Source organism: Rutilus rutilus (assembly GCF_951802725.1).
Source record: "Rutilus rutilus genome assembly, chromosome: 22".
Taxonomy (NCBI): Eukaryota; Metazoa; Chordata; class Actinopteri; order Cypriniformes; family Leuciscidae; genus Rutilus; species Rutilus rutilus.
In genome coordinates, this window is record NC_140227.1 from 17,139,407 (window position 1) to 17,261,020 (window position 121,614).

A 121,614-nucleotide genomic window follows, 5' to 3' on the forward strand; every position below is an offset into this window, starting at 1 on the left:
TTGAGCAACTTACATTTTAGACACATTCCAGTTATTTTTGTGTATTTTTGCTTCGTCAGCGAATATAGTTCAATAAGTCAATGTGGGAAAAACGTTTGCTTCATCCAAAATCACATACTTCCCTACTATATAGTGGGCGAAAAACAGTATGTGATATAAGAAATATAAAAGAGTAGGTAAAAAGATTTGTAAGTGTGCATACGATGGACACACTTTACTATCCCATGAGGCCACGGGAGAGGATTTGTGAATGGCAATAAATGCTGGTAGGTCACATGATAATGACAACATGACGAAGATTACATTCATACTACACACATTCATACTATAGGCTATAGAACATACATTTTAGCGGTCATGATGTAATTACTTTTTCAAAATCGGTACCTACTCAAGGGAGTATGCGATTTCGGACGCAGATCGACTGCACTGTTTTATACGCAAGAAGAACCAATGAGGTTCTGAAGAACCTTGCTGCATTCAAAATCGCATATTGTATAGTACAATACCGCATCTGATTTGAAACTTAAAAAAATATGTTCTATTGTACGAATGTAACTTAAGTATATGAATGAAATTCGTACGTGCCCCATCCGCCATGTTGTCACAGTCACATGCTCTGTTGGCATGCTGTTTTTCACATGCTGGTAGGGAAGTATCTCGCCTGAAGTAGTATGTCATCCAGGAACCTTTCACATACTATTTGTGAATACTCTGAATTCGGACACTGTTTTCATGTTCTGTTTTTTTGCCTATATGGTAGGGAAGTAGGCGTATTCAGATGCAGAGAGCCACTTGTTTAGTTCGTGAATTAATCTGTGTTTTGAAAGAATCGTTTGAGATTCAATTAAGCACTTAAAGGGATAGTTGCCCCAAAAATGAAAGTTCTGTCGTTAATTACTCACCCTCAAAGCCTAAATTAAATCTGTCCGAGTCTCTTAAAAAAAAGTGCTCAATTCATATGGATTAGTTTTATGATATTTATATCAACTTTTTGAAGTGTCAAAGCGGTAGTTGCGTAGCTGTCAATGGAAGGACAGAAAGCTCTCAGATTTCATCAAAAAGATCTTCATTTGTGTTTCAAAGATGAACAAAGTAGCCTAATTAATGTAATTGATGACAGATTTTTTTATTTTTGGGTGAACTAACCCTTTCAAGTAAATGTCTTGTCACCACCTACTGGGGGTAACCTTCAGAAAGTGTCATTGAAAAACTGTTCCTGAGAAAATTGAATGGAGAAGCCCCTGACTTGACTGAAGGGTCGGGGTGGGGGGTCTCTGGGTCTGTAAAGATTGAAGGGTATTTATTCTTTTTATGGTGTCAATTGTTCAGTAACCTATTAAATGAGGGATAGGCAGTCGTTGTATGTACAGTACTGGTTTGATGGTCATAGACACTTGAAGAGAGGAAGTGGAGACATAAAGGCAGTTTGTCCTTTATGTTAAATGTCTCTGTGTCTGAACTTGGTTATGAGCTCATTTTTCATCAACCTGTACATGTACTTCGCCACAACCGACATGGTAACAAAAATGCAGTCCCTGATCTAATATAAATGACATTTCAAGCAATTAAATGATTCGAATTGATCAATTACTCTTTCATTAGTGGGTCAGGGGAACTCAAGGGAGTGTGGCAACTAGAACAGTCCCATTTCTATCTCACTTTCCTTCTTTAACATCCTTTTTCTCTTTCTTGCCATTTCGCCACCTTCACTGCCATTCTATTGTGATATTCCCTGGATCCTCTTTTTCAGTCTTCGTTCCTGTCCTTTGCTTTCTATCTTCTTTTATATCCTTTGTGTCCTGTCCTGGATGACCTAGTAAAGCTCAGTTCTAATGAAGTCTATTTAGTCCCGACAACAGAGACTATTAATGAAATGTTTGCTGATCTGACATCACTACTGTGCTTTTTCTCCTACAGCTTTATAGTCTATTTAAGTTTAGAAAACTGATCCCAGATCAGTGTCAAAATAACAGTGGGGCCTACAATAGCACAGTGCATCATTAATATTTCAAAGGATGAAAAGAAATAGGGCGAAATGTTTTGTGCTGCTTCTTTTTTCTGTCGTATCAATTATTTATGCATTCTGCTGCTTAATCAACCTCTCTTATTTGGCCGAAGTGCCACAGACCACTTTATTAAAGCTAATTATCTTAACCTAGTTATATCGCATTACTAGGCGGCAGTTTGATAATAGAGCTCACACTGAGGAAGATTATTGAGATAATGATGAATGGGTTACTCATTTGACTTGAATAAGCACCCTATGTCATCAGTTAAGTCGTTCATTGCTAGGTTTGATATTGTAATGAAATAATCCTAATTATTAATCATAGATCCTAATAACAGTAGGATAACGGGGAGAAACTAAAATGGTATCGAAATCTGACCACTTATTTATATTTAGTAACAAATATTTAACTATGGCATCACAGACAAAAAGCTTGACTGGTTGTTCGTTGTTTAAGTATATGTCGCCCCCTAGAGGCTGTATATGAATAGCTGGAAAGTATTTCAAATTAATACATAGTTATTATATAAAAATGAATCTTTTATACTCTTTATTTTCCTTTATGCAGTGTCTTTGTTTAATTTTTTTTTAAAAATGCATCTTTTTAAAGTCGTCTATAGGAATAGGGTCTATGCTGGGGAATACTGAGCCTATGGGCCTATGAATATGGAAATAAATGACTGAGTCGGGAGATTGAATAGGGGAGAGTGGGGTAAGATGAGCCAGCGGGTAAATTCACCCGCCCCCTTAATTTTGGCAACCATACACTTTTATTGTCATGTGACCATATATTTTGGAACCACCCATCATTTTGACCAGATTGTGAAAAAAACAGTGGAAGGCACACATTTACTATAAAAACCGTTTTTGGCTTATCAAAGTAAAATTTTAGCGTAATGGCTGTTACATCAAAGCAAATTTGTCCAGGTCTAAAAATATTTATGATCCATATGGGTGATTTAGCCATGCAAATCATTTAGCTAAATATTAGCCTGAATTGGTAAGCTAGCTAGTTTTGTCCAAAATGGCAGCTATGGGGTAAAGTGAGCCAAATGCTGTGGAGTAAATTGAGCCTGCATTTTAACTTACCCCACCATAAGGCAGTTAAGTTAAATCTCTGAAGTAGCCTATAAACTGGTATAATTTCAATGTAATATTACACATTACTTAAACTCTCTGTTTAGTCTGTTTTTGGGAAGGTTACAACTTTGGTGTTCAACATAGCCTATTGTTTCAGAAATGCAAACAATTAAAGATACTGAAATTACAACTTCATTTGGTTTTGTTAAGTTTGTTTTAAGAAAAGAAATATGTAGAAAGAAATAGGAAATTTGATTTAAACTTTGAAGTGTTTGAATCAATTAATATATAGTCAGTTTACACCCAGATGGAGCAACTTACCCACTGACTAGGATCAACTTACCCCAAACCTGCCCTTCGTCATAGATGTGTTCTGATCATTTAAAACGATTGTAAACATCCTGAAATTTCTTTCGATACTTTCATTGTACTTGTCTTGAGGAGCACATAAATAAAAAAATGTTACCCCACTCTCCCCCTACTGGAGGTGTTTTTTTTTTCTTTCTTTTTTCTCTGTTTTACAGAATGCAGCTTTTTTCAAATGTAACATTCAAAGACAAATAAAAACGAACATGATATAAAAACGAAAGTGTGTCGCTTGGCATTTTAGAAATATAGCCGAACAGAAAAATGCTCAGTTATGTAGGTTCTTTCCAGTGAGATGAATAGCCTATATAGGCTACAACAAAACTCACCTCAACACATTCAAAAATGCAAGTTCGAACATTTATATGATGTTCATGTTTTAAAAAACAGACATTTTTAAACATATCTTTGTGGAATAATGCGACTTTCGACGATGGCCCAATTCCAAAACTGCTTAAGGTCAATACTCTACATAAAGCTTATGACACTTTGTTATTTTTAATGAAACATTTAACCGACACAGATGTAGGCTACAACATTTCCATACTGATTTACATCGAGGTTTTACTGAACTATGCCAAAGAAAGCATGCGCTGTGGAAATGCATGCGCATATGAACCATACGCTGTTATTTATCACAAATGCATAGGCTATAGGATCATATTAAAACAATACGTTTACTGTGTATGACGCCAATGTTGGCTAAACTCAAGTTAGCACAGCTTCACAATAGTAACAACAACTGTAGTGGGATTCTAGTGAAAACAATGTTTGTAAGGGTACAGAGTCAGATGTAAAATAACTCCCAAACGTGAGGATAAAAATGAATCACAGCAGATGATAGCAATATCTTAATATAGCTGCAAATTAAATATATTACGGAATTGTAAAATGTACAGCTCGTTCCAGTTAGGCTATACAATTCTATGTCAAATCCATATATATATAATCACATGACATCATTTGTATATAAAACATGGACTTTTTAAATCTGAGGTGGTAGGATATGGCATGCTAAACATTCAGCTGTTTAATGAAATTAACAATATATTGTCTATAACAAGCCTGTATTGGCTTAATCATACTCATCCAAACTATAACAAATGCCTTGTCCTTAATTTATTTTGAATTTTACAATGTATAAAATGACAGCACTGAATTATATCTGCATATAGAAAGGTAGTTACAGTTTCTAAAAAAACAAACATTCTCCTTTATTCGACACACGTGAGAACAATCATTCACTGAACTGCACTGTTTACATTTGGCACTTTTTTGAATTAGTCTGTGAAGTAGGTGAGGCACAGGACAAACAAACACCGAGCATGACATGCCTTGTGTGACTGTCCTGAAATTCAGCAGCCAAAAAGAAGATAGAGATTTAAAAAACGAAGGTATCTGTGGTGTGATTCCGCTGGTTTCTCAGGCACAGGTGACTCTGATGTCATAGGTGTAAGCCCATAATGGGTTTAGCTGTCTGGGGAACCCTGCCCAAAGTCCTCTTGTCATCTGGGCAGATAGCTGGATACTATAACACTGTGGCCTCTTCCATGGCGTTTACCCACCTGCAAAATAACAGTTTCTTTAACATATTTCTGTTGATTTCATTTGTGACAATGCATCATCTCAGTCTGTTTTCTCTAAACGTGTGGATATTTGGAGTGTTTTCATGACTCTTGTGTGTCATACCTGCGTGCAGTATGCTGGTCATCTGCTCTGAAGGTGTAATACAGTGTTTTTTTATGGTAGAGCTGGAAAACATTGTCTGTGTCTTCCCCCTCTGATCGATCAGACAGCTTCACAGTAAAACCCTGCAGAGGAAGACTTTCGGATGCCACTTTATCCTGCAGACACAGAAGAGAAAGACAGTTCAAATATGGGCAAGGGGTTGTATGCTACATGGTGCTACATATTTTAGTACCTGACCCATGAAAAATGCTTTAATTTAGCACAGTTCAGTGAGTCAGATTTAAAAATTAATTTAATAACACTGAATAAATAAACATTGTTAATAATAAGAAATGTTTCTTGAGCACCAAATAAGCATATTTGAATGATTTCTGAAGGATCATGTGACACTGAAGACTGGAGTAATGATGCTGAAAATTCAGCTTTACCATCACAGGAATAAATTACATTTTACAAAATATTCACATAGAAAACAGCTATTTTAAATTGTAATAAAATTGTATGAATGTTTCCAAACTTTTGACAGGTACTGTATATTTTCTGCCTTATTCTGTAATAATATATATATACAGTACCAGTCAAAAGTTTGGAAACACTACTATTTTTAATGCTTTTGCAAGAAGTCTCTTATGCTCATCAAGCCTGCAGTTAAAAAAAAAAAATTTAAAATAATGGTTCTCTTTTTTAATATATTTTAAAATGTAATTTATTTTTGTGATGCAAAGCTGAATTTTCATCAGCAAGTACTCCAGTCTTTGGTGTCTTATGATCCTTCAGAAATCATTCTAATATGATAATTTGATACTCAGTTATTATCAATGATGGAAAACAGTTGTGCTGTTTAATATATTTTTTTGGAATACTTTTTTCAGGATTCATTGATGAGTAAAACGTTAACAGCATTTATTCATAAAAACAGCATTTATTCAAAATAAAAACATTTCTAACAATATAAATCGTTACCATCACCTTTTATCAATTTAACGCATTCTTGTTGAATTAAAGTACTAATTTCTTTTAAAAAAAAAGAGTTATTGTTCCCAAACTTTTGAACGGTAGTGTATATTGTTACAAAAGATTTCTATTCTAAATAAATACAGTTCTTTTTAACTTTTTATTCATCAAATAATCCTGAAAAAAGTATCTCAGGTTATAAAAAAAATATTAAGCAGCACAACTGTTTCCAACATTGATCATAAATCAGCATATTAGAATGATTTCTGAAGGATCATAAGACACCAAAGACTGGAGTACTTGCTGATGAAAATTCAGCTTTGCATCACAAAAATAAATTACATTTTAAAGTATATTAAAAAAGAGAACCATTATTTTAAATTGTAATAATATTTCATAATATTACTGGGTTTTTTTTGTTTGTGTTTTTACTGCAGGCTTGATGAGCATAAGAGACTTCTTTCAAAAACATTAAAAATAGTAACGTTTCCAAACTTTTGACTGGTACTGTATATATATATATATTTTTTATGTTGTATGAAATCCATGAAATCCAAAAACCAAAAAGTGTTTGTAGTTTGTGAAAAAATATTATAGATATTAGTGTTATTGTTCAGCAGTGTATTTGATATTTTTAACGAATTAAAAGCAAGAGATGCGATACAAAATAAAAAGGTAAGATAAAAACTGGCATTACACCTGACATCTCTGTCCCCCTCACTTCTGAAATGATGGCTATGCCCCTGACCTGACATCAGCAATGATGCTGAAAATTCAGTTGTGCCCTCCCAGAATAAATTGCACTTATAAATTGCACTTAAAATATATTAAAATAGAAAATGGTTATTTTAAATTGTAATAATATATCACAATATTACTGTTTTTACTGTATTTTTGAACTTTTATAGTCCAGGTGATATGTGAAAATGATGTTCACTTTTTCATAAAAGCATGAAACTTGGTACACATGTACAGTTTGCGGCCATTTTCAGAAATGGAACCATCGCAAAAACGCCTCGTGGCGGCCATTTTTTAATTATGTATTTTGTATTATATCTCCTGAACCAAACATGATAGCATGGAAAATGTGATGTCTACCCCTATGTTTTGATGGTCAAGGATTACAATGATACCATTTGCAACATCATAAAATGTTCAGGTGAATAGTTATTGGTGAATTCAGTGACATTGTGAGAAGGATTACAATGAAATTGCAGTATCTGAGAATATCATCTGAAGCTGGGGACACACTAAAAGATTTTTAAAATCTTATAATATTTTCAAAATGTGAGAAACCACAAACATGATGATAAAAAATCTTAGATTTATCTGTTTTGTTCCTCTGTAGTGTGGAGTGCCGCGAATGTGACCAGGAAAGCACACCACACACAAACAGATTCCATTCACAGACAACAGCCTTGTGAACACGGGAAATTCCCCAAAATGTCTTGCATCAAACGTGACTTGGCGGACAACTGGCATGAAGAAATGGTGCTTATAGTGTATGGATTGCTTTTTAAGCCAGAGACACACCAAGCCGGCAGTCGGCCGTCGGGCAGTTTTTGAGTGTCGGCCGACTTAGGTTTTCCAGTGTGTTCCAACACAGTTGGCTTTCATCAGCGTTCGTTCTTTGGCGTGGGTTGGGTGTGTCCCTACCCTTTCAGAAAATTCACGGGGGAAAAAAAGTTCGATGGAATCATGGAGATGGTGTGACCATGAAATTTACATGTTACAGCATGAGCTGGAGGTGAGTCTTCCGTCAGCTCGCTTTCTGATTGGGTATTGTTTCGTTTTACGTGATAATCTCCAGAGCATGCGCGCGTTTGTCCTCGGGGTTCCCCCAACACAACAGGATTTCTGATTCGATTCGAGATTGGGGCGGTTCCGCGTTCTTCCGAGCAGATTCGGTCACTCTTAACACACCTCACACCAGAGGAAAATCTGATAAGATAATTTGTAGAACCATCAAGATAATCGCGACTTTACCTGGCATTGTCAGAAGGGGAGAAATTGGTTCAACATCACCCCAAATATCTTGTAGTGTGTACCAAGTGATGAGTTTGAGAATGCCATGGAGTTCAGCAGTAAGGGTATCTCTGAAAACTGACATCGTGAAAAGGGCCAAAAGTGTCCAGCTGAAATTCAAGACATTTGAGTTGGCTGACGTGATTGAGGAAATGGGAAACCCCTTCGCAGAGGACAGCAACAACCTTCTGAAGCTGAACTGAGAATTAGCAGACCAAGCTGTTGTGGATGCTGTTCGAGTTGCAGGGGATGGACCAAGACAAAAGCAGTACAAACTCTTTGTTGCAGAGAGGATGCAGGGCACAAAACGCATCACTGTCCATTTGAAGAGGAACAAGCTCCCTCTTTTTAAAAACAGCTCTGATAAGAGGACCGTCCCAGACAAAACTCGCTGAAAAATGACTGTGCACTGTTTTCCAAACTCTACATTGCCTGTCAGACCCATGATGGGAACCATGAAAACTTCTTCAAAAATGGAAATCAGGCCTACCCTCCATCACTCTCACTTCATGGTGGACTATGCTTGGGAAACAAGGCTGATCTGCCTGGGAAACAGTATAAGCAGTGCCCCAGACAGTGAGGTCAAAATATTATATGGGTCAGCAGTCATCAACATGCTGAAACCAGGCATAGCTAAACCTTAAATGACTTTTCCAGCAAGATCTTCATACCTTATATTAAAGAGAAACTTGAAATGGTCAACAAAGTGGATGTTGTTTAGGACTGCTATGAAGTTACCAGCTTAAAGTCCCAGAACTGGGAAAAGGGGACAAAAACAAGAGTGGATGGAAAAAGACAAGTTAACAAACCAACAGCAAAGGCTTCATGAGAGTGGATAAAAACAAAACAGAGCTCTTTTACTTTCTGGCCGGGAACCTTGTGGAAAGGTCGACTACCAAACGAGTTGTTTACACATGCGGACCCAATCATCTCACCCACAAGAATCAGATCAGATTACACCTTGCACACAAGAAGAGGCACATACAAGGATGCTACTCCATGCGGTGGATGCTGCAAGAAAAGGATTAAAAAGATCACCCTGGGCACTGTGGACCAACTGTTGTGGTTCTAGCCATAGCACATGTGTCAGAGCTGGACATTGAGGAGTTGTGGGTGGCATTTAGGACTGGCAAGAACTTCAGATACATACCTGCCCATGAGATTGGCAAGTCACGAGGCGTTTTTGCGATGGCTCCATTTCTGAAAATGTTCAGGGTCCCAAACTGTACAAGAGTACCAAGTTTCATGCTTTTGAAAAAGTTAACATATCACCAGGACTATTAGTAATGATGCAACATACCAGAGGCTCTCTTATCAAAGCCAAAATTTTGGTATCGATCGAAAAGTTCACACTTACAAATAATCAGATAGAGTAAATAGTATGCGCATTTGGCGTGCTATCCGAGGAGAGGGCTCCAAACTCTGTATTTTGGCCCGAACCCAGAGTACTCCCCCCGGGTCTTTGGTTAGGATAGTAACCAGGCAAGTCTGAGGAGACGGGGTGGTGGAGGGATGCTGAGAACTGTCGAGGAACATAGGTGAATCGGCTGCATATATAGGCCTCCTCTCAAGCTGATTGGATAGATTATTTGAACGCGTTCCACCCAAATGTAGTTTGTTCACTAAAATACGGGTCACTAAAGACCAGGTGAAAATAAAATTGTTTAAAAAAAAAATGTATATGATAGTGATTGTGATGTGTGCATGTATGCATAATGAGTGTTTGTGTGCACGTAATCTAGTGTCTGTGCTGGTGTGGGAGACTCTGGGTCCCCTCACCTCTCGTGCTTTAAAGGTGTAGAGCACCTTGTCTTTGAGCAGGAACCACAGCCTCTTCCACTTCCTTTTGCTCTTTTTGCGCCTTTGCAGACTGCCACTGATAGTGGACCCCTCTGCACCCACAGATACCTGCACACATGGAGTCTTTTTAGACACATTCTGTAATCATGTTTTAGACAGAAAAATACCATAAAATGATTCAGATTCAGAAGTGAAGGAGCAGGGAAGAGTTTGTGTGTGTGTGTGTACCTGTGTGAGAGGTGAGCTGCTCTTTCTGTTCCTCCACAGGCTGGGCGGCTGTAGGCTCTGGAACACAGCAGAGAGAGGCCTGCTGGCCCTGTTTGTGCGGGGACTAGCGCTCGCACATGATCCAGGAATATTACCACCTCCTACAAAGACATCATACACTGACATTAACTAGACAGAAATCAAGATTATTTAAAATGTTTCAAATGGAAATAGCATATTTTGTTTAAACAATCAATTGCAGACGAATAATGATGAATATTGAGAATACATTTTATTTTGGATAATATATATAAAAAAAACTTCAATACTAGGGATAATAAAGGGATAGTTCACCCAAAAAATGTTGTAATCACTTACTCACCCTCATGTTGTTCTAAACCTGTATCCATTTCTTTCTTCTGCTGAACACAAAAGAATATATTTTAAAGAATGTTCTTAATCAAACAGTTGACGAGTCCCTCCACTTCCAAAGTAGGAAACAAAATACTATGGAAGTCAATGGGTGCTGTCAACTGTTTGATTACCAACATTCTTTAAAATATATTATTTTGTGTTCAACAAAAGAAAGAAACTCATATAGGCTTGGAACAACATGAGGGTGAGTAAATTTCATTTTCATTTTTGGGTGAACTATCCCTTTAAAAGGTTCAGATTAGCATCCAATCAAAGTGAACAGTTTACATGAACAATTTCTAATCCTAAATTGCATAACACACTGCATAATTTTGCAGTCTTACCCCTCTTCCTGAGCTCAGCATAGCAGTGATCACAGACTTTAGCCATCCTATCCTTCAGGTACTTTAGAGGATACCTGTTCCGCGAGCAGGAACGACACACAACCTAAAAATCATTTGAATAAAGAAGAGATGCTAATGTCAATAGCTAGAAAGTAGGGTGGGAATTTAATGCTGATATTTAGTATACACTAATGTTTAAAAGATTGGGTCAGTAAGATTTTTAAAAATAAATTAATACATTTATTCTGCGAGTATGCATTAAATTGATCAAATATGACAGTTAAGACATCTATATAATGTTACTCATCTTTTTTATTTCAAATAAATACTGTTATTTTGAACTTTCTATTCATTAAACATTTTAACAAATGTTTTTCAGTACCGCACTTTATTTTAAACTGAAATAATATTTCACAATATTAGTTATACTGTATTTTGATCAAATAGATACAGCCTTGATGAGCATAAAATACTTTTTTCAAATCTTACTGACCTCAAACTTAATCAGTGTTATGATGGGTTGTGATTTTTTTATTTTCAAATGATTTATTTCCTATAATTTAACTTTTTTATTATTTTATTAATTATTAGCCTTTCCCCTGCTGTTTCTTTCCAAACCCTAGTATGGGAAACCCTGATGTTATGTAATGTTTAATGCACTTCATGTTGTTGATAGCAAAAAAAGGGAATAGTTTCCCTTTCTCTCTGTATTTTTTATCCTTATGGTACAAGATTATACTATTCAAACCAATATTATAAAAAAAAGTTAGGTCAAAAGAAATCTAAAAGTAATCAAAAAGTAGTCAGATTATACTACCTAAAATGTGCAATGTAATAGATTATGTTAATAACTGTGCACTATAAAGTCAACATATTACTGTGAATCAATTAAATAGTAAACAAAACTCTTTCCTGACACAAGAGGGAGCTGACACTTCATCTTTTACCTTTCCACATGCGTTGCAGTGATGCCGTCGCAGTGTTAGGCTGAAGTCTGACGTGCAGTTCATGCACATCATCACATGTGACACAGGAACCAGAACAGGAGCAGCCTCTCCCAGAGACATCCATAACTTCTCTCTCGCCTGGAAACATGGACAGTGATAGCGAATGTGATTACACACATTTCATTATTTAGGTTCTTTACAGAGGACCTATTATGCTTTTTATACAGTTTAAACTTTCTTTAGTGTGTAATGTTGCTGTTTGAGCATGAATAAGGCTTTCAAAGTCACTGAAAAAGGAGTTATTCTCTATATTAGTAAGCAGTGATTCTGACAACGCCTCGATTGTAGTCTTGAGTTTTCTTCTGGGAACGAATATCACAATATATCCCTCATTTAAATAATTCCTGCCTAAGGCATACACAAAATAAGAGGTGAGGCCTGGTTGAGTTGCGTTAGTAGTGTGTTGTCGCCATGTCAAAGAGACGCTGCTTTTTCCGCCCTGGATCGAACATGGTTAAGGGCGTGACATTTCCAAAACATGTTTAAAGCATTTGACCAATCACAACACACTGGTCCAGCCAACCAATCAGAGCACATTGTGCTTTTTGGGCAGAGGGGCTTCATAGAGAAAGGAACTAAAACTGGGAAAGGTGCTGCAACAATGTAAAATATGTAAAATATGTTTTTTGAACAGTCAAGCATGAAAACCTATTCTAGTAGACCCCAAAAACAAAAGCAAGCCTTTGTAAAAGGGCATATTATGGCCTCTTTAATACTGAATACTAATGCAATAAACAAAAGCTTTGTGATGATGTTCCTCCTGTTGCTGGTTTTATAACTGGACCATACTGTAGATGTTTTTGTATGGCGGCAGTGTAAGATAATATCCTCACACCTCACTAGAGCAGCTGAAGGTATTGAGGCCTGCAGCGTGATCCGCTATAGCCCGGCTCAACGTGTGGAACCAGTCTTCTCTCTCTCCTAAAGAACTATCAGAGACAGAAAGAAGGCATGCTTGAAGTGACTGAATGACAGTGGATATCAGTACATACAGTACAGACACATGCAAACAATTATGGAAATGCTCATTACCTCGCTGAGAGGGTGATGGTAACCTCGCTGACTTCTATTCTGAGCGTGTTGAGCACATTGTCTATGACAGGTTTACTGACCTACAGACACATGAAAACACATACATTTTAAAATACTTAATACCATTTGAATCACACCTCATCTAATGGAGGCAACCATTTTGTTTCTTAGCTGGATAAACTGATCTTCTGAGAAGTGCTGCTTTCTTACCTTCATTCCACTTAAAGTCAGTGTGTTCTTCAGCCTGTATTTACCATCCTGCTGAGGGTAGGTGTACAGCATCACGTCATTCATCTGCAACACACACATTCACTTAGCTAAAATGGGACATTTCCAGAGATTTATACTGCTTTTATTTACTTTATTGTTAAACCATTCCCCTCCCTCTTGCATCGACATCTCTGATAGAGAAGCTATTTTACTCAGATATACATCTCAATAGGGAAGAAAAGACTGTCACAACTTGTTTTATGACGACTAAATAACATGAGTGCTATGTGGAGAGCTTTATTATTTAACTAACATGATAATAATTTAGATTATATATTTCAATTATTTCATTTTAATTAGAAATATAAGCATCATTATTACTACTATAGGCAATAACAATACTGTAACCCCTAATCTTATTATGAGCAAAAGTAATAGTGATGCTTTCCTTCTATTATTCTGTTGTGTTTATTTTCACCACAAGGAGGCAGTAAAAGCTTTTAAATCAGTGGTTCTCAACCTGTCCACAATACCTGAATCCCCCCACTACCCTTTATCAATTACAGAAATTAGGAGTGCCCATAGATTACAATAACGATAACACTTTATTTTATAAAGTCCTTGTTACACATGTACTTACTATAGTTATTACAGTAAACTATGCATAATTACAACCCACTAATCCTAACCCTAACCCTATAGCAAGTTCAGGTTGTTAATTAATATTACTCCGTACTGTATAGTTACACTGTAAAAGGGACACCTTAAAAATTAAGTCTAAAAAAAACTCAAATAATAAAAAATAAAACAAAATTAGAATGACCTTTTTGTTGTGTAGCTTATTTTAGAGCTTGTTTTGTCTTATTTTAAAACATTTTTAGTAATCTTGAGGCTTTGTTTGAAGTTTGCTGAGGCCCCCTAGTGGCCCCGGACCCTTGGTTGAGAATCACTGCTTAAAATAGCTTTCACACAATGTATTTAATTCCTGCCTTTGCAATAGACATTCTTCCACAAGTGTAGCACGTTCAGTTTAGTACTCAAGAAAGCAATTCACATGTTTAATTCAATAGGTTGTGCATGATAAAAACAGTTTATGGGATATTTTTCTGCGCTTCAGTCCTGACAATGATCAGCTCACGCCCACAAACAGACAAGCCCTACAACTTCAAACCATTGTGTTTGCTTGACATATATAGCTCCAAACAAAAGTGGTGACATCAGAAATGCAATGTGCGTGCCCCAAACATCCGCAGTTCACAGGCAGGGTCCAGGAATTCAGTCCGGACGCTCCTGAGAAAGGCTTTTTGGGTGGAGGCAGCAAGACAGGGACAACAAAAACATCAACACTAACAGCCACAACAGCCCTGAAACAGCTGAGATTTTAATGGACACAACAATACTGTCCTTAACAAAAATAACTAGTGTGTGTGTCCCTTGAGACTGGACCAACAAACCACAGGTCCTACGTAAAATCTCCATATTGATCTGTTATTACAGTAGCCAAGGTTCTGAAAAAACTGCACCACAATGTTACTTAAAGGAACACGCCGACTTTTTGGGACTTTAGCTTATTCACCTTATCCCCCAGAGTTAGATAAGTCCATATACATACCTTTTTCATCTCTGTGCGTGCCGTAACTCTGTCTGACGCACCCACCGCTAGCCTAGCTTAGCACAAAGACTGGAGGTAAACGGCTCCAGCTAGCATACTGCTCCCAATAAGTGACAAAATAACGCCAACATTTTCCTATTTACATGTTGTGATTTGTATAGTCACAGCGTGTACGAATAACAAGGTCACATGAGACACAGACATCTTCTAACCGTATACATACTGGGAACTATATTCTCAGAAGGCGAAGCACTGCTACTTCTGCGAAGTGATTTACTCCAACTCTGAGCGAACTCTCTGCTCCTCACCACGGGCCTTCTCAGGCGCTGCAAGCAAATCACTCCGCCCAAGTAGCAGTGCTTCGCCTTCTGAGAATGTGACCATGTTATTTGTACACGTTGTGACTATACAAATCACAACATGTAAATAGGAAAATGTTGGCGCTATTTTGTCACTTATTGGGAGCAGTCGGGTCAATTTAGAATTTTATTTAGAATTTTTTACAGATTGGGCTTTGGTCGGACTCGGGCTCATTTAGCTTTTCTCCTTTCATCGTGCCCATAATATACGTGCAGAGCGCAGGCTACTGTATGAAATATTGTTATATTGATAATATTATAAATATGCAACGCAATATGCGATCACACGAGTAACGTGACACGCGTGCAATGCATTAGGTGATAGTTGACCATGCAAAGCATCAGGGAGAAGTTGGAGCGTAAGGAATTACTAAAAGTTCCCAATACCTCAGGAAAAGCTGCATTTTGAAAGAGTTTTGATTTGATTACCGAGCCTGAAGCCTTCAACAGTGGATGCTATTCTTTTTCTTCACAACGATCGCGAATAAACAGTGAATGAACCTACTCAGTTCAACGGATTTTTTTTCTTTATTATATTTTTATTATTATTTAACGTTAGCCAGTTGGCAAAGAGTTCTTTGAAACGTTCTTCAGTAAAGTTACTTGACATCAAAAAAAGGTAGGCCGTAAATCTTTATTTACTGCTAGATCACGTTTGGCTATATAATATTCTCTACTGCATGCTTATGTTTCTCTGTAATGGACAGTCTGTATTAATATTTGTGGGCATAATTGTCGGTGGTGGTAGTTATGTTTGAGGCCTATAATAAAATGTTACCTAGTAGCGTGTGTGTATGTGTGTGCGTCTTGTGAGTGCGTCTAGCAGAGACAGCGCGCATCAGAGAGCGTGTCAGAGAGAGCTTAAAGTGATATTGATGTTGGTCTCGGGTCGGGTTCGGGTTGAAAAATTGCAGACGTTTTCGGGCTGGGGCCGGATTAGGGCTTGAACACCACGGGCCAGGTCTCGGTTAGGGCTGGATGTTTTGCCCCGTGCAGGGCTCTAGGCAGCATGCTAGCTGGAGCCGTTTACCTCCAGTCTTTGTGCTAAGCTAGGCTAGCGGTGGGTGCGTCAGACAGAGTTACAGCACGCACGGAGATGAAAATGGTATGTATGGACTTATCTAACTCTGGGGGATACGGTGAATAAGCTAAAGTCCAAAAAAGTCGGCGTGTTCCTTTACTAAACTAAAATTCTGTATGTCTCACACAATAAAGCTTGTCCCTGATGAATATTTCACAGTAGGGTTCCTATAACCTTTGACCTGTGAATTTTACTCTGACTTTTCCAGTTGTTTATGATTACTGGATAAGGATTTTTGATCATTTTATAGAGATTGCTGGGACAGATTTTCTTTATTTATGTCATGTCATGTTATGTTTGTTTTATCAAAACATGACATGTTTCATGTCAGACAATTCTTCGAAATTAGTAGCTTACACAAATTACAAATAATAGTAATTAAAACAAAATAATCGTTTTAAATCACTTTTCCAGGCCTGTAAAGCCAGAGTTATGTTAGTATTATTTATATACTATTATAGAATTGGTCATATTTTAAATGTGCTTTTATTTTTTTGTATCTTCTCATTTTTTACTTTAATTTGAGTAGTTTTAGTAATTTTATGTACAATTTTTATTTAGCTTTCATTTATTTTATTTTATTTTTGATTAATTTTAGTACTTTATTTTATTTCAGTAAGTTACCAAAGCAGCATTTGTAATATTCATTTAAGTTTTACTTTTTCATCTAATATTTACATTTTATTTTAGCTTTATTTCAATGACCAAAAATAATGTGTAACACTGTAAATCACAAAATTGAAATTCCCTGACATGTTTTCCATGATGGTGTATTTCTGAACCAGAGGTAGTTCTTCAAAGACACTGACAGCTTTGAGTCTTCCCTGTTGTAGGGAAGAAGTGGCAGATTAGTACAGGCAGTGATGGGTGGTTTTAACGGAGGAAATGGCCCTCGAGCAACAGTGTGAGAGTAATGGTTTGTTGGTGGGATTTTTGAGCCGATTCACTTATTACGCCATAAATTAAATCCAGAACTCAAAGAGTCATCGTTACCAGGGGACCCTCTGACATCATATTACACCCAGTCAGTGCTGGAGTCTATGACATCAGTCACGAGCTCTCATAAAAAAACATCAGTCAGAGCTTGATCGATTCAAGGAGGGCAAGAGAGCAGGAAGGAGAGAACAGCAGCAGGAGAGATGAAAGAAGACCATGAGGAAAGCCACCCAATATCTAGGGTCTTCAGAGCCAAGAGTGTCACGACTTCAGAAAAGCTTCCTTTACATATACGTATTTTTGTTGTTGTTGGCAAGTGCAGTTTTGCTAAGAGACTAGTCATCTCGTATATGACGTTGTGAATCACACGGTGCTCAGTTTGTCACAAATAGTAGAACACATGACTTTGGCATTTCTAGCACCATTATTTACTGTTTGAGCAACAGGAAGCTCCATGCAATATCTTGAAATATTATTACAATTTAAAATAACTCTTAATATAGTTTAAATTGTACTTTATTTATTGTAACGTGATTTATGTAATTTATTTCTGTGATGAATTTTCAGCATCATTATCCCAGTCTTCAGTGTCACATGATCCTTCAGAAACCATTTTAATATGCTGATTTACTGCTCAAGAAACATTTATTTAATGCATCTTTGCTGAAATAAAGATTTGTACTGATAACCCAAATTACAGTCCAAGCTGATTTAAAGCATCTTAGCAAAACTCAACAATAACTAGATGTCAAATCTGCACAGCACTCTTAAAATCTCATCAAGACATTCAGAAAACCAGGAAGTGGTACTTCAGTGACTGCTCAGTCTAATGGTTTTAGTGTTATTTTCAGCTGCGGTGGCTCAGTGTTGTTGATCTGTTGTTCTCTGGGCCTAGACTTCAGTGTGCTGTCAGTACAGTCCCAGCACAGGAAGCTGGCATCCACTGACCTACAACAGACATCCTGAGTGGAAGTACGACCCTCGAAAACAACAGCGGTACAGAGACGGGTGGGGGTAGCCTTGTGCTACAGCTAACATAGCCTCCAGTGTCCGGTGAACACTTATGGCACATATATATACCGGCTCACTTACTCTCTAAGAAACTGGCTGGCGTGTTTTGAATGACCAAATATCAGCGATACCTGTCTATAACTACTCAGTGCTCAAGGGGGCGATAAAGGTACCTTCAAATGTCTGTCACTGAACTGAATGTGTAATGCAGCTAGCTGTAAACATGTTGACAGTTTAACTAAACTTGCCAAGCAAGATTCCCTTCAGACTGCTGCTCTGCAATGACAGAATTTGACTAAATCCAACTCTATCTAATGATCAGAATGCAACACGTACTTGCCATCAGACACATTTCCGAAACGCAAGAAGCCGTACAAGTCTAACTGAAAGAGAAGCTGTTAATGGTCTCGCTCTGCCAATTCGTCTGATCAATATTGCTGAAAACATGTATTTACCAAACACACAAACAAAGTCATGTGAGCTCCAAATGACAGTGAAACCACCAGTTCTAAGGCATGTAAACAAACCCTTGTGAGAAAGACTTACACTTTAGCATACTTTAGCATTATGGAATAATATACCTTAAAACACTAAAGTGTGAACTGAATGTTGTTTTCAGATACTTAATTACATGTTAACTGCAATTACAGTAAACGAAAATGTATTATATTTAAATTTTAAATATATATTATTAGCTTTTTGACTGACTTGAGTAAGACTTAAGTACATTTTTATATGTACTTTCATAATTACTTCTATTGTTTTTGCAATGCGGTTAAAGTGTATGGCTGAAAGTACTGACAAGCAAACAAAATGTAATTTAAAGTAAAACATTTAATTTTACATTATTACAAAGTGGACTTTTTTAAAGTGTTACTTAAGTGTGTTATGAAACAGTCATGAAAGTGTACTCGCTTTAAATATACTTAAAGTCACAAGTGACCTTTTATTTTATTAATACTATATTATTTACAAGTACAGTTTTTTTATATATACTTTAGATTTGAAGTACACTACAAGTGCACATTCAGTACAATTGAGCACACTTCTTTTTCACAAGAGAAGTACAGAAGCATGATACGATACCAGGAAGAGGTGTCTGGGCTGCCTGCTTTTACGAGAGACCTTCATCAGGGTGCCCTCCTTGACAAAAACCTGCAAAACACACAGGTGCCAGAGGTCAGGTGAGTTATGGGTAAATGTGTTATTCACTTGAACCTTTGATGTCTAATAACTGTTACTGATCTTTCAGGTTTTACAGCCAGTAAAAACAGTAGTAAACTATAAACATGAAACCATAAATACAGTGTATGGAGCAGAATTTACCCTTCCTGGTTGGAGAAGGTCTCTTTTTCCTCTCACGCTGTAGTCAATATGAACCAAACGAAGCAGGTTCTCCTGCGATTTTGAGGGAGAAAGACATAAAAGAGTGAGAAACAGAAGTAGAACTAGAAAATGAAATGTGGATGAGAACAAGAAAGAGCTGTTAAGAAATGAATAATAGAGATAGAAGGATTCTGTGTCTGTCTGAGAATATGTGTGTGTGTGTGTGTGTGTGTGTGTGTGTTTGGGAATGCCTCTCTGTCCTGCTGATTTCACACTGCTCTCTTTGTTTTTGGACACCTGGAACACTTTGATGACATCATATCCCCTTGCTCCTTTTTCTTTATGTATTAACAATGCACTCTCTCACAAACAGAGACAACTCACCCCGTGTTTTAGATTGTCATTAACCTGGTCTGCGACTTCTGACACGATTACCAGCGCAGCTGTTGATAAAAAGTTGCAGTTACGAGCACGATTAGTGTTTTCACAGATCAAATATGGTCAGTGTTCATCACTGTGTGACAGAGAAGACAGAGACAACAATACCTTGTGTGTCTTCATACTCTTTCGAATCAGGGGAGAGATTGTTTAAGTAGTCTGAAAAGAATGAGATAGAAACCACATGAAGGATAAAAAAGACAAAATTATTATTGATTTAATGATCATACCCCTTTATACACACTCTTGTGTCTTGTTTTGTACAGGATCCCACATACACACCCTCAAGGTTGAAATGATAACAGCCTGCCTTATACTCATGCAAAACAATTTACACCCTCACAACAAAGTCGGTTTTCTTTTTAACACATTTATTCAATGTAACATTACAACTGTTTCATTCCATTCTGTGTGATTTCAAATAACTTATCAGACCAGCAAGTATCACACACACACACACACACACACACACACACACACACACACACACACACACACACACACACACACACACACACACACACACACACACAGACACACAGCTATTTGCTATTTACAAATAACTCAAACTCGAAACTTGTCATTTGCAGCTTTTGTATGGTGAAATTGAATCATCAAAGCTCATAAAGTGACTCGAGTGAAATTCCGGTAATCAAAATGCAAACACCAGGACTGCAAGTCAGCAGCAAAACACATAAGATTATGTCCATGAACTGTTGAGAAAGTAGTTTTATTATTTAATTACTGTATTTCCTGTGTTTTGATGCAGTTTGATAAATATAGACAAAAATGAACCTCTGTCCAGTATCTTTCTATATAGTAGATATGCATATATTTTGCATCATCCACATATACAGAACTCATCTGTGTTATTTTAGTGTAATTTCAATACTATTATAATTATAGTATGTTACTATGTTAAATAAGCTATTATTTTATATTTATATTTTTAGTTTAAAGGGATAGTTCACCCAAAAAATGTAAATGTTGTCATCATTTACATGTTGTTCCAAACCTTTTATTTCAGCTTTGTTTTAATAAAAAAAAAAAGTCCCTGAAAAGGGACTGAATGTGTTAACGTATTAACTGCGCAAAAAATATCATCAGGACTAAATATTTGAATCACAGGTGTTCACCTGTGAGGAGCATGCGGTACTGGAGCACACGCACAATGACCCGCATCAGCTGGTGTTTCAGAGGAACATGAACACCTTCTGCATTCTCCGTCTGGAAGACACAAAAGCACATGCAAATGAGAAATGGCACATGAAACATAATATACAATGTGTGTAAACATATTATAACTGAAAATCACAATCACAAACGCGCACAATCATACACAAACGAGAGGTATGTCACCTTTGCTCTCTTTTCGCCCACAAGATACAGTATTATAGATCACAATGGCCCCACTTAGAAAAGCCCATTTCAAGGTTATTCATTGACCTTCCCTTTCCCCTTACACAAAAACCTGAGTACGCCTCATTCCATCCAATTCCAACCCAATTATATCAATCACTGGGAGAAAAAGTGAACAAGTGAATCAGTCAAACACGCGGTGAGAAGAAATCAATCAAGGCCTAATTGACTTTGACACGTCATTGTTCATGCGAGCTCTGAGGAGCCTTAGGGGACATGAGAGGTCAGTAGAGGGCAGATTAGGGCAAATAACTTTAGACTTCTGGACATGGGACAATGCTTGAGATCTTCAACGAGAAAAGGGGAACAGAAATGCCGTAAACGACCTTGTGTGAGGAGTGTGAACGGAGGGAGTAGTGGCTTCAAGATAAAGGAACAGACAGAGACTGTCCAGTTTGCACATCTGCCACAACATCATTCCCACAACACCTCTGATAGACACCATTATCTCTTTCACACCAGCTCTCTCAGTTTCCCTGTGTCTCTACCTGTATTATAACCTTCATCATCATCATCATCATCATCATCATAATTCACATGTTCTATTCCATTACATTCCTCATTTCTCTTCACACTGCAGTTTTTCTATTACATGTAACACAGATCTGTTATTTGGATGATAATGTGAACATCAAAAATCACACAGAATGTGACTGTTAAATTCTAAAATACTAGATATACTGACTACACCAATCTAACTTGAAATTATGGCAACATTTTTATTCAGTTTAATATTTCATAAAATATTGAACTGAAATAAATGGAATAAAACATTAAAAATTAAAATATTCAGATATTAAATAAAACATATTTTATAAAATATTTAATGTATAAAATATTCCGTAAATTCCACTGTAAAGTGATTTGTTTAAAATACATACTGATGCAAGTTACATTGGTGTTGGAGTTAAAAAGTTAATGATAATGCACAAACTTCTAATTTCATATAATATATGAATTTGATATTATATGATATTATAATTTAATAAAGATATTAAATTGAACTGAAATGTTTTAAGTCAAATCACATTTATTTATATTGCGCTTTATACATTACAATAATGGTGACAAAATATTATTATTATTATAATAAAATGTAATATTATTTAAAATTAAATAAAATAATTAAATACAATTAAATAATTGGGGTGAATAAAAGCTAAATTATGGCAAATTCTATTCAATTGATTATTTTATAAACTATGACATTGAGTAAATGATCAAATAAAATATAAATAAAATATGTAATATTTAATATTAAAGTATTCAGTTATTAAATAAAATGTCTTATTTTATAAAATATTAATTTATTCAAAATATTCAGTAAATTGCACTATTATGAAGCAATAGATACTGATACACTAAATCTATATTAGCAGATATATTGATGTATTATATATATATACACACACACATATACACATATATATATACACACATATATATATACACACACACACACACACACACACACACACACACACACACATATATATATATATACAGTGAGGAAAATAAGTATTTGAACACCCTGCTATTTTGCAAGTTCTCCCACTTAGAAATCATGGAGGGGTCTGAAATTGTCATCGTAGGAGCATGTCCACTGCGAGAGACATAATCTAAAAAAAAAAATCCAGAAATCACAATGTATGATTTTTTAACTATTTATTTGTATGATACAGCTGCAAATAAGTATTTGAACACCTGAGAAAATCAATGTTAATATTTGGTACAGTAGCCTTTGTTTGCAATTACAGAGGTCAAACGTTTCCTGTAGTTTTTCACCAGGTTTGCACACACTGCAGGAGGGATTTTGGCCCACTCCTCCACACAGATCTTCTCTAGATCAGTCAGGTTTCTGGGCTGTCGCTGAGAAACACGGAGTTTGAGCTCCCTCCAAAGATTCTCTATTGGGTTTAGGTCTGGAGACTGGCTAGGCCACGCCAGAACCTTGATATGCTTCTTACAGAGCCACTCCTTGGTTATCCTGGCTGTGTGCTTCGGGTCATTGTCATGTTGGAAGACCCAGCCTCGACCCATCTTCAATGCTCTAACTGAGGGAAGGAGGTTGTTCCCCAAAATCTCGCAATACATGGCCCCGGTCATCCTCTCCTTAATACAGTGCAGTCGCCCTGTCCCATGTGCAGAAAAACACCCCCAAAGCATGATGCTACCACCCCCATGCTTCTCAGTAGGGATGGTGTTCTTGGGATGATACTCATCATTCTTCTTCCTCCAAACATGTTTATTGGAATTATGACCAAAAAGTTCTATTTTGGTCTCATCTGACCACATGACTTTCTCCCATGACTCCTCTGGATCATCCAAATGGTCATTGGCAAACTTAAGACGGGCCTTGACATGTGCTGGTTTAAGCAGGGGAACCTTCCGTGCCATGCATGATTTCAAACCATGACGTCTTAGTGTATTACCAACAGTAACCTTGGAAACGGTGGTCCCAGCTCTTTTCAGGTCATTGACCAGCTCCTCCCGTGTAGTTCTGGGCTGATTTCTCACCTTTCTTATGATCATTGAGACCCCACGAGGTGAGATCTTGCATGGAGCCCCAGTCCGAGGGAGATTGATAGTCATGTTTAGCTTCTTCCATTTTCTAATGATTGCTCCAACAGTGGATCTTTTTTCACCAAGCTGCTTGGCAATTTCCCCGTAGCCCTTTCCAGCCTTGTGGAGGTGTACAATTTTTTCTCTAGTGTCTTTGGACAGCTTTTTGGTCTTGGCCATGTTAGTAGTTGGATTCTTACTGATTGTATGGGGTGGACAGGTGTCTTTATGCAGCTAACGACCTCAAACAAGTGCATCTAATTTAGGATAATACATGGAGTGGAGGTGGACATTTTAAAGGCAGACTAACAGGTCTTTGAGGGGCAGAATTCTAGCTGATAGACAGGTGTTCAAATACTTATTTGCAGCTGTATCATACAAATAAATAGTTAAAAGATCATATATTGTGATTTCTGGATTTTTTTTTTTTGATTATGTCTCTCACAGTGGACATGCACCTACGATGACAATTTCAGACCCCTCCATGATTTCCAAGTGGGAGAACGTGCAATATAGCAGGGTGTTCAAATACTTATTTTCCTCACTGTATATATACACATATATATAGTAATAGTTAAAAATGTCATGCTAATGCACAGACTTATAATATGATAATATGCCATCATATTAAAAGATTATGAAACTTGTTGATGATGTTATGTTGAGGAGTGATTTTTTTAACCACATTTAAAAGGATTTGAGCAGAAAGTCTACATTAGGCACTTTAAGGTTTTTGTGTGAATGTAGCCTCTCACTCTTCAACTCTAAATATCATTGCACCTGTCTTCCATTATCTAATTACTTCCTCTATGTATCGTTTCTTCACTGCAGTGAGCCTCATCCTGACCATAAAGCCTGTCAGATTCCAGTGTTTAAGCACAACATGGCTCCATTGTTGAAGGCAGTAGACCTAATGAACAGCCTCACACTGAATACTTGCACCAAACTGCAATCCAATTGACATTTGTGCTGAAGAAGTGGCCAGTCTTTGTGTATGTGTGCAAGGGTAGATATTTAGCGTTAGCTCTCCAGTCGAGTTGGGATACAGCCAAGAGAGGGAACAGTGGCTTGTGCCAGAGAACAGACAGGCTACACAAATCAGGCACTGGTCCGGCTGAAGCAGCGCCTGTGTGGACAGCTGATTTAATTGAGGGTTGTTTAAGAAGACTGCTTGGCTAATTAGCTTTTTTCCCCCTCATTGCCCAAATGCCAGATGAGTGTGCATGTGTGTCAGTGTCTTGTTCTGTCTTTATCTTGTCCTTTCCACCTGTACAATTTAGGAGCAACACTGTGTAATAGTGATACATGCACACAGAAATACCATGCTTGCTCATAGTCGTTATATGTTATCATATGGAGTTTGAGCCAAGTGGATTTTGATTGCATCTTCCAAAAATACTATATAAATATATAGTACCAGTCAAAAGTTTGGAACGATTTAATGTTGTTGAAAGTATAATGAACAAAATGTATCATGGTTTCGAACGAAAATATTAAGTTCTGTGGGAGGCGCGCCGTCCTTCACCCGGGGATGTGCACAGATAGCCATATTAATCATAAAATCGTATTACTTGATTATCATTGTTATCTTTTGGAGGATTGGGAGGAGAGGAGAGTGGAGTGAGGAGAGAAAGGAGAAAAGATGTTAAATTACTGAATACCTTAAAACACTCAACACCCCCAAAGGATAAATATTTCAAATTATAAGGTCTTTCTTTTCTTTTCTTTCTTTACCTTTTTGTGCCTTTCTTTTTTTCTCCTCGTCTATTCTTATATTGTTGTTTATCTGTGTTTAGTTTTTTTTGGTCGATATGTGTATTTTGTAAAATTTCTCTATGTATATTAAGTGGAAAAAACTGTTTTCAACATTATTCCATTATTAATAATTGAGTATTGATAAATAATTGATAATAACTAAGCACAGATCAATATATTTCAATAATTTCTGAAAGATTATGTGACACTGAAGACTGTAAAAAAGGCTGCTGAAAACGTACCTTTACTATCACAAGAATAAAGTGTACATCTTAAAATATATTGAAATAGAAAACCTTTATTTTAAATTGTAATAATACTTCACAATATGTATTTCTTTTTTTCAAGAAAATGCAGTCTTGATGAGCATGAGACTTCTAAAAATCCTAATTATTCCAAACTTTTGACTGGTAGTATATTAGTATAGTATAGTATAGTATAGTATAGTATAGTATAGTATAGTATAGTATAGTAGTGAAGATGACAGATAGATAGATGACGATGGATGTATGGATGGATGGATGGAGGATGATGTATGGATGGATTGGTGGATGGAGGATGATGGATGGATGGATTGGTGGATGGATAGATGAATAGATAGATCTGAATCTATCTGAGTTTACACTGCCACAATTAAGTCACACCTTCTGCAAATTATTTATTATAAACTGAAGGGCTAAAAGGACATGGTATGAAAATGCTGTAGAATGTTGAATATAAACATGAAGCTTGCAAACAATCTCCTCTCTCTCTCTCTCTCTCTCTCTCTCTCTCTCTCTCTTGATTTCTTTCAGAGCACCCCACCTTCGTCTCCTTCCTTCTTACACATTCTGCACACACACCCGCAGATACTTATAAACACACACACACACGTTTGTGGTGAAAACCCCTCGTAAACAGTGTAGCTGAACAGGGTTTAATCCTATCAGACCACAGCGGTGATCAGATCAGCTACTGTTGATACTTCATCTCTGTCATCAACCCAGCACGCACACACACGCACAAAATAAGATTACACAAGCTCGGATCCAGAGAAGAGAATTCCTAATACATCCCCTATCCTCAATGCATCCACTATCCTTTATCAAAAAGCTAAAATGCTGCTAATACAAAATGCCACACAAGTGAAACCAATGTGGTAAATTCTACAGTACAAGAATCTCACAAAAGCATGTCCAGGTCACACGGCAAGAAAAGAAAATTATTTTTTTCTTTTTTAAACTATTTTAAAGGGGTCATGACGTGAATATTTTTATTATTTTAATATATTCCTTGAGGTTCACTTATAATGTTAAAGCAACACTAAGGGCCCTATCTTGCACCCAGCGCAATTGACTTTGTACACCGACGCATGTTTCATTCCTATTTTGCACCCGCGCAAAGCGCGCTTTTCCCTCCACAGAAGCACGTCGCTAAACTAGGGAATGAACTTGCGCTCTCTGGGCGGTTCAGCGCAAAAAAGGAGGCGTGTTTTGGCGCAAACGTTCCCTGGTGCTATTTTACTGTTCCATAAAACAATTGCGCCACTGGCCAGAAAAAACCTAGTCTAAAGTCAGTGGCGCGTTGCGCGTTGTTCATTATGCTATTTTAAGGGCGCATGCTTGACCATAATGTATAGAGTGCACAAACGCTCATACACTGTGATTCTCTAATCTACACAGAAGCAGCAGTTTTCATTTTTGCAAATCATATTATTACAAACGATAGATAGATAGATAGATAGATAGATAGATAGATAATTTATTATAAATATAATAATTTATTATAAAAGCATACATCTAGCTTACACATTTACCCACATTATTATATGCCTGTTTAGCCGAAGCTAATTTGGGTGTGTTTCTCCCATCCCCAATGTCACTTCTCTCTCTTTTACGGCCGTGACGAGAGCGTTGGTCTCCTCGGCTGTGAACCGCTCCTGGCGCGCGCCTGGCAAATCCGCCGTTATAATAGCAATACGCCAAGGAAAAAGTGCGTCTGCTCTTAAAGGGAATGTGAGATGATGCTCTGATTGGTTTATTTCACGTTACGCCCAAACCACACCTATGAATAATGAAGCTACTTCAGACCAACCCCTTTTAGATTTGCGCCCGGCGCAAGAGTCATTTATCCCGCCGGGAAAATAGCAACAGCGCCGAGACCCGCCCACAAAGTTACTTGCGCTTTGCGCTTTGACACTTGCGTTTCAGATCGTTAAAATAGGGCCCTAAGAAACTTTTCCTCTTCGGTAGCCCTACAGGTTGGAAGCGGAACTGTCCATTACCGCTGTCGTAAATAATTTCGCCGCCCGCAGCCTACTGTCGCACGCACGCTTGCTGTTTATCTAGCACCGGCTTTGGAATGAACGATGTCCACAGACAAGGTTGAGTATGTTGCATGATTTCATGAAAGTATGATGTATTGCGACATCAGAAACGAAGAAAAACTAAATAATGACTATTGCAACACTTGACGTAAAGCAAGTCTCATTCGAACTACAGAAACGCGACCCGGTTTGGGAAACTTGAATAGTGTGGTTATAGCAGATATAGGGCTGCAAAGCGAATCCAGAGGTGCCTTTCACCCTGTTACGACTTGATGAACCACTGATACGATTTTGGAAACATTATTTTAAGGTAAAAAAAATTCCTTAGTGTTGCTTTAAATATTACTATATATATATATATATATATGCATAAAAACTATTATTTTTAATCTTTATTCTGACCCTCTGTCTGAAATGATCAGTTTTTAAGGGGCGGCTCCTTTAAGGCTTGCCAGTAAAAGGCCACTGTTATGATTGGCTAACGTCATTGCATAGGAAACAGTATCAACAAGTGCTTTGAAAACATTATACATATAAAACTGTAATTTACAGACAAAGCATGGTTTGTGATGCAGCTGCTGTAAGATCAGTTCGCTGCTTCATCTTTCTACAAAATATGATAATTGAAAATCTGAAAATATAAACTATCCATTACACTAGGCATTACAATAAACCATCCACTTGTTTTCGACGCTGAGATCCTTCTTAAATCTGTACAAGACGCAAACGAGCCGTTTAGACTGGACGTGTCAAAGCGAATGTTCTTTCACTCTTACATTTGTCCTGTTGTCGACAGACTCCCCTAACACAAAATGTAGACACTGAATGCGCATCTGTATACTGTATCCATCCAGTGTAGACAGCTTCAGTTGCTTTTGATGTGACGCTCAGTGTCAAAAGATCAAGGCAAATTTCAGCATCTTTAAGTTATCTTTATAGTTATCATCCTTGGTGTGATCATTTTTTTAAAGAATAATTTAATTTCTAACTTCTTTCTTTTTGGGTGAAATATGATGCAGACATATTCTTAACTAAATATTCTAAATATTCTAAAGAGCTGATATGCAGTGCTGACAATGGAGGTACATAGGCTACTGATAAAGTCAAGCAGGCGATTAAACTCCTGACTTGTACACCTTCAGGTCCCAATCAATAAAACAACTGCATCTCCTCCCATTAAATGAGCCGAGAGAAGCATCACGGCACAGATTGGTGAATAAAACAAGTCAGCAGTGGCTAGAATAATGGTTGGCAGGTTAAGAGAAATGTAAGGAAAAGCCTACCTTGTTGTTCACTTGTGTGTTTGCACAGTGGTTCAACACTGAGAGTCAGCTCTATTGGTTTCATTAGTGCAGAGTGACCAGAGGCAACCAGTGATGCTCAGTACATACATCACCCAGTCAAAGCCTATAAGCGTTACTGCAGCATTACTGACCAGGACTCACAGGGGACTGAGTGAGCACATTTTACACCCAGAAATGAATTACATTGTGTTGAAAAGAATAATATGTGCGGTTCTACGCAAAAATTACATCTTAATCTCGTTTCATTACTCTGGGGTTATTTGGATCATAAGCCTCTGCTATTGATTGTGAAGCCACTCGAGAAACCCATGGCAAGCTGTCACACATTATTAAAGATGCAATCCTTGATCTAATAAATATAAAACAGACCTCAACTCGAGTGTGTGAACAGGCTCAATTAATGAGTATAAGAAAAAAATCTACCCAGATTTTTACTTTTCATTGAGAACAGCTGATGACAACCCACACATTTAAAGGACCTTTGGCTAAATCAGCCTTTCTTTATCCCTTTCCTGATCTCTCCCTGCTATACATTGAGGGTCCAATTTTGAGTCTACCACCCAAGGAGGCTTCTCTGAATACAGATGCTCATGCATATTAATGAGCGAGGGCAGCTGGCTTCCTGTCGTTGGTGATCCCGATCACCACTGAAATGTGTGGTCAGTGACTCCACCAATTAAATGAATCAGCGGAGCCTCTGTCATGAATATTGCTGGCACAGTGAACTGATTGTGTCCTTAATACACTCCAGGTACCAAAACTGCAGCAGTCGATGCTACTAGATTTCGTGATTCTCAACTATTTCCATCAAAAAGTAATTTGCTGTTGAACGCATTATTTAATAAAAATATTATTAAGGGATAATAACGCATATATGTTTATATTTATATTGTTAATACATTTGTTTGTGTATAAATACAATAGATAAATTCAAATAGATAAATGAAAGAAAATACGCATGCAAGTGCTCAAATCAATCAGACAGTGAATCTGAAACACATCTAGTACCACCAATGCTGAAAAAGTAAAGCATTTTATTTTAGTAAAGCATCTCTAGCAGGTTGTTATTACCACGATCGACATCACGATCGTAATGGAATACAGTTTTTTATAAATGAACACCATTTCTGGATCACGTCAGAGGATTATATGTTTGTTTCGGAGCATTTTGTCTTGGAAACGAGGAACAGTGTAATGGATAGTTGTAACGGAATGCAAAGAACATTTTGTAAGATGAAGCAGCGAGCTGATCTTACAGCAGCTGCATCACAAACCATGCTTTGTCTTTAACCCATTTAATCCCACCGGTCACAATAGTGACCGTAAAAAAATGTTTCATTTCTAAGGCTATAAAAATGTTACTGAATGATCTATCAATGCATTTCCAGCAGATATTGAAATAATAAAGGGTCTCAATGAAATATGTGCAGTGTCGCATGTTTACTGTAAATTGTCACATGACCAGAGCTGTTTACTTCCTGTTTGCGCCAAGAGAAGAGGATGGCAGCAAGAAAGCTCCCAAAGAAAAGGTTATTAAAGTATGTTAACATAAAGATAGGACATAGATTTTTGGTACACATCATGTTTAAGGTGTCTAGTATTGATATATGCATTTGCAATTACTCAACTTTATTTAATGTGGTCATAGAACTCACAAACATGTCAACGGCAACAATAGTGACCGGTGGGATAACCCATTGTATCAACATGCTAATACACATAGGCTAACTGTTCTACCTTACTTTCTGCTGCTACCTAACTTTCTACCTAATTTTACACACAGACACTATCCCGTGACCTCGAGACACTATCCCGCTATCCCGTGGCCTCGAGACACTATCCCGTGGCCTCGAGACACTATCCCGTGGCCTCGAAACACTATCCCGTGGCCTCCAGACACTATCCCGAGGCCTCCAGACACTATCCCGTGGCCTCCAGACACTATCCCGTGGCCTCCAGACACTATCCCGTGGCCTCCAGACACTATCCCGTGGCCTGCAGACACTATCCCGTGGCCTCCAGACACTATCCCGTGGCCTCCAGACACTATCCCGTGGCTTCCAGACACTATCCCGAGGCCTCCAGACACTATCCCGTGGCCTCCAGACACTATACCGTGGCCTCCAGACACTATCCCGTGGCCTCAAGATACTATCCCGTGGCCTCGATACACTATCCCGTGGCCTCCAGACACTATCCCGTGGCCTCCAGTGGCCTCCAGACACTATCCCGTGGCCTCGAGACACTATCCCGTGGCCTCGAGACACTATCCCGTGGCCTCGAGACACTATCCCGAGGCCTCCAGACACTATCCCGTGGCCTCGATACACTATCCCGTGGCCTCCAGACACTATCCCGTGGCCTCCAGACACTATCCCGTGGCCTCAAGACACTATCCCGTGGCCTCCAGACACTATCCCGTGGCCTCCAGACACTATCCCGTGGCCTCCAGACACTATCCCGAGGCCTCCAGACACTATCCCGTGGCCTCCAGACACTATCCCGTGGCCTCCAGACACTATCCCGTGGCCTCCAGACACTATCTCGTGGCCTCGAGACACTATCCCGTGGCCTCCAGACACTATCCCGTGGCCTCGAGACACTATCCCGTGGCCTCGAGATAGTATCCCGTGGCCTCGAGATAGTATCCCGTGGCCTCGAGATACCATCTCGTGACCTCAGGATACCATCCCGTGGCCTCCTGACACTATCCCGTGGCCTCAAGATACTATCCCGTGGCCTCAATACACTATCCCGTGGCCTCCAGACACTATCCCGTGGCCTCCAGACACTATCCCGTGGCCTCCAGACACTATCCCGAGGCCTCCAGACACTATCCCGTGGCCTCGATACACTATCCCGTGGCCTCCAGACACTATCCCGTGGCCTCGAGACACTATCCCGTGGCCTCGAGACACTATCCCGTGGCCTCGAGACACTATCCCGTGGCCTCCAGACACTATCCCGTGGCCTCCAGACACTATCCCGAGGCCTCCAGACACTATCCCGAGGCCTCCAGACACTATCCCGTGGGCTCCAGACACTATACCGTGGCCTCCAGACACTATCCCGAGGCCTCCAGACACTATCCCGTGGCCTCGAGACACTATCCCGTGGCCTCCAGACACTATCCCGAGGCCTCCAGACACTATCCCGTGGCCTCCAGACACTATCCCGTGGCCTCCAGACACTATCCCGTGGCCTGCAGACACTATCCCGTGGCCTCCAGACACTATCCCGAGGCCTCCAGACACTATCCCGTGGCCTCCAGACACTATCCCGTGGCCTCCAGACACTATCCCGTGGCCTCAAGATAGTTTCTCGTTGCCTCAAGATAGTATCTCGTGGCCTCAAGGATTTTATAAGGATTTTATACACTCTTATGCACACGCACACACACACTCACACACACAAAAACACAAAAACACACACAAAAACACACACACACACACACACACACACACAAACACACACACACACACACACAAACACACACACAAACAAACACACAAACACACGCACAGGTCAAATAGACCTATATTCAGTCTGTCCAATGGTTGATACAACACAGTATCCCACCGGTCACAATTGTGACCGATCATAAAACACACTTTTTCACATACTTTTCCATGAAAATTTAAAAAAATTATGATTGATTGTTTCAAAGGGATACTAATGACACATGATTTGGATATTTTTGTGTCTGAGAAAAATTTGGGATTAAATGGGTTAAATGACGGTTTTATATGGATAATGTTTTCAAAGCACTTGTTGATACTGTTTCCTATGCAATGACATTAGTCGATCATAACAGTGGCCTTTTACTGACAAGCCTTAAAGCAGGGGTTCCCAAAGTTTTCCATTCCAGGACCCACCTAGACAAGAATAATCTATCTCAAGACCCATCAAAATAATTTTAAAGCATGAATGTGGGGTGGGGTGGGGTGGGAGGTGTTAGTTCTCTTTACAGCATTTTTTTTTCCTTTTCAAAGTATGAATGACGTATAAGTTTAATTGCAATACAAACTTATGGTACACTATCAAAAATGTTTATAATTAAAATAGCAGATGTGTAGAATACTGAGTAGTTTACACAGACATGGCAGAACAAATTTAAAGAAATGAAAAAGATTAATCTTAACCAAAGATTTGATATGACAAAAAATATGATTATAAAAAAACTAATAGACTAATAATTTTATTTGACAGTAGGCCCAGGGCCTAGAATTTCAATACTAATATTTATGCTGCGAGTGTTGTTAAACTCATTGCGTTTTTCAGCGTAGAAAACGCTTTTGTGCTTGTGTGTGTGCATGTGAAATACTTTTACATAAATATTGTCCTTATGTGTTGGTAGGTAGCAAATTGTGATTAATTCCCCAACAAACTCACAAAATTCCAACATTTTCATCTCAGAACTCACCTCAAACTGTTTTACCACATCCTCAAAAGCTTTACTCTGTTTACAGCTCTCCTCCAGCAGTGACATGCTGCGGTCATAGTCTGAGATGTAGGTCGCAAATGCAGAAAACTCAGCCCGGCGCGTTAATATGACATCAACCACTGACGGGCTGTCCTCCCTGAAGATGAATGGGAAACAACGAGAACTTTTCAGAGGGCATCCAAGGACATTCATGATGGCATTATAATGGATTGTGCTACTGCAACATCACATGTACTGCTATGAAAGAAATAAGAGATCTGTGTGTGTAAGCAAGCAAGAACACATCAGCTTGTCTAGTGGCGTGCAGTGGTGTTCTGAAATGAGTCCTCAGTTTTTTTTAACAAATCAAATGTAAATTTAGGACCAGTTCACACACTTCTTACACTTCATGTATCATATTTTCCTGGTAAAATAAACCAGGAACTTTAAATAACATAAAAAAAAAGGTATTTTGTATTTTTACATTAACAATGTAATGAATGTTCTATTTATTAAAACCAAGTATAAATCTTATTTTAAAATTAAAATTGTATTTAATATTTTTATATTTATTCCAAAATAGCATATAAAGGCAGTGACAATTTAAACACGTTTTGAGGAGGCACTGCCTCTGAGGAAACGCCGCTGAGCTCGTCTTTATTAGCATGTGGCTCAGGTGGGAGATGCATACAGGAGATGTGGAGTGCATGCATTAGCACCTTGTAAATGACGCACGTTATATATAACATAAGTATGGACTTTTTATGGAATGCCATGCTATAAAATATGTGCATAAGCATGTGTACATTTCGTGTATGTTGATGTGCATTAGTATAGTGTGCATCAGTGTAAAGTGCTTGAGCGTTCTCACCACTGTTTAATGCGGGTATCCAGCTCATTGAGGATCTCATTGTGCAGATGGTAGGCCTGAGGAAGAGTGCTCATGATCTCGTCCAGCTTCACATTTTCTAACAGAGGTTCCTCGTCATCTCCTACTGCTGACTCCACTGCTCCCCTGAAGTCCTGTAGAAAAAGTGGGTTGGTGTGAGTAATCAAATATCAAATATAAATTTTTTTTTTTTTTTTAATTAAATGTTTTGGCTGCCAATAAAAGTGTACTAGTGATATAATCGGTCATGTTTAAATGCATTCCACAGGATTCTGTATTCCAATTTCCCAGAAAAAAACACTGTACGTCTGTATGGATAACAGTGGCAAAAGAAAAAGTTGAAACAAAATGCATAGAACTTCTGTCTGGATTAGCCTCAGACACAAGAATGATGACAGATATTGAAGGACAAATGGGATGTTTATTGTAAGAATCAGCAGGAACAAAATCCAATGCAGGTAAGAACTGAAGAGATGGTTAATTAGCAACAATGGAGACTGATGATACCTGGTTTTGTCTTAGGGTGCTTTCACACTGGGCTCATTTACTGTGGTCTGAGCGCGATTGTTCCCGGCGCCCCCCGCAGCGTTGGTCTGTTTCACACTCAACTTGATTCTATCGAAACCCCGATGCGTTTGCGTGCATCTTACGTCATCGCAAACGTGCACGTCGCATGATAGAAAACACAACACGGGTCAACATATTGTGTTTTTAGCGCAATTTTCCACCGGACAAAATTGCGATTGTTAACTCATGATTTCTGTTCTGTCTGTGCGCACCAATCTTGCACTTCTATCTACTCCTCAACCAGACCACCTAGAGACTTCGGGTTTTCGGCATTATGTTAAGGAAGGTCTAATCTCGGGAACGCACAAAAAAAATCCAGGAAAAGATTTTGGATTTCCTGGAAATTCCAGAAAAAATTCATTTTTTTGCAAATTTCTCGGCAACCATAATAGCTATCGAGTTGAAACAAATTGCAATCGATAGCTTCGATAGCAAAAAAAGAATTGATCAAAAATCTTTCCTTTATGCTTCAAAAATGAATTAAAACTTTATATGAAGGGAAATAAGAAAAATATTGCCTTTTCACCTATAAAACTATTGTTCCACGGAAATACGTAAGGAAGGTATTCACAAGAGTCATGAGCACAATTAATTCCACTGAATTACGGGAAGAAATCAATGAAGGTATCGATCAAGATTTGGAGAAGGAGCAAGAATATATGAGAAAACGACAAGAGGTTGTTGCAAAATAAATGGAAGAACGTTCAGCAAAGCGACAAAAGATGGCGACATCCACACCAACGGCTTCCTCATCAGGCGTATCTGATTTCTACGATGACTCGTGGCTTTCAGAGGATGTTTTGGCAAATATCTCGAAAGCAGAAGAAGAGTTTACAAAGTCACAAGCCAATAGTCAAGCAGAAAAGAAGGAAGAATCTGAAGAGGACAAAGCAGAAAAGGATGCTGATACAGAGAAAATCGAGGATATTGAGTGAACACAAGATGTAAAAAATAATGAGCTAATAAAAAAAATGATGTTCAACTAGTCAAGTGATTGTGCCTTTTTTATTATCCATTGCTGATTTGATTTCAGAAAGTTCATTTGAATTTCAAGAGAAAGTTATATTCTCGAGCAACTTTTTTTCTCTTTCATTTACTATCTCTTAGTGTTGTGATCCCATGACGTGAGAAAATTGCGCTAAAACACTCACTGAGTTTTTATTACTTGTTTATTAATTCGGTGCTATTATGTGCAGCTGAGTGAACAACACAGGTCCGTGTTGCTTTCACGTTCACGAGAACCGCGGCAAGGTTCGAGTGCAACCGAACTCAGACCACCTCCTCCAGGTAGTCTTGGGTTCGGTACCCCAGTGCGCACCCGGCTCCGCATGACAGCGTTCACATTAGAGATTTTTCATGGGAACCGTGCCCCATTCCAAACTAAACTGCCAGTGTGAAAGCATCCTTAAAGAGTTGCCGGTCACACACACACACACACACACGTAATAGCATTGCAGAAGATCACAAAAGCTTAAGGTAGTATTTCCAGGTAAGTTTCCAGGACAACAATTGATGGTGTGTGTACGTGTGCTTTAGTACTGGTCATGAGGGCTGATGAGTGGCAGGTGTGCGTGGTTAGTACTCCGTTGACTGTGAAGGCTGAGTGAGTGAGGTAGAGCCTGGCGTGCTCATGACAACTATACCATCTCCCTTAGGCTTCCGTGCAAATACATCAAATAATCTGTACTTGTCCTCTCCTGCCTCTGAATTGAACTCTGACCACATTCATCCCTCAGGATTAGCTTCCAAAACTGGATTGAGCTCCAAGCAGCCTCCGCACTCCAGCTTTGGCACAATATTTGCCCACATACCACCCGTCAGGGGAACATGTTATTAGTTTCTGCTGAATATATTTGTTTTGGCCATAACAGACAGTTGAATTGAGCGGTCATAAGCTGGCCTGTTCGGGTCCACTAGCCTGATGGCTCAGGATCCATAGAGGATTTATGTACTTGTCCCATTATACATACACATGTCATGTACCTTATGAATTGCAAGGAAGGGGTAAAATCTGCTCTGAAATGTCTTCACAAGCAAAGCCATGAGGGAATGTGTGTCCGTTATGAGGAAAGTGATGGCATAAAACAAAATCCATCATGAATGCGCACACAGACGTGTAAGTGGTCATGCTGGGTGGTGATACACTAAAATTCCTTTCTGAGCTTCACAAATGAATCAATGTGTATCGATCGCAGCCGTGTCGGCATTTGTCAATGCTCTCATAAATAACTCAGTGCTGTTATACAGTACTCCTAGGTGCTATGAAACTTGTTTCCTCCGATAGCATCTCAATAGCTGAAACTCCCTGACAACTTTCCAAATGTTCATTGTAATGAAATTGCTCTGTTTTACAGTTGCCTTCTTAAGACTCATTACACTTTTATTGCTTTCTCACAGTTCAGCTAGTGTCTGATGCTTAATGACACAGGAATGAATTGGCCGGTGGGAGATACTTGTCTTATTGTACTTGTTTATGCTTCTGCATGCTTTTCATTTCAGAAAAAATTAAGCAAGCTGCAATTTCTCAATCTCTTGCCTATTCTCATGCCTAGAAACCTGCACTACAATTAAGAGCATAACTTCCCATTAGGGACAGGTTTTGGAAATTCTTTGTATTCTGGTGTTATTCAATATCAAACAATGGAACAATAGGCCACATGTTCTGTCCTGTAGCGTTCTGATAGAGGACGCTTTCGCTTTCAGAGTACACAAAACAAAGTGAGTGATAGAGAGAAAAAATATATATACATAAAAAGGGGGAAACAAATGACAGGCTAAGCAAACCAAGAAAATATTTTTACGTAGGTGTCGCTCTTTCAACTTTGTCTCAGATGTTTCTCCTAAAATTTGTAATGAGAAATAAAAAAATAAAAACATGACAACCACTGACAAAGTAGGCGTATGTAGCTCTAAGATGAATTTAGACAACATAGGACAGATAATTTGGTCTTGAAAAAATATGATGAGAAATGTTTGAATTCATGTTGAAATCTCCGCTTAAATTTTGCATTTTCTGTAGAATATTAATGAAAACAAATGTAAATGTATTTTGAAATTATTTTACAATTATTTAAAAATGAACTCAAATGAACCCTTCAACATCTATACACTACAGTTCATGGTTAGTAATATTTTGTTTTAGAAATAAATTAATACTTTTTTTCAGCAAGGATGCTGAATAAAGAAAATAAAAAATAAAATACACACACACATATATATATATATATATATATATATATATATATATATATTAAGCTATTGTTGTGTTCATGAGAAGAATTGTACATTGTTGAATACTACAAAAGTGTTGTGTAATGACGTAATGTGGGTGAAGTTTGCTACTCCTGTCTCGTGGGCTTCATTGTTTTATAAATCCTCCTGACAGATATCTCAGCTATTTTTCTCAGGAGAACAATTTAAGAAGGAGGAGACTTAAGGAAAATTCTCCATTTGATCTTACTGCTTTTAAATAGAAACAACTGACATATTATAGAGATCTCATATGTCAGCTTTCTTTCACAGATGGAATGCATTCGCTTTATTTGTGCTATTTTGCTTTGTTTCCTCAGCCTCTTCATCTATAGGACCAAAAAGTACTTTCCCGCAACTTTAAGAGATGTATGCTGAACCTAAACTGCACAAATCCCCATGCAACACAACAGTGGGGAAGGTAACACCCTCAAAGTCGCCGTCGACAGCAGCCAAACACTGATTTAATGATGTCATATAGTGGACAGAAAATCAAGGTGACTCAGATCCTCAAACTCATTAACATTCAGAACAGGGAGAGTGATTAATGACATCTTTATCTTTTCCACGTACCCACTAATTGTTAAATGCAGTATAAATATTTATAGCACATCAATATCAAACTAAACGTTCTCCCAAGTGAAGGCTAGGCATGAAATAATACTGCAGCACTTGCTCTGATGGGCCTATTCATCCGGCTCCATTCAAAATCCATCCCGCTTATGCTGCTCAATGCAAATCTACGGCATTATATACGAATAGGGGAACTATAATTACAGTTCTACTGTAATACAATACACCATATGCATACAAGACACACAGGCATGTATATGATTAGCATTCTTTAGTCGTTAATAGGACAGCGATTCTATTGACTATGGCTTATTTTATTCAAATGAGGCAATTAAAATGGTGAATATGAAGTATAGTAATTTACATGAGGTGCGGCGTGTGAAGAACTTTAGTTCCTGCTGGATTGTGTTAAATTGCTCCTTCAGCCCCGCCTCGACTTGATAATTAGGATACATATTGTATTAATCATGAAAACATAAGCGCTAAATCAGGTTATGAGGTAACAGTCTAGAGGACAATGTTTAAAACAATAGGGTTTTTTCTGGCTAATTCCATCACTCTCACTGACTCTGCAAGCCATGCACAAATCTGCAAGCCCTAGAGAACCAGGTTAGAAAGACACTTTGGCTGTCAGAAAGGGAGAGTTAATGAAAACAAATGATAACATGAATTGGAAACAGTACATCACAGAGCAATATTAAGTACAGTGTAAAGAGCCCATGCATATAGTCACTGAAGTCTTTTACACTGAGATATAGGAAGCTAATGTCTTAATGAAAAACGTATAAAAGAAAAACAAAAATTCTGTCTTTTTTTTATCCGTACAACACAAGTCAATAGGTTCCAATGTTGTTTTGGACTCCATTGACATTCATTGTATGAACAAAAACAGTTAAAACATTCATCAAAATATATTTTTTGTCTGGGTTCAGTGGAAATAAAAACTGTATGATTTACAGTCTGTATGAATTAAATCTGTATGATTTATGGAACGAAATGAGGGTAATGTTGACAGTGAAGACAGAATTTAAATATTTAGGTGAACTATCCCTTTATAACCACTTTGATACTTAACAATAATATGTCTTAAAATGAGAAACTCTCAAAAAGTGAGGGAAGTTCAGTAAATTCACTCACCTTGAAAAGTTATTTGGGGCTTATTACCAGAACTGATGTGTTTTTATGTTTTTATGTTTATAAGTGGCGAAGGCTCACGAGAAGATACCCAAAACAAAGGCCTGGTGCGTAGGTATTGCGTCACTCACAGGCTCACTTTTTCAAGACAAGGTTGTCAAGGGCAGGAAGTCTCAGTTACTGAAACAACACTGATAAAGGTTTGCTAACCCCCCACCCTGAGTGCGTATGTGTCTTTCAATGTATGTGATATGTGCATGTTGGTGCATTTGCAATCGGCTGCCAAGAAACAGGTAGTGACATCACCAGCACAGATCTAATTTAGGAGCCTTTCTAAGGGACCTTTGCATTTCATGTCTGTGAATGAGCAATGGCAATACTGGCGCTTTCCTTAAAAATCGACTAATACGGTTGCATTCGTGAAACTATTTTACTGGTTGAAGCACAAGCCAGTATGATCAAGAGCAAATCAGATGACCTGCACACTGACTGGTAGCAATATACTGGCTTAGGATTGTTTTTAACATCTCTGTGATGTGTATACATTGCCATAATTGAGAGACATGGCGTATGTATTTAGTGGCCACAGAGGTCTTGGATAATACAAGATAATTTTATGTGTATACATTGATAAACATAAACCTCTGTTATAAAGCCCTGTAAGTGATTTCTCACGGTGGAAGGATTTACCAGCCATATTTTTTTTTTAGGTTAGCACAAACGTGTAGCTGAATGTTTCATTTACACTACTGTTAAAAAATGTGCGGTCAGTAAGACTTTTATGCAAAAATCTCACCTACATATATATATAGTTAAAAAAAAAAACGATTTTCCTACCTCTTGAAGAATCTTCAGAGCCTTCACATGCCTGTAGATAATTGAAAAGAGGTGACATTATTTTTTTACTCTTAAAGACAGACCAAAACACCTGTCCAATTCTGCCAAGCAGATATATCCCTGATCATCCAAGTAAAACCAACATTTAAACAGCCAATTTATGAAGTCAGTTGAGATACATAACACATACATTTGAAGGGCTTAGGAAAAAAAGCAGGCTTGCTTATATCGGATCACATTTAATAAATCTACAAGCTTAATGACTCATTGAGGCGCTGCTGAAATGCAATAACTTAAGGCAGACAGTCCAGTAATAGGCTGTCAGTTTGAGTATCAGAGGAGCTGTTGAGTGAACAAGAATAGACAGTGATAAAGATGTGGACAGGGTCTGGATAAAGAAGATCCCTGAAGGACATCACATGAGACACAATTGGTCTGTATCTGAAATGTGTTCAAATCCAGACAGAGACAAACACTTACTCTCTTTCTGAGTCCACCAGGTCTTTGGCAACGTAGTAGGCTCTGGATCGACCATCAATCTGAGTGTGACAGAAAAGAAAGCCATGAGAGATAAATGAAGAGACCCAGTTTAAAGAGTCCATAGTGCAGCTTTTAGTTACAACACTGAGTAAATAGAAATAAATAGATGATATTAATACTGTATATAAATGTATTGATAGATACACATATGGAGACAGAGTGAGAAAGGGATGGACGTTCTGATCTAATTTCTCATTCAACCCTGTCAAAAGAAGACTGATCATTTCATTAAACCACAACGTAAATGAGAAAGCTTTCCTGGACGTGCCGCTTTAAGCACAGATGCATTATGGATGAGAGGCTGCGTTCATGGCAAGCACAAATCCACCATTGATTTGCAAGCTAATCACAGCTGTCTGAACACGAGTGTTACTACTGAATGGACATATTTAGGAGAACATGACTGGAACATAATTGCTAATACTCTACATATCTATGTTTAGATTTGAATAGTTTTGTCAAAATCTGGGCTAAGCTCATTTTTATGCATGCATAAAAATCCATAATGAAACAAATTGTTAAGTGCAGCTGGCTTTTTTCCAGTTTGTTGTTGTGCCGGGACAGGTTACTCCCAGATATTCTTTTCTTTTTAAAGACGAAGAAAACAAGGAAGCAGGCGTCACAAGGCCGGGGCCCCGGCTGATATTACAGTGGCAGAGGGAAGGGGTGGGGTCCGGCTCTCACTGCAGCGCTACACTGACTGCCAGGAGATGTATGAACCTGGATCTCAGACAATTGCACACGCAGGGAATTCCACTTCAACAGGGAGGGTCCTTGTTTTTACCTACTTTAAAGCTGTGATTATTCAGGTAATGGTGTAAGGGAAGGTTATACTGTAGTAAAAGTGTATACAAGATCGGAAAGTGTAAGATTAAACTGACAGACATTATTTTTGAGTTTATAAACGTTTTTGATATCAGGGACACAAAAATGATGATTTTAAGCCTTCTTAAAATGTATAAAAATATAAGCAGCTAAAAATGTTAAAGTATAAAGACACATTTATACTTTTTTTTTTTTTTTTAAGTATTATAAAAACAACATGTTTGCAATATTAACCCTCTGGGGTCTGAGGTGTTTTTGGGGTCCTTGAGATGTTCTGACATGCCCTGACATTTGTGCTTTTTTCAGTTGCTTATAAACATAGTAATGGCAAAAAAAAATTACACACTATTTAGCACAAACAGGGCTACCATAATATGTGAGCAACAAGAATGTACATGTCTGCATTTTTGAGAGAATAATGTTTATGCGTGGTTATTGAAAAAACTAAAAACTAAAGTTTCTGAAATAAGACCACAAAACACACACTAAATATGTGCCAATAAGACTTTTGTCTAATGGATGTCATTGCCTAGTGTTTTTTCTTCAAAATTATGTGAAAATCACCCTGCCTAATCCTTCACATAACACAATACATTGATTTGAATTTTGCAAAGCACTTTCTGTTTGGAAAGGCCATATGCGGAGTGGGCGTCACAGATCATGCATATGTAGTGGTTCACACCTGAGGACCGCATACTTAATGAGCCATTCATTCAGGTGAGTCACTGAGCCACAAGAATGCAAGAGCAACAGTTGGAAGCATCTCAATTCTTTTTTATTTTTCCACATATTGTGCTTGCAATTTGGCCTATAATAGCCAAGGAAAACATGTAATTGTGCCGTTAATTCTCATACTGTATTTTCAGTTTTGGAATATTTATCCTCTCCCCAAATTTGTCACTAATAAAACACAATAAAAATTATTTAAAGAAAAGGCTTATATTTACCTTTTAATAGTTTGTTTACATCTACCTTGTAAATATTTAAATAAACAACAATTCAAGTGTAATCTTTCTTTGTACAAACTAAAGTATACATTTTATCATACATATTTCAAAGTTAAGGATTTGATTGATTATTTGATTATTTTTGACAAAAAAATTGGCAAATAAAAGCTTATTTGAGGTGGCAGATATTTTACAGTAAAAATGTATAATCTATCCAAAACTAATCAACGAAATGTTGTCTTTCATATGTCTGTAACATAGGTCTTTCATTTTTATTATAAGGAATATAAATGCTAATTTGCAGTTTAATACGTTGCTTATACAAATATATATATGTGCATACACACACACACATATACATGTGTATATATTTATACACAAAAATAAATTTTATTTATATTTTTTAGATACATTTTTTTTCCCACAAATTGTGCTTGTAAATTGTATAATATCCAAGGTAAACATGTCTAGTAATTGTGCAGTAAATTCTCATACTGTATTTTCAGTTTTGGAATATTTATCCTCTCCCCAAATTTGTTACTAATAAAACACAATAAAAATTATTTAAAGAAAAAAAAATTATATTTACCTTTTAATAGTTTGTTTACATCTACCTTTTGAGGGACATTTTCCCTTATTATTATTATTCCTCACAGCGCTGCGAGACGGTGTAAACAAGTAATGATCTGAATAAACTTGTGTTTTCTTGAGCTGATATGGGGCTCGAGAAAACACAGCCCCTCACAGGTTTGCGCCGTGGATTCCCGCGAGTCAGACGCGGATACTGTGTTTGTTTTAGGCTCGCGCAGTCTTCACTCGGACGCGCGCTTCAATCCGTTGTGGAGACTCTCTTTTCGTTCCAGTGAAATTACAAAACAAAATACACACACACACATGTCTCTGCCTGATATACAACCACTGATAAACATAATCTGATTTGACAAAAAAAAAAAAAAAACTATGAGTGCAGATTTGAACTCAGAACCTCTGACACGCTAGGCAAATGTTCTACCACTAGACCACTTGATGATCTCCATTTCAAGCACCTTATGTTGTGATTGCTAGCCTATTTACTTTTTATGTATTAAATCCAGGAAATTTGTTAATGAAAATAATATTAAAATTAAGATACAATTAAAACAAAACGAAATTCGTTTTAAAGAATGGATTTGTGCTTTCTGTTTTGAAGTCTCTGTGAAAGTTTGAAAGTCTTTTAGTGCTGCTTCAGAGCGCTCGCGTCCATAATGGAGAACTGTCACGTAATATTGTTTTTTCCTCATAAATGCGAACATGTGTCAACTAAAGCAAGTAAATTAAGACTTACCCGAAATATTATCCACGGCTGGATCAAGTCGCTCAACGTTCGTCGCTCAAAATACAAACGTTCGTCGTCAGAGTCCTGCTCTTCTTCTGAGCAAAATTTGAACTCGTGTCATCTTCCAACAGCACAGGAAAGTGAATAAATGAAACTTGCTGGTTTTAAGGCATTTCAGGGGGCGTTTACCTTATTTTGCATAGATCACCTCAGCTCATTATCTTATGAATAGCGCGCTCTGCGAGTGGGTGTGAACTCATTACCGATAATTAGGTGAGACGGGAGAAACTGTACTTCTCTTTAGTTTCTTACAGATTACATTGCAGGAGAATATTTGTTTTGAATGTGAATTGTTTTATTTAAAAGTAGAAATTTAAAGCTTTCTTTAGACGCATGTTTCATGGTTGTGTGATAAGTATTAGCTGAGTTTCAGTTCATTTTCCAGACTTGTTTCAAAAAGATTTTTGCGGAGACAGAGTGAGCTGAAAGCGCACCCTGTTTATTTTATTTATTTAAAAATAAAAACAAGGTTTTGATGTTAATGTGAGTGTACACAAAAAAAAGAAGACCCTCTATAGTTTATAATCATGTATTTATTTTATTAATATGACCGTAAATGACGGACTTTTTTAAGTTTATGTTGCTGCTATGTGAAAAAAATCCAGCAAAACGCGGGGGCGCGTTTGCCGACCTCAGAGGGTTAAATAATGTCTGATATTTTCATTTCACTAAACATTGTATAATACTTATTAGGAGTGGAAATCTCCTGGCACCTCACAATTTGATTACGATTCAAAGGATTGCGATGCAATGATGAAACGATTACTTGTTACTTAAGATGATAAAACGACTACTTAGTACTTTCAAAGCAATGTATTTGTAATGATTCATAATAGATTTTCCCAAATATAGCAAATTGCATTTATTAAATTAAATATTGCATATTTACGTTGTATTAGGTTTTTTAGAATACTGTATTAAGAAACTGCCTACAAGTACAATCAATTCTTGAAAGGATACATATTGTAATATCTCGTTCTGAAATAAATCAGAAATATTTCTTTGTTTCTCTCTGGATTTTTCTGCAGACTCCCAAGCCCTGAATTTTAAATACACTACCGTTCAAAAGATTGGGGTCAGTAAGATTAATATTTCTGAAAAAAGTCTCTTATGCTCACCAGGGCTGCATTTATTTGGTCACAAATACAGTAAAAAAGGCAATCTTGTATTATAAAATATTTATTCTTTTGATGGCAAAGCTGAATTTTCAGCATCATTACTCAAGTCTTCAGTGTCACATGATCAGAAATCATTTTAATATGTTGATTTGGTGCTCAAGAATTTCTTGTTATTATAGATGTTGAAAAAAGTTGTGCTGCTTAATATTTTTGTTAAAACTGTGATACACGTGATACAAGATTCATACATGTGATACAAGATTCTTATAACAGTATTTGTTTGAAACAGAAATCTTTTGTAATGTTATAAATGTCTTTACTGACACCTTTACTGTCTTTTTTCTTTTTTTACTGTACTAAAGCATGAAAATATGTTTGCAGAGATTTAGGAAACATGCTAAATTCAAATACTTGTTTTTCCCGAAAAACAATGCATTCTGAGTCAGAATGTCTGTTTTTGTTTTGGTCAGTGTGATCTTGCCCACTGCCAATTAATCCAATAGTATTTCAACACCGCAGGTGGCAGAAAATATAGCCTATTGTATTCATGAAAGCCAGCACACAAACTGGATCAGAGAACGCATATTCTACAAGAACTAAAAAGCATTGGCACCCTTCTAAAGAGGTCTATGACCAGAGGCATATTAAAACTAGGGCTGTCAATCGATTAAAAATTTTAATCGATTAATCGCATGATTGTCATGAGTTAACTCGTGATTAATCGCACATTTTTTTATTTGTTCTAAATGTACCTTAAATTAATACTTTTCAAGTTTGTAATACTCTAATCAACGTGGGCATGGATGAATATGGATGCTTTATGCAAATGTATGTTTATTATTGAAACCATAGTCAACATAGAGCATGAAGACGAGACATGTTTCAAAGGTCATAGATGTTTTTCAAAGAACTTGTTCATGTCTATTAGACACATGTAGAAAGAACAAAGAAATACCAGGTTCCCATTACTTCTCTTTCTTTGCACTGAGCAATTAACACAAACATGTTTAGATTTTTGCATGACAGGGCAGCTCTTCTGAAAATGCTAAATGTACATTTATTATTTATTATTAGGCTACATTATAGTTTGTCTCTCTCTGTGCCCATTTTGATGAAGCTAAATTCTCAATAAAACTGTTTTCATTGGTATATTTTACTGTTTCTGTTGTCAAACAACAGAATGAATATGAAATGGTGACTGAAACGCGACCCATTAAGACATAACCAGCTCTCCCTTCCAAGATGTTAATCTGCACAATAATCCTGATAATCGAGCCGTCGTCTGATGAAATCAAATACACATAAGATAAACACAATATCTGTTTTGCGATTTCGGCTATACTTGCATGTAAAATTAGAGAAGCAACATCATATCTGTGTTTAACTGAATTAAAGCGCTGCTCCTCTCTCCAGCGCGAGACGCAGAGAGAGAGCGAGAGAGAGAGAGAGGCGCGCGCGCGTGCTGGGAGAGCAGTACCGGCGGTACCGGAAGATTCTCAGAAACTAAATAAGGTTTGGGCGCTTTGTTGAAGGGGAAAAATCGCTAACTGGGTCTGCAATGTCGCTAAGTTGGCAACACTGTGTATCTCCATTTCTCCAACTAGGTTTTGGGCCACGGGTCAAACAGAAAATACGCGCTGCGTTAATCGAGCGTTAAAAAAAATAGTGCCGTTAATATGATTTTGCGTTAACGCGTTATTAACGCGCTAACTTTGACAGCCCTAATTAAAACACATACTAAAATGTGGATAAATATAGAGTGTAAGCCTCATCACATTCCACTGTCAACTGCGCTCGTTGCTGTAGCGTGTCCTCAATCTAGCATCCCGTGTGAGCGTTGAGTCTGAGGAGGAGGGGGCGGGGCAAACAACTCTCTCCAATATTTTGCATTTAAACTGCAGTATCCATTTTTACCGCTAGCTGTCAATATTACATACTGCACCTTTAACAAAAAAAAACCTTATCGAATCCAAACTTTTGAACGGTAGTGTATGTACCACTACTAGTAAGCATTGACAAGCCTTTGCAAATTGATAAAATTGTTAGCTAACCTGTCGGTCATGGCAGTGGTCTCCACAACCGTCCTCTTCTTCAGATGTACGTCCATGATCTTCCTCATTGGACACAGTGGCAGACACAGGACAAACTGGAAAAGGCTCAGTGTAGGCACTGAGAATAGATAAAAACATTAGAGAGATTGTTAATTTGATGCACTATACTCATTATGGATTAGTTAGTACTGTACTTATTGGCTTTTCACACACATTTTAATTTAGTTTTGAAAAGGGATTAGCACCAATTTTTATCTTGACTTCTAAGTCCCTGCTCTAGAGTTAATGCACATAATACATGCACAGAAACTTTCCTGAGCTGAGTTTAGTTTTTAGCCTCCATCCTAAGCTAAAAATAATGTTTAAATTAACATTAAATCTCTAATGAAAGTCCACCACCATTACTGTGTCTAACAGAGCCCAGAGGAGAAACGTAACTGTTACGATCAGAACACTGCGTGTGGCAAACAGCAAACCATCCAATCTCTCCAAATCAAAAACAACGGAACAAACCGTCTCAAAACAATGTTTTGAATTAGAGGGCACTTTGGTATCCAGCAGAGCAGAAATTACCCTTTGCCAAGGAGAAACAAATTCCCCCTCTTCATTTAAACAAGACCTGGTGAGAATAATTTGTTTTTTCCTCCCCTGCTCGTCCTTACAGTAGTAACACGGATGGCTGGGGCCAGATTGCGAGGACGTTTACGGTTGAGCATGAAGGGCTGGCTTGGTGATCCTGTGGTGAGCACTTAAAGCCGAAAAGAAGATGCAGCCCTGAGGATATGCAAATATGCACAATGAAGCTGCTTATATACTGTGGAGGGCACATATGAGGGAAATTTTGAGTGCACTTGCGCCTACACTTATCTAGAGGCAACAGCAAGAAACTCTTAGACTTTTGCATTCTTGCTTTTAAAAGAATCAAATTTAAAAGCAATAAAAATCAGTGTGTGCGTATACTGTCAGTGTATAAACGCTTTAGAGGTGCTCAGCTGGGTGTCATACTACTCAAGGACACACACACACACACACACACACACACACACACACACACACACAATGTCTGGAGGTGGAAGTGGAAATTGCTCATTGCTCATAGCCAGCTGAACAGGGCGAGCTAAGGTGACAGTTCATTTTAAGGCCCCAGATGAAGCATATAGGAGCCTTCTGGCAGGACGTCACTACAATCTTCAGTGATCTCACCAGCTGAGGACTCCATTTTCAGTGAAAGCGAAAGTTAGCATAAGACAAAGCAAGCTGTTTTTTTTTTTTTTATCTGAAACACAGGTCTTTCAAATCAATTCTAACTGAAATTGCCCATATGCAGCTCTCCAGGATGAAACAAAACAGATATTTTTGTCAACACATCTGGTTTTCAGACTGGTATATGATTTATGTCTTTTGCATCATGCTGAGGGGATTGTCACGACACAACAATATGCATTTTCACTCTGGTGAAAAATAATAGAAAAAATAATGTATAACTATATAAACATTTACATATTTACAAAAAATACTAATTTAGCAAATAAAAAAGCCATTGGAAAATTCTGAAGTGTGTGTAAAACGTGCATTCATCTCTGCCACCCTACTGTACATAATCTCTCCATCAGCCACAAGTGACGATTTACACAATCCTCCTGACTCCTCAACATTACCATTTATGAGAAGCAATTATAGAGCAAAGTACTTCTCTAAGCTGTTTGCTTTAAGGTACCCATGAGCTAAATTTACTGCTGAAAATTACACAGAGAGTGCAATGATTTCCTATAGAACACCTATATGTCCTACTTCCTGATGCTTCCCTGAGGCTTGTTATATGTAATTCAATTGATTTAATCTCTTGATAATAAAATATACATTAGAAACCCTGGTGTTTCTCTGTCTGAATCTGTGTAATAGTGCTATTATAGAAGATAAGCATCGCTGAGATGACTTCATTACCAGACTTCATTTAACAAAACGTATTTTAATGCAGATGAGGAGAAAGTGAAGAACGGTTTGTGTTGGTTGAACCGAGAGATGTATATTCTTGCTTGGTTTTAGTTTGGTGGTGTTAAAGGGATAGCTCGCTCAAAAATGAAAATTCTGTCATCATCAGAGATATTTGTTTGTTTTGTCATCTTTTCAGAATCATTTAATTTATCTTTAATGTTAAATGCTTTTAAATTCATCACATTCAGTTGAGGATCTGCTTTCTTACAAATATCTGTTACATTTTTATGTTGGAAATATTATTCAAGTCAAACACTGGCCCCTGCCTTTACTGTAATATTAGAAAAGACACGAAGAAAGCTGGGAACGATGACAACAACAATATCTTTGTGGTAGCCTTGCTTTCCTGACTGCCACACCTCGCCTTGTTGTTTGGGTCGCAGGGGAGTCTGGGAGATCGGTATTGCCTGTCTCCACCCCATCCCACTGACCCTGTCCCCTCGCCCTTGTCCTGCATTTCCTGTAAACAGCAGTGTGGAGGCTCATTGGCTGGGTGCGTCCTCTCTTGGGATAACCTGGCAATGACCTGAGAGCCCTGGGTGGGCACCAGGCCCAACTCAGACCGGACCGGACCAGGACCAGGCCAGACACACACCCAAGTTTTGTGAGCATTAAAATGCAGAAAGCATTCAGAACACGAATGAAAAGACGTATACTTTTTCTCTCAATTCTCTGTATGTATGTTTCAAACTGTCTTTCTAAGTATCTCTTTTCCTTTTTTATGTTTTTTTGCAATGCTAGCAGTATGTTTGTTAATGTTCTTATTCTATAATGTGCATAATAATAATAATAAAGACATATCAAGAGAATGAAAGGTCAAAAACAATTCAAAATATAATATAATATAATCGCCAGTTTCTAAATGCATGAATATAGGAGGTTCAATAGTCAATATTATACACTATAGTTGCTATTTATAACTATCAAAAGGAGTTTCAAAATTGTTCCTCAATCATCTTCACACACTACCCACTGTCCTTTGGGACCAGCAAAGAGTACAAAACGTTTCTCTGATTGGCTTGGGCATGAAAAATATTCTTTCTTTATACATCTGCAATCAATCACTGTCCTGTCATTGTGTCTCCATCCACCAAAGTGGCAATGTCAATTTTTCTCTGCAGGCATTCAAAATGCGACAAACAAAAACAGACAGAACATCAGCAGTGACGGAGGATTCTCTTGGGACACAGAGTGGCTAATGGTGCAGACACATAGACCCATTTGCAAACATGCAATGCTGTTAAGATTGCACAGCAACACAATGAGTCAATAATGTCACCAGAAAAAAGGTCCCTGGCTCCCATATCATCTTCTGAATAATGGAGGATGCTCAAAAGTGTGCCACATAAACACTTTAGCCAGGGGTAATATCCAAAAGTAGTGAGTATTCACGCCATCCCTAGAAGTCAATAACGATTTACTGGTAAAAGCTGAAAACACAGACTGAAGTAAAAGACCTGCAAATACTTATTCATGGTATGGTTAGGTAAAGGATGTTAAGGCTATTCACACCAAGAATGAATTTTAACCAAATAATTTCCATGGGGGAAAAATCCTACTGTATTCTTATTGTGATATTTCTATATCAAGCTATCACTTCATTTAACTTCTAGTAATGGGTTTTATTACTCATAGGGCCCTATCGTGCTGGTCTGAAAACGAGGTGTGTTCAGGCGCATTGTTGGCACGTTACTATTTTGAGGCAACTGAAATAGACTGTGTCCCTGTGTGTAATAAGCAGATTGTACGCACGTTGTGACCCGCCTATAGGCGCATATTACTAATGCGCCCTTAAAATAACAAAAAAAATATTGCGGCATTTACTTTAGAACAGGTTTTTGTTGGTCAATGGCGCAATATTTTTTGGGTTATTTTAAGGGCGCATTAGTAATATGCGCCTATAGGCGGGTCACAACGTGCGTACAGTCTGCTTATTACACACAGGGATGCGCAGCAGCACACAAACTAGTAAAATATTAAAAATAAAACTATTACAATGTAAAAGATTAATACTGTGTACATAAAGATATGGTGGAATCCGGCTTGTCCCGTAGATGGTCTGCTTGCGCTTTAACCTCGCACATGAGCTGATCCGTTTGCGCTATGGAGACGCGTTCAGTCTTTCCGCTTGCAAATTCTGCCATGTAAATAGCAATCCGCCAAGGCGCGAGCGCAACTGGCTTTTAAAGGGAATGGGAGATGAGAATTTATTTCACGTTACGCCCAAAACACACCCATTACTCATTAAGAGAATAGGGACAACCCTTTTAGACCATGAACCAACCATTTTCTCCTTCGTTAGACTAGCAAAAATGGATTCGAAGTGCACTTGCGCCCTGCGCTTTAGACTATGCGCTTAGATCGTTAAAATAGGGCCCATAATCTTTAATCAAAATAACTTCCCCTCCCTCTTGCAACGATATATTTTCTATTCTCTGATAGAATCATGAAAAGTATATTTTGTCCAAAAACTGCATGTACTGCATGTGAAACTGAATGTGAGTGATAAACAATGGAGAGACTAACAACATTACAAGCAATTCTGAAAATTTCCCTTGTGTTTCTCTGAAAATCGGATTAAAAGCAACCCAGAGGCCACTTGAAACAGTCAGGGTCTTTGACTACACTGGAGGTAATCGAGCAGAGGTTTCTAATGATGACTCTGGGGTGGTAAAGTGAGAGCAGAGAGGGTCATACGGTCAAAAGAAGGTCAGAAAGTCATCTGTCTTTAAACCACTCCAAAACCTCAAATCTCCCAAAAGCCAAATAAAAGAAAAACACTTGGGGAATTTGGTTTAACACTACATGCTACTAAAATGCTCATGCAGAGAACAGAAAACTCTACACCGGTTTTCTCATCTATTCCCCTCCACTCAGCTGCATCAGGCTGTGAGAGCATTGCAATAAAGGAGAAAAATAGCCTTAACGTTTAATCCACTTTCTTCCCATACTATTTGTATCATTGAACCATTGCATTGTATTCTTTCTCACACAGATAGGGTACTCCAACAAATGTACCATCAAATCCTGCAAATGAAAAAATCAGATAAGCTACCCTGCAAGCATAGTCCATCTTTTCAACCAATGAAACTCAATACCACAGGCTGCTCCACTACTACATGCACAACACAGCACCCACAGCGTAAGTGTTTGGCAAGTCATTTTGTTTCATTATACACTAATTTATATAACAGTTAATGGCTTTCCAGCCAGTTGATCTTGCATTGCAAAATTAAAAACACAACTGGGCCATAATGTTTCTAAGTTGTTCACTTTTAACTTTAGCAAAAAAGCAATAACACATTAATAATCATGCTATTGTGCTGAATATCGGCAAGGATGCAAGCCAAATTTCACAATTGTGAGTGTGATATTGCTTAATTACTAATGAACATGGACAACTTTTTTGCAACTTCATCTGTCCAAAGAATCCACTGTATAGGGCTGGATACTGAAACAAATTTCATGATTCGATTTCAATTCACAAGCTTGCAATTTGATTAGATGATTCGATTCTATATTAATTATTTTGGATGTATATCAGGTACAGTACATGACAAATTTTCTCAAAGAAAAAAAATCTCTCAACTAAACTATACAGTGAATCAGTTGGAACTATATTACTGTAATATTGAAGGTTAAAATTAACTGATTTGTATACAAACACTTAAATTACACACAAGAAAGTTTTTACAATAATAAAGTTATAATACTAACTTTATAATTATGTTTTTTGAAATATATACATTTAAATGGTGGCTGTCATAAAAACCTAGATGGATGTAATATGGTGCATATACAGTATTTAGCAAAATGCTAATTTTTTTAGATAACTAACAAGTTTATGGTCCCTGGATGGCTTTTCTGAGGTAAATGTAACACTATGTGACATATTGTTCACAAGCTCATTTATTTACATCTTTCTGTGGTTGAAACACTGATTGAGCAATTCCATGAGACATGATACAGATTTCGGAAAGTTGTACTGAAGTTGTATCTTTTATCATACCTTCTGATGTTCATTTATGTTTAGTTCATGTTGTAACTAGTAAAGTAAAAGAGATGCCACTTCGATTGATCTGAGTCAGCAACAGCGATCACATTAAAAAGCACCAAAACGGTATTTATTGTTGAAATTTCATAATAAAATGGACAGATTTCGTAATCTGACACTTTGTTTCATATCAAAAGTAACAAAGCACAAAGCTTATTGTGATTTATTGGATGGGAGGCTGGCTCGCTATAATGTTCTGTTCATTCATCAACTGAAAACAGGATAAACTAAAGGATCGATTCTTGGGATTTAAGAATCGATAACGGTTTATAAAAATGAGAATCATTTAAAATCAAGAAATCTATATATTTTTTTCCCAGACATAATACTGTATGTACATCTATCTGTCCAATATTTCATGATGTAGTCTGAAAATCTGTAATAATTTTAAATCTTGTTTATTCAGTCAGGAAGATTACAGAAAGTGTTCTGAGACAGAGAGAGGTGCAAGCTGAGCTATCAGAGTGACCAAACACTTGCCTAATTTCCTGTTAACATTGTTTTGGCCAGCACTTCCTCCAGACTTGTGTGATGGTATTGCCATTGTGTTCAGAGGAAGGGGTTTCAGCATTCAAAATATAACTCTCTAGACAATCTTATGCTTCAGTCTGATGATTTAAACATAAATAAGTCTTCCTATTATAGTTAATTTCAGATCTCTTTATGTTTTATAATTAACATCATGTGGAAAATAAGCATTTTTAATTATGTAGTTCTATAAAAGACTGACTATACCTTTCAGTGTCTTGCTCTTGAGTGGTGGTCTTGTTTTCTATTCCTGCAAAGCTATTCATGTCCACATAGCCATCGTTCTCATTGGCATGTGCTGCTGTCCGATTGTGGTCATCGAAGAAATCTGTAATAGTGACTGCCCGAGTGGGCCGCCCATGTGGAATCTGGATATTCTCATAGTCTGAGCTCATTGCAGGAATGTTTTCATAGTCAGAAGTATCTGCACTTGGGAAGGAGATGGAGCGAGGCTTAGTGAGGGGTAGGGGCATGAAGGGGAGCCGAGAGCGGTCCTCAAAGGACTCCACTCTGGCTATTCCCCTGTTGCTGTAACTCTTGGGTGCACCTTGCCTTCTTTGTCTCTCTTTGTAAAGCAGAAAGGTGGTAGGTATTTCTGAGTTGTGTTGTGGCTTTCCCACATGGGACTGAAGCTGAGGGGAACCACTTGTACTTCTTCGATCAAGCTCCAGCACTCGAATGGGCCCATGGTGGCTAGATTCAGATGATGACCTTGAGGAGCGGACACTGCCATCTCCACGGGCTTTGCTTTCAGATTTTTTCTTAAATTTTAAAGCCAGGAAACGCTTAAATGATGTTGTCTTCTTTTTGGGGTTGTCAGGAGACTCATGATGGATTAGAAGTGATGGAGAGCTTTTGGTCACAGGCCTCTTAGTTATGTAAGCTAAATCAAAGGGCGGTGGGATATCGACTAAAGATGTAGGTGTCGACACACCACTGGAGGACTGGTGACTTCTTTGAGAAAAGCTTCCAGAGGAAGTAATGACACAAGGTAAAGAAAGTGTGTCATCTTTTCTTTGTAATCTGCACTCCTCTCTAGGAGATTTCTCACCCTCAAAGTGTCCTGAGAATGGCAAATCTCTGCCCTCAACAGAAAGCGATCGAGGAGAAAGAAGAAAGCGCCTTGGCTTTAATGAGGGAATAATTCGGTTGGCCTCTGTTTCATCTGAAAGCTTGGGATGTGGATCTCCATTTTGATCCAAGGCCACAGTGTAGTATTCATGAGATTGGTACTCAGTGCCCGTCTCCTCAGGCACAGTCTCAGGAACATATCCAGGTACTTTCCCCGAGAGTGAACGAGATCTCGTCACAATGCTCTTCCTGTCCATAGAGATAAAGTTCTCACCTTCTGAGTCAAAGCCAGCCTCCTCGTAAATGTGTTCGTCACTTTCTGTGTCCGATTCCTCAAAGAAAGGCACAATATGGCAGTCCAGCTCTTCAATGTCCTCTTCAAACGCTTCCGTGGTATGGGCAAAAACCAAACGATTTGTAAGTTCTGGAGTTCTGCCTAAATCTAAGTCAGCAGGAACGGTGATGTTGCAAAGTCTCAGACGTGGCTGGCAGCTGTTCCTCTGACTCAAGAGGGCTTGTCCCCGTCTAGCTGATCGTTCTCTTATACTTTTACACTTGGTTTTACTCTCCATGTTTACTGGCTCATCTTCGTCTCCTATCTCAACATAATCTTCAGATGAAACACACTCCACCTGCTGATCATCCCCATCATGGTCTTCAATATCAGCATAGTCATTCGCTCCTTCGTTTTTTGTCAATTCTTGACCCTCAGAAGCAGGTTGCGAGGCACCATTTTCTAAATTTGCTTGTTCTTCCTCCAACTCTGCCACATCCTCCGATGATACGTAGTAAGGTTCTTGGTTTGATGTTCCCTCTGTTGAGTCCATTGGTTTCTCATTGCTGGATTCTTCATCAGTGCATCTTGCTTCTGGATCAGAGGTGCATGTTAAATCACTTGGCACAACCTCTATGACAGAGTAGGGCTCAAATGCATCTTCTGTCTCCTCTGCAAACCTGAAGCGTCCAGATGGGTCTTTGGTTGCACGTTCAGCCTGCCAAGTGCTGTTATCATCCACTGTGCCAATAATGTCATAAGGGTATTCCTCACACAGTGAGGGTTGACTGCAGTTTGTAGCCTTTGAAAAAAGCCCAGTCTCATCTTCTTCTGCCTCATGATGAACACAGTTTGCGGCTGCTCTATTGTCCTGTTCATATTGATCATTGGCACGTTGAAAACTGTTTGATGGTTGTTCCTCAATCTCTTCATACGGACTTTGACATTCATCTGCAGGCTGATCTTTAGTAGGTGTCTCATTCTCAGAACATGCACAGGTGTCCTCAAGTACATTACAAGAATCTTCTCTAATTTCAGCTGGCTTGGTATCATCAGTGTTTTTGCTGTGGTCTTCATCTGTTGAATCAAGAATTTCATCAACCATTTCTGCCAAATTTGAAGAGGCTGCATGCGGCACTTCAGTGATATCATCTTTACCGTCATCCTCTCCCACTGTTTCATCCGCTGGCATTTGTAATTCTTCCTCTATTTTATTATAATAAGTTGTGTCATGGTTAGTGTCAGATAAGTCTTTTTCAGATAAGTCGCTCTCCATGTGATCATCAGTACAGTTTTCTCTGAATGCATCGGTTTCATCCTGTGTGACATCTGATTCATTTTCCTGCTTCAGCTCCAGTCTATCAGAGGATGTTATGTCCCCATTGCCCACAATGCTTTGACTCAATTCAGAGGCTCGCCTTGGTTTGGGTGCCACAGGAGGTTTAAAACCTCGGGTGGAAGGACAAGGCCTTGACATCAGGGTGGAGCACACAGTTATAGTCAAATGGCTTTGTCTTTGGTCGAGAAGTTTGGAATTGCTGCTAAAAATCTGCGAATAGAAAGAGAAAAGAAGATAACATTTCATTGTTGAAATTCTCTTTGCAATAGAAATAAATAAAAGAACCTATAAACATGTCATTATGAGTTCAGCTGCTCCTTTAAAGAAGCATATTGATTGATCTACATTGACCATTTGATTGATGAACTACAACTTCTGAACTTAAAACTTAATGAAGTGATTATATGCTCAATCCAGTCACACTGAACATCCTTTTCACAACCATAAAACAAAGTGAAAAAAATCTACATAAATAATGTATTTTAATGACATCACAACAATTAACTCTGAAGTGCATCTTCTCATAAAGGGTTAACCTGAGGGCCATTTTTGGTAAAACACACCCTTTCTCTTAACAAAACTCATACTCCCCTAGTCTTTTCCTGTTATTTGCTACCTGCCTTGACGCACGTCCTATTAAACTCACCGTGCACTTGGTGCTCACCCTGCTAAGATGTTGTTTCCTGACACGACTAATTAACTATTCCAGCAGATTCTCCTGGAAGGACTGCGGACAGGAAGTGCAAAGGGGAAGGACATTAACAGTGCACCCTGTCTCCTCCATGAACCCCTTCCCCATTTCTTTCTACAAGAGCACGTTTTGCACAACACAAATACACATCCTTCTCGTCAGTCTTCCCATGATTCACTGTCCAGTGATAAATCCCACCCCTGACAACCCCCAGACTGGATTTTTTTTTTTTTTTTTTTTTGCTGAAAAGGTCGTTTCAGTGCGTTGAAGAACAATAAAAAGAGAAACATCAACATCCCAACTAAGGTCCCCTTGGCAAAATAACAGGATATGAATTATGCAACAAGAATTCACTTAAAACAAATGGTTAAACACAATAGGAGGAATAAAGGGAGAAACAAACTTTACTGTGTAAAGCCATCAGTACATGATCTCAGATATGGGTCCTAAAGTGTCAACCATTTTTATTTGCTAATTTAGTCCTACCAGCTGAGTGAACAGGACTAACTGAATTAACATAATGTGACTAAATCATAAATTAAATTATGAGCATTTATAAATATGTATTACTAGAACTAATATATTTTAGTGTCTCATTATGTTCACTCAAAAAAAAAATATATATATATATATCACTCAATACAGCATCACTAGGCTATCTCGTTCACATTAACAATATGACTAGAATAAAAATGTCTATATATTTTTGCAACAAGGACTATGGCAGTTCTTAAAATCTACTGGTAGGCTAATTTAATTTAACACACCGTCAAAACAGTTAATTCCTATGTCATCATAAACTTTTTTCACTATTAAGCATGCATTCAAGAATACTCTTCAATATTGCTAACAGAACGGGATGTTGTCTATTTATTATGCTTGTTGAGTTCACACATTCGCAAAAGTAAAATAATTTAACAGTATTGAAAAGTTCACTCAGAACTATTTGGTTACATACCTGCGTACATTGTCGGATGTCATCCACCGTGGCATCTGAAATATTTCCACATTATTCCTTGATATTCCGCAGAAGCAACAGTATATATCCAGAGGTGCCGTGAACTTACTCCCGGGACATTTGTCATAAAGCTTGAGAAGTAAACAATAAACACTTCATCACTTATTCGACGCCTTGCCACCAAAAAGATCAGTTTTATTACCGACTGTTGCAGCAGGTCTCTTAAGATCCGCGCGCGCTTTCTGCCTTAAGGAATGAGAGAGATGCGCGAACTCTCCGATCTGCGCGTGGAGACTGAAGGTGTTTTCCGCGCGCTTCCTGAGGAGGTACAGCGAGTCTCCCTCACGGGAATACAAGGATCGATGACCGAAACCACAGAGAAAAACATCTAATGCCAATAACCATCAGTTGGCGTATGGCACTTTCAAGAACAGCTGCTCCAATAGGCTACGATGTGGTATGTTTCAGGATCCGATTTAGAGGATATCTGAGAGGATTTCTTGCTCTCACAAGAAAACGAACTCGAAATTTCTAATCAAACTGCGTTTGTACTACCACATCGTCATTCTATTTAGTTGAATACCCTAGAAAATGTGACTTAAATCGTCACCTAGGTATATATGTCCGAAGTTTTATCAATAAGGTCAATTGCCCTACTTAATTGTGTTTAAAAAACAGGCTTTTAAATTATTCAATAATTTTCTTGGTAGCCTTTCAAAGCCTATTTCATGTAATTTGGTTAAACAAATGTTCCTAAAACCGGTTCTAAAAACAGTTTTACTAAATGCTCTCAGCCAGGCTTCCTCTCTGCTCATCTGTTGCCTGATTGGAGGAAAGCTGCTCTTTAAAAACCTCTCTTCATAACAGGAAACTGCTATCCCTCTTTCCTGCACAACAGGCTACGCTTCCTTAGCAACAAATGAACCAGTGTGCTGCTGTTAACACACTTTTTTTTCCCTAATTTAACTTCATACTGATAGGAGAGCACAAATTCAATGAGTATTTTTAGATTAAAACGGTTCTTATAAATAAACAAAATAGGGGACGTCCAAGGGATGCACCATTTTTTTTTAAAACCCACAAGTGATAGTCCTGACTCACTTAAAGTGAAGGAATACATGACAATACATGACATCAAATACATTCTGTAGAATTAAAATGTTCAGTACTAAAAAGTCAACATTGCTTCTCCTTTACAACAAGACGTCCATTCAGACAAATCAATGCCATATTGGCTAGTATCCACCAAATCAGATATTCTCTGACAGACAAAGGCTCTAATGAACACCGAATTGTAAGACTAGATAACCCCCAACTGAGATGCTGCAGTTCTGTGGTCAAGGGCAGACAACAGTCCTGAAACTCAGGAGAGAAAACTGTCAGCCACCTGGGGCTCCATGTTGACAGCTTAAATCACAAGCCAAACCCTCAAACATTAGGTGGCAAACTCCATAGGACATATTATTTATACCTCCACAGGACTCATATTCATATCTCTCTCTCTCTCTATCTTTCTCTCTATCTGAAGGTCAGATGAACACCATGAACAATAGCATGTGCTTAGATGTTTGAGTGTAACACAAGGGAGCAGGCCATATGTTTCACAATTTAAAAACATGACTGCCTGCAATGACTATTAATTAATATAATTTTTTGGTGTTCTCTTTGGCTTCAGAAATGGACATCAAATGTCCATAAACAACTTGAATCATGAGCTGGACATTAGTAAACACCATAAAATAATTGTTTTGTGGCCTTGACCCCTCTCAAGACAAATATTTACAACAGCTACAGCATCACATGAGCTCTCACAGGAAGCATTGTTATTCCTGTAAACTGTCCGACAGCTTGAATAACAACATTTAACAGAAATCTCCTTTCTCAAAAAAACAGCGTTCTTTAAAACAACCTATTTCAGAATACATTTTCAATATAAATGACTCAAGCTTTATCACGTTACACTGATACTTTGAAATCTGCTATAGTGGTCCATTCCTAGCTAATGTGCCTCTTCTTTTGTTCTTTTAATGGCAAACCACAGCTAAAGATAGCATACAGCTGGCCTTTTGCTGTGCTAATTGTGTCCCTTACTGGAAAGTATACTATGGCACTAAATTTGACCTTTTTTGCGTTTTATCAGACAAATGTGTTTTCGTCTGTGGGGACGGGCACATAGCGGAGTGTGTTTTTAGGCATTGTAACCGAAGGGGTGATTGAAAGAATAGCCCTGGGATAAATAACCCTGCAGATGTGGTCTATATGCACAGGAGAAAAACATGTTTTTAGACTTCTGCGAACAAATATTTCTGACCGAACAGATCCGCAGAGCTCCGTTCCCCTCCACCTGGACGGCTGCATTATGGCACATGCCTGGGATAAGAGGAAAAACATGTCAGAAACCAACTTTTTACTCATAAACACACACATGTATTCACAGAACTGAACCTAAACAGGAAACTGATTGGGAAAGAGGGTCAATGACTTTTTTCCCAGAGCTCGTATGAGTCTCTCACCACCCTTCGCATAACACCTGCCTTTAAAAGAACACACTGAATGTTTCTATATTCTGACGAGCTGAAAAAAAGCAGGGTATTATTGTACCAAAAAGGTACATTCGGACAGTTAAAACCGCAACATGTTTTCACAGAAGGAAGTCTCACTGATTTGTGTCAAATTCTGTTACATAATTACATTTAATGCATTGGCTAGTTTTAAAAAACAAGAAAAATGTGGACCCTTTTCACAGATTGTGATGATGTGTTATCAACATTGCAAATCAAAGTTTTTCATTTATATATATATATATATATATATATATATATAATTTATGTTTTTTAAATGTAATACATATTTATAATGCTATATATTGTGTTATATCACCTTGTCAGTAAATTATGCTTCTAATACAACAGCTGAAGGAGTGACGGCAAATTTGACATCTTTGACAAACTTGACAACATAATCAATCTCTCTATATTTTTTCCCGTTTTGGAAAGGCGTGGAAACTTTTTTTCTTTTGATATTGGAAAATTATATTTGCTGTCGTCTCCTGTTCCCAACTATCGAAGTTTACCCAACTATGACGATTTCCTTTTCTGAGAACCCCGGAAATGTGAAATGGGTCCATTGATGGAATACATTTTTAAAATGATGATCACTTCACTGACCATCCATTTATCTTATAAGCTATTCTAATTAAGAAACTTAACCAATCATTTTAATCACTCATTAATATGAACGTACTCTGCAACAGAAAACAGATTGCTCCACTCCAATCTGGGATCTCCAGGTGTCAGACAGTCATATTCCCCTATAGGAAAGAACATGAAAGAAAAAATTGTATCAGCACTCTTAGGCAACTCAAAAGCACAGCTACAGAAACAACACTCTCACCTTCCCCCCAGTCCCTCGACCAATGACACACTGCCGGAGAAAAACAGGTGAAGCCAGGAGTCAGCACTTCATCAAAAATAGCAAACAAAGACTGCTCTCCCTGTGGAGACCAAGACCTCTCAAGCCAAATCAATACGACACCGCTGGCAATGCAGGGTTATAGAAGAGTGCATATGTGTAGTTAAAGATTATAGAGCAACTGTGACGATCTGTTATGCAGCAGTTTTTAACCTTGTGTTCATTTGCATTAATAGGGTCAATGTCTTTTTGTAAGGATCAATTGATTTTTTTTTTTTTTTTGAAGAAAATGTCAGGATGACACAACTGCACAGATATTATAATGAAGAATAAAGCTACAATATGGGAATAAATTCTTGAAAAGAGAAAAGTAATTTGACATAATCTTCTATTATTATTTCACAGAAAAAGAATATTCATATTATTCATGTTTATGGTTAATCGTAATATTTAATAATATTTAACAATATATTATTATTCAACATGCAGAAAAAATTAAATTGATATTTATAAAAAAAATAAAAATAAAAATTGTACCTTGAATATAATATAAAATAATAATTAAGATACATTTACTCGTATTCAATTTAGAAGATGTTACTACTGTATTTTTTTAATTAGTTAAACCATGACACTTTTTAATTTAATTTAGACATTTAATTTAAACTTTGCTTGAAAATGGCAGCTTTTCAAAACCATATGAAACCAGAATAAAAGAACTTTCAAAGAAATTTGAAAAGATTTGTCATTTTCTTTATTTTCAACAAGCACTCTTATTTATCATTAACCCAAAAGACTAAAATCCAGTGCTCTGAAACAGTCATATTACGTTAAATGTAAAACTTGGAGAGTTTTAGAGATGTGCGTGCCATAAACTGGAGGAGGGGAGAACAATTACCACTGTGAATGGTATTCTTTATAAGTTTTTTCTTGTTAACAGCTTTTTGTTGTTAAAGTAGTCCATAGTAGTACATATATGAATAACCATTTGAAGTAGGGCTGCACGATTTGGGGATAAGTCATATTGCGATAATTGAGGTCAATATTGCGATTGCGATATGTGATAAACAAATGGTTTCATGAGTCAACTTGCTTGGTTCTCAAGGAAAATAAATGCACACACAGATTAGTGATAATCTGCCTAAAGAAAAAAGTTCTTTAGTCAAGAGCAGTGAGTGTTTTTCTCTGTTCCCTTTGTTCTTTGATTAACTTTAGCGACAGATATAATTAGTGGCTACTGTGTACTGTCCCTTTAAGACCAGTCGCTGCTGTCAGAGACGCGGATCTCACACGCCTCATTCTCTCATGAGTCACAACTCTTCACGTTCATCATAAGACTACACTTATATGTTATGAAGATACTCGACAAAAAGACATTTTGGCATAATTGTGTGTGTTAATGTTCGTTCAAGCGCGAAAGAGAACTGTATTCTGGCATGCTGCTTTGTGCGCACGCACGATATTAGCGCGAGTCTTTCTGTGTGTCACAGTCGGAACATTCACAGGCAGTGCGTTCTTTTTTGTCTTATCGCGCATGAATGGTTTAAAAGCATTTGCATGAATAAGAGCGTGATCATGTAACACTAGCCAAAAGATGCCAAAAATGTACAGATGCTGCGTTAATTGCGTTAACAGCGCTAATTTGTTTATTTAATATAAAATCGCAGCATTTTGCGTCATATAATCGTGTAGGCTTGACATCGCGATTGCGATATGATTAATCGTGCAGCACTAATTTGAAGCATATTGTATGTTTTATACACAGCGAAAAAAGCATGTATTTGCTAGCTGGGGATTTATGATGTTTATATACAGTAGCTGTCAACGAATGGGACGCTTCATTTAATTTAAAATTTAGGCATAAATAAAGCTGGTGTCCTTCAACAACAAAGCACTTGAACGCGATGAGCTAGTAATCACGACTTCAGAAGTGGGAAGAAATTTCCGATAGTATGTGAAGGCTGCATTATTATCATGGAGATATATTGCTAATTTCAGATGTTGAGAGGGGAAAAAATGACTGAAGTAACTGCGTAGAGTGATTAGTGAGATTTCTAACAGGTGGGTTATGCTAAGCAGGAGGGCAGGTTTCTTGATAACAAGTCTCTTGTTTTGCCTCCATACCCCTCTCAGAAAATCTCAATCCTCAGATCTGCACTGTAATAACATCGATTTACCGTTCATAAATAAAAGTCTCAAGAAGCCTCATAAAAAGACTTGTGGCTTGGCCTTTAAAAGCGCAGCACAATGGGCCAGTCAAACACTAGCCTATAGCCTTTAGCACAATAGATTTATGGACCCCGGAGATTTTGATTTCTTTTGGTGCAGAGTGCCTGGCTGCCCTTTTCCGTCACATTCATTCTCACATTCTGTTTTGCTTAGTATTCTAATGCAAACACAAACACATGCGCCTTACAGCTGCACCCTCATTAGGCCACAATGATATTTCTTCACAAAACAGATCTCAGGTCTGTGCAAAAGAATCATTTCCAAGCTGATTAGCAAGACCAATTTGCTGATCTTTCGTTCTGCAGGTCCTAAGGGGAACAATACCACCGTGTAAAAAAGTCCCCTAGGCTGAATTTACTTTTTCCTGTGACTGTTTTAACATCTTTCAGCCAAATGAGACTGGACGGATGCAGATACTAAGTTTAAAAATATCTGTGTTTTCTAACCTCTTTTGGCCTTGGCTGTCAGACGAAGCGTATGGAAGCCATTTATCTAAACGTCTTAAGTAATGAAGGTGAAATTAGGCAGGCACAATCATATTTCTCAATAAATACTCGATGTGAATTTATTGACATGTACAAAACTGTATAGTTCAATGCAAACAAAGCATCTTGATATATTCTGCAAGGCTTATTTGACATGCTTTTTTTTTTTGGTACTTCATTAAAATGGGAATAAATGGGAATAAATGGGAATAAAATAAAGTTGCTGTTGCATATCCCTTGTAAAACGTTTAGCATTGACACTTTAACATGCTTTTAAAAAAAGAGTACCTATTATGGAAATAACTTTAAAAGAATATACTTATGTGTGAACTGAATGTAAATTTAGTTAAATTCTGACATAATTCATTGCAATTAAATACATGTATTATAGTGTGATTTTTTTTTAAATGCAGTTAACTGAACTTTAGATTGCTTTTTTTTACTTAAGTAGGACTTAAGTAGGCCTACATCATTATTTGTAATTTCTTTTTTTTTCTTTTTCTTTTTACTTCTATTGTCTTGGTTGAAATATGGTAAAGTGTACAGCCAAATATACTAACAATAATTTAAGGTAAACTAAAATATACTTTAATGTCATTTCTATTTAAACATATATGTAATGTATTTAAATATATTTATAATTACACATTTGTAATGATGAAAATGCAATTTAGTATATTTTAAATATATTAACTTTAATCAATTAGCCTATTTTACATGTGCTTTAGAATGTTAGTCAACACATCAAAAGTGTACTAATTTAATAACACATTATTACAAAGTGCACTAAAAATGGAAGTGTACTCTCTTTTAGTACACTCAAGTGACCTTGTATTTCATTAATATTCCATTATCTGCAAGTACAGTTGTTTAAAATATACTTTTAATATTTGCACATTCAGAACATTAAATTCACTTCTTTTTTACAAGGTTGTTTCCAAAGCTCTTACAGATAGGATAGATAAGAATATTTTGCCCAGCTCACATGAAAAAAACAACAAGCTTTGATAGACTGTAAAGCTGGTTTTCAGAGTGTTAAGCAACAGATGGGTGATTGTTATAGGCTCGGTTTATTGTTTTTTAAACCTTTTACTTTTTTTTTTCTTCTAAATAAATCCTTTGGAATCAAAATTATTTGGGGGTAAGACAAGAGCAGACAGCGTTAGCAAGTATTATCATCATTGTATTTTGGAAACAAGGTAGGACAGATTCAGATCAGTCACTTTCAAAAAGACCTGCAACAGATTTATTGATGAGCCAATAATCAATAATTTCACAACAATGGACTGCAATTAGTGCACAATACAAATAGTTTCACACCTAACCTGCCCACCTTTGCTAAATCAATGTGACAATCTGTCCAGTCCCTTTCTGCAAAACTCAATTCTGCTATAATCAGTCAGATATATTTAACACAGTTCTGATCTTTCTGAGGTGAGATGATTGGAACCTGATGAAGTGTAAGATACTGAAGATAAAGTAAGGTAACGCTCACCAGTGCTCTGTTGGTATTCCCTCAGGAGTCAGTGTCTCAGGTCCATTCAATGAGATGGGGACAACCTTTGCTGAGGTCATCTTTAAAAACCATGCCTGTATTATACACACTAAACACACACACATTATTTTCCAGCTTGAACATACAGTCAAGGATGAACAAGCAATGACAGATCATCCTTTATTCACACACTTGCACCACATCAGCAGAAATGTTTTGCTGAATTTCTATTCATGTTCTTGTCTTTTTCACAACCATTAATAATACAGACATGCTGGATTTGCACAACACAGACTATTTCAATTTTTCAATGTTTCTCTTTTACTTTTACACCTTCTTAAAGGGTTAGTTCACCCAAAAATGAAAATTCTGTCAGTAATTACTCACCCTCATGTTCCAACCCCGTAAGACCTTCGTTCATCTTCGGAACACAAATTAAGATATTTTTGATTAAATATGAGAGCTGGATCACTCGTCCATAGGCTTCTAAGGGACTAGAATACTTTTTGTGCGCAAAAACAAACAAAAATAACAACTTTATTCCACTATTCATTTCCTTCTCTCTGGGCCTCGAGTTAGTTCACGTAGTGTTTTTGCGCAGCGCGTCTGTGTTACACGTCACCACGTAGGCTCACTATTGGCCGACGCTGGTCATGTGTGTGATGCGTGGTGACGTACAACACAGACGCGCTGCGCAAAAACACTACGTGAACTAACTCGAGGCCCAGAGAGAAGGAAATGAACAGTGGAATAAAGTTGTTATTTTTGTTTGTTTTTGCGCACAAAAAGTATTCTCGTCGCTTGATATACTTAAGATTGAGCCACTGTAGTCACTTGGACTATATTAACGATATCTTTAATAACTTTTCTGGGCCAGCAAGTTTCAGTCCCTTAGAAGCCTATGGAGGAGTGATCCAGCTCTCAGATTTAATCAAAAATATCTTAATTTGTGTTCCGAAGATGAACGAAGGTCTTACGGGGTTGGAACAACATGAGGGTGAGTAATTACTGACAGAATTTTCATTTTTGGGTGAACTAACCCTTTAAAGTATTTCACATCCATTATTATAAGAGTATCACCTCTTCAGTTACAACTTTTTGATGTCATGGTCATCAAGTATTTCTAAAGGTGCACTCATATTTACCGCCGTTCAGTAAAATCCAGTCATTTTAAAAGGAATCCACATAATCATGTAATCAATAGACCTTTTTTTGCCTGTAAAATTTAGCAGAAATGACCGCATCTTAAAACGTTGCCTTTTGAGAGCAAGTAAATAATTTAAATTTGTGGGTATACTAACAACAACCAAAAAGACTTGCCATCCAAAATGCTGAAGTGTGATTACATCATCTTCCTGTTCCATTCTATGACAAGCTTTTTATAACCTACATCCCATTGGCAACGCAGGTTAAAAGTGAGTGTCTATCAACTACAGACAAGTCTCTACATGTCATCCAATTGTTCATTTGTTTACAAAGTTGACTCTCAGCAAATAGGACAAATCGGTCAATCAGCTACAAAGTCAAAAATAGAAACTGACGTAGAGAAATAAAGATGACATAAAAAGAAAGCTCTGCTTTATTATGTTGTTCGTCTTGTCAAAATATATCCCACACCTAGGACCCCATACAATAAAGGTAAGATTAAAAAACTAGTCCACCGTCTCCTAGGCCACCCATAAAAGTATATATGTGCTGTGAGCTTCAGTGGTAGCTGTGGGAGTTCATGTGAGTTTATGGAGTTTGTCTGCATATATATACACATGCTCAAAAGAGTTTTGTGGAACATAACGGTATTAATTTTGTATGTTTGTTTTTATGTGTGTGCCCAAGTACAAAAGCATTAGATATGTGCCAGCTGGGCTCACCACAGGAGTGGATGACTATGTCCCCCTTTCCCTTTAGTTTCCTCTCTCTCTCTCTTTCATTTATTACTTCATTTATAACCCCTCTACTGCTAATTCATTTAGACCCATGGGCGCTCTGAATATATTTGGACGTTTTCAAAAAAATGTGTGTAACCCTACAAGAGGCAGCTTCACAAATTTGATCATGTGTTGATGATTAGATGAGGATCATCTAAACAAATGGCCTGTGGGGCTCATGAAGTGCCGTCATAAAGCGTAATTGTGTCCATGACTGTCTCTGTGAGGGATGGTCTATGTGACATGTGAAGAGGCTTTTCACCTGCCATGAACTCCTGCTGCGTTTACCTGAACTGACCTTGAACTGACCTAGAGAAGACAAGACACAGATATTGTAAACATCAAAGCATATAATAGAGTACATCAACACTCTCATACACCGTCTTTAAAAAATATTTGTAACCATTTAGGGTGCAATTTTACATCCAAGCCACCATGGGTAATTGCTATTACTTTTTTAACATTAGGTGATGCAAGAAATGGATGGATGGATGGAAATACTAATGGGATATAATATAATCAGCATATTGATATTAAGTGGCTTCAGTACAATTAAATTAAATTCAGCTTTATTTTGTCATATATGCTTGATTAACAATAAACAATTCACTTACAAGACGATTTAAAGCTATTACAAGCCAAGCATCCAAAAGCCTTTTTTCATTTTTATGATACTCCCCCTACTTGTTAAGTGGATTAATTCCACTTGACTGCAATGCATTTCTTTAGTTTATTTCTTTAGTAAATAAACTCAAGACATTCACACCATAGCCAGTAAAAAAGATGCTCTGTGAACTTGATAATGAGCTGTAAATAACCCTCTGTAAAATTTGGATGATGCTAATTAGTGTACACAAAAATATCTTTGAATATGCTGTACCACAGTAATGGTTCTATTAATTATGGATCACTTAAATCTGTGTAATATGGAAGCTACTATAAATATATGCTGATGAGGGCAATCACAGGCTGTATATGAATAACCACCGTCTGATCACCACTAAGGTCTCTCAGAGCTGGAATCATATCATGTGTTAATAGTTTTTTATGCATGAAAGGCTATTATTTACCTGCTGTTTATTGCACAATGCACAGGGGAAGTGCTGAGCCAGCACTGGGGCTCATTTCACACATTATTCAGGGCTACTGAAATGGCCTGAACCCCATTTTTTCCCAACCAAAAACATGTCTGATTTGATTTATGTGGCAGCTTTTACACAGCTTACTCTGTAACCTCACACATGGAATAATCTTGTGTGTGTGTGTGTGTGTGGTCCTGGTAAACCCTATGTAATGGGGACCAAATGAAAAAAATAGTAATGCCATTCATTTTTTACCTTGTGTGTGTGTGTGTGTGTGTGTGTGTGTGTGTGTGTGTGTGTGTGTGTGTGTGTGTGTGTGTGTGTGTGTGTGTGTGTGTGTGTGTGTGTGTGTTTCTAGACAGATTATACAGTTTATCCAGATTTGGATTATGGAATAATTTTATTACACAATAATGTTATACCTACATCAGTATGCATATTTTGGCAAATCACATAGGCTCCATGCACACAATCAATGTTTGGACTGACAACTGTGTTTACTAACAAAAAATTTGTTGAAACACTAAAATTACTATCTGAGAATAAACAAAAATTAAAACGGAAATAAAATTAATTAAACCCAAATATTAAACAGAAAAAAAAAACTATAATAAAAATGACAAAAAAAAAACTAAAATTAAAATGAAAATTGAAAATAAACAAACTGAAAATACACTCACCTAAAGGATTATTAGGAACACCTGTTCAATTTCTCATTAATGCAATTATCTAATCAACCAATCACATGGCAGTTGCTTCAATGCATTTAGGGGTGTGGTCCTGGTCAAGACAATCTCCTGAACTCCAAACTGAATGTCAGAATGGGAAAGAAAGGTGATTTAAGCAATTTTGAGCGTGGCATGGTTGTTGGTGCCAGACGGGCCGGTCTGAGTATTTCACAATGTGCTCAGTTACTGGGATTTTCACGCACAACCATTTCTAGGGTTTACAAAGAATGGTGTGAAAAGTGAAAAACATCCAGTATGCGGCAGTCCTGTGGGCGAAAATGCCTTGTTGATGCTAGAGGTCAGAGGAGAATGGGCCGACTGATTCAAGCTGATAGAAGAGCAACTTTGACTGAAATAACCACTCGTTACAACCGAGGTATGCAGCAAAGCATTTGTGAAGCCACAACACGCACAACCTTGAGGTGGATGGGCTACAACAGCAGAAGACCCCACCGGGTACCACTCATCTCCACTACAAATAGGAAAAAGAGGCTACAATTTGCACGAGCTCACCAAAATTGGACAGTTGAAGACTGGAAAAATGTTGCCTGGTCTGATGAGTCTCGATTTCTGTTGAGACATTCAGATGGTAGAGTCAGAATTTGGCGTAAACATAATGAGAACATGGATCCATCATGCCTTGTTACCACTGTGCAGGCTGGTGGTGGTGGTGTAATGGTGTGGGGGATGTTTTCTTGGCACACTTTAGGCCCCTTAGTGCCAAATGGGCATCGTTTAAATGCCACGGCCTACCTGAGCATTGTTTCTGACCATGTCCATCCCTTTATGACCACCATGTACCCATCCTCTGATGGCTACTTCCAGCAGGATAATGCACCATGTCACAAAGCTCGAATCATTTCAAATTGGTTTCTTGAACATGACAATGAGTTCACTGTACTAAAATGGCCCCCACAGTCACCAGATCTCAACCCAATAGAGCATCTTTGGGATGTGGTGGAACGGGAGCTTCGTGCCCTGGATGTGCATCCCACAAATCTCCATCAACTGCAAGATGCTATCCTATCAATATGGGCCAACATTTCTAAAGAATGCTTTCAGCACCTTGTTGAATCAATGCAGCGTAGAATTAAGGCAGTTCTGAAGGCGAAAGGGGGTCAAACACCGTATTAATATGGTGTTCCTAATAATCCTTTAGGTGAGTGTAATAGCTAATTCAAAATATTAAAGGGGTCATATGATGGTTCTAAAAAGCACATTATTTTGTGTATGTCACCATGACGTCATATATTGTCTGCACCTGTGCTTGTTAGTCCCTAATTAGTTTACCTTCTACACCTGTGCCTGGTGTCGCGGCCCCTCCTCTGCCTTGCAGGGGCGGTTCCTCCTGCAGGCAGAAGAGGGTCGTTAGTGATTGGAGCCACCTGGGCTCAGGGTATTTAAACTGCTTCACTTACCACTCTCTCTTTCTCTGCTCCTCCAGGTATGATCCTGTTTTGTTTGTTCCCTTGTAATTAGGACTTAGTTTTTCACTCAGTCATGTACACACACAGATTCACACATCCATGCATTTTACATACACCTTACATTATGACATTCCCACACCTCATTTCTTTTTCTTTGTTTAAAGTTAATAGTTTTTGATTTACAATAAAGACAACCTTTTTGATTGGCCTATACTTGTTGTTTGTGTCCCCTCATTTTTGCCACAGGCCATGAGCCGGGCTCCTGTATACTCCTTATACTCCCTGTTCTGTTCAGTCCTTTGTCGGTTCTCGTTTGTGTTGAACGTGGTTGTGTCTGTCCTGCCTTAGTTGGTTTACTGTAACCACATACATGGATATAATAAAATGATGCACATTCACACATTTAGTTCGAGTGTTGCAATTTTATAATGCAAATTTAGCACTGCTGCAGTTCATTTTACAGTTTCCCCTGCATTATGTTGACTATAAGGGACATGAAATTTGATTATTTGTCAAATTTGAATGACGTTTTAGTAATTTATTTATAATTATAATTATTTAATCCACTGAACACTGCTGTGGTAATATAAAACACTCTCCCAACAGCATACTGTTTCTTTTGAGCCTAATTCCAAGTCAAACTAAAATGATATTGTTGTATATATCACTAGTGATGGTATTTTGTATAGATATGGCCAGACGTGCAGTTTACCAATAACATTAGAGCGACAGCACAGTACGAACGCCCTCAAGCGACTTCACGGTACAGAGATAGCGACATACAGCGACAAAGTCGGTAGCGGTGTGACCGGGGCTGAAAGCTCATTGTTCTGAAAAGCACGGTGTGCTCTGATTGGCCAGCCATACAGTGCATTGTGATTGGCCCGAATACCTTAAGCGTGTGGCGGAAATATCACGCCCCTTACCATATTTGGAACACTATGTAAACATAAAACCATGTCTGCATTTGTGATCGTAGAAACGACAAACAAACGACAAACTCTTTACTGCTCAAAACTCGCATTGTTGGCGCCGGCGGCAACAACAACACAGCGAGAAAAAAAGTTACGCCTTCTTTCTTTGCGTATACATTTGGGTGTTATTAATAGGCTTGTTTGACTTGAACCGGCGCTGCACAGACCGATCGGTGAATGACATCAAAGTACCGCGAGAGCAAATAGAAAGTAGATGGCTCCTTATATTATGCTTTTGAATTGCTCTCGCGGTGCTTTGACTGCACAGACCGATTGGTCTGTGCAGAGCCGGTTCAAGTCGAACAAGCCTAAACTCTGCCCCCATACACACTGACGTAGATTTGTGGGGGCGTGTTTGAATGAAGCGTTTTAGGTAGGCGTGCCTGAGCCTTAAGGGTCCCGTTTTTCGTGTGTTTTTGAAGCTTTGATTGTTTTTATAGTGTGCAATATAACGAGTTCATGTTTCGCGTGTAAAAAAACACAGTATTTTTCACACAATTTACTTATCTGTATACCGCTATTTTCACTGTCCTAAGAACGTGCTGATGACTTCCTTGTTCTATGAAGTCCCTCTTTCAGAAATACGTAACGAGTTCTGATTGTGCCAGCGGTTCCTGTGTTGTGATTCGACAGCAGCTTAGCGCACGTTGCCTGGAAAGGTCACGCCTCTTACCATAACGTGGAGATGCATGCGCTCAGTGTTATTGTAAACATGTCTTTAATATTACCCTATCAATTTGAGCCGGAATCAGACCCGGAGAAGTACAGCGTCCCTGGGAAGGCCAAACAAAGGTGATTGGACTCCGGGATGAAAATAACAGCGTCTCGACGACATGGCGACAAACACACTCTACAAACGCAACTCTTCCTCTTCTCCGTGGGAGCGCAACAAGACCACGCCCCCTTTTTTTGTGTATTCCTGCGGGCGGAGGTTAGTCAAAAAACTGTTCTAGTGACGTCATTAAAGAAGGAAGTAGAGGGATGTAGTCCAAACGGGCCGTTCGATGTAGGCGACTTCTGTTAAATAAAATATCTCGCTTGGCATTGAACTTTGAGCTTTATAATTTTACAGATATTATTTATACTCTAACAACAACAACATTACACACTAACTAAAGTTTGAAACATGGGATCACAAAGAACGGGACCTTTAATTACCGTTATCAACCCGTAATTACGGGACCGTTAATTTTTTATAAAGAAAATCTCTTTAGGTTTGACACTTTGAGTTGTAACTCTGCAGATCTTATACACGAACAAACAGCTGCATAACAAGAAATCACATCATATGACCCCTTTAATAAAAAAATATATATAAATAATACTAAAATCACACTGATCACAATGAATGGGAAATGAAAGCAGCATAGAAGTGATCCTGTGTGAAGAACAAACTGAAAATCTTGATATCAACCCAAACTAAGGTGAGCCCATTATGGCTTCACTTAAACTTCATTTGAACTGTATATGGAAATAAGCAATCAGTACGATTCTTCAAAATTTCTCCATGTGCCATGGAAAGAAAGTTATACAGGTTCAGAATGACATGGTGAATAAGTGATGCCATAATTTAAGTTTTGGGTGAACTTTAAAAGAGTCACCCCTGTTTTTTTATGTATTTTTATTTATGATATCTGGAGAAAAATGTAAATTAAATTCAGACAAAAGGGAGGCAATGATGAAAAAATATATAATTAGTCAGTACATGGAAGTAAAGCGCTAAAAAGTACAAATATACAATAAGTCAATCATATTCTAAGGGCTTTTACTTGACAAACTCATTTTGTTTTATTTCCAATTCTTAGAACAGCATGTGAGTCTGTCCAGGCTGGTTAAAACACTGTAGGGGCTCTCTCAGTATATAACAACAGCATGATTTTATGACACTCATAATGTTTTCCTTCTAATGCTTAAGGGGAGCAGAACCCATAAAAGCACACAAACCATTCTCATGGCATTCTGTCCATTGAACTGATATTGAACATCCATTCTCACTTCCAGCTTGTGTTTATGCAGCCACATAAAGCATTGCATTTCAAACTTTTCTTTTTAGGCAACATCGACGGGAAGGAGGACCACGGCAGTGCATATCTTTCATTATGCCGGTTCTTGATCTCAGGTTTAGGCTTGGGGTAAAAAAACGTAAATGAAGACAGATCTTCAGAACATGCAGTATACATATGGAAAGAGGCTTTTTTCCCCCTTTGAATGTATCAACAATGTCTCCTCATAACATCATGGAGTGCACAAAGGAGAAAATGAATGGCTTTCTAGCGGTGTCGCAGTATGTGAAGATGTCTCAGACAGATAGCATGGTTTTAATTACCTGCTGAATGAAGCGTCCTCAGTGAGCTGAAGCTGAGAATGTCTTTACTGTGTGGTTATGATAGCGTATATCTCAGCTTCCCTCTCTGCTCACATCAATCAACCATGTTATGATGCGGTGAGGTATAATGTGAAGCAGAAGAGACTTACAACCAGAGCAGTACAGTTTGGGAAGAATATATGACATCATTTAATATGTACACGTTTGAACATTATACTTGGTTCAATTTAAAGGATTTTTTTCATATATATTGTAATGTGTAAAAAAAAAACAAATTGAAATATTTTAGTGCATAATATAGCATAACAATTTTTTATATAATTTGATTTTGCAAGAGCAAAAAAAAAAAAGATCAAATTTGTCATTGCAAACAAGTATTGACGACTATGGCCAATAGCATTCATCATCATGAAAGCGAACAAGAAAACAAACATAAAGATGATGAGTGGAAATAATATATGGCTCCTACAGATCGATCTGCTGTAAACTAACTTCAACCTGATTCTAAGCACACTGTGAATCTTTACACACTCGGTTCTTTTACAACCAGACTATTTCTGCACAGACCCTATGGCCAGCATCAACTATCCGATCTTCAAGCAGAAGGAACTGGATGAAATATTCTGATTTCTGAATGATATCAGTCCACAGTCTGACTTGTGATGCAGCCTTGAATTAAACCACACTTTGGCCAGAGGATGACCGGTCCCCCGACTGAGCCTGGTTTCTTCCAAGTTTTTTTTTTCATTTCTGTCAACAATGGAGTTTGGTTCCTTGCCACTGTCGCCTTTTGGCTCGCTTAGTTGGGGACACTTAATTGAATGAGAACAGAACTGAGATGGATGATGACATCACTGTTTTCCCCAGAGCTGCTTTATAGATTAAATAAACTTCCGTAATTTATGAACTTTTATTTAACTGAATCAACACTGAACTGGTTGTCTTTTTAGAGCTGCTTTACAGCAGAATTTAATTCTTTTTGCATTGTTGAATCGTCATTTTCCTGTTTATCCCTTTGAAAATCTGTATTTTATAAAGCGCTATAAATAAAGGTGACTTGACTTGACAACCATAGACTGGATTGGAAGGCCTTGCTTAAAAGGATTATGTGACATAAGCTAATAGCATCGTGTTTAAATACATTTCCCCCACTATGACTGCCACAGACATGACAAGTAGACCCTCAAACTATTATTACAAGCAAGAAGTCAGTCAGTAATGAAAATGCATGACAGTGAACGTGTACTACTACAAAGACACTGATTTACACACATGTAGCATTATCACCACCAGAGCAATAAAGTTGTATGTTTAGCAGATCTGTGGATGTTGTTTGCACATTGTTGAAAAGCAGAGGAGAATTATAGGATATTGCAGGATTATGGTTGCATGACTGAAATAATATATTAGATATTGCACAGTGACACACATTTGAGGAAATGTAAAATATTTGTGTTTTTTGAAGGAAAGATTAGACAAAATTGGGATTTGCACAGACAGATTTGCTCTGATTCAACAGTGACCTGTATTTCACCTCGACATGAAAAAATAAAAGATTAAAATGGCATGACTGTGTTTTAAGCCATCACCACATGGGCGCTAAAAGTTCAACATTTTCTAAATGCTGTGGGTGGCTGGTGGGGATCATGATTTAACGATTAAAGTGATTAATTACCATATCTGTCCATCCAGCTTATGATTTTATCCACTGTAGGACAAGATGCTTTTGAATATTGCATTACCCTTAAAGCCACTGTATACATCGAAAACCATATAATATGAATTTTTTAGTAGTTTTCTCAAAAACGCTGCATTTTGAATGTTTATATGTGCATCTGCTCATAATGGCCAATTTTCTTTTGTTGATAAAAATAAATCCAGAATTTCTAACTCTGTTTCATCATTTATTCATATGTATTTGAAATGGAAATCTGCGTGTGGCTCGAGCAGTTTCATAAAGGCTAAATTTTTAGTATCACTTTTAGTGCAAAAACATCATGTTAATTTCAGATCAAACATAACCATAACAGAGAAACTGCTGGTTCTTTATTAAAAAGCAAGATGCCTGTTTCTGCTAGTGGAGATGCTCCTTCCTGCAGAGGTTAGTGAAATCTGATAAATCATAACCAGATAAGCAAAGCCTTTAAGTTATGCAGTGGCCTTAAAGCACACTAATCTCAAGCTAAGCTATATCCCATAATGCAATATGTTCAGGAACTCACATGCCCCGAAACTGCGAGATGTCAAGGAAAACATTAACAGATAAAACATTAATGCTTTATGCAGTCATAACCTTCGACAAACAGTGGAATGCACATGCAAAAATGTTTAGCATTTTTCAGCATTTCTCATCAAAGATTATAGGCTAGTATTTTGACCAATAGAGGATCAGAACATCACAGCTCGACCTCTTGTATCAATATAAACAAGACAAAGCACACAGCTGCATGGAATAACATTTTAAATTGTTATTTTAGTTTTTGTGTTTTATTAATTAGTTGTATTAATTATTAAAACATTTTTCTTTTTAATTTGATAATTGTATGTATTTAATTTTGATGTTTGTTTAATGTATATAGGTAGAAAGTTACAACAAAAATCTGAAATTAGTTTTAAACTTTGTGTTGACATTATTTTAGTTCTTATGCATTTTAATAATTGCATTAATTATTAAAAGCATTTTATTTTTAAATTGACAATTTTATGCATTTAATTTTGATGTTTATTTAATGTTTATTGGTGGAAAGTTACAAAAAAGAAAGAAAATCACAGAAATCAGAGTTTGTAAAGAATATATATATATATATATATATATACAGTGGGGAGAACAAGTATTTGATACACTGCCGATTTTGCAGGTTTTCCCACTTACAAAGCATGTAGAAGTCTGTAATTTTTATCATAGGTACACTTCAACTGTGAGAGACGGAATCTAAAACAAAAATCCAGACAATCCCATTGTATGATTTTTAAGTAATTAATTTGCATTTTATTCCATGACATAAGTATTTGATACATCAGAAAAGCAGAACTTAATATTTGGTACAGAAACCTTTGTTTGCAATTACAGAGATCATACATTTCCTGTAGTTCTTGACCAGGTTTGCACACACTGCAGCAGGGATTTTGGCCCACTCCTTCATACAGACCTTTTCCAGATCCTTCAGGTTTTGGGGCTGTCGCTGGGCAATACGGACTTTCAGCTCCCTCCAAAGATTTTCTATTGGGTTCAGGTCTGGAGACTGGCTAGGCCACTCCAGCACCTTGAGATGCTTCTTACGGAGCCACTCCTTAGTTGCCCTGGCTGTGTGTTTCGGGTCGTTGTCATGCTGGAAGACCCAGCCACGACCCATCTTCAATGCTCTTACTGAGGGAAGGATGTTGTTGGCCAAGATCTCGCGATACATCCATCCTCCCCTCAATACAGTGCAGTCGTCCTGTCCCCATTGCAGAAAAGCATCCCCAAAGAATGATGTTTCCACCTCCATGCTTCATGGTTGGGATGGTGTTCTTGGGGTTGTACTCATCCTTCTTCTTCCTCCAAACACGGCGAGTGGAGTTTAGACCAAAAAGCTCTATTTTTGTCTCATCAGACCACATGACCTTCTACCATTCCTCCTCTGGATCATCCAGATGGTCATTGGCAAACTTCAGACGGGCCTGGACATGCGCTGGCTTGAGCAGGGGGACCTTGCGTGCGGGGCAGCATTTTAATCCATAACAGCGTAGTGTGTTACTAATGGTTTTCTTTGAGACTGTGGTCCCAGCTCTCTTCAGGTCATTGACCAGGTCCTGCCGTGTAGTTCTGGGCTGATCCCTCACCTTCCTCATGATCATTGATGCCCCACGAGGTGAGATCTTGCATGGTGCCCCAGACCGAGGGAGATTGACCGTCATCTTGAACTTCTTCCATTTTCGAATAATTGCGCCAACAGTTGTTGCCTTCTCACCAAGCTGCTTGCCTATTGTCCTGTAGCCCATCCCAGCCTTGTGCAGGTCTACAATTTTATCCCTGATGTCCTTACACAGCTCTCTGGTCTTGGCCATTGTGGAGAGGTTGGAGTCTGTTTGATTGAGTGTGTGGACAGGTGTCTTTTATACAGGTAACGAGTTCAAAAAGGTGCAGTTAATACAGGTAATGAGTGGAGAATGGGAGGGTCTTAAATAAAAAATAACGGGTCTGTGAGAGCCGGAATTCTTACTGGTTGGTAGGTGATCAAATACTTATGTCATGCAATAAAATGCAAATTAATTATTTAAAAATCATACAATGTGATTTTCTGGATTTTTGTTTTAGATTCTGTCTCTCACAGTTGAAGTGTACCTATGATAAAAATTACAGACCTCTACATGCTTTGTAGTAGGAAAACCTCCAAAATCGGCAGTGTATCAAATACTTGTTCTCCCCACTGTATATATATATATATACACACATTTAGTTTGACCTCCAGAAATGGCTGAACAAGGTTTAGCACCTCCTTTCTCTGGTCATTTGCTAAAAGAAAAAAACCAGAAACATAATCTTGTAAGGGTACAAGGGTACAATCTAGCAAGCCGTTATGGATTTACACTAACTGTCGCCTCTGACAGTGATCTATGATTACAATCCAATGTGTAATACTTCTAAATATTACAGAGATCAACCCTACTTTACAGCATTCTTTTACAATAGCTTCTTACACTGACCATTGCTGTTTTTATAGTTTCATACAGTGATCATAAAATTGACGGCAGCCACTGTAGTATTCACAACTCTGCACTCAATACCCACACTAACCCCGACTCATATGATCCTCCACATCCACGGCTGTGATGATTTAGTGGGTCGTGGTGTTCACAGAGAAAGCCAAAGGCCTTTTGTCTCCATCGGTGTTGAACGTCATCAGTCATGACACCGAACAGATAGGAGAGACAGACGAAAGATAACTGTGGTGTCCTGTTATGATGCCTGCAAATGGAGTGTGAAGGCTCCTTTTTGGCTGCATCATTTCATGGCAGGAAACTGTTCTGCGATAAGACACTTGATGCTCTCCAAAGCATTTCTGTCAAATGCATCAAAACACTGTGAACATAAACCATGTTTCACACTGTTTTTTCCATGGCCTGTGTGTGTTTTCATTATGCCAGCCTTTTACTAACAATCAACCTAAAGAGATGTTTGTTCCTGGTATATATATATATATATATATATATACATATTCTATCTATATATATATATATATATATATATAGATAGATAGATAGATAGATAGATAGATAGATAGATAGATAGATAGATATACTGTATATATATTGTATTTGTGACTGACCCAAGAGGGTTAGAAAATATCCATTAAAGATAATCACCTATAATCATGAAACACTGTCAAGGATTTGCAAAAAAAAAAACCTTCACCCATAAGTCATTCACAATAAGATCAGGAACATGCATTAAGAAGGTAAATAGCGTACTTTTTTTTCATGTTGACTCTCATATCACAACCACTTCTGAAAACACCTATTAGTCAATTCCATGTTTCCATTTAAAATGCACATTACGCAGGCACAGATTCAGAATACAATAGCCGACACCACTGAGTGTTAAATAATGCACACACACACACACACACGTAAAAACTGACTCAATAATACACGTCTGCATAAATGCTTTCTCTTTTGCCTGAGGTAATATGAAATATCATCTTCCTCAACCCACCCACCCAGTAGCGACGAGCCCTTGGATTTACTCTCCTTATTACCTCTGTGGAGCATTTCATTTCCTGGGCATTTAGGGCTGTTATTGCTACAAGCATCGGCACGTCAGAGTTGGCAATCACTCTGGGCAATGCAGCGTGACAGTGACACACGGCGACATCATTCAGTCATGGGAACGCTCTCTCTCGCGCATGTCTATGTGTGCGTGTGCATTAACCCAGCTGCTTATTTTCCCTAAGTACACCAGCTACCATCCATCACTTCATTGATTGGTGTTGAGAAACACCTATGCTTGGGAAAATGGTCCAAATGAAGTGTGTGCCGTGAACAGGATTGATTTTAATCAAAGGTCCTCACAATTGTGCTATAATGAATATGTCATGAGCCACTGAGGAAATCCTGCACGCTGGCACTAGATTTGCTTTGAGTTCTCAAGGGGCCAGGCTGATGATCTCTCCTTAGCCTACTGTGCTAACCTTAGAATAGGTTTCCCACGTGTGTAAACGGGTGTTATCTGACGGGCTTGTCCTCGTCTCAGTAGAGAATGTACCACAGCATTCTTAAAGAATGCTCGATTCTGAGATGCATATTCATCTCTTAGAGAAGACCAGCACGGTTATAAACAACTCCAACACTTTTAAGTATATATTATAATTTGAAGAGGTTAAACTGCAGTCAGCCTGTTTTGAAAAAGTAGTAAGCTACATTACTAGCTACAAATAGAAACCAGGTAACTACACTCAAAGCTTCTTCTTAAGGGGCAATACAATGAATGAATGAATGAATGAATGAATAAATGCTACCATTCGAAAACTTGATAAAAAGTAATATTGTGAAATTGTATTACAATTGTAAAAAACAGTTTTTATTCATATAAAAGCAGAACTTTTAGCATCATTACTCCAGTCTTCAATGTCACATGATCTTTTAGAAATCATTATAATATGCTGATTTGATACTCAACAAACATTTCTTATTATTATAAAAAAAAATAAAGAAAAAATGTATTTAAATTAAAGGAATTTCCATATTCTTTGATGAATTCTTTGGGCATTAACCCTTACATAACAAACAATAATTTTGAAAGTTCTAAATTCAACAAAAACACCCTAATGTAGGCTACATAACCAAGTCAAAAACATGGTAGTATAAGAATAAGAATCGGTGAATCATTTTTTTTATTATCTAGGCCTATTCGTTTACCTAAACTCTCCCAATGAATCAATAAACTGAATGAATCAGACTTTCTCCCATTACATAGAGAAAGAATTATTCACCAGAATGACTTTCCAGCATATGAGAGATAGGACCATTGAGTGTGTTTTGTTGGAAAAAGTTGCTTGTTACTGGAAAAGTTACTGGAACTACTAAAAAAAGTTATGTTGGAATGCTGATTATTTTAGCTAGTTATTCCCCGTCCTCTTCACTGATCATTTTGTTCTCTGTTCCTGTTTCATTGTAATTAAGCACAATAAATACTTGAAGTGTTTAATATGAGACAATGACTTTATGTTAATGTCATGATAAACGCTCATAGCTGACTAGAACATATTTTTATAATCCATTACTTCTCTATTAACTTTAAGCGAGAACACATTAAATATTAAATAGAGTCACTGCTACTAATGAAAATAAAATGGGAAACACCTCTTTTCATTCTTGTGCTGTTATAATTTAATGTAATGAAATCTAAGCAACAATCATCCACAGACACATCATTAAGCCTCATTAAGGCATGTTTATGATACATTTGCATAATAAGCTGTGATTTAGTTTAGTACAATACATTAGTTTTATAGTATGAGGTTTGCCAGTGCATGGTACACTACAGCGCATCTTATAAACCTTTTAACAGAACCATAATGCTTGTGTCTATAAAATGCATGTGAAATAGAAAGAGCTAAATTGCCCCATTTCTATCCGTGGTTCAGAACCCAACAACCCCCCCACTTTAAAATGTCCTCAACTGGGAGGAAGGATATACCCTACTTCCCTGAGCTCCACACCCTAGCATGTGCATCGCGCACTGGGAAAGAAGAGGAGAGAATTACATTTTGGCTTAAAGACTCCCGGAGGAATGAACCTGTGGGTGGGATCCTTCACAACAGTGGAAGTCCACTGCATTCCTTTGTGATCTCTGTGTGTTAGAGCACAGCTCGTGGCATTGTGCTGTATGATTTGTCAAAACGCTTGAGCGTGATCAATGCGCTCATGTATGCCGTCATTTGGTTTATTTAAAACACTTTGATTTAGTCACTTTAAACAAAAAACATAATTCAGGATTGAAGCCAAAAAGAAATACTTTGGGTTATTGAATCTAATTCAGAACAACTGAAATCATTTAGAAGGCATGTTACTTCATTTTTTTCTTCTCTAATTCCTCAGCGGATCATCCCGAACATCTTCTGGCTTGCATAGGTGAGGCGGGAGAGGAAGTTGACCGAGGGAGACAGGAAACAGGAAGTAGAGGCAGGAATAAATGAGAGCTGAAATAGCGAAGGGGGAAATTTCCCTCGTTCAGTGCAAGGGCCTACAGAAGTCTAGAACTTTTATTGCACTGGGATCCTAGAGAGCTAATGTATTTCATGTTGCAGTCTGGCACAGAGTAATATTGTTTTTTAAAAAGATAATAAGATAAAGTTTAAAATAAGAAATAGTCACAATGTGAGATGTAAATTATGAGAAACAAAGTCGCAGTTGAAATAAACAAAGTTAAACCTTTAAGGGCATAAAACCGAAATTGTGATATAGAAGCTGCTGTTTTCCGCCAAAATAAAAGCTTGATGGTTTAATGTTTGAAAATTAATTAAGACTTATTAAGCCATTAATATTACAACTGTATTTGTTATTATATTATTTTTCTATAATACTTGTATTAATATTTTACAGTGAAATATTACAATAGACCTAATATTTATTATTTTGTTTAATATAATAATAAACAATATAACAATTAAAATATATTTATTATTATTCATATTTATTATTAATTATTTAATTTAATTTGTATTATTATTATTTTACAGTCATACTGATATAGAATCACAACATTTTTGGGCAAATTGTGCAGCCATACAAACAAACACAGCAAACCTAGAGCTTTTTTACCGCGATTTGTTTCTGAAAAAAAAAAAAAAAAATTTATAATAAATACATATAATTATTCCATATCAAAAACTCATGATATCACACATTATGTATGTCATGAGTAATTTAGCTTGTTTATCTAATTAGTGATTCTACTTTTAAATCTCATTTTGGCTACCAACATACCAACATACATGCAAGAAATTGACCATTTATGTCAATTTTCTGTTTAAATGAATAAAAAGTTTTGGTTTCACTTTATTTTGATGGTCCCTTTAACACATTCTGTTGAGTATAAGCAACGTTGTCCCAACATGTCTACTAACTCTCATTAGAGTGTTAGTAGAATATTAGTAGACTGGAAGGGTTAGAATAAGCTGACATATAGTTGCAAAGTTACTTATAGAGTGTCTGTTTGGGACCATCAAAATAAAGTGTTAGCAGATTTGAGAGTTAGTTGCCATGAATGTTGAATGTAGATGAATGTTCAAAAGGGACCATCAAAATAGTTACCATGTCTCCTGTTCCTCCATTACTTATTCCTCTCCCCCACCAGCCAGAGTTCTGCCATGTCCCCATCTTAGAGAGGCTCGATGGGACAACCCAGCGGGAAAACATGAGGCAAGGTCACAGTACACCCTCCACCCCTCCAAGCAGGAAGTGCCGAAGGGCCTGGCCCATCAGAGACAGGAAGCACAAAGTGCAAACCAGCATCCACAACCCACCCCTCCAATCGGGAAGTACACAAAAAAATCTCAACCTTGCCCGCATGCCAATTACAGACCTTTAGCGTAAACTTTTACACATCTTTTATCTATTAGGCCTACTTGGGTGATTTGGCTTAAAGTTAACAGCCCTAAAAATGATTACATACTGTATGCCTTCATTAATCTTTTACCTTTGCAATGACCTACTATGAATTATGTGAGCTTTTAAAAGGAATTTTACAATCAAGTTCAGAAGTTTTTCATGCCAAGAACCAGGGCCGGATCTAAGCACGGGCAAAGGTAGGCTGAGGCCACCCAAACATCTGTCTTGCACACCCAATAGCATTGTTCTTTTTTGATTTGTGCATCGATTAAAAGCAATTTGAAGTGGGCTGTGTGTTGGAACGTTTATTAAAGGGCTGAAGACGGACTCGACCAATCACAACACCAGAAAATTGCTGTATATTACAAGAAGCAGCTTCAGTCTGTTGTGGAAAAGCAGAGGCTTGCAATCACATGAGCGATAAAGGCAAGGGTAGGAATATTTGAGTGCTATCAAGGTGCGGATAATGGGGAGTTGTTGTTAACGCTGTATAGCTGAATGTGCGAAGCGAACTGTCTGTTTAACCCAGGGGTGCAAAAGCCACAGCCCGGCAGAGTTTAGTTGCAAACCCAGTTTTCAAAGTACACGAGTAAACAAGCCTTCGAATTGGGGCAGCCTTCGTGGCGCCAATGTGACGCATTCGGCCTTCGAATACAGACTTTGAAGGATGCAGCCTCTGAATTGGCTGGCAGCAGTTGTCAATAACTGATACACAAGATGGCACCAGCTGCGTTCGCATGTAACGAGAGAGAGAGATAGAGTATGCGGTGTGATACGAGAGACACGAAAAAAGCGCCGGCCTCAAATACCCGGATGAACGGTCATTATACAGCGGGGGTGTCCAAATCCTGGAGGGCCACTGTCCTGCAGAGTTTAACTCCAACTTGCCTCAACACACCTGCCTGGAAGCATAGTGGGCATGGTAAGGCCTTGATTACCTGGTTCAGGTGTGTTTAATTGGGGTTGGAGCTAAACTTTGCAGGACAGTGGCCCTCCAGCACCAGGATTGGACACTACTTATTGTACTGTACATGGTTGCAATTGATGGTGGTGTTTATCCTTGCTTGAACTTGTTCATTCGTCTAGGCTCAAAGCGGCTTTATAGGAACTGTTTTTCTTAGGAGGAAGCTTTGAGTTTAATGAGCTCATAAAATATTTAATATCAAGCCCTAAATAATAATAATAATACAAACTTTTTTATTCTTTTTTCCATGGACCCCCAGTTTTTAACAGTGTTATTCAAAACAATTTTGAAACACTGGGACTGCATTGATGCCCATGGTCCCATCCAGACTACATCTGTCTTCCCTGAAATGATGAAAGTCTGAGCTGAAGTAAAGGCCTATGCAAGTGGGCCAGATGCGCAACTGATGAGTGCTAAATGATTACAGTCTAGGCAACATCTGCTCAAAGTAAACACATCCATCAAGTATTAAATAACCTAATATGTGCAGTACGCGCAACAGGGGATGTTTCCCATTTTAAAATGAGGTGTCAGTAGAGGAGAGAATATTTATCGAGAGGACAGTCATTTATGCAAACACTCTTGGCAGGCCTTTGTGATATTTTTAGCAAGCGATTCAATATACCTTTAGATTACACACACTCACACACTGAGATACTGTACATGGTGTAATGATGTTGTGAGTGGTGCAGATAAATCATGGACGCTTTAATCAAACCACAAAGGTATAAGAGAATAATCAATCATTCAGTGCTCTGCCCTTCTTCCTCTCTCTCTCTCTCTTTCCCATCTCTCTGGCCAGAGCAGCATGCCTGCAGTGTCCATGGGTAATAAAGGTGTCAGATCATTTCAAACTTGCTATTATTATTATTTGTATTGCAGATACTGCAGTGTGCCTATTTTATGGGGGCTTGGAGAGCACAAAACATCAATTTAACCGTCAAAACACAAACAGTAGTGAATCAAAACATTTATGCATTCAATAAAATAATCAAGGTAAATTCATACAAATTCAATTCACTAGTTCACAATGATGCATGTGAGAAAATGAGCCCCGCAAATCCACAAGATTGCAAATATACATCAAGTGTGCTATTTTGAGTAAGACAAAGTAAGACAAAAGAATATCTAAATAAATGTCCATGGACACAGACACAGAGAATTCGTGACAGTAACCCTTTCACTTACACCTTAACCCACCCTTAAACCTAACCATACCACCACATGTCCCTAAGTTACCCGTATCTCACCTCAATAGTCGCAAAAGTGTTTTGCAACACAAGTACATTGTAACTAACCATTTTTATTTATGATGTACATACATAGTACTTAAAGACACCTAATGTAAAGTGTGACCGTGCTGAAAAAGGTTTTTACCTGGGAGATCAGTTAAAGGTGCAGTAAACGATTTCGGAGAAATGCTGTTGAAAGTGGATCAAACCGAGCACCGCAACACACTTGTAGCCAATCAGCAATAGGGGGTGTGTCCACTCATGATGGGGGAGGAGAGAGAGTGAGATTTGAAGAAAGCCTGTAGAAAGACAGATGGCTGAGATATTACAAAAAGAAAAGGTCAGCTGAATATCACTTGAAAAAATATGATCAGGCAAGAGTTTTAGGCCGTGCGTTAATATTAGAAAAGTTTCCCAGTGCTGGAGAGCCTGAAAACAGATGCCTATGTTGCGTTGTTTCTGTTCCATACATGAGTAACATTAGTTTTGCTGTTTCACAGAATCATGATATGCTGTTGTTGTAATGTTAGCTATAGTAACAAGATAGTTTGGAGCGTCATTGGTTATCAGGAGCTGTGACTTACAGCAAACTCTTGCTTGTATATACTCTTGTGTACTGTATATTAATTTTTTGTTCTTCCTTGTTTGTCATTTTAGCTATAATTTTCATGAAGGATTATTTTGCTTCGCATCCACTATTGCATTGCATGTTCGTTCATTTTGGGGGCGGAGCAATGAAGGGAGGGGTGTGTTTGTTTGGGTTGATTTCAAATATCAACAGTTTTTCTCAGAAATCGCTTACTGTACCTTAAAGACCTGAAAACTAGTTTAGACTGGTTAAAGCTGTTTTTTATGTTTTTGGAGGTGAAGGTGGGCGTTCGAACATCATCGACCTTTATTCTCAACACAGATGTAGGAGCAAGTTCAAGGCCAGAAACATCATTAAGGGTAACTAACTGTTGGTCGGCCAAACATGGGGGTAAAACAGCAAGATAAATCATAACAAAAACCATCACCATTATAACATAAAAAATGTATTATGTCTGGGAACATCCTGCCAGTGTTTACATCACTAATGCCGTTCTGATGTGTCCTCAAGGACAGGGTAATATCCACATAACTTTAAGATGCTGAATAGTAAAAATACAAAGTAAAGGATGACGTCACTGTCTATGTCTATGTCATGGCACAATTCACATCACAGGCACAGATAAAGGTCACACAGAGTGTGTGTGCAGGTATCAAAAACTCAGCTCAACAGAATGATGGAGAGGTTTATATTTTATATTTTATTCTGGATTCTGTGGGCCTTTTGCTGCTCTTTACACAGTCTGCCTGTGATAAATGATAAGACACCTGAACCGCACTGAAATGACATTGAGGGTATCTTTCTGAAAGACCTTAAAAAGGGCAGGATTGATAGATATCACAAGCCATTGTGCTGCTACCAGCACAAAAAAAAATCCTGTTACAAGGATATACAGTTACATATCAAAATACATAAGATGACATTTGCAAAAAGACAAACATTGCTAGGTAATTACTGCATTTTGTGCATTCTGCTTCTTTAAATTTAATCAGAGATTATAGATTCATCTTTTTCAAAGTGATAATTAATCCAGTAAAATGTATCCTATCTTTTCATCAAACTGAGTAAAAATAATGGAAACATACACCATCTGGACATTACACCTGCAAATGAAGAAAGTTTGTTGGGTGATGGATTTAATTTCGTTACTGGGATGGAGCAATTTCACTCTTTCAGTTTCCTCTGTGAGCATTTACCACCACCTACTGACGAGCTACTGCAATGACATGGAAAACAATGTCCTAGTAGGGATGCACAGTAGTATTTATCTTCTTTCTAAATTCGATTACTACTACTCTCTGTCCGTCTTTCTGGCGTGGCAGCGTCACATCATAATGTCCCAATCTGACCTTTCTAGGCTACAATACGATACATAAAATATTAATTTGATCAAATAATTTTAAAATTGTTTTGATTTATACGTCTGTTTTGAAATCTATTTCTGTAGGCTATTGTCTAATTTTATTGTTTTGATTTTGATTTTAATTTTTTAATCCCATGGTGCTGATCATTTTCACTGAAGAAAGCTCTTAATGACACAGCAGCATTGCTAATATGTGACACAAATAAAGTAGGCCTATACAGAAGCACACGGTTAAGATGACTGAAAATGCATCAGCTAGTCATTAGTGAGTCGTGAAAATCTTACAAAGGGAAGGAATTTTGTTGCGACTCAGTTCGCCTACTAATACGTTACTACGCCATAAAGTACTCTTTTTGTGAAGAAAAATAGATAGGCTAGGATTGTGTAGCAGAGGAGAGGAATATGCAAGATTTGGGACATTCTACCATGTCAAAATATTGCAGCATAAAGGGATAATTCACCCAAAAATTCTGTCATAATTTACTCACCCTCAAGTTCTTCCAAACCTGTATGAAGTTCTTTCTTCTGTTGAACACAACATATAAGATATTAGGGTAGCAGTAGCGGCTCCTGGCCATACATTTAGGTAGGCTATAGGGCAGATTCTGGGTCTTAGAGCTAGTTTATGATAAACATTTTGTAAGATCAATATCGTAATCGCTGGACACATCAGACACACTTTTGGCAGAATTCTAATGTCCTTTATTTATTCAGCCTGAGGGTGGCGCTCTAACGATGATTGACAGACTTTAGTATACACAACAAAAGCATAGAGTGCCATCTTAGAATTATTTTAATGTAGTATTTATTGCATCCGAATGTTGTTTAGAATATTACAAGTTAGGAATTCCAGTGAGGAAAAAAAAAAAGTCATGTCTAATCTCAGAACAAGCGCAAAACAAACACAACATAACTAGCCTACTGTATATAAAAGCTATTCACATGAGCACGTTTAAACTAAAGGGTTTAATTCATCTGATACTCCTCATAGGGAAGAACTGACATGCCAACTACTGACCTGATGCCGACACAGCTGAAGCGGACTGATATCGTCTTGGTCTGGAGCTAGGTTTAGCCTGAGTTAGTAACGTCACGTGAAAATTAGCGGGGCAGCCAGAAAGTTGCCCCAATGTCTCTCTATGCGAAGCTGCAGTTCCATTTTTCACCACAGATCTACATTGGAAATGTGTGGGGCGCTGTAGAGCTGGGGAGGGCTTGTATGTATGCCTGTCGAATCCATGCGCTATATTTTAATATAAAATATAGACTTAAAATTGTCTAGAAAATCCGAAACCATATTTTATTTATATTTTTTTATTAGTTCAATATACAGAGGTCATATAAATAAATACTTAGATAAATATATAAATATTTTGGTGCATTGACTTCCATAGTATGGAGGGGGTGGGAGGATACTATGGAAGTCAATGGTGCCCATCAACTGTTTGGTAACTGGAATTCTTCAAAGTATCCTCTATTGAGTTCAGCAAATGAAAGAAATTCATGCTGGTTTGGAACAACTTGAGGGTGAGTAAATGATGACAGAATTTGCAATTTTAGGTGAACTATACCATTAAAGGGTTAGTTCACCCAAAAATGAAAATTCTGTCAATTATTACTCACCCTCATGTTGTTCCAACCCCGTAAGACTTTCGTTCATCTTCTTTATTCAACTATTCCTTTTCTTCTGTGTGGGCCTCTCTGACGTGAGTTCACGTAGTGTAACAGCGCAGCGCAACGTCAGAACATAGGCTCACTATTGGCCAGCATCACACACATCACACACATGACCAGCGTCGGCCAATAGTGAGCCTACGTTCTGACGCTGCGCTGTTACACTACGTGAACTCATGTCAGAGGCCCACACAGAAGAAAATTAATAGTTGAATAAAGAAGATGGACGAAAGTCTCATGGGGTTGGAACAACATGAGGGTGAGTAATTAATTACTGACAGAATTTCTGGGTGAACTAACCCTTTAAGTGTCACTAGTCTATAGACACGCCCCTTCCAACTTCACATCTCATCTGCCGAGTTTCCAATTTGTAAATACAACTTCTCTTTGTTATTGTTGTCTTAAAGCTGTCATCCTTAAATATGCCATATATTATTGTAACAAAGATGTCATCCAGTTTTATTTATTTGTGTGTTTGTAGGGAAACATGTACAAATTTGTGGTGTACGTACAGGAGGAGGCAGTGGAGGAACACCTCTTGCTAAACTGGAGAAAGACAAAGAGAAAAGGAAAAGAATGGGCAGAACCAAAAAGTTAAAGTCTCAGCATTTTCTAAACACTTCTTTATATGGAAAAAATTCTGTATTCTTCAGGAGGGGCAGGTCCTCTGTAAGGTGAAAGTCATACTTGGACTCAAAAACATCTAGGAATCAAAAACATCAAAGAGAAGTATTTCATACACATAAATTATTTAACTTCCTAAAATCCTAAACAAAGCTATTTTATGCCCCACTTTGGATGCACAATGCTTAGCCTAACTAATCTATTGTAGGCCTATATATAAAAATGTCTAGATGTTAAGCAATTATATTTTATACATTACCTACATAGTGTAGGATTTAAATACTTTTCCACATTTTTGAATGGTTAGCCTTTTATTGTGGATCATTTATGTTTTAAGTTTTTATATTTGTCAATGGACACAGAATTCGTTTAGATTTGTAGAGTAAAATATTGTTTTATTGTGAAGTGCAAGGTTAAAGCGAGACCCTTGAGGTAAGACGTTTTAAATAGAAACACAGTAGGCTATGCATAAACACAGGCGGGTGAACAAACTGCGATTCCTTAGAAAAAAAAAAAAAAATTAAATAGAATGTCATGAAATTTACATGCCTATCAACAACCAACACATCCGAGGCCCAGCATAAATGCTCTTGTTATTTAAGTGGTTATGTTTACAATAGGCTACCTAATTTGAATATGCAACAGGCCTATATGCGTGATTTGGCATGGAAGCCAGTTCGAATAATACATAGCCTATTGCCTTACCCTTAATGCATCAAAACATACGGTTTTTTTCTTCAAATTCTGAATGGATTATCACCTAGAAAGCGTGCATGAAAGCACTATCACTAGGCTAGCTGTCACTCATCTTTATTCATTGCGATCTCACAAAGTTCTACTAATCGATTAAGCTGACTGTACAATAAATATCTTATTTAGCCTACATAAATCTACACTTTTTTTTCCTTACAAGTTAAATTATAACGAGAGGATTTGAGTGTGCACTGTGCAGATCTCAGCACTCTGGGGAAAAAACTCCAGCGTTTTAGTTAGTGGCGATGGGATTCTAACTTATTTCTGATTGGCTCATCAGGTATCACAACTCATCAGGTATGTTTGTGATTGGCTACATTGCTCAACGCTGCAAAAAAAAAAAAAAAAAAAAACTTGTTAATAAAACAACTAAAGTAGTTTCCAAATCTGTTTACCAATTCAGTTCATGATCAGTTTATGAGAGTATTCGCGAGGAAGCACAATTCAGAGGTCAGCTCGTGCACTGAACAAAGCTCGAGAACTCTCGCGTTACATTTAATTTTAATTTTCACTTTATAACAAGATTTAGTTTCGTGCAGGTGCATCTTTGCCTAAAGCCCTAGTTATTTTTTGACCCGTGGCGAGGGGAAGGCTAATCCTTCCCCATCCTTACACGCGCTCCACCTATGAGTAGAAACATTTCCTAAATATACATAAATATGTCAGGCAAGAATAGAAAACAAGCCTTTTCTCAGCTGTGAACCACGTCACGCGCATTCGAAAAGCCCCCTCAGGAATGCGTCATAGATGACGATGACGTCATAGAGAAATAGAACGTTGTGTGACGCCATATACTGTCAGTTTTCTCAGTCTTGTCATTACTTATTCTGCAGTTCATATGATAGAGTTACCCAAGTGGACAACTGTTATCATGGCACTGAAGAGAAAGCCTAGTTCTAGCGCTCAGGTGTACGAATCCCATCAGAGCACATCCTCATTATCCAGCACCGATGCGGCTGAAACCCATCAACCTGTTAGTGCTGGTGAAGAAAATAAGATGCAAATGAGAAAAAGGTGGAGGATGGATAGTTTTGTGATGCTTCATTCCTGTGACTGGAGCGGCATAATCTCGAACCAGAATACTGCACCGATAAATGAGAGAAGAGCTGAGGGTAAATCAAATGACCATTGGAGAATATCACTGAAGAGTTATTAATTACCACATTACCACACCATATTGTATCAAATAGCCTACAACTGAAGTTTGATCAAGCCAATAACAGCCATAATATGAGTATCCAATGTTTAATAATTATTATTATTTATTTGAAACATGCTTTTGTTTAATAATCCCTGCTTTAGATCAAAGTTCTCTACAGTACAGTGCCTGTTCTCTAGAGGATCATGGTCTTCAGGAACCTCTATCCAGTGGTCTTGAAGTCCTTTCTCCTGCAGACCAGCAGGTTCAAACCCCTCCAGCTCCAATGCACCACAGTCCAGCACTTTTCCATAAATGCTTTAAGGTATTGGTCCTAATAAGCTACAAATTCATTTGAATATATATTAATATTTGGAAGATTTTGACACCTTTTTGTGCATTTGTTTTAAATGTTCTTTGTTTATGGTGATATGGGAAGAAATCAAAGTCAAACCTTTTCTATGTGCTCTATATATATCATCAGCCTGTTAGTGAGGAAAGTGATTGTCAGGAGAGACAGAAGAGTAGTTTTGGAGAGCTCCTCTCTCTTCACTGGAGTTCTGGAGAGCATCTCTCTCTTCACAACAGTAGCTCAGGTCAGGGTCAGAAAGTGGAGGATCAGACCACTGCAACCATTAGTGAGAAACACGCTCAGGGTAAATTTGGTGAGGAAAATGAGAAGCCAATGAGAAAGACGAGGACGATGGATAGTTTTGAGAAGCTGCCGTCTCTTCATTACTGTGACCGGAGCGGTAGCTCAGACCAAGATACCGCTGCGATATATGAGAGACAAACTGAGGGTAAATCATAAGACCATTCAAAAATGTACAACTGTTTTCTGTTTACTAGAGCTCTGTACATCATAAAGTCTACATAATATCCATTAATGGGAACTTAATGAATTAGGGGAATTTTTCTGTTCCCTTGAATGAAGTGCCATTAATTACCATATGTTACAAACTCTAGAGGATCATGGTCTTGAGGAAGCTCTATCCAGTGGTCTTGAAGATCAGCAGGTTCAAACCCCTCCAGCTCCAGTCCATCACAGTCCAGTCAGTCCAGCACCAGGTCACAACAAAAGAGTAGACGTGACAACTGAGGGTGAGTTTACGGCCATAACCTCAAACATTAAACTCACTGCTGCCCATGCAACTAAAATTAATAATCTTTTTACAGACAACATTTTGAGCCGGTATGAAATCGGCAGACTGCTTGGTGAAGGAGCATTTGGCTCTGTTTATGAAGGGAAACGCTTGGAGGATGGCCTTGAGGTATCGTCATTTTCTTACAATATTTTAGCCAACAAATTGTTTTGTCTCACTATATCCATTTCAAGTCTTTTAGTGTATATTTCCTCACTATTTACTGCATTTGACATGTTAGAAATGTAACAAAAATGTTTTTTTTTGGTTGATCAGGTGGCAGTGAAAATTGCCAGAAAGCCGCAGAACATGAAATACATCTACATTGTAAGTAGGCTACACTCGCTATGCTGTTTTTCCACTGTTTTCAAATTAAAATATGCCAACGTAATGACAACACCTTCATATAACAATGATCTTTCTTCCAGGCTGGTCATCCCGCACCCTTCCCATTAGAGGTCGGCCTATTAATCCTTGCTAATAGGGGCCCTAAGGTTTCAGAGATCATTGAGCTGCTGGACTGGCAGGACCAGCCTGACCAATATATCATGGTCTTGGAGCGTCCCTCACCTTGTAAAGATCTGTGGGATTTTTGGGATTGTCACGAAGGCATCCTAAATGAGGACACAGCACGGTTTATTATGGCGCAGGCAACAATGGCTGCTCAAATGTGCTGTCGCCGTGGAGTGTTTCACCGTGATATTAAGCTGGAGAACCTGCTGATCAACACAGAAACGCTTGAGGTCAAACTGATTGACTTCGGGTGCGGGGATCTCCTGCAGGAATCCGGCTATGAAAGATTCTGTGGTATGAATTATGAATCAAACCTGTAGTTTGGGACTTAAGTTCTAGTGACTAGTTAAATATATATATCACTTTTGAGGCAGCATTTTTTTAATTTAAAAACGCCAGATGTTTTTACAGAGAAAACATGCTATGGTATTTCATGCTATGGTACTTAACCATCAGACAAATCTTTTTCCTGCAGGCACTCCAGGCTACTGCCCACCTGAGTACTGCACAGAGGGCAAGTACCATGGTAAACCAGCTACTGTGTGGTCTCTGGGAGTGCTCTTATTCCTGTTGGTGTGTGGACGCTTTCCAGAACCAAGAGACAAGCAGATGATTGATGATGACATCTGGTCTGAGCCTGGCTTGTCAAACGGTAAGATGGCATTGATCACAACAAAGAAGACCAACTGTAATTTAAATCATACAAATACAAAGAAACGAGGAAAAAGTAACAGCTGAGCCAAGTGGCTTTATAAAGTATAGATAATGTAGATAATACAATAATTATTTTCTAACCATACAGTATAGAATAGTCGAATCTTACAGCTTAATACAAAGACAGCAGGGGTAAAGTTTAAGGTAATAATCTGACTCACTTCTATCGTTCTGCACAGAATGCTGCCTCCTGATTCGATCCCTCCTGAAGGATAGCCCAAGACAACGGATTTATTTGAAGAAAATCCTTCAACATGAATGGTTTAAGGTAATGAGCCTAAGATCTGCTACAAATGATTTTGAAGATATATTCACTTTTCATTTTAAAGATTTGAAAAATGTTTTCTTCTAATTGTAATCTATGACTATAACCTTGTTTTTTTGTTTTGTTTGTTTGTTTCAGGTCACAGAATAAGACATTAAGAGGAACTAGTGCAAAGTGCCCGTGCAAAATCAGTTTTTGTTGGTTCGGTGTGTTTGAGTGCTCATTGTTACAATTAAACAGCAAAAGTTCAGTGACATTTTTATTTGTGCATGGTAGAAAGCAAATACTGATACTGACATAATGACATACAATAAATATGGAAAATTTAACTACACGATTGAGTGAAACACGCTTGTGCAAACAGTTTGTGAATAGGCCACTACAAATGATGGCCGTGAAAGAGACTGTGAACGAATTGAATAGGATATGTTTAGTTGGTGAATAGCATAGGCTACTATTACACAGTAGCGATAACGTTAAGCGCACCAGAATAAAATATAATATTCAGAAATAAACAGTGTAGCTGACTTACAGATTCAGTTAACATCCACAAATGAATAAGCGCGACGATTCAGGGAGCAGGCTACACAGTGAACTCCGAGAAAACGTTACTTAAGCTCCGCTGCTTTCTTCGACCCTCTCTGTCTCTGGTCCTGCGCAGTGCTCACTCAGTGTCAGTGTGAGAGGGGGAGTGGCCAGTGGCTAGAGCGGTAAAAGCCAATGTGTGCTTCTTTTACCGATATATTTACCAATATCTTTTGCATTTCTAATCCAAACAACGCCAAACTTGGCACTGCACTTACTCGTGCCCTGTCAAGTTTGAAATCCAACGGACTAACGGTTCAAGAGATATGCAAATAACAGACACACACACACACACACACACACAGACAGACGTTCCTGTAATTTATAGATAGATATAATATTCTGAAGTAAACAGCGTAGCTGACTTACAGATTCAGTTAACATCCACAAATGAATAAGCGCAACGATTCAGAAATGAATAAGCGTGACGATTCAGGGAGCAGGCTACACAGTGAACTCCGAAAAAACGCTACGCTTGAGCAAACAGTTTGTGAATAGGCTACTACAAATGATGGCTGTGAATAAAATATAATATTCAGAAGTAAACAGTGTAGCTGACTTAATGTTTAGCTGACAGAGTGTTTATGTCAGATGCTTATTTTTAAACCACAACCCTCTAATGTCAGAATGTTTATTTTTAAACCACAACCTTCTAAGTGCTTCTTTTACAGATATATTTAAAGATATATTTTGCATTTCTAATCCAAACAATGTCAAACTTGGCACTGCACTTACTCGTGCCCGTAGCAAGACACCTGTCAAGTTTGAAATCCATCTGACTAACGGTTCGAGACATATGTGAATAACAGACACACACACAGACAGACAGACAGACGTTTCTGTAATTTATAGTTAGATAGATATGTCAGAGCTGCGTGTCATGTCAGAATTCCTCTCTTGGCCGCCCCAGAAGTTCCTGTGAAAGCTGCTTCTGCCACGGCGCTCTCCAAAGGATCCTGTACTGGATGTCACAGAATTTCCAGTCTTTGGCTGCTTCCTCCTTCTGTTTTGCATTGAAGGGGGTGGATTGGAATCCAATGCTGCTTCATATGTAATGAGTGATTATAATCAAGCTATTAATCAATATTTTTCCTTCTAAATATCAAATGAGTTGAATGATTTCTCTGGAGATTTTACTTTGTTATAGAAGTTACCAGTGTGATTACTGAAATGTTCTTTTCGTGTATTCTTTAATGTCTGTATTTGATATCTAAATGCAGTAACAGTGCTTGCTTATTTAGCCCGGCTTCCAGAAATGAAATAGGGACATGTTTTGTGTTTGGGAAAGGTCTTCAACATGTTAAAACATATAGGGGTCATTGAAGCCAATAGTTTAAGGGACCATTTCTTTGTTAAAGCCTTACTTTCCAGTTAGACTAAAGTGTAGCTCGCCTTGAGAGAAAGAACGCATTATCTTGATGTTTTGAGAGGACTCTTCTGTTTATAGTTAGAGCCTGGCCAAATCCAACCTTGGAAAAGCTGTGTGTCGATGTGTGTGTTAGTCTTCTTGGTTACAGGTTAAGGAACCACTGGCATTATTGGAGATTGACTGAGTTGTTGTTCGGGACATGCTGGCGCCCAGCAACCCAAAACTGCAACCTGGAAGGCCACGACGTGCCTAACTTCAGGGTCCAAATGTCAACTGCATAATCGATGGAGATATGCTTCAGTCTATCTGTATATGTGTGGAAAATTACTATGTTTATCTATTTCTTAGCCAATGAGAATCATTCAACCTGTAAGCAAGGACGTAGCTTAGACCTTGGTGAAGGGTATAACTGCTGTGATCTTTGTAACTGTAAGCGGGGCGGCCTACGAACTCCTGTGTGAGTCTTGAGGCTGACTTCTGCTGATGAAACTGCAAACTATCTTCAGTTAAACTTTTCCTCAATTTATTATAATTTTGACTCCGGGTCTTCCTTCAAACATCTGGTCCTTGAGTCCTAAACTGTTACACCCTAACAGCATCTAGCAGGCTGATATGAGTAGTCCCACAATGCTTTAGCTACTTTGTAGCCCTGGTAGCATCTGGCTCCTTGTTTTGAGGAAGTAATATTTTCATCTCGCAGCATTTGGTGACCATACATGAAAATGCAATGTAGATAGTGTAAATGATATTTCAAATCTGTTATTTGTTCCCGATCAAATAGTTTTGACTAAGGGCAAAGTTACGTTTTATAACTTTATATTTTTATTTAACCTTTGTACTTTGGCTCAATTGTTGGCTTGTCTGTTTGCTATTCTACAAACTTTGTATTCTTGTGTAATGGCTTATTGTTCATTAACTATTATTGTTCAAATAATAAACATTTTTATTAATATTTTTCCTGATCTTGAGAAATGGTCTGTGTGTTATTGGTGGGGATTTATCAGCAGCTTCGTTGCAGGTTACATTGACTCAATTTATGAGGCATGGTTGAGCTTCTATTTACCATAACTAATGTGTGTGATGACTTTATATGTGAATAAAAGCCTAAATTATGTCTGTTTGTCATATAAAGCGATCACATCTCTTCAGAAAATTTGGACTAAACCGCTCAATTCATATGGATTAGTTTTCAATGAATCTCTTCACAAACTTTTTGAAGCATCAAAGTAGTTCTGTAGACCACCACTGGGGGGACCGAAATCTCTCAGATTTCATTAAAATGATCTTAATTTGTGTTCTGAAGATGAACGAAAGTCTTACGGGTTTGGAACAACATGAGGGTGAGTAAATGACAGAATTAAACATTTTGGGTGAACTAACCCTTTAAGTTTCACTTTAGTTCTCAAGTAAATTTAAACTGCAAGTTGCTTTAAATGTCATACATAAATTGACCATATATACTGAAATAATTGTCCTATAAAAAGAAATTGTGAGATTTAGCCAGTCAGTTTAGGATTATGAAATTGTAGTGAGAGGCCATAGAGTTGAAGGAATAGGAGCAGTCTAATTCAGTGGCTTGCATGAGGTAGCAAAATGATTAAATCACTAACATAACTAAAATACACCTAATCTTTTCATTTTTATGGAAAATCCTGACAGTCTTGAACCAACTACATTCTAAAAATTTGCAAAGAATTTAAATATGTCCTGCTTGACATACTCAATTTAGAACCATTTAAAGAGCAAGTTATTTTTATCCATACAATCTAACCTACATAGAAGTTAACCATGTATAAAATGATCTAATCTAAACTATTTAAACTTCTCAATCTTAAAAGAAAACAAAAATATGTTTTACAATCACAGAATTTATTGAACAAATGAAATGAACATTTGGAGTGCCTTCAGGTTAATCAATAACAATAGCCTTCAGACATATTCATGAAACGGTGGTTAAGCTTTTACCATAAAGACCTTTTCCTTTAAACAATTTTAAAGCTATATGGCTTATGACTTCTCTATTTAGAAAAAAAGTAGTTAAAAACATACCTGTATATACACAAACATACATATTTACATGTCTTGTTTTTTTTTTTAATCTGTGAAGATCTGTGATGTTTTCCATAGTTTTCATTAAAATAGCAGTACAGGGAGAGTGTATGCTGTGCTGACAAAATTATCACCACATAAGAAGTACACCTGAAGATGTTATCAACAACAAGGACTTGTAAGTAAAAAGCATAAAATATTCAGCAAGGAAAGTACAAAAGGGACTTTCAAACGCAACGTTCAAACCCATGCAAATTTAGAAAGAAACAAAAAGTGTCAGTCAACAGTCAAGATGAATGACATTCATGATGGGTTTTCAGATTCTGTAGACTTTGCCCTTGAGTTGTCAGATCTTTCTTTTCTTTCCTCTTTCTTTTCTCTGCTCCTGCTTCTGTCCCGTCTTTCTCTGTCTTTCTCCTTGCCTCTGTCTTTGTCCCGTTCTCTGTCCCGATCTCTTCTCTCACGGTCTTTTCCACGTTCTCGATCCCGACTCCTTGAGCGTTCTCTTCTCCTGTCTCTATCTCTGTCACGGTCTCTATCTCTGTCTCTGTTCTTTGCTCTGTCTCGGTCATGGTCTTTTCGGTCTTGATCTCTCTCCCTTTCTCGGTCATGGTCTTTTCGGTCTTGATCTCTCTCCCTGTCTCGGTCATGGTCTTTTCGGTCTTGATCTCTCTCCCTTTCTCGGTCATGGTCTTTTCGGTCTTGATCTCTCTCCCTTTCTCGGTCATGGTCTTTTCGGTCTTGATCTCTCTCCCTGTCTCGGTCATGGTCTTTTCGGTCTTGATCTCTCTCCCTGCCACGGTCTCTGTCTCGATCCCGGTCTCTCCTCTTGTCTCCATCTCCGTATCGGTCAGACTCTCTCCGATCCCTCTCCCTACTGTGTTCTCTTTCCCTTTCTCTGCTGCGACCCCGCTCCCTTTCTCTTTCCCTGCTCCGGTCTCTTTCACGATCCCTTTCTCTGCCCCGTTCATGCTCATGTTCCCTGTTCCAGCCCCATGATCTTCCACCATGTCCACCTTCTCTGTCTCTGTCTCTCCTCCTATCCTCAGACACGTCACGCTGCCTCTCTTCAGACATTCTTGAGGGGGCATCTCTGTCACGCGAACCACCATCAAATCTACTTGGACGGTTATGTGGCTCTGCACTGTCTCTGCTGGAACTGCTTCGCCTCCTCATTTCAGGTGAGTGACGTCTCCAGTGGTCATCGCGGTGGCTGTCTGGGCTGTGTCCACCTATGCGACCCTGTATTGGGATGGGACCTTCAGGTGGTGTTGGAAGCAGAGGTCCACGAACAGGTCTAACATCTCTAACATCACTTGGGCTATCATCATTGTAATTAAATCGTGCTGGCGGGCCAACAGCTTCCTTATCATAATGTCCTACTGGTGGACCTCTCGGGCCACCAAACTGCTGAACTGATGGTCCCCGGTGCCTTTCAAAGTCTTGAGATGAAGTTCCCCGTGGCTCCTCAAATGATCCCCTGTGTTGAGGTGAACCACGGAATTGGTTTTGAGGTGGAAATCGCTGTCCTGACATTTCACCTGTAGGACCAGGAGGTCCTCTTCGTCCATCAAAGTGGTTTGGTGGTGGTCCCCTAAAAGGAGGCCCGTGTGAGGGTATCTGGGGCTTCTCTATTCCCTGATGATAAGAGTTCCCACCATCTTCAAAATGATCACCAGGTCCTCTTGACATGTTAGATGGAGGGCCATGATCCCCAATATTATGAAGAGGAGGTGGGCCTCTTGGCCCTGGGAAGTGGGATGGTGTTGGAGCTCTATTACCAAAAGGATTTGGAGGGGGACTGGGGAATGGTGGAGGTGGGCCCCTAGGTGCAGAAAAGCTAAAGGGGGGTGGAGGCCCATTAAACCTTTGTCCATCAAAGCTGGGAGGGGGTGGGCCGGGTAGTGGAGGCCCTGGATGTGGGCCTCTTGGTCCAATATGCTGAGGGGGCCTTGAATTCATAGAATTATCAAAGATCTGAGGAGGAGGACCTCTCTGACCAATTGGTTGGAATGGAGGTGGTCCTCTTGGGGTAAAATTTGGAGGTGGTGGACCTCTTGGAGCAGCATCAAACTGAGAACTGCTACCCCACTGATTCTGGAAAGGTGGATATGATGCAGGCAGTGGGTACTGAGAATGATCATTATCCCCACGGGGAGGAGGTGGACCTTGCATTGAGGGAATCTGCATTGGCGGAGGGAGATGCATGGGTGGTGGAACAGCCATTGGTGGTGGGCCTTGCATTGGAGGCGGACCAAGAATAGGTGGAGGCCCAATTGGAGGAGGAAAAGACATAGGAGGTGGAATGTTAGCAGGGTTTGTTGTTGGTATATGCTGTATATGGGAACTGTGAGAATCCATATAAGATGAGTTGTCATGGATGACATCTTGTGGCACTCCTGAGTGTACAGATGTAGATAGAGTACTGATTGTTGAAATGTTATAATATGTGGTTGCAGTGGTCTCAATAGGCTGCCCAATGGATGAAACTTTGTCAGCTTTTAAAATAGACTGTCCAATGGATGAGTCAGGTTTCAAAATACTGGCAGAATTAGGCCAAACCTCCTCAAAACTTTTAAGCTCAGATTCAATAGGATCATCCTTCGTTCTGTGTTCCTCTTCAGGTTCGTTTTCCATGTAGCTTTCCACTAACTCTGGGTCAATCTTTTCTCCTAGTAACGGAATAGAAACTTCTGTGCTCTCTATATCAAGAAAAGGCACCACTTCACTCTTGCTTGCTTCCTCCTTCTCACTTTCTTCCTCAGACTTAGATGCTTCTGGGTGCAGGGTGGCAGGCTGCACCGAATCCAAGGTGGCAGTAACTTGCAATAGGGGAATATCTGTGGTTGCATCCTCTACTGATGTATCTTCAGTAGAGTCCAGCTGTGCAGCTTGTGTGTCTGCGGCTGTGCAAGTTTGTGTTAGTGATGTCTCTATCACTGTAGCTTCTTGTGGAAATGTTTTATCTGTAGTAACAGGAGATTCCTCCTCTGTCTCTGTGGACTCAGAAGTCTGTCTTCTATTTGCAGCTGCCTGTCTTGGGTCTCTACTCTGCCTTGGGTCTCTTCTCTGGTTAATAACTGGAGCAGCTGAACTCTTTGCCACCAACTCTTCAACCTTTTTACCAAGCTGCAGCAATTGACTGTTAGCTAACAGAGATGTAACAGGCTGAGAAATCAAAGTCTCTGGTATTTGCTGATGAGCTGCTTCCTCATGCTTCTGTTCCTCAATTTGTTTGTCTTCAAGCACTTTTTGATGCTCAGTTAATTTTTTAGCACCTGGATCAACCCCAGCATCATTAAAAAGAGAGTCATCCTCAGGATCATAAGCGACATCATCTATCATAGAGGTGACCTCTGTTTGCTTAATGACAGCAGATACTTTTGTTGTATTATGGGTATTTTCTGTACTATAGCCAACAGCTGGGTCATATTCTTCTTCGGGATCATATGGTCTATCGTCCTGTACTTCTACTTCTCTACCCTTGGTTACTGCAAACTGTTGTACAATTGGATCCAGCATGGGCACAGAGACATCTACAGTACTTTGATCTGAAGGTGATAACGAGACATCAGAATCTTGCTTCTTCTTACCAAAAAGTGTTTTCAGGATAGTCTGAAGTGGAGTGGCTGTAGATGGTGCTGAGACATTGGAGGATGGAGAATTACTGCCTGTGCTAGTGCTGACAACAGGTGCTTTCACAGAGGAGAGTATGGAAAACACAGAAGAGATAGAACTTAAAGACTCAGAGGCACTGAAGGGTGGAGGGGTGCCTGGGGGAGTTGTGCTTATGGCATCCAGACTAGATCGAAGAACTTTGTCTTGTTTTATTTCAGATTTAGCAATAATGGATGGTTTTGGAAGGCCTGTCTCATCATCTCTTAGAGTTTTAGAACGTTTCTCCTCATTCTCCAGAGGGGCCCCAGGACGCTTCTTGTCCTTCTGGCAAATCAACAACCCCAGGAGGAGATTGGGACGAGCTGGTTCCAGACCTGCAAAAAATGATGAAACATTATTTCACAAATAAGTTTTCTATAGATCTATGATTAAGGGATCTTTAGGATATAACACCTATATACACACGTTAAGAGGTAAGAAATACACATTAAGAGAGCTTGTTCCACATAATACAAACTGGTAACATGAACTGTTAAAACTTACCTATACCAAACTTATTCTTATGTTAGTTTTCTTATTGTACCATCCAAATTATCCTTGTGATGCATTAAATTAGTAATTACCACACAAGCTTTGTTCATTTAGCATAAATATTCCCTTACACACCATAAGCTCTTAATTATATAAAATCTATAGATAGAACAGCCTTTCATTATTAACAACACTACTCATGTTTCTTCCTCTGGCAAACTTGTGCCAGTAATGACAATTCTAATCAACAAAATGTTATGCAATTTGTCTCAGGATCATAATCACTCCTTGGGCAGGTCAGACGATTTACTTGTTTTCCTTATAAGACAGGATGATGTCCAGAATATAACTTACCATGGTTGCCATGATATTACAGCTAGTCCAACAGCAGACAGCATAAATGGCAGCACTTTCATTTTGAAGTGTAATTTTCAGTGAGATGGCATTAGTTATATGCCTAAGTTATATATTACATTTATAGGTAGTCACTTTGAGCAACTCCATTATTAAACACTTGTTCTTAAAATGAAATATGAACCTGAAAAAATAAGGCTAAGACACAAATATCTAGGACATCGAACTTGGATTCATGATATATTTTATTAGAAAGTCATAAAATACATGACAACTTGCAGACAGAATTAAGAACACACCAAAACAAGCACACAAACAACTTTGTCTGGAAGAAACTCATTGTATGAGTTACATTTTGTAGCACGTTTGATATGGCCAAGAATTGTTTTCCATTTTGTAAATTGTGGAACAAGCTTTCCATTTACAGAATAAAGAGTTAAAATACAGACAGACTTTAATCATGCTTACCTTATGTTAAAAAAAAAACAGTTTTTTATTAAAAGTCTGGGGAAGACACTAAGATGATTCTTTAAAAAAAGAGATTTTATAGTATCCTTGTACATGCTTACCTGGTCCATCAAATGGCAGAAGCTTTGCAGGAAGTGGGTCTTTTGAGCTCAGAGGGATGAGGTAAAGGTCTTTAATGCGTTTGTTGCTGTTTGCCACTACTCCAAACCGTTTACGGCTACTGAAATAAGAAAACAGAGAAACATACGCCACCTCCTCCTCTTCAGTCGCTGGATGGAAACGAATGAGACTCAGTTCCTGAAAAAATAAAACTCAGCTTCAAAAAACAGAAATCACAATGATGCACATGAATAAAGTGAAGTACCATATAAATTGGGTTGACTTTCTAAGTTCTGAAATTGATTCTAGTGCAACTAAAATTTGTTTTTTCTTTTCATACTTTTGACAGCGAAGTCTTCAACTTTCCCACATAATCCCAAACAGTGTGTGGTGATATTCTACCGCCAATATGAATGGTGTCAGGCAAGTCCTGCAAATAAAATAAAAACAGTTGTTAAAATGAATCGATAACTCAACTTGAACTCAACAATGAAGACCTTTAAGAAAATCTTTAGAAAACAAACCTCCTTAATATGCTCAAATGATCCTGAAACCATATAGGCTTTTGTGACAAACTTGGCAACAGAGTGCATGTTTATGAATCCTTTCCACATCATCTCTTGTCCAGACAAGAACAAAGCAGTTTCACCCTCAGGAGTGGGCTCTGACACACTGATGCAAATACAACAGATTTACAAATATTACTACTTACTAAAATGATAATGTAGAAAGAAAAGCATTTTACACTAAATGTCATATATGCTGCACCTGGTAGTACTTGAGCCATAATTGCGCAGATCTTGTGAAGAGGCTGGTTTTGGCATCACAGTTCTGGCTAGAGATGCTGGGGCAGGAGGGGGCATAGGCAAAGGACCTTTTGCTTCTACAACCACAGGTTCAACAGAGATAGGAATATTTGCTGGCATAGCAGGAATATCAGGGACTATGTGAGGCACAGATGACCGGTGACCAGCAGTACGAGGATCCCTTCGAGTTATTGTAACGGAAGAGACAGGTACCGCAGCAGTGACTGGGGGCTGAACCACAGGAAATACACTGCTTGAATCCTCCATCACAGATGTAGAATCAGGCAAAGGCATTTCAACACCAGAAAGAGAGGAAACTTGAGGGAGATCAGCAGGGGATTTGGATGGTCGTGGCTCTGGTTTAGACTTAAACGACGGCTCTGGCTTTTTAGGCACAGACATCTTGTTTTTTTTAGATGGTGGTTCATCATCAGCAGACTTTTGGCCTGAAAAATTAGCAACATGTAATTTAATTATTAGCTGTTAGACAGATCATAGATGTATATAATACAACCAGTAGTAGGCACTTTCCAAGAAGTCTTAAGGGTATGTGACTTTTTATATTTGGCGATAAAGTCCCACCTGTACAGATCTTGCAGTTCAGGTCAAAGAGATGAGCCCTGTGCTCTGCTGTAGTGTCTTTCAGCATAATACTGAAGATATCTGGCATTGAGCTGCCTTTACCAGCATTGACTGGTGCTTGCTGTGCAGAAGTAGGCCGTGTGTCCTCTTGGGAGTCCTGCACAAAACAAGGACAAACATAGAATGAGAGGGTCAATGAACAATTTTATACTTTAGGAAACTATTCTCATCCATGTGAAAGAAAAGACAAAATAAGATCAAGTTGGCAGGTGTGAGAACAAATTATGCATTCAAATGAGAGCGGGATTCAGAGAGGTGTGTGGAAGAAAAGACAGAACAGGAAAGCAAGAAAGCCAGCACTTACAGCAGCAGAAGCCAAGTAGGGAGATTGGGAAGTGGCAGGCATACATACATCTCCATCAGACATAGGAGGAGGAGCTTCCTCCATGTCTACATCTGGGGGAGCACCCTCCTGTCTAGATCCACTTTTGGGCTGGGATCTCCCACTTAACTCCAGACTCTTTTGGAAAAAGAACATAAGTTTAAGCAAAGAGCATGAAAATAGCATAATTTAATCGGAGTTCATCCAAACTTGTTTTACCTCAGAGATCTCAGATTTTCTCCAGTCTGACATCTCCTTGGAAAGAAGTTCTTCTGGACTCAGTCTCACCAGCCTAAAAGGACTGATCTCGCCACCAATCACACGATAGAACAGGCCCTGCCACACAGCCAAGTAAAAAAAAAAATTGTTACATCTCACAAAGCTACTAAAAATGCATATGTACATTACAATTGATCATAATTGGCTCTAATAAACACAAAAAAGTATCTCACCTTGTTTTTGGGGTCCTTTAGGTTAAACATAAGGGACCTGTACTTGTTCTTGTACTTGTTATCAGTGTTCAAATAAAGATTAAACATCTCCTTCTCAATGCTGACGGCCAACTTTCCCACTTCGCTCTCAGACATGGAGAGATCATCACTGTCACTGACTCTGTGGCACAATAATGAATTTAAATATGCAAATTATTGGAATGACATTAAAAATCATTTTATATAAAATATTTAATCACTATTCAGGAGAACATTTAAAAGGATGTAATGTAAATGTTCTTGTTGTTGGAAATGTACACAATTTATATAATGAGCGAATACATCATGAATACATTTTCCAAACTGTTTTTGTCTTATCCTGAATCACTATGGTATGCCTAAAATAAGTGTTTATATTCATACTATTTTAGACAGAACAGGATGACAACCACACCAGAGTAACCCAGTACCGGTGTGACCCGTCGTGCACATAAACAGAGAGCATGCATTTTGTTAATTAACCACTAGGGCACTTAAATTTACACAGTGTACCTTTAATATTATTCAGTTAGGAGTTCATCTAAATGATTTTCCATTTTAATGTGTATTTATTTCTTATTTGTGTTTACCATCAGGTTATATATTAACAGATGCTACAATAGTTCCTGAGATAAAAATGATCAGCACAAAGTAAACGTTCTACCTCTGAATCATCGCTCACCTTTTATACAGGATATCAGTCAGTGATCGTCTGATGTTGGATCTCATCTGGTTGTTGGGCGGTGGCTGTGGAGGAGCAGAAGTGGCAACGGGCTGGGTTGGTTTAGGCAATGGGTGTTGGGTGGATGACACTGGGGAAGGTGGGGTTCTAGTGGTAGGAGAGGGACCAGGCTCTGCAGACTCCTTTGGCCCTGCCTGTGGCTGTTTTTTGGGGATTGTAAAGGTGCTTTTGCCAACACGAAGAGCTCCAGAGACATGGTGGCGAGATCCGGGGGGGCCTGAAGGAGATAAAACCGGAATTGGTGGTGGGGGAGGTCCCGGCTTCTTCAATTTGCCCTGCGGTATGGGCTGTTTTCTTAACTCTCTGCCACTGCTCAAAGGTGCTGCATTTGTTTTGCCTTTGGGAAGAGGAGAGGTGGCAGCAGCAGCCTTTGTCCCCTTGGAGCCAGGAGACTTCTTCCCACCTTTGGGAGCAACATTTGTAGCAGGGGGTTTCTTGTCAGCAGATGCAGTCTCCTTCTCTGGTTTGATCTCTTCATTGCCCTCCTTTTCTTTGTCTTTTTGGGGAGCTGCTGGACAACAAAAGGAATAAAAGGATTCATGAATGCAGAAATGGCAAAATTACTCCAAATAGCTCTTCGTTTGGTTATAAAAAAAAATTGTAGTGTGAAATGCACAATTGTAGTGCCTTGCCTTGAAACTGTAATAATTTTCTCAAGTTACTGAATATGAAGACCACCATTACCAGTTCAAGAATTGGATTAAAGACACAAACAACTAAATGTTGAACATGTAAACTTTATTTTAGAAAATATTTTACAATCATCTTTAAGCAAGTTTCAGGACTACCTGACTCACAGACTAGTCAGATGTATTTGTATATATTTAATTATATTCTTTAAACAATTTATTAATCATAATAATCAGCAAGTGACTAGGTAGCATAAATAATGTACCAACAAACTGGAGCACATAGCAGCTATTATTTGGTATGTAAATTTACATATTTTTTTTTAATATATGGCAAATTTGAAGAAAAATACAAAGGGTTCATACCACATGAGCCAAATTAAGATTCACTGCTGCCTTGTTTTTAATAATTTTCCATTCTATATCATTAACCAAAATAAATATTTTTTGGGGGGAAATAAATTATGAATTAAAATGTTGAAAGTACTGTTAATGTGCAACAATACAGCACACTGAATATATAAAGAATAAAAATGGAAATCATGATGTAATAATTCAAGGAAACATTACATAAGGACTTTAGGGCCTGGTTTCACAGACAGGGTTTAGATTAAGCCAGGATTAGGCCTTAGTTAAGACATTTAAGCAGCTTTTATAAACGTGCCTTGAAAAAAACACAACATTACTGGTGTGCATCTTGAGAAAACAATAGCACTAACATTAAGAAATGTCAGTGCAAGACGCTTTCAGTTCAAACATGCATTTTAGTCTGAGACAAGGCTTAAGCCTTGTCTGTGAAACCAGGGGTATAAAGGATTAATATTTTACCAGCTACATAACACAAATTTCAAAGTCAATTTGATTAGAGATCTGAACATATAACCAGTGTACAATAAACCACAGTGGACCTAAGCTCCCTTGTATTGCAGTAATGCATCCTTAAAAAGCACTTTCAAGTGAAGGTACACAATGTACTACAGAACAGAGTAATCCCATTCATGTGTTATTCTTATCAGACAAATTTCTCCATATCTTGATCAACACTAAAAGCAGAAGACACAAATAATCCAAGGAAACCTTATGTAAACTAATGTCACATTCATAATGTCATTCATCCATTTTAAAAAAGCTGCTGGGACAAAGACAAAAAAAATGATTGGCATTATTTTTGATTTTCTAATTCATAATTTCAGGTATCAAACAAACCCCACATTAAGCTTAAGGTGTCCTCCTTTGTTTTTGCATATGGAAAACTTAAAACTTGCCCTTTCCAGTAATCAATCATTCCTACTAGTGCAGAAAACAAAATTCAATCTCTGCATCCAGCTTTCAACAAGTACACTAACCTCTCAATATGTAATTTGTTCATATTTAAATATGCAATAAGACAAGAGTATCAGCATTGTTCTACATTCTGTGTATATGTATAAACAAAGCTAGACATATCCCTGTGTGCTGCAATAATGAGGCATGTGAATTCTGTCGTTGTCTGCTGTGGGGTGATAATGATGTCCTCAGCTGTTCTTCATTACATCAGCTTACTCTCTGGGCTCTTGGACTTTTCTGAAACGCCACAGTTCTTCTCTCAGGCCGGCTCCAAGGACTGTAGGCTTCTTATTGCAAAACACACTGTGACATTTAGCGGAAGGCTGACAAAGGCCAAAAGCAGGCAGAGGCCATGACATCCCATGTTGTCATCCAATAAACAGACTTCTCTCACAATTGAAGCACAGGGGCAGCAGAGTATTATCCGCAATTTCACTTTATTTTGAATGCCACTTTGTCCACTCAAGATTTATAAATGCAGTGCATGCAAGTCAAAGGAAATATCAAACTAAAAGCTGTTAGTTAAAAAGTTACATGTCTTCATTATTATGTAACAGGACTGTAGTCAAATGTCCATGTGATCAGAGACGTTCTATTCTTAGTCGGGGAGGAGGGCAGGAGAAAAAGACACCAAAACCTACCTGATCAGGTGTGCGGTCAGTACAGCGTTTCGGATGAAGTTATTGCCCCGATGACGGCAGAGATTGGAGATAAATGGCAATGGTATTCCACACATTGAGAAACTCAAATTCACATACATTGTAGATGTTTATCAGAAAGCTTTACAAAAGCATATCATGGCAAGGCACTACAGTTTGGGCTCAGATCCATAGGATCTAAATTTTTAGATCACTTTTTTTAGTGCCGGAGAAGGTTAGATAAAATAGATTAAGTACTTATAAATAGACTGTAAAATACAGTCTTTATGCGTTTTAGATCATAAATACTTACCATATTTATCTTATTTTAAACTTACCTGTTCTGGATCTCTGAATGACCTGATACAGGTATTTTTCAAATATTAGCATCTTGTAGTGTTACTTAAACACTGACAAAATATTTAAGACGTAGCACAGAGTGTCCAGCTTAAAACCATAACTATAGCTGTGCTAAAATTCTGGCGCTGAAATCCTTTAAAGGCACGTAATTTCAATTTCAGTCCAATTTACACCAGAAAAGAGCTGCTATTTTTAGATCTTTGAATCCCCTTAGGCTGCAACAATTTCAATCAGTTGTTCTTGACAGTTCAACACCCCCATCATAGGTAGAGACAGGTCAAAAAAATGTGGAAAACCCTCAGAGAGATACATACACGCTTTGTTTAACACAGATGCTGATATGGGTGTAGTCTTTTCTGGCGTTACTGCAATGTAATTATGGTCACTGGACCAGGATGACATGGCCGGAGGGGGCGGATGCTCCTCTGCATGCTTGTCTTCATCATCATCCTCTTCCTCAGTCCCAGATTCTGACTCCTCCTCCTCACCTTGGTTAGAGGACCTCCTTTCTGGTCCAGAACTCTTCTATAGACAAGAACAGAAAGCATTGTCAGCATTAAAAAAATGAAATAAAAAAACAATATATACATATATATATATATATATATATATATATATATATATTTGATTGAATTGAATATATAAAGCATAAAAAAATATATATATATTTTTTTTTTTTTATTATTAAATTGCCTTTTTTTTAAGACATTGAGGAAAAACATCAGCTATTTCACACTATTAAAAATGCAACAATAATTTTTACATTTAGAGCATTTTGAAAATAGAGAATTAAAGATTTAAATTACCTATAGCTTTATAGAAAAAGAGCAAATACAATACCTGTTTTCCTGATTTATCGTACACCTGAATTAGCAACTACTGGATTAAAAACTTTTACACCTAAACACTAATGTATCCTCATATAACGGTCATTCAGCCATAACCCATGTGTAAAATAATTTCCTACCATTAAAGCCTTAATAAAATGAATATTGCATTATTATTATTAGGTGGCTATTAATAATACCTTCTGTGGTGATTTATTTGTGGTCTTTTTCTGCATTTTGGGTTTGCCCCTCTCTTTCTGTTTGGAGTCTTTTCCATCCGTGGTGATGATCTTCATGGCGGCAGCGGCATGTCTGAGTATGCAGTCGTTCCCACAGTAGACAGAGTCAGGGAGGGCATCTCTCTCACAGCCAGGGCCGATGCATTTTGGGAGGGAAGATCCCTCAACTGCAGTCACCTGCTAAAAACTCAGGGATGTCAAACCTCTGTGGCCACTACATTACGGCAGTAGATCTACACCGATTGTAGCGTACTTTTTTCTTTTTAAGCAAAAGTAGTTTTAAGTAGTATTTTTCCGCTATCAGTTTTAAAAATGGAACTTAATGTGGTCATGTGACAACAATACATTGCTACTTATAATTTTAAACTCAATTTTGTGTAAAAGTGTCTTAACATTCTGTGTCCTGATCAAATGAGTCAAAGATGATTTTGCCTAATATTAACTCCAAGGTCATCCATGGCATTAGAAATAAAAAGTCAAGTCATTGCATTGCAGAATACAGTATCCAAAAGCAACAAGCTCAGTTGTATACTGCACATTTTGGTGACTCAAGTAGCTCATCTGGGTATTCAACAGATATTATATACCGCAGCAATAGTAATAGTAGCATGCTAACATGCTAACCCAAACAAAGTCACAAGACTTGTGAATATTTTGAATAGTGAATTTTTTTTTTTACTTTTCAGCATAAAAAAAATAGAATTTTGCAATTATTGTTAAAAGATATAGAAAATACATAAGATAGCAAATATTACAACATCAGATAATTTAGAATCAATTATTAGACTTTAAAAGTATTTAGTCTTAGCATATTGTTGATTTCAAAATGTATTTTAAGTGTGCCCCATTTACAGACACCTTCTAGTTTTATTATTAATGAGGCAATCTCTTTATTATTACATTCATAAAAAAAGAAACCTTACCATATCTTAATATCATAATTAGATGCCTTTAGGAGGTGAAATTCAAGTGATTTGGTTGTTACAAACCCCCATTTATATTAGCAGGAAAGGTGTTCAGTTGAGAAAACAACATGAAACCCAATAAAAACATTTCTCATGCTTTGCACTGGTGCTAAAAAGTGTGCTACTCAAATGTTGTCGTTGCCATCTGATTTCCTTTTGATGTTTTCCCAACATTAGCTAAAAAATGTTGTGGCCAAACCTGGTAATCATGCTTATATTATACAATGAAACATTGAAAAAAAATCACACAGATATGATAGCTTTAAAATTTGCTAAATGCCAAATATTGACATAAAAAAAGCAACTGTATGAATAATCTGAATCAGATATTGATGTTGCAATTTTACATTAAATTAAAGTTAAACTTAAGCATTTAAAAAAATGTCACTGATAATAAAATCATGTGAGAAAAACTGTCGAAATTCAAGCATGGAAGCAGCAAGCATTGATAACTGTATCCAGAACCTGTATTCTTCAACACCATGAAATCAAATGTGTAAAAAAGAAAAAAAAAAAGAAAAAAAAGTGCAGTATTCAAACTCGTGTTTCATACGTAGACATACCGGCTGGAAAATCTTTATTTTCTTTTTCCCACTTGGATTGGTAGCCTTCTCGATCCTGCCCTTGATACCCAGGTCATCAGAAGCTTTCTCCTCTGTGGTGGCTGCAGAAGTGCTAGATGCTGTAGTGAGACCGGTCTCAGTTTTACGAAGGCCAGCTACTGGCCGTTTGCCATTCTCTGCAGCTGCTGTGGAGGAGCCGGACTTGGAAATCTGCCCCTTCTGTGTGTAGCAGTTCGGACAGACATAGTCCTCTCCATTTCTCTCCATCAGTCGGCCACGTGCCTCAGAGATCCCAACGCAGTCGCCATGAAACCACTCCTCGCAGCGATCGCAGCAGATCATGAACCTATGCAAACAATGACCAAACACCCTCAATAATCATTAAATCCACAAGAGACATATAACCTCTGCTGACAAAAACAGAAAGCAAGCAAAGGACAATCTCTGCTTCAAACAAACACATGCCACTTTTTTTGCATCTTGCCTGATAAGGACAGAGTGTAACATTATTCAAGTGTTAAAATGAACCACTAACAAAGAAATCGGATGGACCGATACAGAATTATGGAACCTGTATCAATAATTCTTGTCAGGATACTCATAATTTTGACCCTTTCAACTTGGGCTTAAAACACTTTCTGCAATCTGACAAACTCCTTACTGCTGATGATTTATGAAACACAATAATTATAGAAATCAGTAAAAACAACACAACTTAAAAAGTATAGGTCACATATCATTGGAAATTAGGGTTGCGCTACATATGTTGCTTTTCCTTGCTAAAACTCAGTTATAACTAAATGCACTGGGTGGCGCTGTGGAGCTGGTTAACAAGTTGATTGTATTGATCACAGAAAGTTGTCCTCTTTGATCAAAATAATTTTACTAAATGACCTTACAAAATGGAATTACTTTTGATCACCTCTCTCCTCTCCTCTCTTCTCTCTCCACCTATATCCGGTGTGTGGTGAGCGCACTGGCGCCGTTGTACTGTGGCTGCCGTCGCATCATCCAAGTGGATGCTGCACACTGGTGGTGGTTGAGGAGAGACCCCTGATATGATTGTAAAGCGCTTTGGGTGTACAGTAGTACATATGAAAGCGCTATATAAATGCTTGATTATTATTATTATTGATTATTATTGATCAAATGGATCATCAACACGTCGTGTGGAAACATTGTGGGGTGAGACAGATTTATCATACATATCACCACCATGAAATCACATGAAATCCAAACACCAGTCGAACGAGGAAAGACATTCACAACTGCAGGTAAAGCGCAGTTGTACCCAACGAGCCGTGAAGATAACTTATCTGATAGCAAAATGATCGAGACACATGCTTCCTTAAAGTTTCGTCGAGGGAGACAGGTTTAAGAACAGAAAACACAAAGTGCTGTAAGAAACTTTGCTTAGCACACCATTATCTGTGTCCCTCACAGGTGTCCCTGCAGTGTCTTTCGGCGGAGCGCATTCTCTGCATCCAGCCTTATTGTTATCAGACTGAGGAGCCAACTTTCACCTGAGCATGTGGATATTCGTTTTCCTCAACACGAACATGTGAAATAATATAAACACAATAACCACATGCGGACTCGATAACTGGCGCAGTCTGCTTCGGCTTAAATGCTTTCGATCTGTATATTTTTTTGTTTACACACATCGTTTAATGTTTTCAACTAAAAGAATACCTCAAGATGTAATGAAAGCTTGTTGTGTATATTTGCTAATCATGAGCTTGTTCAGAAAAAAATCTGTACTGGAATGCAACACGCGTACAGTGTGTGCCCCACATAGATCAAACTGTATCTGCTGTGTGAAAACACCCTCAGATGCACAAGTCAATCAAATACAGATATCATTTGTGTCAAACTCATACTTATTATGGCCAATGCCAATACAGTTTAGTTTTAAGATGTACATGACACCAATAACTTGCACAAGACGAGACCTAATAGTTTTAGCACACAAAACACTTACTAGCACTCATATTGATTCCTCCTTGGCCTGATAAAGACTGCTTAGGCTTTCTGTGAAACTCATGATTTAGTTTTAAATACACTGGGCGATACATGTGCACAAACTTACAAGGTATAAAAACACTTGAGTTTTGTTCCTTTGTACTCTCAATCTTCTGCTGATCACACTCACATAAGAGCTCTTTTTACATTTAGTACGTACTTCACAGTATAAACTTCTGTAAAATCTCTTTAATTATTTTATGTAAGTGATAAATACATTAACACAAAAGTGCATAATATTAAACAAACTACATATACTGTATATAATGAATATGTATACCAATATCATTAATATTCTTAGTCATTTTACAATACGTATATTTATAATAACTTGGATATGTAAAAATATGTATTATATACATTTTATATACAAATATTATAAAAATAATTTACATCTCAAAAACATTGTTTCTTAGTCTTTTTCTCCGCTAAATCTACATGCATCAGTTAAAATTTAATTCACCTAGAATCCAGCAGATCAGCTAAAAAGTATCTCATGCACCTTTAACAAAGACACGTACCTTTTGTTGTGTTTCTGCCTGCAGATGCAGTAAAGTGCATTAGGGTCATAACCATCACTGTCGCAATCACTGGACGACGACTCATCATCATCATCGTCGTCGTCGTCATCATCCTCCTCCTCCTCATTCTCTTTCTTCTCTTTGCAGAGCTTCACTCCTACTTTGGGTTTAGTGTCTCTTTTAGAATCTTTACTGACTGCTCTGGTAGGACGTCTATTTATGGACTCATTTGAGGACTTCTCTTTGCTCTTAATACCCTCCTCCACATCCTCCTCTTCTTTCATCTCAACATCCATCGCTTGTTCCTGTTTTGCTTCCACATCCTTAGCATCTTCAGCACTGGCCTCAGTCTCAACGTGTTCTTGAGTCTCTTTCGTTACTTCACTTTCAGCCTCATCTTCGTTTTCAGAGCTGCCATCATCACTCACCGAGTCTCCGCCTGCTTTAGGCGTCACTGCCCTCCTCGCCCTTCCCCGGCCCCTTTTCTCTGGTGAGGCCACTTTCTGTTCCTCTGATTTGGCTTCGGCATTTCCGTCAAAGCTGGCCTCGGAAGCAGTTTCAGCATCGGTTGGGGTCTGGGATGGAGGATCCCCTCCCTCAAGTCGTGAGGGACAACTTCTCCTGCCCGTTCCTCTTCCTCGCTTCACAGTGACCAGAAACTCTTCCAGTTTGTCCGTGCGCTTTGCCTGCCTGCCGCTACGACGCACTGGGGCGCCCTTGCCCTCTGGAGTCTCCGCTGCCATTTCTCCAGGGATTTCCCTCTTAGCAATGGTAGTCCGACGAAAGCCCCAAGTCTTCTTAAACTCGCGTAAGGGCTTTGTGGATTTGTCAGGGTCCTCTAATTTGTCTTCACTAACATCACCTTGGTCTTTTTGATCTTTGACTTGGTCTGAGACTGACGTTGGTTCTGTGTGTGAAACGTAGCAAAATTAGTTTACAATAAATGTTTAAATGCTAGAGATATGCAATTTGATTCACAAAACTCTGATATGTACATCCAAGCTGATAAATCAATCAAAATGCAGATGCAATATCAGTAAAACATGTTAATTGATATGGTGTGGCGTCACACCACACATTGAAAAAAAAAAAAGATTTAAAAACCAGTGCATGCACAGAATAGATTGGAACTCTTAAATCTCAATGATTACATCCTGTTTCAATAATTTCCCATTTTGAAATCCTGATTGGGGTCAATGGTGGAGTGGGCCGTGGGTACCTTGTGAACTGGTATCCACAGGATCCTGGCTGGGCTCAGGCTCATGGGCTTGAGCCAGCTCAGGGCTCACACTCTCCTCCATAGCAGAGAGACACTATTTTTCAAACAGAATATCTATAATTAAGAAAGAACAAAGATTTAATGGAGAGCACAACTCCCAAAGAGTATTACAAATTCCTAAGCGAATAGTCTTCTCAGCTGAAGCCTTGTGGAATCCTAGTAGAAGGTGCCAATGAGTCTTTCCTTTGGATGTGCCATGCATGCATTTAGTAAATTGTATTGAGGCCTATAAAAAGGATTTAACATGCTTGAGATGTCTAAAAGTGCTCCATCCTTGATCTGTTGCATTCAGGGTGTAGTCAAATTAAAATACACTATATAGAAATTTAAGGATGTGTAAAATATTCTCTAAACCATTTAGACAACAAGAACAAAACCATGACACTGATGGAAACTATTTCTCTTCTTGTTCATACAGTGCACACTGGGCTTCTCTCAACTAAATCAAAATCACATTAAACAAATATTTCTAAATATCTTAATATAATATCTAGAACATGTTCAAACTGTATAATTCAGAGAATGATGCCCCCTGAATGAATACACAACTTTGCATATACAAATAATACTAATATTAACCATTTCCCACAAGTAAATTCCAAATTTTACTCACAGCATTGTCAATTATACAGTAAAACTAAATAGTTTATGAATTGTGTAAATGTTGCATAAAATAGGTACACTGAACATATATAAACACACACTAAAGTTCCAAAGTTTTTTTTTTTTTTAAAGATTTAAAAAAAAAAAGAAAATGCTTTTATTCAGCAAGGAAACATTGACTTGATAAAAAAAAGAAGAAGTTTTGCCATGGCAAGAATAAAAAATTACATTTTAAATTACACTAAAATAGAAACAATTATTTTAAATGTAATATTTCATAATATTACACTTTTAGCTATATTTTATTTTAACTATACAAATGCAGCCTTGGTGAACAAGACTTCTTTCAAGTCTACACACACACACACCAAAAGAATTAGAATCAAATAGAATATCACATCAGTGGAATAGTAGTCGAAAATATTCCATACAATTATTTTATTCTTAAAAAAATAAGCAGGATCAGTTGAAAACATATCTACTTAATTTATAGACAAAGGTTTCATCATAAAAAGTTTGCGCATTTTGAGTTTGAATATATTTTTCCTGAAACTTCCAACTTCTGACAAGGACTAAAGACTAATCAATACACTCTATCAAGCAGACATAAATAGACATGCATATATCAAGTTTGTATTACTACTGAAAACCTCCACCATTGAATTGTGTATTTTAAGTTTCATACAACAGTGTAATACATTTATTACATTGGGTATTATTCTAGTAGTCTAATTATAATGCACTTTTGAATTACACAGTCAATGCATTGAATTTTCATCATTCAGTTTAATTCATTTGACATGTTTACACTAGGAATTAATTTCATATTACTATGCAAAAACTACTTTGATTATTTTGAGTTTCACACAATTGCATGTCATCTTTGATGGACTTTTTTGTATGATGTGATAGTTATATCAAATATATCTGGCAACAGAACTCAGCATGATGCAGCATATCACAATGAAGACCATTTTATTGGCAAGAGCTGCATTAATAACAATTAGGCTAATAAAGGCTGTGTATACATCTTTAACACTGCAATCTAGAGAAAACCAGACCTGCTTTAAGACACCTGCATTCTCTAACATGCCTTTGGCAATGGAGGTAAAGTGGCATAAGTCATATTTATAAGTTTCCAGGACACAATTACTGTCAACCATTCTCACTACCATAAACAGTAACAGTAGGACTTCAGTTGTCAAAAAACATGCAGTCTCTCATATTAACAGTAGTGAAATGCTGTACCTGTTTGCTATGATGACTGGAACTCTTCTATTTAAGATACTGATCTATAAACAACGAAAAGAATAGTTAAAAATTAGGAATGAAAACTTGACCTCTCGTGTAAAGGAGGTCAACTCAATGTGCTAGGTTGTCCTTTCAGCACAACATAAATCTTTTTCTGTATTTAATCCATGTTCCTATTCAGCCAGTTTAGTCCAAGTTATACAAGAAAAATAAGCTCTCCAACCATGTACCAAAACTGTTACACAAGATCAACTAAACAAAAATACGCAAGTTTATGTCACATAATGTTGCACACCGTTGGTAAAAAAACATTGGATAGCCTAGATGTCTAAGAGTGACACAAATTGCTAATTATTATGTCTACAAATCAATAAAATAAAAATCTACAGTTAATACATTCGCAAAAATAACCAGTTTACCTGAATAGAATAAGCAAATGGACATTCTATACATAATTAAATATGCAATATATTTGAATCGTTACTAGCTCAAACACCAAAAATATTCATCAACTAGGCTACTGCAATAGACCCAAACCGACTTAAGGTACTGAAAACACGTCATGCATTAACCAAAAATATTGAGATAATACAAAACACAATAAATAAGAATGAAAAGAAAATTTACGTTTCAAATGTGCTTAAGGCCTAACGTTAGTTATTAAACGTGCCTGAGATCCATAAATTTACCCTTGTCTAGTGTAACGTTAGGCCTAATTTAAGGAAGGATTATGCATTTTCAGAAAGAGTGGTATATTTATGAATACAGCATTCCTGCACACTACATTGGTGGTAATAAATAAGAAATGCGACTGTGTGCGCTGCAATGGCCGCCCGTAGTAACAAATAAGTTAGCCTAGCTACACGCCAACAAAACTGACACGAACAACTCAGCAAAACTATAAGCCCTAACGTTACTTGCTGTAAAATACACATAAGCGTAGTAAAGAAAAGGCGACAAAAGGAGATAAAAACAAAAGCTTCCAGGATTAAATATTGAGATTTGTTACTTGCCCGTTAGCTTTAGCTAATAGCTAGCGCACGACCTCCATTTCACTGTCTCTTACAGAAGAAATCATTTTACTCCTGCTATTTTGTTCCTTAGATTTATACATAAGAGTCTGTGTGTATATAGCGTTGAATATTACTGAATATAGTTCTTATTTGACTGCATGCAGTACTGGTGCTAAATCTAACATGTCTGCGAATCGGTTCTTTCGAACAGCCCTTACTGCCGTTTTTCGTCATCGAGCAATCACGCCATCACGTGGTTCCTACGTCCCGGCGTTCCAATTAAACATTATTTACGTATATGTTGCTGATTATTATGTTATTGATAAGTATGCTTTTTGTAGGTGTATATTATTTAGTGTGCCACAGTGTCGCGAGGGAATCATACAGACTACTTTCGTGAACCGACTCGCCTGCATGTAGTAAGAGCACTGGTAGGCTTCGGTCACGGAGAGCTGCCACGTGAGAAGCGGTTATCGTCTACACTTAATTTTTTTTATCATTTAAATTACAAAATAATTGAGAGAGATTTCATAATCATGCATGACATGCTAAAGATTTAAAATATTTAAACAAGTTTTCAAAAGTATGTCACACATATATATCCGTATCTTTCCATTAGCTTTCTAGCTTTCCATTCCTTCCATTCATGCAGAAAAATACAAAAACAAACTTAACATTACGATAAATTAGACCTAAAGGAAAGCACAAAAACATTGTGCACCACATTAAACGTTAGTGCAGAGAACCGCACACACCCACTTTGTCGACACAGTACAAATCAAAACTTCACTGCATAAAAATTCAATCACAGTTTTAAAAGACGTAAATAATGCAATCGGGTAACATTACATAGCAATATGTAAATGCTTAAGAAAATAACGTACAGTCAAATTGTAATAAAATAAGATTACCATACATAAAACAGGCGTGCGTTTAAACTCACATAGCAACAGCTATTAATCAAAATACAGCTGTTTATTCTTCTGTCCCAGGTTGGTTTTCTCCATCGGGAATAATATTTTCTTATCGTATCAAAATAAATACGGAGGCTCGTGGCGCCATTACTGGAGCGCGAGTTTCACTGATGTAAATATGACAAACTGTGTCTGCATCTCTGCCTTTTATTAAGCACAAATTAACAGCGAAATAGCATGCACTAGTGCTCATTACAACTGGAAATGCATACTTACTTGTTATCATTAATGTCGTTTGGCGTACGGTCAATGCAACGGTATGACCTCCATTTTCTTTTCTTGTTGATGATGGCGGCGAATTTTTGCTCGTAGTGCTCCAGTCCAGATAGCGTGAGACGAAGCACATTCGAAGTTGAAGTTACAACGTAGGACAGCGACGCTGTGTCGTGGGGGTGAAATTGCATCATCCTCAGATATCTGACATGCAGAAGTGCGCCCTCTAGTTTCCAGAATCAGAATAGGCCTATATTGTCAATATGCTTACACTCATAAGGTATTTGTCTCGGTGACAGAAGCTTCCAGCGCACATTCTGAATGACAACAATTAAGACAAGGGTAATAAGAAAATAAAATAAAAATAAATATATAAAAATAGACAAAAAAGGCAATTGACAATGTAGGCCCTACCGATAAATAGGCTACAATTTTATAAGGGAATGTGATTAAGAGGTATGATATCCTAAACTAATAAAAGTATAAATAGAGTTGGGTATTGCACGTGTTCTTATTGGAAAGTGGGAGCATTTAACGGTTCATGAGGTAGATGGCCTGAGGAAAGAAACTATTCTTTTGTCTGGCTGTTCAGGTGCTCAGTGCTTTGTAGCGCCGACCAGACGGCAACAGTTCAGAGAGGAAGTGGCTGGGATGTGAGGGGTCCAGAGGGTTTTTTCCAGCCCTTTTCCTCACTCTGGATGAGTACAGTTCTTGGAGTGTAAGAAGGGGTGTACGTGTACCGATGATTCTCTCTGCAGTAGTCTTCTGAGGTCTGAATTGGTAGCTTAGCCAAACCAAAGTCCCTTT

General features: G+C 38.0%; 3 protein-coding genes across 26 annotated transcripts; 1 reads left to right on the plus strand and 2 right to left on the minus strand.

Annotated features, from left to right (window-relative positions):
- Window positions 1-4,115: 4,115 nt before the first annotated feature.
- fgd5a (FYVE, RhoGEF and PH domain containing 5a) lies at window positions 4,116-59,518 on the minus strand. Of its 3 annotated transcripts, none has more exons than XM_084394609.1 (21): window positions 58,686-59,518; window positions 54,560-57,246; window positions 47,776-47,893; window positions 41,400-41,458; window positions 40,920-40,950; window positions 34,542-34,693; window positions 33,671-33,827; window positions 21,039-21,129; window positions 20,011-20,061; window positions 19,849-19,907; window positions 19,465-19,536; window positions 19,225-19,293; window positions 13,140-13,223; window positions 12,930-13,009; window positions 12,733-12,826; window positions 11,838-11,975; window positions 10,891-10,993; window positions 10,154-10,293; window positions 9,905-10,033; window positions 5,147-5,301; window positions 4,116-5,022 (listed from the first exon to the last, which is right to left on the minus strand). In XM_084394609.1, exons 2-21 carry the CDS (start codon window positions 57,172-57,174, stop codon window positions 4,986-4,988), a joined length of 4,434 nt encoding a protein of 1,477 aa, XP_084250735.1. In that variant the 5' UTR covers window positions 57,175-57,246; window positions 58,686-59,518; the 3' UTR covers window positions 4,116-4,985. The 3 variants fall into 3 exon arrangements, with proteins under 3 accessions (XP_084250735.1, XP_084250736.1, XP_084250737.1); XM_084394610.1 differs by having other exon boundaries at window positions 10,154-10,290; window positions 58,686-59,505; XM_084394611.1 differs by having other exon boundaries at window positions 9,932-10,033; window positions 58,686-59,505.
- A 32,910-nt stretch (window positions 59,519-92,428) lies between these two features.
- Window positions 92,429-95,479, plus strand: LOC311282194 (serine/threonine-protein kinase pim-2-like; the record flags this gene model as incomplete). Its single annotated transcript, XM_084395828.1, has 9 exons — window positions 92,429-92,530; window positions 93,180-93,495; window positions 93,662-93,796; window positions 93,872-93,966; window positions 94,114-94,164; window positions 94,266-94,644; window positions 94,826-95,002; window positions 95,244-95,332; window positions 95,468-95,479. The coding sequence occupies 9 exons, from the start codon at window positions 92,429-92,431 to the stop codon at window positions 95,477-95,479; spliced, it is 1,356 nt and encodes a 451-aa protein (XP_084251954.1).
- A 3,654-nt stretch (window positions 95,480-99,133) lies between these two features.
- On the minus strand, window positions 99,134-121,058 carry dido1 (death inducer-obliterator 1). 22 transcript variants are annotated; one of them, XM_084394417.1, is made up of 17 exons: window positions 120,811-121,058; window positions 118,605-118,648; window positions 116,694-116,807; window positions 115,475-116,381; window positions 112,932-113,277; window positions 111,365-111,580; window positions 110,652-110,862; window positions 107,325-107,892; window positions 106,625-106,784; window positions 106,392-106,508; window positions 106,203-106,310; window positions 105,791-105,947; window positions 105,171-105,654; window positions 104,927-105,074; window positions 104,743-104,832; window positions 104,405-104,600; window positions 99,134-103,324 (listed from the first exon to the last, which is right to left on the minus strand). In XM_084394417.1, the coding sequence occupies exons 3-17, from the start codon at window positions 116,773-116,775 to the stop codon at window positions 99,636-99,638; spliced, it is 7,479 nt and encodes a 2,492-aa protein (XP_084250543.1). In that variant the 5' UTR covers window positions 116,776-116,807; window positions 118,605-118,648; window positions 120,811-121,058; the 3' UTR covers window positions 99,134-99,635. The 22 variants fall into 22 exon arrangements, with proteins under 22 accessions (XP_084250543.1, XP_084250539.1, XP_084250536.1 ...); XM_084394413.1 differs by having other exon boundaries at window positions 106,155-106,310; XM_084394410.1 differs by having other exon boundaries at window positions 106,155-106,310; window positions 107,325-107,895.
- Window positions 121,059-121,614: the final 556 nt, after the last annotated feature.

Excerpts from the sequence above, each read along its gene's own strand:
- fgd5a (XM_084394609.1), bottom strand. The coding sequence starts at position 57,174 with ATGTCAAGGCCTTGTCCTTCCACCCGAGGTTTTAAACCTCCTGTGGCA. Across the intron at positions 41,459-47,775 it reads ACCACTGCCATGACCGACAG|ATTGATGGTCGATCCAGAGC; the intron begins GTTAGCTAACAA and ends TGTCACACTCAG. Across the intron at positions 19,908-20,010 it reads AGAGTATGAAGACACACAAG|CTGCGCTGGTAATCGTGTCA; the intron begins GTATTGTTGTCT and ends TTTTATCAACAG.
- dido1 (XM_084394409.1), bottom strand. The coding sequence starts at position 120,940 with ATGTGCTTCGTCTCACGCTATCTGGACTGGAGCACTACGAGCAAAAAT. Across the intron at positions 107,896-110,651 it reads ATCTGTGTTAAACAAAGCGT|CAGCTCCCCAAAAAGACAAA; the intron begins GTATGTATCTCT and ends TTTGTTGTCCAG. Across the intron at positions 106,785-107,324 it reads ACTGATATCCTGTATAAAAG|AGTCAGTGACAGTGATGATC; the intron begins GTGAGCGATGAT and ends ATTGTGCCACAG.